We start from the raw sequence: 143319 nt of genomic DNA, 5'->3' as shown, positions 1-143319 counted from the left end.
GTGTCTGTGTGTAAGCCGGCCCCCTGAAGCAAACCGTGAGCTGCGGTCCGTCCAAGCCTGTTGTCCAGAGATAGCGCTGGGTTGTTTTGTTGCTACCAACCAATCAGCCCCGCGCTCACACCGAAGGGAGGGAGAGACCTGGCACAGCCCCCCGCCTACATGTACACACACACTCTCTCTGTTAGATACACACACGCACACACACACACTCCTCCATCTTCTGCTCACTAAATCCTTTCCCACACACTACAGCTCCTCCATTAGTTTAGAACAGATTACACATGGATTTTAGGGTTAATCTCAATACGGTGGTAGAAAGTGGCTTCCTCTCCTTTTCTCCTTCATCTGATCTCAGCCGAAGGAAAGATGGAAGAATTTCTGGTGGCCATCCAACATATTGGATGTCCTGAATGATCAATGTGTCAAAGGTGATTCTAACATCAGGTGTCTCCGGAAGGTGGTGATTGACTCCAGGACAGCGGAGTCAATCACCACCTTCCGGAGACACCTGAAACCCCACCTCTTTAAGGAATACCTAGGATAGGATAAAGTAATCCTTCTCACCCCCCCCCCCCCTTAAAAGATTTAGATGCACTATTGTAAAGTGGCTGTTCCACTGGATGTCATAAGGTGAATGCACCAATTTGTAAGTCGCTCTGGATAAGAGCGTCTGCTAAATGACTTAAATGTAATGTAAATGTAACATGTAGTTGAATATTTACCTAATCAAGATTTTTGTAAAAAGTTGGGAGTGTACTGATTTTTGTAAAAAATTGGGAGTGTAAATCGAAGACGAGCGAGGGTGACAGGGAACAGACTCCCTCTCCCTCCTACGTTCCCGTAGCTGCCCACTGATCCGCATGGTCAAGGCTTTGAGGGAGTCGAGGTCCATGGGCAACTCCGAGGCTGCGAGCTCGTTCGACTCAGGAGGTCAAACGAGCTCGCAGCTCGCATTTTACTCGCAGCTCACATTTTACAAAAATCACACCATCCACCGCTTCCGAGTATACTACTCGCTAATATTCAGTCTCTGTACAATAAAGTAGACGACCTCAGGGCTCTCCTTCACTCTCTATCTCCAGTATGTGTATGTATCAGGACTCAGGGTAAGACGCAGATGCAGACAGTTTGAATCATAGATTTTTATTTACAAAACAGGGTGCAGGTAAACGACAAGTCAAGGGTCAGTAATCCAGGGCAGTGTCAGAGAGGTACAGAACGGCAGGCAGGCTCAGGCTCAGGGTCAGAGCAGGCAGAATGGTCAAAACAAAAACAAAAAAAATAGAGCCCAGGAAACACAGGATCATGCTGGTAAGACTTGACGGGACAAGATGAACTGGCAACAGACAAACAGAGAACGCAGGTATAAATACACAGGCTCTCTTCCAGGTACTGCGACAGCGGCAGACGAACATCTGGGCTGAGGGTATGCTAACTTCTTCCTCTTGCTCAGAAAAGAGCAGGGGCTGATATACCCATGGAACACTCGAAAGGCAAGAGACCAGTGGCCGAGCAGGGAAGGGTATGCTTTAAGTATGCTCTCTCTAATTCTCTCCTTCTCTCTTTCTTTCTCTCGGAGGACCTGAGCCCCAGGACCATGCGTCAGGACTACCGGGCATGATGACTCCTTGCTGTCCCCAGTCCACCTGGCCTTGCTGCTGTTCCAGTTTCAACTGTTCTGCCTGCGGCTATGGAACCCTAACCTGTCCACTGGACGTGCTACCTGTCCCAGACCTGCTGTTTTCAACTCTCTAGAGACCGCAGGAGCGGTAGAGATACTCTTAATGATCGGCTATGAAAAGCCAACTGACATTTACTCCTGATTATTATTTGACCATGCTGGTCATTTATGAACATTTGAACATCTTGGCCATGTTCTGTTATAATCTCCACCCGGCACAGCCAGAAGAGGACTGGCCACCCCTCATAGCCTGGTTCCTCTCTAGGTTTCTTCCTAGGTTTTGGCCTTTCTAGGGAGTTTTTCCTAGCCGCCGTGCTTCTACACCTGCATTGCTTGCTGTTTGGGGTTTTAGGCCAGTTCCAGATCCGGGTCGAGAACTGAGGACCGCGATCGGAGACCATGTCCACCGGAAGTACATGGTTTCGGAAGACGTGCTGCACCGTGAGCTAGGCCGTCTCCTTGGCTGAGGGTAACTTGGGAAGTGGAATGAAATGGACGGCTTTGGAAAACCTATCCACCACCGTAAGGATAGTGGTGTTCCCATCTGATGGAGGTAGACCGGTAACAAAGTCCAGGGATATATGAGACCAGGGGCGGTGAGGCCAGCCGGAGCTTGCCGCAGAGTCTTATTCTGAGCACACACAGTGCAGACGGCAACAAATTCGGAGATGTCAGGACCCATGGTGGGCCACCAAAAGCGCTGTCGTACAAAGCCAGGGTCTGACGGGAGCCAGGATGGCAGACAAGTCTGAAGGAATGAGCCCATTCCAGGACCGGGGAACTGGCAGAGTCCAGGACAAACATCCGGGAAAGGATAGTGCAGGGATGCAACTTTTGGCCCTGGTCAGAACGCTGGGACAGGACGGCTCCCACTCCGACATCCGAGGCATCGACCTCCACCACAAACTGGCGGAACGGGTCCGAGATGGACTAAGATGGGAGCTGTGGTGAACCCGATGCTTGAGGTCTGTGAAATTAGCAAGCCCCAGGAAACATTGCAGCTGCACTCTGGATGTGGGTTGAGGCCAATCCTCCACCGCTCTCACCTTGTCAGTGTCCATTTGAATATTTCAATATTTTGCTTTAACAAAAAGCTGGTTCTCCAGGAGACACCGAAGGACCTGTCAGACGTGGAGGACGTGTTGTTGAGCTGACTGGGAAAAAACGAGGATGTCGTCAAGGTTCAACATATCACGGAGAACATCGTTGACCGGGGCCTGGAACACTGTGGGAGCATTGGTCAATCTGAATGGCATAACAAGGCACTCATAGTGCTCGTTAGCCATGTTAAAAGCTGTCTTCCATCTGTCTCCATCCTGTATCCGAACCAGATGGTAGGCGTTACGAAGATCCAACTTAGAGAAAATCCTCGCCCCCCAGGTGACGCTCGAAAGCCCCGGTAGTCGATACAAGGGCGCAGGGTTATGTCCTTCTATTCCACAAAGAAGCATCCTGCGCTGGTGGGGGAGGCAGATAGACGAATACTACCTGCAGCAAGAGAATCCTCAATGTACTTCTCAATGGTCTTGGTCTCTGGACCTGACAGGCAATAAAGCCTCAATCGAGGTGGTGTAGTACCCGGGAGAAGGTCAATAGCGCAGTTGTAGGGTCGATGCGGAGGGAGAGATGTAGCGTGGGCCTTATTGAAAACCTCCCAGAGGTCCTGGTACTCTTCGAGAATGGCAGAGAGATCTGAGGCTTCTCCCAAGCCCACAGGAAGACGACCCGGGGCAGAGTGCGCCGACTTCAGACAATGCGCATGGCAGAACCGGCTCCAACCCATGATAGAACCAGTAGCCCAGTTGATCAGAGGATTGTGCATTCAATGTACAGGTACTGCATAGACTCTGACTTTGCCAATAGAGCCCCCATCCAGCGCTCTGACGTCCATGGGAATGGAGAGGGGTTGTGTGGGGATTCCCAGCTCCGACACCATGGTAGCGTCCATAAAGCTCTCATCGGCCCCAGAGTCAATGAGCACCCGGAGGGATTTGGACTGGTCACCCCACAACAGGATAAGCATGGAGAGGGGTATGAGAAATGGAAGATGGGGAAACTCCCTGTACGGTTCACCAGCGTACTCGTACCTACTTGATGAGCCAGGTCTTTTAATGAGCAGGTAGATAGGAAATGCCCAGTAGCTCCACAATACAGACAGATGTTGGTGTTCAGTCTGCGTAAGCGCTCAGCAGGAGACAATTTAGCCCTGCCCAATTGCATTGGCTCCTGAGGAGACGATTCAACATCCCGCTGTAATTTTAGAGAGGACTCGGGTGACATCGGATACACTCGGAAATGTGGACCTCAGGGATTTCCAGGATTCCTTGGAGGCGAGGTGGAAATCGAAGACGAGCGAGGGTGACAGGGAACAGACTCCCTCTCCCTCCTACGTTCCCGTAGCTGCCCACTGATCCGCATGGTCAAGGCTTTGAGGGAGTCGAGGTCCATGGGCAACTCCGAGGCTGCGAGCTCGTCTTTAATCACCTCCAACGCGTCAAACAGGGTTTCCGGGTTGCAGGCACTCTCAGCCGCCAACAAGCGAAAATCCACAGCGTAGTCTGCCTCACTACGGAGTCCTGATGTAGTTGGAGCAGCTTATGAGCCGCCTCACTCCCGGACAATGGAGAATCGAACACTTTACGTAGCTCCGCCACAAACTCCTCCAGACTGAGGAAAACGGTGGATTGTTCCTCCCACACCGCCGTAGCCCAGGCGAGAGCCCTCCCAGACATCAGCGTTATCAAGTACGCTATCCTGAAGCGATCTGAGGGAAATGAAGAGGGCTGCAGCTCAAAGATGAGAGAACACTGGGAGAGAAACGCCCGGCAGGATCCTGGATCTCCAGCGTAGCGCTCAAAAGGAAGTGTTGTGGGGTTCTTGGGAAGCTGGTGTAGATTGGGGAGAAGTGCCGCTGGTAGCGGGGTAACTAACAGTCAGGGGCTACTGTAGGGGCGGCTGCCTAACAGACAATTGCTCCAGCAATTTATTGAAGGCATGGTCATGGCGTTCCGCCAAGTTCTGGAATTCTTCCATAAGACCATGAAGTAACTCCTTGTGTCTTCCAATGGTGGCTCCTTGGGAGGAGACGACGTTGAGGAGCTGGTCCGAGACTGCTGGGTCAGTCATGGCCAGTTCGTACTATCAGGACTAAGTATATGTATGTATCAGGACTCAGGATAAGACCCAGATGCAGACAGTTCAAATCACAGATGTTTATTTACAAAACAGGGGGCAGGCAAACGACAAGTCAAGTACAGGCAGAGGTCAGTAATCCAGGGCAGTGTCAGTGAGGTACAGAACGGCAGTCAGGCTCAGTGTCAGGGCAGGCAGAATGGTCAAAACAAAAACAAAAAAACTAGAGCACAGGAAACACAGGAGCACGATGGTAGGACTTGATGCGACAAGACAAACTGGCAACAGACAAACAGAAAACGCAGGTAAAAATACACAGCCTCACTAATGTATATATTTAGTGCCTACAAAGTATTCATACCCCTCAATTTATTCCACATTTTGTTGTGTCACAGCCTGAATGAATGGATACAAAAATTTATAATCTCACCCATTTCTGTACAGCACTTTGCGATATCAGCTGATGTAAGAAGGGCTATATAAATACATTTGATTTGATTTGATCTGCACACAATACCCCATAATGAGAAAGTGAAAACATGTTTTTAGAAATTATTGCAAATTTTATTTGAATGAAATACAGAAATATCTAATTTAAATAAGTATTCACACCCCTGAGTCAATACATGTTAGAATTCACTTTGGCAGAGATTACATCTGTGAGTCTTTCTGGGTAAGTCTCTAAGAGCTTTGCACACCTGGATTGTACAATATTTGCATATTATTCTGTCTGTTATTAAGGTCTTTGTTGATCAGAAACATTCAGTGTTGTCTTGGTAAGTAGCTCCAGTGTATATTTGGCCTTATGTTTTAGGTTATTGTCCTGCTGAATGGTGAATTTGTTGGAAAGCAGATTGAACCACGTTTTCCTCTAGGATTTTCCTGTGCTTAGCTCCATTCCCGTTTCTTTTTATCCTAAAAACGTTGTAGTTGCGTTGTGTCGGATTTGTCCCGAACAAAACGCTTTGTATTCAGAACATAAAGATTTACTTTACCGCCTTAGTGCAAACAGGATGCATGTTTTGGTATATGTTTGTTCTGTACAAGCTTCCTTCTTTTAATGTATGTTAGTATTTTGGAGTCACTACAATGTTGTTGATACATCCTCAGGTTTATTCTATCACAGCCATTGAACTATGTAACTATTTTAAAGTCACCGTTGGCCTCATGGTGAAATCCTTCAGCGGTTTCCTTTCTCTCCGGCAACTGGGTTAGGACAGATGCCTGTGTCTTTGTAGTGACTGGGTGTATTGATACACCATCCAAAGTGTAATTAATAATAATGTGTAATTAATAACTAATGTTCCCCATCTACTAATAGGTGCCCTTCTTTGTGAGGCATTGGAAAACCCCCCTGGCCTTCGTGGTTGAATCTCTGTTTGACATTCACTGCTCGGCTGAGGGACCTTCCAGATAATTGTACGTGTGGGGTACAGAGATGAGATAGTCAAAAATAATCATGTTAAACACTATTATTGCACACAGAGTGAGTCCATGAACTGTAACTCATTTTGTGACTTTTTTTACTCTTTGGCTTTTTAGGCTTGCCATAACAAAGGGGTGGAATACTTAGTGACTGAAGCATTTTTTTGTAAGCATTTCTAAAAACATAATTTTATTTTGACATTATAGGGTATTGTCTGTAGGCCGGTGACACAAAATCAAAATATAATCCATTTTAAATTCAGGCTATAACATAACAAAATGTGACTACTTTCTGAAGGCACGGATTATATTTATATTCCGGACTATGACATTGCTTTTGGGACACTTTTTGATTATGTGTTTATTGTTTTGTATTGCTTTCTAGGTATTATTACTTTACTGTTGGATCTAGAAACACAAGCATTTCGCTTCATCTAAGATAACATCTGCAAATCTTTTTATGCGATTTGATTAGTTTTGAAGGAGCCTGACTTCGGCTACTATATCCAACCCAGCTCCTATATCACAGAGAGAGAGGGAGAGAAAAACAGTCACCATACAGTCATGGAAGCCAACAGTAAATACACGGTTGAAAGTTGCAGCTGCACTCTGGATGTGGGTTGAGGCCAATCCAACACCGCTCTCACCTTGTCAGTGTCCATCTGAACATTTCAATATTTTGCAACCTGATTCAAGTGTCCTCCATTACTCTGAAGCAGGACTGCCACTTCCTTAGCCTTCTATAACAGCTGCTCAATAACAAATCTACCAGGTTTTGTTTGTAGCATGTGAATGAAATAAAATATCATCACTCAATAAAAATATATCGCCAAAAATAACTCTAGCTTGTAAGTAATGTATATGCTAATAGAGGGACTGTAACTACAGAAGAGATTCAGGCTGTTTACGCTGACGCCGTTAGTATGCAACCAGCCTTTTCCGATTTGCTGCCAGAGCCATACCTATATTTGTAGTAGACAAGTCATTCATCTATTTTTGCCCTAGAAAATACACTATAAACTTTTATGAGAACAGGCATGTTGTTTTGGGTTAGCAGACGAAGCCCCCAAATGCTAGCAAGCTAGCTACCGAACTTGCAAATCCTAGTTAGTAATCATATCTTTGTCCGAGTTGACATGCGTTGTCTAGGTAGCTAAAGTTAGCTAGCCAGTTCAGTTGAAACATGATTGAAAGCAAGCTGGCTACATCCTATGATTAGCTAGCAAGCTAGTATCCAAGTGCCTGCCCTGTATTGATCCTTAATGACTATGGGCTACAGTTAGCTGTTATTAGCAAGGTAACTAACTAATGTGAGCTATGCACATCTTCCTCTGACATGCAACATCACATTACACGTTAGCTTGATGTATTTAGCTAACTAAAGTATCATTCCCATTTCATCTGTGATATCATAGCTAGCCTGGCTTGCTAGCATTATCAAATCATGTTGTATAACTAAAAGTAGCTACTAGCTAGCTAGTAAATCAAATCAAATCAAATTGTGTTTGTCACATGCGCCAAATACAACAGGTGTAGAGAGTATCAGCAGCGTAGAAGGGGGGGCAATGCAAATAGTCTGGGTAGCCATTTGATTAGATGTTCAGGAGTCTTATGGCTTGGGGGTAAAAGATGTTTAGAAGCCTCTTGGACCTACACTTGGCACTCCGGTACTGCTTGCCATGCGGTAGCAGAGAGAAAAGTCTATGACTAGGGTGGCTGGAGTCTTTGACAATTTTAGGGCATTCCTCTGACACCGCCTGATATTGAAGTCCTGGATGTCAGGAAGCTTGGCCCCGGTGATGTACTGGGCAGTACACACTACCCTCCGTAGTGCCATGCGGTTGGAGGCCGAGCAGTTGCCATACCAGGCAGTGACACAACCCACCAGGATGCTCTCGATGGTGCAGCTCTAAAACTTTTTGAGGATCTGAGGACCCATGCCAAATCTTTTCAGTCTCCTGAGGGGGAATAGGTTTTGTTGTGCCCTCTTCACGACTGTCTTGGTGTGCTTGGACCATGTTAGTTTGTTGGTGATGTGGACGCCAAGGAACTTCAAGCTCTCAACCTGCTGTACTACAGCCCCGTCGATGAGAATGGGGGCGTGCTCGGTCCTCCTTTTCCTGTAGTACACAATCATCTCCTTTGTCTTGATCACGTTGAGGGAGAGGTTGTTGTCCTTGCACCACACGGTCAGGTCTCTGACCTCCTCCCTGTAGGCTGTCTCATCGTTGTCGGTGATCAGGCCTACCACTGTTGTGTCATCGGCAAACTTAATGATGGTGTTGCAGTTGTGCCTGGCCGTGTAGTCATGAGTGAACAGGGAGTACAGGAGGGGACTGAACACGCACCCCTGAGGGGCCCTCGTGTTGAGGATCAGCGTGGCAGATGTGTTGTTAGCTTAGTGATGAGCTTTGAGGGCACTATGGTGTTGAACGCTGAGCTGTAGTCAATGAATAGCATTCTCACATAGGTGTTCCTTTTGTCCAGGTGTGAAAGGGCAGTGTGGAGTTCAATAGAGATTGCATCATCTGTGGATCTGTTGGTGCCGTATGCAAATTGGAGTGGGTCTAGGGTTTCTGGGATAATGGTGTTGATGTGAGCCATGACCAGCCTTTCAAAGCATTTCATGGCTACAGACGTGAGTGCTACGGGTCGGTAGTCATTTTGGAAGGTTACCTTAGTGTTCTTGGGCACAGGGACTATGGTGGTCTGCCTGAAACATGTTGGTATTACAGACTCAGACAGGGAGAGGTTGAAAATGTCAGTTAGTACCAGCTATCCACCTAGCAAAGTGACCGTGTCGGATGTAATGCATTCCTGGCCATCTAGCAATATTGTTGAAATGCTTTGGAAGTTTGCACCAAATTTATGGAAGCCCACTTTCACTCCTATTTCCCGAGCTAAGTGTGCATGCGTTGCACCCATATGGAGAGCTGACATGTCCACATGGCAGCGGACCAAAAGTGTGTTCTCTGGGCAATTGGTCATCATTGGCATGTACAGTTGAAGTCGGAAGTTTACATACACCTTAGCCAAATACATTTAAACTCAGTTTTTCACAATTTCTGACATTTAACCCAAGTAAAAATTCCCTGTCTCAGGTCAGTTAGAATTACCACTTTATTTTAAGAATGTGAAATGTCAGAATAATAGTAGAGAGAATTGGGTCTGCCTGGCCGGTTCCCCTCTCTCCACTGGGATTCTCTGCCTCTAACCATTTAACATTTACATTTAAGTCATTTAGCAGACGCTCTTAGAAGGATTACTTTATCCTATCCTAGGTATTCCTTAAAGAGGTGGGGTTTCAGGTGTCTCCGGAAGGTGGTGATTGACTCCGCTGACCTGGCGTCGTGAGGGAGTTTGTTCCACCATTGGGGTGCCAGAGCAGCGAACAGTTTTGACTGGGCTGAGCGGGAACTGTACTTCCTCAGAGGTAGGGAGGCGAGCAGGCCAGAGGTGGATGAACGCAGTGCCCTTGTTTGGGTGTAGGGCCTGATCAGAGCCTGAAGGTACGGAGGTGCCGTTCCCCTCACAGCTCCGTAGGCAAGCACCATGGTCTTGTAGCGGATGCGAGCTTCAACTGGAAGCCAGTGGGGAGAGCGGAGGAGCGGGGTGACGTGAGAGAACTTGGGAAGGTTGAACACCAGACGGGCTGCGGCGTTCTGGATGAGTTGTAGGGGTTTAATGGCACAGGCAGGGAGCCCAGCCAACAGCGAGTTGCAGTAATCCAGACGGGAGATGACAAGTGCCTGGATTAGGACCTGCGCCGCTTCCTGTGTGAGGCAGGGTCGTACTCTGCGAATGTTGTAGAGCATGAACCTACAGGAACGGGTCACCGCCTTGATGTTAGTTGAGAACGACAGGGTGTTGTCCAGGATCACGCCAAGGTTCTTAGCACTCTGGGAGGAGGACACAATGGAGTTGTCAACCGTGATGGCGAGATCATGGAACGGGCAGTCCTTCCCCGGGAGGAAGAGCAGCTCCGTCTTGCCGAGGTTCAGCTTGAGGTTACAGGGGCTGAGTCACTGGCTTACTGGTGCTCTTTCATGCCGTCCATAGGAGGGGTGCGTCACTTGAGTGGGTTGAGTCACTGACGTGATCTCCCTGTCTGGGTTGGCGCCCCCCCCCCTTGGGTTGTGCCGTGGCGGAGATCTTTGTGGGCTATACTCGGCCTTGTCTCAGGATGGTTGGTGGTGTGGGGGCTGTGCTTTGGCAAAGTGGGTGGGGTTATATCCTTCCTGTTTGGCTCTGTCCGGGGGTGTCATCGGATGGGGCCAGAGTGTCTCCTGACCCCTCCTGTCTCAGCCTCCAGTATTTATGCTGCAGTAGTTTATGTGTCGGGGGGCTAGGGTCAGTTTGTTATATCTGACTCCAACCTATCAACTTAGGTTGGAGTCATTAAAACTCGTTTTTCAACCACTCCACAAATTTCTTGTTAACGAACTATAGTTTTGGCAAGTAGGTTAGGACATCTACTTTGCGCATGACACAAGTCATTTTTCCAACAATTGTTTACAGACAGATTATTTCACTTATAACTCACTATTTACACTTTGTAGCCAATTTTGACAATAAAATGACTGTTTTTGACTCAAATCTATTCCACATAGGCTGTTTAAAGCCAGAGAAAGGAGCAGTTGACCTTTAATATATTTCCTGCAAAGTAGAGAGGAAATGGGCAGGTTATGTGCAGGTAATGGGGAGACTGAATTTAAACTGTCCCATTATGGTGTGACAGCTGGAGTAACTAAAACCACTGAATTATTAAGAGGTAGAAAAGCCATGACATCACCTGAACCCGGGGGTGGGGGGACGACGACATTGCCTGAGCCAGGGGGGGAATCAAAGAAACAAGGGAGGTAGGAAGAAGGAGAGATGTGGTGTAACAGGGGGGATCAAATGAGTTGGTTTCCTAGTTAACACTTTGCTCCAGCTAGTTGCCCTTAGATACCTTATCTAGGATCTGGTTACTATCCTCAAATCCTAACCTTTTACTGGGGAAGTAATATTGATCTTGAATCAGTTTATAAGGGCAACTTCATCCTATACTGACTAGAACCGTTTGAGTGCGGAGGGCTAATTCCCAGGGCCTAATGAGTCTAAACCAGAAGCATTCGTTTAATTTGTGTCCCAAATGGCACCCTATTCCCTATAGTGCATTACTTTTGACCAAAGCCCTATGTTCCCTTGTCAAAAATAGTGCCGTTTGGGATGGAGGGGTTAGATAATGTTTCAAATGTAAATTCTGTGAATGGGGTTACCCCTGTCAGTCTGTGATATAACCTCTGTGTGTGCTAAGTACGTAGTCTCGGTTATTTTACCCAGATTCAGAGGAAAACGCTCTGGCAAGCTTGTTTCATTGTTCATTTGAAATGAGTAACTATTCCTTGTGTTTCAAAGCAACAAGTGGGTGAAACCAGCTGGCATAGTGAGTCTCTACTCCAGGACCAGGTTTTCACTATATCACAACAGTTTTGTTCCTGTCTAAGATCTCAGCCTAGCGGGGGGGCGGCGGCGGCAAGTAGCATAGCAGGTAGAGCGTTGGGCAAGTAACCGAAAGGTCTCAGGGGAGTTGGGATATGCAACATCAACAAAAGAAATGAGGCCGTATTCTCTCATGTTCACAACCATTTTTAACTGTCGGTATCTATGCATGGAATTATGTTTGATCCGTTTTGTTTTTAGACCACCATGATAAAACATTGAAGGAATGTTTGAAGGAAACATTGGAGTGCATTTTTACAAATTGCTTGAGGGAGACAAAAACACCTGTCTTCCTTTCTTCCTTCTCCCCTCTCTCTCTCTCTTGCGGTTGATTATCTCCTTGGTCTTCTCTATCCGTTTTTCTTTTCTATGGTGGAGGGTTAATGCACTGTTTGTTTTAGCAGTACCCACTGCTTTCTTTTCAAAGTTAGGGTGGAAGAAGGTGGAGGAGGTTCTGCTCACGGTCAGTGAACAGGTAGGAGCTAAATTTATACACTCCGCTTCCAGAATGAACAAAGCTGTGGTTGTGTTCATGAAAAGAGCAAATTTGGTGGGTAGGTTCATTGCTATATGAATATTTGTAAGGGGTATGTTGGTGCCAATTTCTCCTCTTCCTACATCTTCGACCAGGTTTGCCTCCATTTATTACGGATGATCAAAATCAGGAAAGATCTGAGTCGTTTTGGTAAGTTTGCTAGAGGTTTTCGTGTACACTTGGCAGGTTTTCAGGCAGATGTCGTTGAGCATGTTGTTTCGTTCTGGAGGCAATGAGACACAGGCAGCAGAGGCTGGGCCTAGTCATGCCAGGGATGGTGGTGTAGATGAGGCTGGGCCTAGTCATGCTATGGAGGGTGGTGTAGATGAGGCTGGGCCTAGTCATGCTATGGAGGGTGGTGTAGATGAGGCTGGGCCTAGTCATGCTATGGAGGGTGGTGTAGATGAGGCTGGGGCTAGTCATGCTACGGAGGGTGGTGTAGATGAGGCTGGGCCTAGTCAGGCTATGGAGGGTGGTGTAGATGAGGCTGGGCCTAGTCAGGCTACGGATGGTGGTGTAGATGAGGCTGGGCCTAGTCAGGCTACGGAGGGTGGTGTACATGAGGCTGGGCCTAGTCAGGCTACGGAGGGTGGTGTACATGAGGCTGGGCCTAGTCAGGCTACGGAGGGTGGTGTAGATGAGGCTGGGCCTAGTCAGGTTATGTTAGTGGATGAGGAGAGTATAGTGGGGAAGTGTAAGAGACTAGGGGGGAGGAGGACGGTGTCAAGCAGAAGAGGAAAAAGGGGAGAAGAAAGGAGGTGGGAGGGGAGAGGCTGTGGTGGCCAAAGCCACCAAGGAACCTTTGCCTGGTGTTGGGGTGAGAGGCCCTGACCAGAGAGGAAGGGCAGGTGGTCAGGATGGGAGATGGAGATGAGAAGGTGAGTCTGAGGAAGAGGATGTATAGGCCTTTTTTTCAGACTCCTCCTCAATGGGTCCGGAGCTGACAGCCAGTCAAGCAGAAGGGTCAAAGTACACGGTGGGGGAACTGACAAGGTGCCTGAATGGGACCAACAGGAAAAAAGTGAATCTTGAGGCTTTTTTTCTGATCCAAGAAAGTTTGTAAGATCAGTACAACATGCTATGAAAAATGAGGGGCATGGTGTCCTCTCACCCAGGAAATGGTTTAGGTTGAGGAAGTGGGTCACAACTGTGCGTAAGGGTCTACCTTCAGACGCTGTTTAGATTAATAGTTTTTTTCTGGCATTGGGGCTTTTCGAGCTTTGTTATTGTTCTCTTTCTTTGTTGGCTTTTCTCCCACTTCCTTTGGAGACTCTTCGGGTAGGCTCGCTAATATAAATGACGCCAGAGTTGCGGGAAAGAGGAGTGTGTTGGGTGAATGTGTAAAACAAAAAAAAGTACAGGTGTTGTTTCTGCAGGAGACGCATAGTGATGTGGTGAATGAAGTCGATTGGGGGCTCTGGTGGAAAGGGGCAAGTGTGTTGAGCCATGGGACAAATGTTAGTGCAAGGGTGGCAGTCCTTTTTGTACCGGGTCTGTCTGTAAAAATGTTCTCCTCAAAGGAGGTGTGTAGGGGTAGGCTGCTTGTAGTTAAAACAGAAATTAACAGCATGGGTTTTGTCTTTATAAATGTGTATGCGCCTAACACAGGGAGAGAGGGGGGTTCTTTTTGGGTGTCTAAGACAGGAACTCTCACAGGTAGCACTTGAGGAGACGCTGGTGGTCAGCGGGGACTGGAACTGTACAATGGATTTTACGAAAGACCAATGGGGAAGAGCCTCATGCAGGGTCAGTGGGAGTGTTTATTTTTTTTATTTCACCTTTATTTAACCAGGTAGGCCAGTTGAGAACAAGTGGTAAGGGACATCTTTAATCAGTTTGACCTAGTGGATGTTTGGAGAACTCGACACCCTAACACAAGACAGTATACATGGGTGAAGTTCTTTGGGGTTAGGGTGAGTGCAGCCCGACTTGATCGTTTTTACATGTCCAGGAATCAGAACAATAGGCTGTTGGGCGCTACCATTCTCCCGGTGGGTTTTTCGGCTCACCACTTAACCATGGCTCGGTTGTCTACTTCACCAGGGCCTTGGCATGCATCCTATGGGAAGTTTAATGTGACGCTCTTACAAGATGGCATTTTTTGCTCAGGTTTCCAGATTTTTGGGGGAAAGGTGGGGGCAGCAAAGTGAGGAGTATGAGTCTCTGAGTCAATAGTGGGATGTGGGAAAGTCCAAATGCGGCTTTTCTGTCTACAGTATACAGTTCTCTCATCCTCAGAGGCTAGGAGGGTACTCGAGCGTAGTATTATTGAGATGGAGGTAGAGATGGTGGGGCAAAGGGGCAGTTTTTTCCAGGTTAAAGCAAAGGGAGCATTGTAAGAGCTAGGTTCTCCATGCTCAAGGAGATGGACGCTCCCAGCTCCTCCTTCTATGGTTTGGAAAGACAGCGGTGAAGCCAAGGGTATGCATTGTCTACGGGTTTCTGATGGGAGGGTGAACTCTGTGGTGGGGGAGATGCAGGAGCGGACTGTGGAGTTTTATACTGAGTTGTATAGGGCATGTGTGATCCTACGTGTGCTCAGGTCTTGTTTGCAGAACTCCCTCAGCTCTCTCTGGCACAGAGGGATGAAATGGACATTCCCCTGTTGTACCATGAACTGGAAAAGGCCATAACCCAGATGTCCCCCGGTCGTGCACCCGGGGTCGATGTACACCCAGTGGAGATTTATAAAAAAAATTGGGGAATAATTCGACTGGACTTCTTTTGCATGTTGCGTGAATGCGTCGGGGTAGGAGAGTTTGTGATGAGCTGCCATCGGGCGGTTCTGACTCCCCTGCCCAAAAAAGGGGACTTGTGTGAACTTAAGAGCTGGAGGCCTGTGGCATTGCTTTGTGCAGTCTACAAGATATTTGCCAAGATCCTCTAACAGACTGAAGTCTCATTTGGACTCTATAGTACACAAGTACCAGACATACCGGGATGTTCAATCATGGACAACTTGTTCTTAATCAGGAACATGTTGGACTTGTTGAGAGGTTCTAATGTGAACTTTGGACTGGTGTCTTTAGATCAAGAGAAGGCTTTTGATAGAGTGGACCATGAGTATCTGTTTAATGTGATGTTTGGGAAAAGGTTTTTGACTTGTGTGAAGATGTTGTATACTGGGGTGTCATGTATGGTCACGGTGTGAGGGGGGGCTCAGTAGGCCAGTCTGGGTGAGATGGGGCATTACACAAGGATGCCCACTATCGGGGCAGTTATATACATTAGCCATTGAGAATTTTTTGGGTCTGCTACGCAGGAGACTGCAGAGAGTGTGCTGAACAGGCATAGCAGTGTCAGTGTACGCAGATTACGTTTCTGGGATGGTCAGGATATGCAGGCAATAGAGACTAGTCTGTAGGTGTACGAGGGAGTTTCGTCAGCGTAGGTAAACTAGGGCAAGAGCAAAGCTCTGTTATGTGGGGCATGGGGGGATAGGGCCCCTCTGCTTCCAGTGGGTTTGCAGTGGGGTTGTGAAGGGTTTAACATGTTGGGGGTCTACCTAGGCTCGGTGAAGTCAAATCAGATTTTATTGGTCACATACACATGGTTAGCAGATGTTAATGTGAGTATAGCAAAATGCATATGCTTCTAGTTCCGACCATGCAGTAATATCTAATAAGTAATCTAACAATTTCACAACAACTACCTTATAATTTGTCACGTGACATTGCCGTATGGGGCGGCAGGTAGCCTAGTGGTTAGAGCGTTGGGCCAGTAACCGAAAGGTTGCTGGATTGAATCCCCGAGCTGACAAGGTAAAAATCTGCAGGTCTGCCCCTGAACAAGGCAGTTAACCCACTGTTCCCCAGTAGGTCGTCATTGTAAATAAGAATGTGTTCTTAAACTGACTTGCCTAGTTAAATAAAAGTTACATTTAATTTAAAAAAATGATGGACTTAAATAATTATTCAACATTTTATTTAATTCTGCGTTGATGTTTCATTGGATATTTCATTCTGTTTTATTTTCTGTGGGATATCGTTAAGTTCATGTGTTAAGTAGTCCTATACTTTTACTCCCTCTGGTATTAGTGCACCTGCTCAGAAGTTACTGTCACTGTTGGACCAGGCCTGAGTGTGATGGATGCTATGTACCGGGCTGATACTGCAAAGTATATTTTGTTAAACTGGAACTTTAGTCATTGTGTCATTTTGGAGTTAACACCTATCAATTACTTTCTTGCAGGTGAGCTCTGTGGAGGCTCCTCTGATCTTCAAGCCCTGCCATCCCATAACCTACACTACACCGTGTTGCATTGTCATGTTTTATCGTCGGACATGAGCAAAGTTGGAGCTTGTGTGGTCCCTAGAGCCCTGTCACTGAACTGCTTTGCCATCGCATACGGGACATGACACTAAAATGTATTTATTTATACTGTAAGTTGCATCCACACACATGAGCACAGTGTAGGGTCATGAATAGGGCAAAACAGAATCTGTTAGGACTGTACATCACCCATTCTGCACAATGTATTCAATTCTCTACTGACGATTGGATAACCTTCTCTCCCTCTTGTTCCCTATTATCCCACTGTATACTGTGTAGACTGAACTTCACACAAACACTTCAATGTGTTTGTGCACATGCGCACTTGTCACGCCCTGACCTTAGAGATCCTTTTTATGTTTCTATTTTGGTTTGGTCAGGGTGTGATTTGGGGTGGGTATTCTATGTTCTTTCGTTCTATTATTTGTATTTCTATGTTTTGGCCGGGTAGGGTTCTCAATCAGGGACAGCTCTCTATTGTTGTCTCTGATTGAGAACCATACTTAGGTAGCCCTTTTTCCCACCTGTCTTTGTGGGAAGTTGTCTTTGTTTGTTGGCACTATAGCCTTTAGCTTCACATTTTTGGGGGGATTGTTTTTGTCAGCGTCATTTAAATAAAGTAATATGTACACTCACCACGCTGCACCTTGGTCCTCTTCATTCAACGGCCGTGACAGCACTTGTGTTTGCGTTTGTGTGTGTGTTTGCTTGCATTTTTGCGTTGGTGTTTAATGCGTGTGCGTTTGTGTCATCCGTGCACGCGTATGCATTTCTGTTTGTGTGTATGTGTCGTGGTGCTAAAGGCTACATGTTCTACAACAGACCACAAGTGACTTAACTCTCACTTTCTTACATTAGGCCTTCAAAGAATGTTTTTATCCACAGTGGCTTTGAACGAGTCGTTATATTGGGATTCATTTTGTATGATTCCCTAATTTATTGTATTTTTTTAGGTGAAAAAATCTTTGATTAAAATGACTTAAAGGCTAGTCATTTTGGTATCATTGGTGTTCCATCAAGTCGTCTTTGTATTGTTTACCTAATCATCCACCATTGGAATATTTGCAATACCCCACACTACAAGCTTCTCTGGGCAGTCTGTACATAACTCCACTAATATGACACCCAGTTCCCAGCACCCCTCCCTGTGGTACAGTTTTCATCTCTCATGTCTCCTTTTGGCTGGAGACAAAAATTAGACCCACTTTTAAGACAAGCAAGATATGCACATACACTATACTGTATACCAAAAAAAGTTTGTGGACACCCCTTCAAATGAGTGGATTTGGCTATTTCAGCCACACCTGTTGCTGACACGTGTATAGAATTGAGCACACCGCCATGCAATCTCCATAGACAAACATTGGCAGTAGAACGGCCTCACTGAAGAACTTACAACGTGGCATTGACATAGGATGCCACCTTTCCAACAAGTCAGTTTGTGACATTATTACCCTGCTAGAGCTCCCCCGGTCAACTGTAAAAGCTGTTATTGTGAAGTGGACACGATTAGGAGCAACAACGGTTCAGCCGTGAAGTGTTAGGCCACACAAACTCACAGAAGGGGGCAGCTGAGTGCTGAAGCGTGTAGCACGTAAAAAGAGTCTGTACTCAGTTGCAACACTCACTACCGATTTCCAAATTGCCTTTGGAAGCAATGTCAGCTAAAGAACTGTTCGTCGGGAGCTTCATGAAATGGGTTTCCATGGCCGAGCAACCGCACACAAGCCTAAGAGCACCATGTGCAGTGCCAAGCGATGGCTGGAGTGGTGTAAAGCTCGCCGCCATTGGACTCTGGAGCAGTGGAATTGCGTTCTCTGGAGTGATGAATCACGCTTGGCGGATGCCAGGAGAAAGCCACCTGCCCGAATGCATGGTGCGAACTGTAAAGTTTGGTGGAGGAGGAATAATGGTCTGGGTCTGTTTTTCATGGTTCAGGCTAGGCCCCTTAGTTCCAGTGAAGGGAAATCTTAACGCTTAGCGTACAATGACATTCTAGACGATTCTGTGCTTCCAAATTTGTGGCAATAGTCTGGGAAAGGCCCTTTCCTGTTTCAACCCCCGTGCACAAAGCGAGTTCCCTACAGAAATGGTTTGTCAAGATCAGTGTGGAAGAAGTTGACTGGCCTGCACAGAGCCCTGATCTAAACCTCATCGAACACCTTTAGAATGAATTGGAACGCCACCTACGTGCTACATGCGCTACACATCACTATTGCTCTTGTAGCTGAATGGAAGCAAGTTCCCGCAGCAATGTTCCAGCACCGTGTGGAAAGCCTTCCCAGAAGAGTGGAGGCTGTTATAGCAGCAAAGGGGGGGACCAACTCCATATTGATGCCCATGATTTTGGAATGAGATGTTCGACGAGTAGGTGTCCACGTACTTTGTCATGTACTGCACTTTTACTCTCTCTCTCTCTGACACAGACACGGATTCAAACACACACACACACAGCCAACTCTATCTATCAGCTAGTGTCCCAGCCTTCAAACCTGATATTTGTATAAGAAACATCATATCTGATGAAGCTATGGGTTTCTGCTGCAGCTTAAATATAGAACACAGAGCCATGCAGGGATATAGGGAGCGACGGCTGACTGGGGGCCCCATTAATAAAGTAGAAATCATTTATTTTTAATTCTCTGCTGAAATGTAATTACCGTCTATTTTTAATACCTGAAAAAAGGTTCATGATTTCTCAGCAGACAGGCTCCTGTGTGTGCTGCTGAATTGTAACGTTTTGGTAAAAACAAAAAATTATGGAAGTGTTAGAATGCAATGTTAAAAAAAGACAAACTGCAATTTACTGTAGTGTGGAAGTTTTGATAATTGGATGAAGTAATGTCACAGATGGTTAGGCAAGCATATAATGTTGATGGCAGATACAGTACCTATTGGGTGTAACCCTACTATCGTTGTGCAGCTAGGATCTACCTAAATGCATTAGCAGGATTGTGTGCCTCAACACTCAGTACTGCTCAATAGTGTGAGTGTTCAAAACACTCAGTAGACCTCATTGTGAAAGAAACAATGGAAACGTCTGGAGTCTAAGCCTTGGGTGGGGGGGGGGGGGGTTTGGGGGGATTCTACAGGGGTGGTCATACCAAAGATCATTTCGCTATTTGATTTTAGGATCCCTTTAGGTATAACAAAAAAATATATCTACTTGAAGAAACATTTGGCCTTACTGCTATTAGCCAATTGAAATGCATACAGTAGTCAAAACACAAATCAAAAGGAAGTTGGTTTCTGTCCAATATCTGAGAGATACAAGAAAGATCAGGATTTATTTATTTGTTTTTACCCATATGTAACACATTTTTTGGCACTTAAATACTTCCATATACAGTGTCTTTGAAAAGTATTGAAATAATTTTTTTATTCATCAATCTACTCACAATATTGCATAATGACAAAGAAAACAGTAATCACATTTACATAAGAATTCAGACCCTTTACTCAATACTTTCTTGAAGCACCTTTGGCAGCGATTACTGCTACGTCTTCTTGTGGAAGACACTACAAGCTTGGCACACCTGTATTTGGGGAATTTCTCCCATTCTTCTCTGCAGATCCTCTCAAGCTCTGTCAGGTTGGATGGGGAGCATTGCTGTACAGCTATTTTCAGGTCTCTCCAGAGATGTTAGATCAGGTTCAAGTCCGGGCTCTGGCTGGGCCCCTCAAGGACATTCAGAGACTTGTTCCGAAGCCACTCCTGCATTGTCTTGGCTGTGTGCTTAGGGTCCTTGTCCTCTTGGAAGGCGAACCTTCGCCCCAGTCTGAGGTCTTGAGCGCTTTTGGAGCAGATTTTCATCAAGGATCTACCTGTAATTTGCTCTGCTCATTGTCTCGATCCTGACTAGTCTCCCAGTCCCTGCTGCTGAAAAACATCCCCACAGCACGATGCAGCCACCACCATGCTTCACCGTAGGGATGGTGCCAGGTTGTCTCCAGACGGGACGCTTGGCATTCAGGCCAAAGAGTTCAATCTTTGTTTCATCAGACCAGAGAATCTTGTTTCTCATGGTCAGTCTTTAGGTCCCTTTTGGCAAACTCCAAGCAGGCTGTCATGTGCGTTTTACTGAGGAGTGGCTTCCGTCTGGTCACTCTACCATAAAAGCCTGATTAGTGGAGTGCTGCAGAAATGATTGACCTTCTGAAAGGTTCTCCCATCTCCACAGAGGTACTCTAGAGCTCTGTCAGAGTGACCAAGGTCCTTCTCCCCCAAATGCTCAGTTTGGCAGGGTGGACAGCTCTAGGAAGAGTCTCGGTGGTTCCAAACGTCTTCCATTTAAGAATGGTGCCAATACACAGTGTACACACACACACTAGAAGACTCGATGTATCAGTGTCAGACAGATGTATGAAGTTTTACCCCCCCACTCTGTTTGGCTGGTCTAGGTGTTATTGGGTTTCCAAGGTGATTGAGCAGGGTGGTAAGCTGCGGCGTTGTGAACAGGATAGTTCAAGAGACTGGCACCCAGCTGGTTATGCAACTGTAAGTGGCAGGGGGTTCAATATTGATAAAGGATGCTTTAACCTTGGCTGGGTGCCAGGCTATCAGCAAGGCTGGAAGGAGGAAGAGGATCATGGAATAGTGTGTGTGGGGGAGGTAGTGTGTTTTGTAAAATTAATAATACAAATACTGAGCTATATTGTATGCAAAAAATAAATAACAATTATATGTTTTACTAATGCAATTGCTTAGTGAAATACATTTTTGTCTAATAAGTTTTTTTATATTTATAAAAAAAAAAGATAGGGGTCCAAATTATTGGCATCCCTGTTTTGAATACTCCAGCACCCTCCCCGTGCAAAGATAATGCCACTGAGCCTTTTTCTAAAATGTTTTATGAGATTGGAGAACACGTTGGGAGGGATTTCAGACCAATCCTCCATACATAATCATTTTAGACCATTCCAGATCCTTGATATCCTTCGTCTGCGCTTATGGACTGCCCTCTTCAATTCAAACCACAGCCCTCTTCAATTCAAACCACAGGTTTTCAGTGGGGTTCAAGTCCGCTGACTGACGTTGATTTTTGTGGTCAATTAACCATTGATTTGGGGATTTTGATGTGTGCTTGGGGTTATGGTCTTGCTGGACGATCCACTTGCGGCCAAGTTTCAGCCTCCTGGCAGAAACAACCAGGTTTTTGTCTGCAATATCCTGGTACTGGGTAAAGTTAATGATGCCATTGGTCCTGGGGCCATTGTTAAGGTCAGAGGAAGCAAAATAGCCTCATAACATCAAACATATTATACTTATATTACAGTAAGTATGAAGTACTTTTCTGCATCTTTCTTTTGACTCCAAACCCACCACTGGTGTGCGTGGCCAAAGAGCTCTATGTCCTCCAACCTTAGCACCGGTTCTAAACCAAATGCCATTAGCCCTTTCCTGCAGTTAAATGTGGCCTCATTGCTGGAATAGTATTAATATTTTTTTATAATTTCATAATTAATCAACATTATTTCAAAAAACCTGCCTTAAATCCAATGTTTCTATGTCAAAAGGTTTTGTTATATTTCAGTCTTCCATGACGTGTGTGTATGTACTGTAAAGTGTAATATAGGGATGCGAACTCCAAATTGAGTACATTTCAACTCTGTCTGACATGGTACAGCCCACGCTCATGTTTGTGAGGCGTATACTTTTATTTGAAAATAGATTTGTATGAGACTACCAAGAAACACTGTGTGACTCTGATTTAGCCCACTGCAGTCAAATTAAGCAAACTCCAGGTATTCACGTTTGTTGCATGACATGAAAATAATGCCCTTTAGACCATGCACACCAGTGGTGGGTTATAATAATTTTGGAGGTGACAGTATGCATGTGTCATGACTTGACTTTCATTCATGTGAATGTTATTTATCTGATCAACCTAAATATGTTTAATTGTTACCCGATTTTAAATGAATCATGTAACAATTAACTCATTAGGATCTGGGGCACCACGAGAGCGGTTCTTTACAAAGTTACCATCTCCCTAATTAAACTCTAAACGTCTTTACCTATTACATTCATAAACAGTCAACTTATTAATCATAACCTCGTATCATATCATTCTGAACAGTCGTAACCTCCTTGCATCTGCGAAATCCAGAGCCTTACTTTTGATTCAGTACTACACAAATAGGTTTAATCATTTATTTACTAGCTAACTAAATGGTGACACAGGATAAACATACACACTTAATACATTATAAACAGGTCCCTAGAGGACTGACAACAATATGGCTGCTTGTTACAAAAGACATGGAGAGGGTGAGATAGAGAGAGGGACAGAGACAATGTTGGTACATTTAGAGACACTCTCAGTTATAGCACTTATCTAGTACTTTACAAACAAACTGCCACCTGCTTGGAGTAAGATATCATGAATGTATTGTGGCAAACCATTCGATGACGTGGGGATCTACAGTGGGGATCTACAGCCCTGATTGGGAATCCCACTTACCCCGGGTACAGGCGGTGTTAGACGCCTGTACCCGGGAAAGGGAGGGCTCACGGCGAACGGCAGGGCAGGGCTCACGGCGAACCCTGCCAAGTGTTATGTGGGGTTAGGGGAAACAGAGTATCTGGGATACACCGTTGGAAGAGGGTTAATCAAACCCCAACGTAAGAAGGTGGAGGCAATTAGAGAATAACCGAAACCAGTAAATAAGAAGCAGGTTCGAGCCTTCCTAGGGTTGACCGGTTACTACCGGAAGTTCATCCCAAGTTATGCCACAGTGGCCGCCCCACTCACCGACATGACTAGAGCCAGAGGGCCAAACATGGTCAAATGGGATGAAAGGGCCACCAAAGCCTTTAGGACATTACAGGAGGCTCTCTGCTGTAATCCAGTGCCAGTGGTACCAGACTTTGAGAAAGAGTTTGTGGTTCAGACGGATGCCTCAGAGGTCGGCTTGGGAGCAGTGCTCCACCACATTCTCCACCACGTGTGGCAAACCTCTTCAAGGTTATGAGCGTTTGTCACAAATTAAGTGGGAAACTGTCACCAAATTACCCCAGAATGAGAGTTATTTCGAACAGGACAGTACCTGTGTGTTTGTCTCTCCGTCCTGGTCACACCCAGGTCGTAGGCAAGGTCAAGGATAGCAGGGTTCGGTACACGAATCGGGTTCTCAGTAGGTCCAGGTCCAAACGCCAACAGGTAAGTCCAAAACAGTCCAGCTCATACACGGTAAATCCAGCCAATATCTATTGTCTCTTTCTCTACGGTTCATAGATCCTTCCAGCCCTCTCTTCCTCTTCCTGGTTTTTCTTGACCCTTTATCTGTGTGTCGGCTCCACCTTCTGAGGGTTCCCCTTGCGTCTGGGACTTGTAGTTTTGGCAGTCGGCCATTTTGTGATCTGTAGTTCTGATCGGGTGGCCATTTTAGTGATCGGGCAGAGCCCGTTTATTAGTTCTGCTCTCACATATCTGCCATTTATCACTCGACCCCCTTCTTTGCCACAGTATTTACGTGAAAATCCTTGGTTTCCCTCGGTGGACATGGCCTTCTTGGAAAGGGGGTTGGGCCTTTTCGCAGAATGCTTGTAAAGCTCTGTTTGTCCAAAAGGGGTTTCTCTGTTGTTCCCCTAACCAGTCGTCCGGTATCCGGTAAGACTTGGAAGTTTATTCTCCTTCCATTCACTCTGGAAGATGCTTCTTTGAAGATATGCTAGCCAGCCATGTCGATGGTTCCCAGTGGGGTGATGAGAGTACGGTGCTACAGTGGTTTGAGCAGAGTAGTAGAATGGTTCCACTTCAATTCACTTTTCTTTTTTTTTCTTTTTTTTTCACTGTATCATTGACTATATTTTTGTTTTACTCCATGTGTAACTATGTGTTGTTGTATGTGTCGAACTGCTTTGCTTTATCTTGGCCAGGTCGCAATTGTAAATGAGAACGTGTTCTCAATTTGCCTACCTGGTTAAATAAAGGTTAAATAAATAAATAAATAAAAAACATTACATTTATGATCTGTGTGTAGTAATGCTATCTCAGAATGCCCTTTCGCATTGCTTGTTATAGCCTAATGTTAGCTAGCTAACTAGCTAACATTGAACCTATTTGGTTAACTCTAGCTAGCTATGATAAACGGTTTGTATTGCTAGTACTCTATGGATTGGGATTATGGTGCATTGTTTAGCTAGCGAGCTAGCTACATGTCTAAACAAAAGACCCCAAGTTAAATATTACTGTTAGCTAGCTAGCTGACGTTAGATGGCTGGCTCGCTAGGTAACATTACGTTTATGATCTGTGTGTAGTAATGTTATCTCAGAATGCCATTTCGCATTGCTAGTTATAGCCTAATGTAACCTACTTGGTTACCTTTAGCCATGACAATATGATGAATGAGCCATCATTCAATGAATGATGGAGGTGAGTGCTATTTTTACAAAAATGTAATTTAAGGTGCTCCAATTACTTTTTTCTATCATTGCTTATTATTTATCTTTGTTTCATAGTGTAGTTTCTTCTTCCTTTTATTCATTTTAGTCACATGATTTCTCAATTTGCAATACGTTTGCCAATCGGTTGTGCAGCCAAACTTATTTGCCATTCCTTTTCCCTCATCCCTCTCAACCATACCATTTTTCAATTCCTCATCAATCCACAGGGAAATATATACCCAGAAAATATACCTCTCTGTTGATACAACATACATTATCAAGCACTTCACATATGTTATCCAGATACTGCCCTTGGTGGAGTATAGCAGCTACCCACCAGAATGGGCTTTAGGTGAGGCAGATGAACCTGTAGCCATATTACTTCAACAGTATTTAACATGAGATCATCTCTACTCTTTACAGGAATGTGGTTCGACATACATATAAACAGCAACACCTCCACCATTGGCATTTCTATCTTTTCTGTAAATGTTATAACCTTGTATTGCTACCACCGTATGATGAAAGGTATTATCCAAGTGAGTTTCAGAGATTGTCAAAATATGAATGTTATCTGTTACTAGCAAATTATTAATTTCATGAACCTTGTTTCTTCAGCTACATATCTTAACGTGGGCTATTTTGAGCACTTTTCTTCTGGGATGCTTATTTGTTTTCGCTGCTTTACTGGGAAGCTTAGCAGAAGTAGACATGCTCATGTTATTTATGTTAGTGCAGGGTGAGCTGCACACAGTAGACTTCCTACTAGGGCACACCGCCTCAGTGCTAACAGTACAAATCTGGTTCATAGGCACATGATCACTGCATGCGATAGCTGTAGGATCAGCAGAGGCATTCAGGGCAGTTAGAGAGACATACTTTTGGTTACTTGCATTGTGTCTACCAATGCCCGTGGTGTAATGTACATTTGCTGAAGCATTATGACAACTCTGCGTTACAATGGTAGGGATTAACTGAGCTGGGCTTGGGTCATTGATAAGTCATTGTCTCAACACAGCCTTATAATGCGATGAAAGGATCCAGGAACCCAAATTATTTGGGAGGATCCCGTCCTTATAAAATGTGTTTTGTTTCCAAAAGGTATCAAAATTGTCAACAAATGTTATACCCATTGAGCTGAAATAATCACGAGCCAGTTGTGAAGAGAGGGAATCCTGCTCAAGCGTTCAATGCCACAATTCAGAGAGAGCACAGGGCCAGATATGATGGGTCTTTTGTTAGTGTCTAGCAGACAGTCAATCAGCTCTTTAAAATCCAGTTTCAACTGTTCAGAGCTGCCCTTCGTAATGTAGTACATTTGGGAGCAGCTTTGTAATGTAATTTACTCAAGCTGAAGGGATAGGAAATTGTTTTTGCACCAGAAACGGTCACGTCTTACCATGGAGCTGCCCAAAATCACAGCTGGTGAGGACGAGGAAATCCGCCCACTCCCACGCTTCACAGGATTCTGAGAACCCTTTATGTCAAGGCTCAGGAGAAGAGCCAGAAGCAGACAGTTTCGAAGTAACAAAAGTTTATTACAAAAACAGGGGGGCAGGTAAACGACAGGTCAAGGGCAGGCAGAGGTCAGTAGTCCAGAGCGGAGTCCGAAAGGTACAGAATGGCAGGCAGGCTCAGTCAGGGCAGGCAGAGGTCAGTAATCCAGGGTGGTGTGACAAGGTACAGAACGACAGGCAGGCTCAGGGTCATGGCAGGCAGAATGGTCAAAAACCAGGAAAACTAGGAACAGGTACTAGAGACAGAAAAGAGCACAAGCATAAACGCTGGTAGGCTCGATGAAACAAAACGAACTGGCAACAGAAATAGAGAACACAGGTATAAATACACTGGGGATAATGAGGAAGAAGGGTGACACCGGGAGGGGGGTGGAGACAAGCACAAAGACAGGTGAAACAGATCATGGTGTGACACTTTATGGACGGGCGAGGGGCAGAATAACTAGAGCCGTTGCTCCCGGTGCCTGGTGCAGGCTTCCGACAGATGGAGAAGCCCCGCTCGATCCAGAGCAGTGATGGGAGGTTGTCAATGTCGACTTCGAAATCGTAGTAGTAGGCACTGCGGCCGCAGACACAGGCAACTCCAGCAACGAAGGTGCAGGAAGATCAGGCTCCAGGATGGCGAAACTATTCGTTGTTTGTATCCTCTACAGTCCTCTCGTTGGGAGTGTAGACTGCTACACTCCGCTATCAGATGGGGGGAGCTCCGGGCAACACCGACCAGTCAGATAACGGCAAACGACAAGGCAGTGATGCATCCAACAAGCGCGAATGTCGTCAAGCCACCAGCGTAGAAAATGTAAACATTCCACTTTTGCATAAAAAAAATTATTTACCCCTTTTTCATGGTATCCAATTGGTAATTACAGTCTTGTGGTTTTGGATGCTCTGAGTGAGGCTCCCTTTAGAACCACTGAAGTCTGTGGATCTGCAGATCATTCCGCCACTGGCGACTCTGTGACTTTGTTCCCTAATGCGGCCATTACCACAAAGGTCATGACCCTACAGGTCTCTAGCTTTTAGCTACTTCCCTTTTCGCCTCCTCCATTTGCTTCTGAGAAGCAACGGAGGTTACATGCCCTATGTCCAGTACAAGCTTTACGAGTGTATCTTGAGTGAACCCGGGATATCCGGTTATGTGATCAGCTTTTTGTCTGTTTTGCTATTCCAGCTCGTGGCAGGGCGCTCTCTAAGCATCATCTCTCCCACTGGATTTGTGGAAGTTACAGCCTTATTTTAAAATTGATGAGGACAAACATTTATTTCATCAATCTACACACAATACCCAATTATGACAAAGCAAAAACTGGTTTTTAGAAATGTTTGCAAAAAAAAAGTATTCAGACCCTTTGCTGTGAGACTCGAAACTGTGCTCAGGTGCATCCTGTTTCCATTGATCATCCTTGAGATGTTTCTGCAACTTGATTGGAGTCCACCTCTGGTAAATTCAATTGATTGCACATGATTTGGAAAGGCACACACTTGTGTTTATAAGGTCCCACAGTTAACAGTGCATGTCAGAGCAAAAACCAAGCCATGAGATCGAAGGAATTGACCGTAGAGCTCTGAGACAGGATTGTGTAAAATAATAGATCTGGGGAAGGGTGCCAAAACATTTCTGTAGCATTGAAGGACTCCAAGAAAACAGTGGCCTCCATCATTCTTAAATGGAAGAAGTTTGGAACCACCAAGACTCTTCCTAGAGCTGGCCGCCCGGCCAAATTGAGCAATAAGAGGAGAAGGGCCTTGGTCAGGGAGGTGACCAAGAACCCGATGGTCACTCTGACAGAGCTCCAGTGTTCCTCTGTGGAGATGGTTGTCCTTCTGGAAGGTTCTCCCATCTCTGCAGCACTCCACCAATCAGGTCTTTATGGTAGAATGACCAGACGGAAGCCATTCCTCAGTAAAAGGCACATGACAGCTCACTTGGAGTTTGCCAAAAGGCACCTAATGGACTCTCAGACCATTGAGAAACAAGATTATCTGGCCTGAAACCAACATTGAACTCTTTGGCCTGAATGCCAAGCGTCACGTCTGGAGGAAACCTGGCACCATCCCTACGGTGAAGCATGGTGATGGCAGCATCATGCTGTGGGGATGTTTTTCAGTGACAGGGACTGGGAGACTAGTCATGATTAAGGGAAAGAGGAACGGTGCAAAGTACACAGAGATCCTTGATGAAAACCTGCTCCACAGCGCTCAGGACCTCAGACTGGTGGCGAAGGTTCACCTTCCAACAGGACAACGACCCTAAGCACACAGCCAATGCAATGCAGTAGTGGCTTTGGGACAAGTCTCTGAATGTCCTTGAATGGCTCAGCCAGAGCCCAGACTTGAACCGGATCGAACATCTCTCGAGAGACCTGAAAATAACTGTGCAGCGACGCTCCCCATCCAACCTGACAGAGCTTGTGAGGATCTGCAGAGAAGAATGGGAGAAACTCCCCAAATACATGTGTGCCAACTTGTAGCGTCATACCCAGGAAGACTCGAGGCTGTAACCACTGCCAAAGTACTGAGCAAAGGGTCTGAATATATCGTAAATGCGATATTTCAGTTTTTTATTTTAATACATTTGAAAACATTTCCAAAAACCTGTTTTTGCTTTGTCATTATTGGGTATTGTGTGTAGATTGATGAGGATTTTTTGTTGTTGATCAATTTTAGACTAAGGCTGTAACGTAACAAAATGTGTAAAAAGTCAAGGGGTCTGAATACTTTCCCAATGCTCTGTAGCAGAAAGTGGCAAGGGTTACCAAGTGGTGTATGCTCCCACTCCACCAGGGGTCTGGCAGCGTTTTGGCCGTTATATAAAAGGGGTTGACTGTAGGGGATATTTGTGCTGTGGCAAGTTGGGCATCACCACACACTTTTGTGAGGTTTTATTGCTTGGTTGTCACTGCTCCCAATGTAGTGCACAGTGTGATTACAACTGGTACAGGAGAAGGTTATTAAGCAGCGTGCAGTGTACCCAATAACCAGACTACCGCATCTTGTGAGGTGGAGGACTGTGTGGTCTACCATGTGCCGTTTCATTTGATATCCATTGAGGTCGACTTGGGGCGTGATTTCCCCATAGTTGTGTCATACCGAGAGTACTGACTGAAAGGGAACGTAACGTTACGACTATAACTACTGTTCCTTGAAGGAGGGAAACAAGGTTCAACACCTCTTTGGCCCCACGCCGATCGGTTCTGGGCACGGTGAAGAGGGACACTGGGTTGAAGGAATGAATCCGAGCCTGAGGCTTATCACCTGTGTAAGGCGGGGCTTCCAGCGAGGCGTGGATTTCATTGGCTCTTGTCAGGTGTGATTTTAGTTCTTCAGTCAAAGTCGTGTGAGCGTGACTCTCCATAGTTGTGTTGTACCTTGTTTCCCATCCTTCAGAGAACAGTAGTTATAGTCATAACGTTACGTTTTCCCATGCATGCCAATAGTTTGTGGTAAAAAATCAATAGAAACAATGTGACAGAGTTCAAACACACACACACACACACTCACAAAGTGCAACAAAGTGGTCAGTGGGGATTGGTGGTCATGCCCATCCAACTTAGTACTGAACATCAAAGTTGAAAATGTATCAGGCTATGAACACACACACATTGCCCACAACACAACAAAGGTTGATGGTAATGTGTGTCCATTCAGTCCAGTGGAGATTGCAACAGAAAAGTCAATAACCAGTAGTGTGTGAGTTCTGAGAGTGGAGAGGCTTGTTTTGTTATTGTCTGCAGCATTAGAGAGTGATACTACTCTGGGGTATACCACAAGCCGATTCAAATTCAAACACGTATCAAAGTTTAGCTTTCTTAATGAACCAGAAAATACATAGTTATTTCTGTTCTTTTATCAAAGTTAGCTGACTAACTAAATGCACCTGGGGTGTATACTACATAGCAGGATCAATGAGTTAGCCAGCTAACTTTGATAAACAACCAGAAACAACTACTGATGTTCTGCTTAATTAAGAAACCTAAACTTAGATATATGGTTTTGGTTGTTGAGTCAATTAGACCATGCCCATTTTAAGCCTATGTTTCTAAAAAATGAAAAGATATCTTAGAATATTTGGACAAGTTATTTGGTCAACTCGTTGATCCTGCTTTGTAGTATACCCCTATGGTAAACAACAATTTGGGATTACACCTTACTTGGCCCCTCCATTAGGATACTGTTAGGCAGATCTGATATGACTGGCTAGGTGTCAGCTATGTTGTGGAATCCGTGCTTTTATCTGTCCGACAGTGTTAGACGATGTTAGACTTCAAGGAAGGATTATTCAAGTATTCCCTCTGGGCCACTGTGTGTGGGGCACCATGTTAGTATGAATGGCCTGGGGCCTAGAACCATGTTTACATTCATGCACCTTGTATCTCAGGTTATGATAGGGACTGATAGCTGATAGATTGGTGTTATATTCCAGAGGGCCCTTGTTCCAATCGAATCCCCAGCGTACTATTGTAGGAAAATCTCAACTTGCACTGTGTTGCCCACCATGTTGCGGTGCACTACATTTGACCAGAACCATCTGGTGATCAGGTATACAGTAGCCTATAGTTGTGTCATCAAAGACTATGAGCTATAGCTTGGAGATCTACTGTAATCCATTGACCGTTCATCCACTTTATGTCCAACAATGTGGTTGTAATCCATAGCCAAACCAGCCGTCATTACGTATTAACTGCAATGTGTTAATGTTTGTACTCTGTGACGATGGAGAGATCTTGGGAAATGAATACCACAGGACCACATTTGACATGTTCTTTCACCATTTATTTGTTCACCAAATACAGTGAAAATGGCATCGTAATATTCAATGACTCGTTCTTAGAATGTCATGACACTGTTTCCCTTTTTTGCTTCGTAAAACAATGTTTCGTTAATGGAAATATTAAGGTTTCATGCACAACAAACCATATTGAGTTTCCTTAGAAGAATGGTACAAGATAAACAAAATAAAAAAACAACTTTAATGTCCAAAATCTGTCAAAATTCAACGTGTTATTTGAGGATCCTCGTAAACAGTGCAATATACAAAAGAAAATGGCTATTTTCTAACAAATTTGTCAACGAAGCTCAAGTCACAGGATACAATTTCTCAGTAATAGTTTAACATTGATGTGTGCAAAACCCCAAACACATTCAGTTAGTCTTTAAAAAATGATATAGAATGAGAAAAGTCAAAACCCAAATCTCTTAGATTCTCCGTTAGGCCTATATGGTCGCAATCTGCATATCCTCTCTGTAGTACACACATTTGTGTTGATGAATTGTAAGATGGTAGACTAGCACATAATTTCTCAATAACAATTGTTTAGATATAAAAATACAAATATGAATTTTGTTAAAAAGAAGCGTGCCAGGGTAAGAGTGGTGGCACCTGTGTTGGCACCAGAGCGAAAGTTCATGCAAATAGATGGAGAAAATAGTATGACTTTTTAATTATAGAAGACAAAAAAACACGAATAATTGCGAAATCTAAATAAATAAATAAATAAAACATTTTCCCATCAATTTCATGACTATTTTTCCAAACAATATGTGCCGATCTCGCCTCCTTCGATATTTTGAGTCTGTAAAAAGTGAAACAGCTATGTATTGGTGTCGGTAGGCTTCACGAAGGCGCCGACCTGCATCGTTAACCGTGGGGGGTAATGTAACACCATGTATCATTTTAATTCAATTGAACCTGGGGACTATGCATTACTAGCTTATTCTTTATAGATGGAGCCAAAATTAATATAGGCCTACAAAAGGAAATATTAACATTGCACCATCCTTTGTGTGTGTGTGTGTGTGTGTGTGTGTGTGTGTGTGTGTGTGTGTGTGTGTGTGTGTGTGTGTGTGTGTGTGTGTGTGTGTGTGTGTGTGTGTGTGTGTGTGTATATATATAATTATATATATATATATATATATATATTTTTTTTTTTACATACAATGGGCCTCTACTAGTTACTGGACAGTGTTTGTTTGGTCAGTATTAAAAAGCTTTATCAGCAATCGGAATGCATTCTCTACGTTCGACCAGTGCTGAAAAGGACAGCTCCCTTGAATGCGATGTCGCCGATTGTTATCAACAATGCAAAGCGTGTAAGGGGAATATGGTCTTCGAGCTTAGGAAGGCTATTGTATACAACTATAGAAATAGAGCTTGAAATGAGATTCAGCCACCACTTGTAGTTTTGTGTTGCTTACGGCGCTTTTGGAAGATGGTTGTGAAGTAATGGCAAGTTCATCCATCAGAGCCAGGGTCCGCCATCTCAACATCACGCTGCGCAGCACAAGTTAAAATGGGTTTTCGTTTGGAGAATTGCCAGCAACCCCATGATAAATCTCCGTCTTTTCTGGAATCTTGCTCTTCCTCTGCTTTCTCGTCCAATCTTCACATATTTCTTTCCATTCCTTTCCTTCCCCTTGTCTTCGCTTCGTGCCATCGTTTCTCCTACAATCCTCGAACATGCACAACCGACAAGTGCTTTAAATCGTTGATCAAAATAAAAAGTCTGCAAGGCGTCGTTCATCTTTAAACACCAGGTGACGACTTGTCTGCCATCCCCTTTAGGACATCGTCTATTCGGTCATCTTCGATGACCACTGCGGAGGGAAAAATAAATTATTTTGTTTATTACTGACATATCATAAAACTGCTTCATAAAAATGTTTTACAGACAACAAATCAAGTAATTGCAAAGGCTTTGAGTGAATAGGATGGGGACTGGTGCAACACAAAGGAATACAGTATGTTGTTGTGTCAAACCCCTGACCTTGGTCCTGAAATACTGCAAACAATGCCTTGTCCATAATGGCACATAGCCACGCATGCAATGAGGACAACTTTGTTATTTTAAAAAGACAGAGCATATCTAATGAATAAATATAGTAGCCTATAGCTACTGAAATACATTTTGATAGCACATCAGTAGTCTATTATTCTCATGCATCACTTTCAACTGGGCTCATTGTGGTCAGCTGCTGACCTTTGTTATATCAACAAATGTTTGCCTCATCATTTAGAGGTCAGATGCATATCTGTGTTTTATCTTTTTGTTTTATAACAAGTAGGCTAGGTAACTGTAGCCTAGGTTAGAGTTAAAGTTCACACAAGCATGGCCAAACCAAATCTTTGTTTTTGATGACCAAAACAAAACCTCTATTCAACAATCCATTCCAATAACCAGCTCTTACCTCTCTTGGCTCTGCCGATCTGTCCCAGCTTTGGGGGTCTTTTCGCTTGCGACGCCCCGAAGAACGAATTGGTGTCCTGTAGCCCGCAGCTAAAGGATATCTGACTGGCCTCGGTGTCCCCATAGCCGCTCATTTTCCCCTCGCTATAAGGCAGTACCTCGGACATTATGGCACGGCTGAGACGGACGGATCAACAGCGGTGATAAAAACGTTTTGAAGTCGGCGGCTTTAGTCGATATAGCCCAGAAATCCTTGTCTTGGTAATTGCACGTGTCGAGCTTTCCGGTGGAAATCCGTTTGGAAAATCACTCGATGACTTCGTCGTGCGTAGCCAGTCTGCGATGGATGAAGGTGAAGAGTCCTGGTTGGGGTGTCGTGGTGCGCGGTGGTAACAGGCTGCTGTGTCGCTGGTAGAAAGGAGAGCAGAGGAGCGGTCTGTTCGCGTGTGTTGCTAGATGAAGTCTGATGAGGAAAGTGGGAGATCCCGGGATCATAAAGGAAACCCAGGAGGAACGGCGAAGTTATCCATCTGCGTGTGTGTGTGTGCTGGGGGACTCCGAATGCTGGAGGAGTAGGCTAAGGGTGACATCAACAGGCGAAATATATAATATGTACTGTGGGGGTAACAGAAATGTAAGCTATCAATTCATGACCACAGAGCTAGAGCTACTGGAGCAACGGTGAGGTAAACATTTTATTTGGGGAGTAATCTTTTCTATGCTGAACAAATTTCTAGCCTAAATAAGTTATTACAATGTGATGATATTTACGCATAGGCTAATTATATTTGATCTGAGAATTATGAATATAACCTACTCGCGCATTTGCGCGTATTGCTAGTTACTGGGAAAGTCTCCTTTTTTTTGTTTACCTATTACGCTTGACATTGTAATGTGTTTCTCTCCTCGTATGCAGTATATTTCCTTCCTGTAAACCAGCCTCCTTGGTGGCTCTTGCTTGACGTTGGCTCTGGTGACACGAGGTTGTCACAGGAAATCATTACCTGCTCCTTTGAGAGTCTGTATGCGCACAGAAGTCGGAAGTGCCTTACGCACGTCTTTCCCGTAGCTACAAAGCAAAATCACACAGCAGCAGCGGGTGAACGAGGTTCACAAATGCCACGTTTAAGCAAATTCTCCGTTGATGGGATAGTTACACTGTAGGCTTCATGGATAATTTACAAATTCATCGCTGACATGTTATTTTAGAATGCAGGGAGTAGGCCTACCTATTTTCCAGAGGTTAAAAGCAGCTATTATACAATTGTATGCCCTTTAACAAAGCCTATTTCTATACAGTGATGAAGTATCCACTAATAATATTATGGCCTAGTTATTTCATAGAGGGGTGTTTGAAAACATGCAGTTTAATATCGATGTAGGGATATGGTTTTTGCAGGATGCTCTCTTGTTAGGCGAGGGAGGGCGGTCTCTAAACGCACAAGATAAATCAACTTCAGCACGATGGACAGTACCCGCGCACATTTGAGTCTTTCGCGATTTCTGCTATGTTTTGTTTTGAACATAGAAATATGACCGAGGTAAAGTTGGTTTTATATTCAACATTCAACAGACATTCGCCAAATAATATAAAATGCATTTAATGATAGTCTTAGGAACATTAAATAAAATGCAAAATATTCTAAAAAGGCCTTCTCTTACAACCTTTTGAATTGCATAACAGCTAGAAATACATCAAATCAAGAACATTATATTTAATAAAGGCCCGTAGTCTTTTTTTCCGCGCAATTGCATAGCCTATAGAAATGTTGTGCAACATGAGCTCGTGGGTTCTCATGAAGTGTTTGATTAGATTTTCAAATACGTTTGCATTTGCAGCTGTAGAACTTTTTGAGGATCTGTGGACCCATGCCAAATATTTTCAGTTTACATCTTGGTCACTGTTCAAAAGCATCTTTCTCTTTACAAGATCTTTGCGATGCGTCATGTTGGGCTACTTCTCATGCGTTTTACTGACTGGATATCACTGCACCTTCGTTGGCGCATACTGTCCTCAGTGTTGGAGCCTCTGAGGGATGATACTGTTGGGACTGCCCTGGCTTCGGAGAGCAGGTCTGCGTTATGGGAGTTGGCCACATCCCATTGTGAGACATCGAAACGAATATTTGAAAAAACTCAAGGTTATTTTCATAATCACAGTTCTATGATACTATTGAGATGTCTCACCACATTTTCCCGGATTGCAGAGCACAAGGAAGAGAGACATGCTTTGGATTGACCAGAGGCCAGGACAGACGCTGTGCAATTGGTCCTTCCTCTAGTGATCTGCCTTCCAGCAAATCCCATTGTGAGAAATGTCACTCATATTATCAGAGCTTAGTGTTGATAGTGTACATAGGTCGATTTGTTTCAATTATAAATTATATATTTTTCTGTATATTCTGTATATTTTGTTTATTGTGGAACCACAATTTCACAGTCAAATTCCTGTACGTGCAAATATATTTGGCAAATAAAGGTGATTAGTTCTCCAAATGTCCCATAACTCATATCAGGAGCTCTGACCTGATGTTTCCTGCAGGTTAAACTTGTCATAGTTCAATAATTGTCATAGTTCAGGGGAAAATGTAATTATTATTATTGTATTATAAGAACAGCAATTAAAATAATGAACAGCAATATCATAAACTCACAGCGGGTAACTTGTCATTGTTAGTATAATGAAACAGATGCAAGTAGGCCCCCTGGTGGCCACTCTACTAATCACATTATTTATCATGGTAGAATGTGCATTGGTTTGAAACTGGTTTGGTGAGGGGTCACTCTTGTAAGTTCAGCGTGTACTGCAAACCTGAAGAAATTCCTGTCTTTAGCGTCATGACATGTTGAGGTTTAAGTTACCCCCAAGAGCCACAGCTGTTGCTCTGCCAGGGGAGCTCATGAAGGATTCTCTCAGACTGCCCCCCTCCCCCCCAGGAAGACGACACCTAATCCCCCACCTGCTCCTCATTCACTCACCCCTCACCCAACCCACGCATGCCAGTAGGTTCTCAACTTTTCCATTTCCTTAGTGCCCCAAAACTCTGTAGGTGGCTATCTACTCCTCCCCTCTGCTTGTTAGAGATGACAGAAATAGCAGGATAGGTGACTCACAACAGCAAACTTTTCAGAGTACATTGGTGTTCCTGGAAAAAGAGCAGTGTTTCAGTGGGGGGGGGGGGGGGGGTTACTGACAGTTTAAGCAGGTTAAACCTTTGTTTTATGCAATCTATACTTTTTTTTGACAATATTCAACATTGGGTTATCACAAATTCAATGTGATCAGATGATTTACACAGTCAATGAGAAATGAGTACCTTTTGCACCCCTTTGATATTTTAAAAGTACAAATATAGAACTTTTAAAGCCTGTTATGACAAATGAATTGCCCTTTAATATAGACCACAAGGAGAATTCAATACATCTTTCAATATGGAACATTTAGTAGTAATTTCATAGTGTAAAAACCAGGTGAGCTGGTACTACTCTTGTTTTTTTAACCTTTTCTGGTGTTTTGTGTTGGAAAACGGAGCGGGTCGAGCATAAAACATCAACCCGGTTACCCATAGATAGGCTACAAATGTTAACAATTTCAGAAATGTTCAAGCTTCCATTCAATTGCCCCCCTCCCTGTTGGAAACAACAAGCTTCCATTCCCTGTCAAAGCGTTTTGACAGGATTCTTTACTTTTACAACAAAAATAAAACTGGTGGAACAACCCCCCCCTCCTTACACCAGGAGTGAAAATAAGGCACAAAGCAAGCGATAGTACTACAAAAGTAAACACCTCTCCATCCATATGCACACTTGTATTTATGAGAGAACTCCATTCCCAGTATCTATTCTGAACAAAAATATAAACTTAACATGTTAAGTGTTGCTCCCATGTTTCATGAGCTGAAATAAAAGATCAGAGAAATGTTCCACATGCACAAAAAGCTTATTTCTCTCTAAAAATGCACAAATTTGCTTTGCATCCCTGTTAGAGAGAATTAGTCCTTTGCCAAGATAATCCATTACCTGACAGGTGTGGCATATCAAGAAGCTAAATAAGCAGCATGATGATTACACAGTTGCACCTTGTGCCAGGAACAATAAAGGCCACTAAAATGTGCAGTTATCACACAACAGATGTTTCAAGTTGAGGTAGGGCATGCAATTGGCATTCTGGAAATTGGAATGCCCACCAGAGCTGTTGCTCGAGATTTGAATTTTCATTTTTCTACCATAAGCCGCCTCCAACGTAATATTAGAGAATTTGACCGTATTTCCAACCGGCCTCAACTAATCTTCACCTGCGGGATCGTCTGGGGGTGTGCTGAGGAATATGTCTGTAATAAAGCCATTTTGTGTGTGTGTGTTGGGGGGGGGGGTAATTCTGATGGGCTGGCTCCCAAGTGAGTATTTCCAGGCCCACCCATGGCTGCGAGCCATGTGAAATCCATAGATTAGGGCCTAATGAATTGATTTACATATGAACTGTAACTCAGTAAAAATCTGTATATTTATATTTTTGTTCAGTATATAAAGATGTATTTACTATTCAAAACCAAAATCAACAGCTGTTAGCTTCATAATACATATGCATTTAAGTGCTTCAAAATGTTCACAAACCTCAGATTCACATTTTGTTAATACAGTAGCTGCACCTAGCCTATTTGTGTTGAGAATGCCAAGAACCACAGGTAATTATTACAGTGTAATAAGTACAGCGATGGTTTTCCTGGTCTATCAAGAGTTGGTCTCTCTGACATTGTGAGGGGTTTAAGGACTGGTGTGTGCACGTCCTGCTCTGTCTTGCTAGCTTAGGCCTCTCCTCGGCTCTCCAAAGCTGTATTTTCAGGGTGACTGTTGTTATCATCACAGTGGAGTTCGGTACTTCTGGTGCTCTTTCCTCCTGCCTCTATGTGGAGACGTATCTTCAAGGTTTTACAGCCAGCCAAAATGTAAATTATAAAATGTCTCCATTCTATCACCTGGACCTCATCTTTCTAGGAGTACAGGTAACAACACCCCAGAAGATACATACATAGACCAACCATGAGAACACATATCTGTTCTTCTCCCAGGCTGGGCATCAGGCCTGGTAGAGGGGCACCACCCTCTTGATGGCCTGCCGGCATATGGGGCAGGTGGGCTTGGGCAAGGCCTGGTAGCAGCTGTAGCAGCAGCACACGTGCCCACACTCCAGCAGCACACAGCTACGCGGCTGGGTCAGGCAGATCACACAGGCGTTTCCCAAGGGTGTCTCCTGCTCCCCAGACCCCTCTTGTGTATCCCCGGCCGTAGACCCTTCCCCCGTCCCACCAGCAGCCAACCTCTCAAACTCCCTTCTCAGCCGTTCCTGGTCCCAGCGGACCCTCAGGCTGCGGTAGTAGCGGTGGCCCAACCAGAAGAGGATGGCGGACCCGGCCAGGGCGAACACAGAGGCCAGGACCTGCCAGACCACCGCTTGGCCCTCCTGCTCCAGCCGCAGGGTCTCAAAGTCTGCGGTGGTGAGGAAGTACTCTGAGCCGTCGGTGGGCGGGCGGAGCTTCAGCACCCGGTCCGTGTCCAGGATGAGCTCGCCTACACCCGTCAGAGTAGCGCCAACCTAGAAATACAGAAAGACAAACTGGTCAGGATTATGGAGCAACACATTTTTGGATCTTATTGTGGAATTTTGGGAATGAATATACTGTTTTTATCATAAGTAATCTATCAGTGATATTGCTACATAATTTTTTTTTACTCAAACCTCACCTTGAGCATCTCCTCAGTCTCCAGTTGGCCTTTGGGCTTCTCTCCACTGAGGTACTGCCCGATGATGTCGGTGAAACCATAGGTGGCCTGGTGGAACTTCTCATGGATGATCTCCATCTCCAGCCCCGAGGCCTCCAGGGGACACAGCACCCTCACGTTGGCCTGGTCCGACCCGACCAGGCTGAAGGGCACCGCGTTCACCCTCTGGTGCAGCACACGCTCACTGTCCGTCCTACACAGGAAAGGGGGGGGGAGAGAAAGTTAGAGGAACAAAGATTATCCACAATTCATTCATGATTAATCATGGTAGCATCCACATTAAATGTAGAAGACTTCAGAAACTCCAAAATACATTATTCACCATTTAGTTCTTATTGGGCAATACAATCTTTAACACAATCAAAACAAACTGCAAATGCACCCAACAAGTTTGTAGCCATTGCTAGGAATATGGGACCAATTACTAACCTTTGACTACTTTAATACACTAAGCGATTTGTCCAAAAACGTATTCAAATGGGGGGGGGACTATATACATCAAGTGGTTTCATTTCTAAATGGTAAAACAGATATGTATGAAAATACCTTCAAATACCGTTGCATCACATGAAACATTTAAACTCAAATCCAAAATACTGGAGTAGAGAGCCAAACATTCAAACGTTAGCTTCACTGAGGAGCGTATATTTGATATCAGACGGTCCTAGTCATATTAAAGTTGATCATTCAAAGTGGTAATACAGATGATACTAGTCTTTCACATTACATTTGGAGCGTCAATCAGGAGTGTTTCTACCAGGTGCGAGACAGGCTATTCCACACCAGCTTGTGTTCCCTCAGCATGAGTTTCTGCACCACCCCCACACTGCCTTCCTGGAACTGACTCCTCAAAGGCTCCCCCAGAGGCTGCACTGCCCCTACACACACACGCACCATGGATAGAGACATTAATTATACTAAGAACTGCCCCATCACACCAATAAGTGAGAGAACAGGGTCTAAGTCAACGTCATAATAAAATGATCATAGTGACACACTCAGAAATGTTTCCCCATTGACACAGATAACCATATGCCTACCTTCAATGACAACATACTGCAGACACTTTCCTGGTGTCGCGTTCAAAAGGCCTGCCAGTTTCCCATCCAAAGTCAACTGCGGCGCATCCTGAAACAAGCAAATAGAAAATGTCAGTAATTTCTTTGGAAAAATCCCCATGTCTCAAAATTAGTTTTGTACTTTATTTACAGCGTGTAAAGACTACGGCCTAGACTCAATTCGTGTAGCGGAAAAAAACGCGTCACAGCGCAATTTAAATTTAAAAGATTTATGGAGCATGCATGCAGGTACTGAAATGTGGGAACATTGCCTTACATTTCAATCGCGCTATAACGTGGATCTTCAGCCATACGGATTGAATCTAGGCCGTAGTCTGAAGGAATAGATAGGGCAGGGCAGACTACTAACATTGAGCTTGTCCACTGTTTTCCTCTTTTTCCTGTAGATGTAGTAGAAGAAGCCAGATATAGCCAAGCTGGTGCCGAGACACAGCCCTTCAACCGTCCTCACTGGAAACTCCTCCATCCCTCCCCAACACACACAGTCTCTTCTCACCCCCCTGGTAACAGGCCTACAGTACAGAAACAGACATACAGCCAAACATGTTATATGAACGATGTTCTTCAGCATGATAGCAAGGGGGCCATGCGTCACTCAGACAAGCTGCAATTAAATCTGCAGCTGCACGATTCTCTTTGAAATGTCATTGAAATGCTTGAAAATGTCTATCATTATATTTTGACAGCACAGTGTCAGAGAACGCTGGTTGCTATTTATTTTCAGCACTTTGACAGTGAACTGGATTAGGCTACCCAGAATGCAAAGATGCACAAAAATATGTTGGGTATTCGCATTTGATTGGGTTAGGCTATATTACGTTATAATCTAAGGAAACACATTTCAAATACATCATAATCCTATACTGTAGTATTACACAGATAATTATGACTATTTACATATTCAGTGCCTTCACTCACAAGCACAGCAAAGTTGGAAATGTGTTTCATTGCATTGATGACTTACAATCGGTGTAGGTGGCATTATAGCTACTTTTTTGAATGGGGGAACCTACATCAGTCAGAAATGTGTTGTAACTAGGGTTGCACATTTTGGGGAATATTCAGGAGGTGGAAACTTTCCGTGGGGATTAACGGGAATATATGCAAATTAATATTAATACCATTTAAAATGTAGATGTTTTTTGCATTGGATATATTTACCATATCATATGGAGACAGAAACATAAACCTTTTACCTTATCATAAGTAGACATACTGTATTTGCAAATGATTAAATCCTTCCAATAGAAATAAAAACTATTTTAGTTACAAACTGAACTTTAATTAAATGAGTTGACTCTTCACATGGGATGATTTCACTGAACAACAAAAGACAGGGAATATTGAATGATCCATCGCATATCCCAAAAACATTTTCAACATACATCTGTAAAATGATAACCAAAGCTTTAGTTTAGCCTTTCTTCCTCTCAGGCTTCCATGTCTTCTCCCTGGACCTCCTCAATGTCCACCTCTTGAACATCAGACTCTGAGGCCTCATCTTCACTGTCACTTTCCAACCTTGTTGAGGATGGCTCGTTGTCAGGCTCAAAAAGCCGCAAATTTGCCTGGATGGCCACCAATTTTTCAACCCTTGTATTGGTCAGCCTGTTGTGTGTGTTCCCAAACAAGGACCAGTTGCGCTCTGAGGCAGCTGATGTTGGTGGGATTTGGAGGAGGATGGAGGCAACAGGGGAAAGAGCCTCAGATCCACAAAGTCCCTTCCACCAGGTGGCTGATGAGATATGTTGGCACGACTTCCAAATTGCATCTCCATCCCAAAGCCCTTGCTTGGAAGTGTACTTCGCCAGACTGCCAAGAACCTTGCCCTCATCCAGGCCAAGGTGGTGAGACATGGTAGTGATGACACCATAGGCCTGGTTGATCTCTGCACCAGATAGGATGCGCTTGCCAGCATACTTGGGGTCCAACATTTACGCTGCGCGTATATGGACTTCAGGCAGGAGTCTTCACGCTTTTGATGCATTTCAGAACTGCAATTTCCTCTGCTTGGAGCAACAGTGAAGTGGGAAGGGCAGTACGGATTTCTTCTCTTACATCTGCAAGCAGAGTCTGAGAGGATGGCATTGTCTCCCTCAATCCGTGCAATGGCTACCACTCTCTCCCAAAATACATCATCCAGGAGGATCCTCTTGATGGGGCTGTCCATATCGGCAGACCGTGATATGGCCATTTCTTGGAGACACTCCTTCCCCTCCAGGAGACTGTCAAACATGATGACAACACCACCCAAATGGGTGTTGCTGGGCAGCTTCAATGTGGTGCTCTTATTCTTCTCACTTTGCTTGGTGAGGTAGATTGCTGCTATAACTTGATGACCCTTCCATTACCTAACCATTTACTTGGCTCTCTTGTAGAGTGTATCCATTGTTTTCAGTGCCATGATGTCCTTGAGGAGCAGATTCAATGCATGAGCAGCACAGCCAATGGGTGTGATGTGAGGGTAGGACTCCTTCACTTTAGACCAAGCAGCCGTCATGTTCACAGCATTGTCTGTCACCAGTGCAAATACCTTCTGTGGTCCAAGGTCATTGATGACTTCCTTCAGCTCATCGGCAATGTAGCGACCGGTGTGTCTGTTGTCCCTTGTGTCTGTGCTCTTGTAGAATACTGGCTGAGGTGTGGAGATGATGTAGTTAATTATTCCTTGCCCACAAACATTTGACCACCCATCAGAGATGATTGCAATAAGGTTTGCTTTCTCTATGATTTGCTTCCTTCACTTAAACTTATTGAACTCTGCATCCAGCAAATGAGTAGATAAAGCATGTCTGGTTGGAGGGGTGTATGCTGGGCGAAATCTTTTCCAATAAATCAAATGTTATTTGTCAAATGCGCCGAATACAACAGGTGTAGACCTTCCAGTGAAATGCTTACTTACAAGCCCTTAACCAACGATGCGGTTAAGAAAATACCAACAACAAAAAAATGAAACGCGATAAGAAAAACAAATAATTAAAGAGCAGCAGTAAATAACAATAGTGGGGCTATATACAGGGGGTACCGGTACAGATTCAATGTGTCAATGTGCGGGGGCACCGGTTTCGAGGTAATTGAGATTATGTACATGTAGGTAGGGTTGTTAAAGTGGCTATGCATAGATAACAGAGAGTAGTAGAAGTGTGTGTGTGTGGGGGGGGGGGGGGGGGGGGTGCAAATAGTCATTTGATTAGCTGTTCAGGAGTCTTAAGGCTTGGGGGGGTAGAAGCTATTTAGAAGCCTCTTGAACCTAGACTTGGCACTCAGGTACCGCTTGCCGTGCGGTAGCAAAGAGAACAATCTATGACTAGGTGACTGGAGTTTTTGACAATATTTCGGCCCTTCCTCTGACACCGCCTGGTATAGAGGTCCTGGATGGCAGGAAGCTTGGCCCCGGTGATGTACTGGGCCGTATGCACTACCCTATGTAGTGCCTTGCGGTTGGAGGCCGAGCAGTTGCCATACCAGGCAGTGATGCAACCTGTCAGGATGCTCTCTATGGTGCAGCTGTAAAACCTTTTCAGGATCTGAGGACCCATGACAAATCTTTTCAGTCTCCTGAAAGGGAATAGGTTTTGTCGTGCCCTCTTCACGACTGTCTTGGTGTGCTTGGACCATGTTAGTTTATTGTTGATGTACACATTGCCTGTGAGCATCAGAGGTGAACCAGTTGCATACACAGCTTGAGCAAGACATTCATCAGTATTTCTCTGACTACGTTCCTCCATTGAGTCAAAAAACTTCTGATTCCAGGAGGACCATGAGCTGCTGCTATCGATAAGGTGTCTGATTCATCATTTTCAAGTAGAGGGACTTTTGTCAGAGGTTGCTTGTTGTGAGCACTGAGGGAACTTTATGCACTTGGCCAGATGATTCTGCATCATTGTTGCATTCTTCACATAAGATTTGGCACTGTATTTGCAAATGTACACAGATTTTCCTTCTACATTAGCTGCGGCGAAATGTCTCCACACATGTGGCATTTTTCTGTAAAAATGTGCCTTAAACTCAGTGTGGATGTTGCCTGTAATCCATGGCTTCTGGTTGGAATATGTACGTATGGTCACTGTGGGGACGACATCATCGTCGTCAATGCACTTCATTAATGAAGCCGATGACTGATGTGATAATTTTCTCAATGTTAAATCGGATGAATCCCAGAACATATTCCAGTCTGTGCTAGCGAAACAGTCCTGTAGCTTAGCATCCGCTTCATGGGACCACTTCCGTATTGAGCACGTCACTGGTACTTCGTTTTTGCTTGTAAGCAGGAATCAGAAGGCTAGAGTTATGGTCACATTTGCCAAATGGAGGGCAAGGGAGAGCTTTGTCTGCGTCTCTATGTGTGGAGTAAAGGTGATAGAGTTTTTCACATCTAGTTGCACATGTGACATGCTGGTAAAAATTACCAGACGGATTTCAGTTTCCCTGCATTAAAATCACTGGTCACTAGGAGCCTCTGGATGTGTAATTTATTGTTTGCTTACGGCCCTATACAGTTTGTTGAGTGCAGTTTTAGTGCCAGAATCGGTTTGTGGTGGTAAATAGACAACTACGAAAAGCATAGATTAAAACTCTCTTTGTAAATAGTATGGTATACTAACTCAGGCGAGCAAAACCTTGAGACTTCCTTAACATTAGAGATCAGGCACCACCAGTTGTTAACATAGAGACACACACCTCCCCCTTAACTTTACCCAAAGCTGCCGTTCGGTCTTGATGATGCATAGAAAAACCAGCTAGATGTACAGTACCAGTCAAAACTTTGGACACACCTACTCATTCAAGGGTTTTTCTTTATTTTACTATTTCTACATTATTGAATAATAGTAAAGACATCAAAACTATGAAATAACACATATGGAATCATCTAGTAACCAAAAAAAGTGTTAAACAAATCAAAATATATTTCATTTGAGATTCTTCAAAGTAGCCACCCTTAGCCTTGATGACAGTTGTTCTCAACCAGCTTCATGAGGTAGTCACTTGGAATGCATTCCAATTAACAGGTGTGCCTTGTTAAAAGTTAAATTGTGGAATTTCTTTCCTTCTTAATGCGTTTGAGCCAATTAGTTGTGTTGTGACAAGGTAGGGGTGGTTTACAAAAGATAGCCCTATTTGGTAAACTACCAAGTCCATATTAATGGCAAGAAAAGCTCAAATAAGCAAAGAGAAATGACAGTCCATCATTACTTTAAGACATGAAGGTCAGTCAATGCGGAACATTTCAAGAACTTAACATTTCTTCAAGTGCAGTCGCAAAAACAATCAAGCGCTATGATGAAACTGGCTCTCATGAGGACCACCACAGGAAAGGAAGACCCAGCGTTACCTCTGCTGCAGAGGATAAGTTCATTAGAGTTAACTGCACCTCAAATTGCAGCCCAAATAAATGCTTGAGTTCAAGTAACAGATACATCTCAACATCAACTGTTCAGAAGAGACTGCGTGAAATCAGGCCTTCATGCTCGAATTGCTGCAAAGAAACCACTACTAAAGGACACCAATAATAAGAAGAGACTTGCTTGGGCAAAGAAACATGAGCAATGGACATTAGACCGGTGGACATCTGTCCTTCGGTCTAATGAGTCCAAATGTGAGATTTTTGTTTCCAACCGCAGTGTCTTCATGAGACGCATAGTAGGTGAACGGATGATCTCTGCATATGTGGTTCCCACTGTGAAGCATGGATGTGTGATGGTGTGGGGGTGCTTTGCTGGTGACACAATCAGTGATTTATTTAGAATTCAAGGCACACTTAACCAGCATGGCTACCACAGCATTCTGCAGTGATACACCATCCCATCTGATTTGCACTTAGTGGGACTATCATTTGTTTTTCAACAGGACAATGACCCAAAACACACCTCCAGGCTGTGTAAGGACTATTTTAACAAGAAGCAGAGTGATGGAGTGCTGCATCAGATGACCTGGCCACCACAATCACCCGACCTCAATCCAATTGAGATGGTTTGAGATGAGTTGGACAGCAGAGTGAGGGAATAGCAAGTGCTCAGCATATGTGGGAACTCCTCCAAGACTGTTAGAAAAGCATTCCTCATGAAGCTGGTTGAGAGAATGTCAAGTGTAAAACTGTCATCAAGGCAAAGGTTGGCTCCAAATGTGTTATTTCATAGTTTTAAATGTCTTCACTATTATTCTACAATGTAGAAAACAGTCAAAATAAAGAAAAACCCTTGAAGGTGTGTCCAAACTTTTGACTGGTACTGTATATTATCCAATTCTTCCAGTTGACAGGATAGACTACAATGGAGCTCGTCTAGTTTGTTCTCTCGTGATTGTAAGCTCGTTTGCCTCTCTTGCGCCGTCCCTTCCTTTTCGAGTCCGGGTGATTCGAGCCTGGTCCAGACTCTTTGATGAATACATATTAATCTAAATCGAGGTTAGTGATTGCTGTTCCCGATGTCCAGAAGCGGTTGCAGTCATTGGTAACGATGGCGGAAATATTATGTACAAAAAAAGTAGCATAATCGGTCATGAGCCCGTAAAATGGTTGCTAGCCACTGCAGCGCCATCTCCCCCCATTGCACAACCAGTAAAGCCAGTTCTGAGATGTAGCCGGCCCATAACTACATTTAACAAAATATCACGTTCAACATTGACATTATGCTATCTCAGATACCTACTTCGATAAACATCCAAGTTGCTGGCCCACAGAGTGGATATCAACAATAACTACAGTTGGTTAGCTAGTAAGCAAATGTTTTGTTAGCTAGCTAATTGAAATATTTTGCTAACTGGAAGACCTGCCATTGACCTCTAAAATATCGTCTTTGTTTAGTCTTAAATGTGGCCTATGTTCGCAAAGGTTAGACCATAACATGACAACAGTATTTGTGCACTCTTTTGCAACAGCCAAAGGGTCAAATCGGACTTAATCAATCAGTATTGTACATTTTTACCTTTCAAAAACACTCTAGTTGTCTTCGCCGGAAGAATGGGCTTTTTGTTTTGATCACATGACATGTTCTCCTTCCTTGAACCTAAGCATCTTCGGGTGACGCAAATGGCCCGGTTCCCTGGGTGTTTTGAGAATTTCACTTAAAGATGCACTATAAAGAAATTGCGCCGCCTTCCTGGACACAAAAATTCGAATCGTTTGTCTAATTTCAGTTTGTGACCAAACAAGCAAGTTTTGTACCACTTAAACCGCTGTGAAGCATATTTTCCATAACAAAATATTGTATTTTCAGCTGTTTGAAGCTAGTGTACAAAACCAAAAGTAAAATACGCAAAAACTAAATTTAAGGGAAGTTTAGAAATAGCGCACAGAGAACACATCTGCCGCGTCTTAGGCTTGCTTTCAGTGAGAAAGCAAGATCAATAAAAAACATTTTTGTCGGTGGCATCTTTAATGACCAATGTAATGGTGTAAAATGTACAAACTCTTCCTTACCCGGGGCACCGGGTCATGCAAAACGAACTCCCCAACGACTTGGTGACGCTATACTGAATCATGTGACGGGGTACTAATCTGTACTGTTGCCGCCGCGCCACGTAGCTAGCGTAAGCCGAAATGGCAGGAGGTGTGAAGAAAAAGTCATCACCTGGTCCACTGTCTCGAGTGTGGGCGACACTTCGAAAACTATGGCAGGAGAAACATTTGATATTATTCAAGGCGGAGTACACAATACTGGTCGCCTCTGTTCTGTGGTTCCTGGAGATCGGAATAAACATATGGGTCATACAAAAAGTAGCATGTAAGTAGCTAACGGTTTAGCTTGAGCATGCGGCTAGCCTTAAAAGGATACTTCGGGATTTCGGCAATGAGGTCCTTAATATTGAGGCCCTTTATCTACTTCCCCAGAGTCAGATGAACTCATGGATACCATTTGTATGTCTAAGTATGAAGGAAGGTAGTTTCGCGAGCCAATGTTAACTGACGTTAGCACAACGACTGCAAGTCTATGGTATCTACTAGCATGCCTAATATTAAACTTAAACCCTTATTATTCGTCAGTAGTTAGCTTCGCCCACGTTTGGCTGCACTTGAACTACAATTCCGAAGCTGTGTTTTAACGTTTAGAAACGTCAACAATCACTTGCGAACCCGTTTTTGAAATATATGCCCCTTATCTTTCGTATCGGCAATAAACTCTTCGAAAATATACACTTACTGCAGCAGTTCTGCGCTGATCCATAAGCTGTGTGTGCCTCCAGTTGACGAACTACAGTACACTTTCACCCTACCCAGTTACGGTTATACTGGTGTTCAGAACATGCTAATGTAACCGATGTGAAAGGGCTAGCTAGTTAGCGGTGGTACGCGCTAATAGCGTTTCAATCGGTGACGTCACTCGCTCTGAGACTTGGGAGTAGTTGATCCCCTTGCTCTGCAAGGGCCGCGGCTTTTGTGGCGCGATGGGTAACGATGCTTCGAGGGTGGCTGGTTCGAGCCCAGGTAGGGGCGAGAAGATGGAAGGACGCTATACTGTTACACTAATTAGGACAGGTGGATTTCCATCTGTCTTGCGTAAACGAGCGATGTAACATGGAAATATGGCTGTGTGAGAACACTAACCCAAACTCTGTCGTGTAATAATTTAACCATTTGTGGGGGGGTTTTAAAGTATATTTGTCGCTGATATGAAGATAGCAACGTTCCTTGTTTCCAAAACCGTACCGCAAGTGATGCGTGTTAACCTTCAGAACGCGCATACCGGGCCATTAATGTTCCCCCGACCAGATGTATATACATGCTTCTGCTGGCAACAACACTTAAACATGCCACAACTATTGAGAGCTACATATTTCGTCCATACTAGGCAACATCACAAGGGACTGTGACCACGTCTGTAAATTCACTTTGACAGTTGGCACTACAGAGGCTAACCCATTCATAGACACGGCTAACTGCTTTGGCCCCTATTGACTGTAGTATCTTCTGCTGGGGGGACTTTTGTTAAGATCCCAGACGCTTGTTCCTGACTTTGAAAATACATTGCTTGCGGTATGGTTTTGGGAACATATCTGTTCAATTACTGCACACCTTTGCTATATCTAGTCTATCTTACAACATCTTTGCAGGAACTAGTCATTTCTATGCGCCATCGCCACTGGTGGAAGCAGATGATAGTGCATCACACAGTGCGACCAAAACAAAGATCTACACCCAGTCGAGGCATTTCTCACTCGATCCAAAATGTTGATTTTACTACCTTTCAAAATATTCTCTGGTTTTTGGAGAACCACCTGTAACTCAACATAGACATTTATAAGATACTTTTCTTCCGATTTGAGACCGAAGGAAGTATCAGCAAGAACAGGTAAGTTGAAAAATTGCTTCCAACCCTTTCTACTAGCCAAGGTATAACCACATATGGGAAAATTCACACATCGCCGTTTTTAATGTATAGCTACAGTTTCCCTTTCTTGTTAGTTTTTCTTTGGTAGTTGCTGCTGACCTGTTCTTACTGTCACCTGATTCTTTAGGTACCTTCGTCCACATCTTTGACCCCATTTGTTGAATGTATATGACAAGTTATTGCCAATGCAACCGGTCATTCATTGGTGAATGTCTTCTCCTGCAGACACAGAGATCGACTGGAAGGCGTATATGGATGAGGTAGAGGGAGTCATCAACGGCACCTACGACTACACCCAGCTCAAAGGAGACACAGGCCCTCTGGTGTAAGTTCCACTACCCTATACGTGGCACTCTACAAGTTAAGGAACCAGGTTCCAATACCAGTATTGGCAACCCCGGGGATGTATTCATTAGTCGGATTCCATTGCAAAACGTGTCTGTTGCGAAACTTTTTGCAACGGAAACGGTTTCCCGTTTTCTCTAGGGAGCAAACGAAACGGAGGGACCTACCTGAATTTGTTCAATAGAAATGCTTGTTTTCGTTGTAAAACCTTTCCCTTTTTGAGTAAACGGTTTCTGTTGCAAAACATTTTGCCACAGACCAGACATTTTGCAACGGAATCCGACTAATGAATACACCCTGGTTCCTCTCTATGTTTCTTCCTAGGGTCCTGCCTTTCTAGGGAGTTTTTCCTAGTCACTGTGCTTCTACACCTGCATTGCTTGCTGTTTGGGGTTTTAGGCTGGGTGTCAGTATAACACTTTGTGACATCGGCTGATGTAAGAAGGGCTTTATAAATACATTTGAATCTTCACCAGACCCATGACAAAGCATTGCACTTTTCCCTGTGTGTGTGTGCGTCCCTGCAGTCTGACATCTCTTGACGTGAACAAGATCACAGTCTTGAAACTGATTTCTGAACCTACCTTTCCAGATACCCAGCAGGGTTTGTGTACGTCTTCACAGCGTTGTATTACGTTACCAGCCATGGGGTGAATATCCGCCTGGCCCAGTACCTGTTCGCTGTCTTCTACCTGCTCACTCTGCTACTCGTCTTCAGGATATACCACCGCACCAAGAAGGTGAGATGCAACACTTATTCCTTTGTAGGCTATTTTCCAAGGTGACGTTATTTTTTTTGGTACTTAGCTAGTTGTCACCCCCCCCCAAAAAAATATTTAGTTTTTATTGTAACTTGGAATTCATCACTTTATTACATTTACATTACATTTAAGTCATTTAGCAGACGCTCTTATCCAGAGCGACTTACAAATTGGTGCATTCACCTTATGACATTCAGTGGAACAGCCACTTTACAATAGTGCATCTAAATCTTTTAAGGGGGGGGGGGGTGAGAAGGATTACTTTATCCTATCCTAGGTATTCCTTAAAGAGGTGGGGTTTCAGGTGTCTCCGGAAGGTGGTGATTGACTCCGCTGTCCTGGCGTCGTGAGGGAGTTTGTTCCACCATTGGGGGGCCAGAGCAGCGAACAGTTTTGACTGGGCTGAGCGGGAACTGTACTTCCTCAGTGGTAGGGAGGCGAGCAGGCCAGAGGTGGATGAACGCAGTGCCCTTGTTTGAGTGTAGGGCCTGATCAGAGCCTGGAGGTACTGAGGTGCCGTTCCCCTCACAGCTCCGTAGGCAAGCACCATGGTCTTGTAGCGGATGCGAGCTTCAACTGGAAGCCAGTGGAGAGAGCGGAGGAGCGGGGTGACGTGAGAGAACTTGGGAAGGTTGAACACCAGACGGGCTGCGGCGTTCTGGATGAGTTGTAGGGGTTTAATGGCACAGGCAGGGAGCCCAGCCAACAGCGAGTTGCAGTAATCCAGACGGGAGATGACAAGTGCCTGGATTAGGACCTGCGCCGCTTCCTGTGTGAGGCAGGGTCGTACTCTGCGGATGTTGTAGAGCATGAACCTACAGGAACGGGCCACCGCCTTGATGTTAGTTGAGAACGACAGGGTGTTGTCCAGGATCACGCCAAGGTTCTTAGCGCTCTGGGAGGAGGACACAATGGAGTTGTCAACCGTGATGGCGAGATCATGGAACGGGCAGTCCTTCCCCGGGAGGAAGAGCAGCTCCGTCTTGCCGAGGTTCAGCTTGAGGTGGTGATCCGTCATCCACACTGATATGTCTGCCAGACATGCAGAGATGCGATTCGCCACCTGGTCATCAGAAGGGGGAAAGGAGAAGATTAGTTGTGTGTCGTCTGCATAGCAATGATAGGAGAGACCATGTGAGGTTATGACAGAGCCAAGTGACTTGGTGTATAGCGAGAATAGGAGAGGGCCTAGAACAGAGCCCTGGGGGACACCAGTGGTGAGAGCACGTGGTGAGGAGACAGATTCTCGCCACGCCACCTGGTAGGAGCGACCTGTCAGGTAGGACGCAATCCAAGCGTGGGCCGCGCCGGAGATGCCCAACTCGGAGAGGGTGGAGAGGAGGATCTGATGGTTCACAGTATCGAAGGCAGCCGATAGGTCTAGAAGGATGAGAGCAGAGGAGAGAGAGTTAGCTTTAGCAGTGCGGAGCGCCTCCGTGATACAGAGAAGAGCAGTCTCAGTTGAATGACTAGTCTTGAAACCTGACTGATTTGGATCAAGAAGGTCATTCTGAGAGAGATAGCGGGAGAGCTGGCCAAGGACGGCACGTTCAAGAGTTTTGGAGAGAAAAGAAAGAAGGGATACTGGTCTGTAGTTGTTGACATCGGAGGGATCGAGTGTAGGTTTTTTCAGAAGGGGTGCAACTCTCGCTCTCTTGAAGACGGAAGGGACGTAGCCAGCGGTCAGGGATGAGTTGATGAGCGAGGTGAGGTAAGGGAGAAGGTCTCCGGAAATGGTCTGGAGAAGAGAGGAGGGGATAGGGTCAAGCGGGCAGGTTGTTGGGCGGCCGGCCGTCACAAGACGCGAGATAATTTATAATACTTTATAATACTGTAATCTATTCCATGATTTTGACTCTCCAGGTTCCTCCCTACGTATTCTTCTTTGTGTGCTGTGCCTCCTACCGGATCCACTCCATCTTCGTCCTGCGTCTTTTCAACGACCCCGTGGCCATGATGATGCTGTTTGGGGCCGTCAATTTAATCCTGGACGGCCGCTGGACTTTGGGCTGCATGCTCTACAGGCAAGTGTAAACCCTGGTTCTGCACAGCTGGAGCCTAGCTCAGTTAAACTGAAATGATCAAAGCGAAGTTGAACTTGGTTCAGTGTGCGGGCCAATATGGGACACCTTTCATGATAATAACGCTCTAATTTAGATTGGCAGAACTGAGTTGCTGAACTCAACATCTGACTGTGGTAGCCCCCTGTCACATGGTCTGAATGACAACTTCCTCTACCTCTGCTGTGGACAGTTTAGCAGTGTCTGTGAAGATGAACGTGCTCCTGTTCGCCCCGGGCCTTCTCTTCCTCCTGCTGTCTGAGTTTGGCCTGATGAGGACCATACCCAAGCTCTCTCTCTGTGCTGCCATCCAGGTTTGGACCTCCTTCATCTGCTTTAACTGTTACGTTTAGATTTTACTCACAGATGCTTCTTGTCCCCAGCGTTCCATCCAATTTCCACACTGTGTGGACAATTAGGATTTGCCTACTCTATTTCCATTCTGTTGATTGTCCATCTCTACTCCACCTCACCTCTCTCATCACAGTTGTTGCTGGGCCTACCCTTCCTGATGGAGAATCCAATTGGTTATATGACCCGGGCCTTTGACCTGGGTCGTCAGTTCATGTTCACATGGACAGTGAACTGGCGCTTCCTGCCGGAGTGGCTGTTCCTGAGTCGCTACTTCCACCTGGTGCTCCTGGCCACCCACCTGCTAGCCCTGCTGCTATTTGCCCTGCGCCGCTGGAAGAGGTGAGAGAGGTGCTACTGGAGTTATCTCTAGGACCAGAGTTTTTCATGGTCAGGCCAAAACTCTTGGCCCTAGTGAAGCCTAAAATGAGATACAACCTAAATTATATTTGTACACTAATGCTTGGGTCTGGCCATCTCTGCTTTTTGTTGTTAACCAGGTGTGCTCTCTGTTGAATTAAACCAACACATGTTTCTCCTCAGGCCTGAAGAGAGCATCATGGAACTGCTGAAGGAGCCAGGCAAGAGAGTCCTCCTTGCACAGAAACTCACCTCAGATCATATCCTTTCCTCAGTCTGTCTCTGGAGCCATGACTAGAAACAGTACCGGTGTGTTGTTCTGTATCTCTTAAAACACACTGTTATCTTGTTCTTTTTTTATTTATTTAACCTTTATTTAATTAGGTCTGTCTCTATGGCCATGAAGTACCAGTGTCTAGTGTATATCTTAAGAGCTGTAACTAAAGAGTGCTATTAGTGGATATGGGTTAGAAAACCCAATTACTTTGTGTTTATATTTTTTCCATGTTTTTTTTTTTTTACACCAAATACGAACATACAAACAACAACTGTGCCTGTTATATAGTTATTAGAAAGTTTTCACACCCCTTGACTTTTTCAAGATTTTGTTCCAAAGTGGGATAAAAATATATTTAATTGTAATTTTTTTGTCAATGATCTATACGCAGTACATGTCAAAGTGGAAGAAAAAGGTATTATGGAAAATAAGACATGAATATATCTTCATTAGATAAGTATTCAACCCCCTGAGTCAATACATGTTAGAATCACCTTTGACAGCGATTACAGCTCTGTGTCTGGGTAAGTCTTGGATTGTACAATATTTGCCATTTTTTAAAATGATTATTCAAGCTCTGTCAAGCTGGTTGTTGCTAGACAGCAATTTTGAAGCCTTGCCATAGATTTTCAAGACGATTTTTAAATCGAGTGGCGCAGCAGTCTAAGGCACTGCATTGCAGTGCTTGAGGCATCACTACAGCCCCGGGTTCGATCCCATGCTGTTTCACAGCTGGCCGTGACCGGGAGACCCATGAGGCGGCGCACAATTGGCCCAGCGTCGTCCGGGTTAGGGAAAGCTTTGACTGGCCCGGGATTTCCTTGTCCCATCGTGCTCGAGAGACTCATTGTGGCGGGCCGGGCGCCTGCAAGCTGACTTCAGTCGCCAGTTGAACAGTGTTTCCTCTGACACATTGGTGCGGCTGGCTTCCGGGTTAAGCGGGCAGTGTATCAAGAAGCAGTGCGGCTTGGCAGGGTCGCGTTTCAGAGGACGCATGGCTCTCGACCTTCGCCTCTCCCGAGTCCGTAGGGGAGTTGCAGAGATGGGACAAGACTGTAAATAGATATCACAAAATTGGGGAGAAAAAGGGGTAGACGGTCGAGAGCCATGCGTCCTCTGAAACACGACCCTGCTTCTTAATAAAAATAAAAAAATAAGTTAATTCCTTTGCCACATTTTTTGCAGTATTACTTTCGTGCCTTATTGCAAACAGGATGCATATTTTGGAATGTTCTGTACAGGCTTCATTTTCCCAGTATTGTGGAGAAACTACAATGTTGTTGATTCATCCTCAATTGTCTCCAGAGCCATTAACTGTTTTAAAATTGCCATTGGCCTCATGGTGATATCCCTGAGCGGTTTCCTTCCCCTCCGGCAACTGAGTTAGGAAGAACGTGTGTGTTTTTTATTTTTACCCCATCTACCAATAGGTGCCCTTCCTTGCGAGTCATTGGAAAACCTCCCTGGTCTTTGTGTTTGAATCTGTGCTTGAAATTCACTGCTCGACTAAGGGACCTCAGAGATAATTGTATGTGTGGTGTACCGAGATGGGGTAGTCATTCAAAAATCATGTTAAACACTTAGTGTACGCAGAGTGAGTCCATGCAACTTAATATGTGACTTGTTAAGGACATTTTTACTCCTGAACTTATTACGGCTTGACATAACCACGTGTTGAATACTTACTGACTCAAGACATTTCTGCTTTTCATTTTTTATTAATTTGCAAAAAATTAAATAATAATCCACTTTGACATTATGGGGTAGATCAGTGACCCAAAATCTCAACTTAATCCATTTTAAATTCAGGCTGTAACACAACAGAATGTGGACAAAGTCAAAGGGTGTGAATACTTTCTGAAGGCACTGTATATTGGACCTTAACAGCCGATCACAGATGGTGCTGATCCTTTTCACATCTAACTTCATCGGCATGTGCTTCAGCCGCTCGCTGCACTACCAGTTTTATGTCTGGTACTTCCACACCCTACCCTTCCTACTCTGGAGTGGAGGGGTCAAGAAGCTGGCTCACCTACTCCGGTAAGGGGGGGGCTTTTGGCCGCGATGTGTAGAAATGGAAAGGGTCCTAACTTCCAACGTACATTTTCATAAATTTTAATTGACATCCATGTAGATTTCATGCATATGCAGAATTGGGAACATTTGCTAATTTTAGTCTACTATAAATTCTGAGCCTAGATGGGTCAAAAGGCCTGTTATTGTCACTCGTTGTGCTCTCACGTTATGTCTTATCTGGTCTTTCTGTGGACAGGGTTTTGATCCTAGGTCTGGTGGAGCTGTCGTGGAACACCTACCCGTCTACCATATACAGTTCAGCAGCCCTCCACCTGTGTCACCTCATCATGCTGCTCTCCTTGTGGCTCGCCCAGCCCCCAGCCCGCCAGGGAGAGGCCAAGAGCCAGTAAGCTTAGCCCCTAGAGGACCCTCCCGTCCTTGGGGTCTGGTTGACCATCTCCATCCTGCTCTCACCCTAGGCTGGTTCTCACCCCTCGCCTCACCGTGTCTTGCCTATTCCCTCATGACGCACAGGGGGTTATTGAGGTGGAGTGGGGTCTGTCTTAAACGCATCGGTTTGTTGCTACCCACCTCGCTGTAGCTCTGCTAACGTACAGGTGAGAGAAGGGACTGAGCGAGACTGCATGTGTGGGGTGTATTACGATTTGGCAGTCGTGCAGGTTTGTGGCGTGGGAGGAAGCGGAAAACAATTAGGATTCTCAGGTTAAAGAATGAAATAATATAAATCTAAGAGTGGGAGGCTGGTGGTGTGGAGAAACGCGGAATGTTTTGCTGCGTCGTCTAGAACATCTTAAGGAAGGATCTCTTGCGTACAGTATGTGTTTTATGTCAACTACCTTTTAGCCCATGATTGTTCTTGTTAACTATTATCTGGTCTTGGCGATAATCGGGAATAGTGAGAAACTCTTAGGTTCCCATGCTGGCGATCAGCTGTTCTGAACTTCTGATACTGGACCATTTGTTGTTGTGAAGATGGTTTCTATGCGTGTTTTGTCTTAACTCCGTATCAGGGAATTTGTACTTTGCTACTACTTATTTGACGAAGCTTTGAATTGAACTGTCCTCTGCGATAGATTCTCGTCCTCTAACTCAGTTGGTAGAGTGTGGCGCTTGCAACGCCAGGATAGTGAGTTCGATTCCAGGGACCACCCATATGTTAAAAAAATTCTGCACGCTTGACTGTAAGTTGCTTTGGTTAAAGGCTTCCGGTAAATGGCATATATTAAAGATTTCTGTTTGTCCTTAACTCCATACCTGGGCATTTTTACTTTGCTACTTATTAATGACAGCTTTAAATTGAACCGTTCTCTGCGATACGCTTTCGGGTGCCGCCCATTGGGCACAATAGGAATGGCGTTGCCTAGCTAGCACAAGGCTTATCATAGGCAAATACGTACATAATATACGTCATTTCATGTAATAATATGACCATGCAGAACTAAGCTGTTGACTATCATGATTATCTGTCTATTGTTTTTTAATTTTCTAATAGTTTCTCTCAGAGAATGTGGATCAGTGTGTGCACTAGACAAAATAGATGAGGCCCATTTCCCGCACCCAGATTAAGCCTACCCCTGGACGAAACACTCGCTAAAGTTATTTTAGTCCAAGAATAGGCTTAAACGGATAGTTCCGCGTGATAACATATTCACGTAATTTTGCAGAACTTTCCTTTTAATCTGAGTAGGGAACTGTCCCTTTTAAGTGTTTATTTTCTTTAATGAGCTGCCATAGGTGATTATTTAGTGCTCATATTTGTTTGCTGATGTTTGTGTGTGTGTGTGTTTGATTTGCATGAGTGTTTGTGTCACACAAAGACAGAGATTGATTCCAAAGGTGTGTTTTTATTCTGTTGATAAAGATGAAAATAAAAGGCATATCTCTGTGTAAAGAAATTTGATTTAAATGTCATTCATTCACAAACATAAATTTGAGTCATTTAATTCCACACTAATGAAAGTTAAACATACTACCCAGTTAATAAGCCATTCAGCTAAGAAAGAAATATACTAAATCAAAGTAATGCAAGCTTTACATGATCAAGTCATTATTGTAGTTTCATACGGTGTACTTAAAGGCCACTTAGGTAAATTGAGACTTAACTAACCCAAGTCAATGGCTTTTAAATGATCTTTGCACTGGGGAAAATCGAATCTGTTTCTTATGTAGACGGGGCACAGAAGCATTAGTATTAGCAACCAGAGGTGCAAATACCATTTTTCAACTGATCCTGATATTAAAAACAAATTATTTAAGGTAGGAGGCAACTGCACCAAAGTTCTAGTAGGAGAAAACACTGGTAACTATCACATGTTGTCATGGACGGTAATAAGTCATTTCACATATTGTGGTGGTTTTAACATGGTGGCTATGTGGTCACATGTTGTTGGGATTGTAGCAGAGCATGTTGAGCTGGATGTTCTCATCCCAGTGGCGGAGCAGCAGAAACAGTTGCCTGGCAGCCCCCTTCAGCCCGGCCAGGTCCACCCCCTCCGGCAGCTCCTGGCCCCGCAGCCAGAAATCCGCCTTGGCTGCCACCAGCTCCCACTCCATGAAAAACCCTGCACAGCGGTGCTCCAGCCAGGCCAGAGCCACGGCCGTGGCCCAGCTCGAGCCCTCCAGGTCCCCCAGAGCTAGCTGATCACTCCCCTGGGGGTCTGGAGCTGCTGGATCCAACAGAGAACCCTCACAGACGTCAGTCTCTGAGCCGCGCCCGCTGTCTGCCTGTGTCTGGGTGGTCTGGGGGATAGGGCCACCTGTCATGTCAGGGGAGCCTTCCTCGAAGCTAGGGGGGTCGGGGAGGGTCGTCAGGGGCTCATGGCACCGGTCGGAGAAGCGTCTCCTGCGGAGTCGGGGGTCCAGGATTAGGGATGGGTCATCTGGGGTGTGGGGGCCACCCAAGGGCTTGGTACCAGTAGAGGTGTGGTGTTGGGGGAGACTAGGAGGCTTGGTAGAGGTGGTAGTGTGGTGGAGGGGGGTACCAGTTGGGAGCTTGGTGGTGGAGGAGGGGTTTGCTGGGGCGTTGGGGGAGGTGCAGCGGAAGGGGGGGCTGAGGCTGCTGCGGTGGAGGCTGTAGGGGGATGCTCTCTTCAGACGGTCCAGGGGGATCTGGATGCAGTCAGTGTAGACCTCTGTCAGGAGGAAGGCCCCAGAGGCCAACTGGAGACGCACCTGTGAAGGAGATACCAGGTACTAACTCTTAAATCAGGTATCCACCTCTAAATACTTCTTGTAGTACTTGAAGGGCATTTCCACCACTTTTCAACCTCATTCATTATATCCAGCACCATACCAGTGTCTACATATGTAAAATTGACACACTTATGTTTTGTAGTACAAATATCAAATTAGAAAGTGCAATTTTGTTGTCAACAAAAGTAAAACCATTAAACGGTGATTTTGAAACACAGATCGAGGAGAGCAGGAAATTGCTCTCCCCCTGGCTAGAAACTCGTTGCAGGTTTTGAAAATAATTTTTTATCCTTCTCAAGGATGTCACAGAGTAGGACTTTTTAGGAACTTATCTTTTTAATCACAGAACACGACTTTTTCCACTTTGTTACGATACAGTCTTATAAAATTGATTAAATCGTTTCCTCCCTCATCTTTTCCCCCATGACAACGCAAAACCAGGTTTTTATATTTTTTAAATGCAAATTTATTACAAATAAAAAAACTTTGCACATTTACATAAGTATTCAGACTCTTTACTCAGTACTTTGTGGAAGCACCTTTGGCAGGGATTACAGTCTCGAGTTTTCTTGGGTATGACGCTACAAGCTTGGCACACCTGTATTTGGGGAGTTTCTCCCATTCTTTGCAGATCCTCTCAAGCTCTGTCAGGTTGGAAGAGGAGCGTTGCTGCACAGCTATTTTCAGGTCTCTCCAGAGATGTTCGATCAGGTTCAAGTCCGGGCTCTTGCTGGGCCACTCAAGGAGATTCAGAGACTTATCCCGAACCCACTCCTGCGTTGTCTTGGCTGTGTGCTTAGAGTCGTTGTCCTATTGGAAGGTGAACCTTCGCCCCAGTCTGGAGCAGGTTTTCATGAAGGATCTCCATGCACGCCTCCAACTCAATCATCAAGTTTGCAGATGATACAACAGTAGTGGGCTTGATTACCAACAACGACGAGACAGCCTACAGGGAGGAGGTGAGGGCACTCGGAGCGTGGTGTCAGGAAAACAACCTCTCACTCAACAAAACAAAGGAGATGATCGTGGACTTCAGGAAACAGCAGTGGGAGCACCCCCCTATCCACATCGAATGGACAGCAGTGGAGGTGGAAAGTTTTAAGTTCCTCGGCATACACATCACAGACAAACTGAAATGGTCCACCCACACAGACAGTGTGGTGAAGAAGGCGCAACAGCGCCTCTTCAACCTCAAGAGGCTGAAGAAATTTGGCTTGTCACCCAAAACCCTGACCAACTTTTACAGATTCACAAACTTCTACAGATGCACAATCGAGAGCATCTTGTCGGGCTGTATCACAGCCTGGTACAGCAACTGCACCGCCCTCAACCGCAAGGCTCTCCAGAGGGTGGTGCGGTCTACACAACGCATCACCGGGGGCAAACTACCTCCATGACACCTACAGCACCCGATGTCACAGGAAGGCCAAAAAGATCATCAAGGACAACCACCCGAGCCACTGCCTGTTCACACCGCTACCATCCAGAAGGCGAGATTTGATGCACCTATACACTGAGAGATTGAAAAACAGCTTCTATCTCAAGGCCATCTGACTGCTAAACAGCAATCACTAACTCAGAGAGGCTACAGCCTACATTGAGACCCAATCACTGGCCACTTTAACAAATGGATCACTAGTCAGTTTAATAATGCCACTTTAAAAGTGTTTACATATCTTACATTACTCATCCCATATGTACGTATATTCTGTATTTTACACCATCTATTGCACCTTGCCTTTGCTGCCCGGCCATCGCTCATCCATATATTTATATGTACATATTCTCATTCACCCCTTTAGATTTGTGTGTATTAGGTAGTTTTCGTGGAATTGTTAGATTACTTGTTAGATGTTACTGCACTGTCGGAACTAGAAGCACAAGCGTTTCCCTACACTCGCATTAACATCTGCTAATCATGTGTATGTGACCAATAAAATTTGATTTGATTTATACCGACATTTCGCTTGTTTGACTGTCTTGCGGAGGGAATAATTACACTGTTTATACTGGTATGTGCCTACATGTAGATACTGGTATGACGCTGGAGATAATGAATATTAGGTTGAAAGGGGTGGAATTGCCCTTTAATACAATTGCACAAATGGCTTGATTAAGTCAGATCCACTTTAGCCAACATCCACATAGCGGTTGTTTTGACAGTGTCGGAAGTGGAACTGCGTTAGAGCTGTCAAATCCACAAGTGGCTCCTGACATTACACCTAAAGTGGACATTGCCATTGGCTGCACGGAGTCAATCCCATGTAAACTTGTTTACAAATTCAAAAACTGCAATGTGAGATGTAATCTACACCTCAAATAGAATGATAGAAATCCTCATTACTTAGTTTCATTATTTTTCGCATTTCAGTGTAATTATTTCTATATAGCCTATACTTTCTCGTTCTGAACTTCTAACACGAGTGGGACGGGTGTGGCTTTGTGAAAATGACCGCGAGAGCAGCTGCTCACCGATCTGACGGCTCCAATGCAGTTCCGACACCACCAACAAAATCCGCTATGCGGGTGTCTGCTATCGTCGGTTAACACTTGATCTGATTGAATCTAGGCCTAAGACCTTTTAGGCACAGCCTGGATCTATTGTAATGACCGTATGATCAAATGTAGTGAGAGGACAGTAGTCTCACCAGAGGTAGGTAGTCTGGGGTCTTAGTGTCTGTGTGTTTCTCTGCCTCAGCAGACAGACAGTGGCCCTTCAGAGGGGCCTGCTTCCCAGAGGAGTTAGATGACCTTAGTCTGCCCAGAGGGAATCTGGAGCCAAAGAAGCTCTCCGCAGACTTGCTCTCCACTGAGCGTTGGGAGCGGGTGGAGGAGGTGCCGGACACGGCTGAGGGACTGGCAGGGTAGGGATTTCCCCCTGCACCTGAGAGAGAGGCACACAGGTTTGATCAACAATATTGAAGGGCTTTATTACAACAGGTTGTGGAGAGGTAATAGTGCAACAAATCGTGAACTCGGATATTGAGTAATTGAATGGTTGAAGTGTTCGGTTTGAGATTCAGCCAATGTAATAGCACTTACTGCTGTCCCAAGACTTCAGGCTGCATGGGGAGGCAGGAGTATCATCCCTGTCTGGGAAACAACCAAACAAAAAGTATACTACAAGACCTGGAGTTCATTATTGTATGTAATTGTGTTACCTGTCAGGTATTTTAAATGTCTGTAATGTCTAATTATGTCTATTTAAAAATATATATATATAATGTCTTTAATGTAAATGTTAATTGTTTGTAATGTCTTTTTAGTTCTCTATCGGAACCCAGGTAGACTAGCTGACATCATGGCATTGGCTAATGGGGATCCTAATTCAAATGTAAATATACACAACATTTGACCTCTGTGGGTTTATTGTATTGTAGGTTTACCTGTGGAGTTGCAGGTGTCCTCAAATTCCTCACTGTCTCTGCTGGAGGGGCGACGGCCCAGTCCCACAGAGTAGGCCTTCTGTCTACGACTGCCTGACTGGGAGCTCCGCCTGTTCCCCAAACGCAACCCTACACATGACAGGACAACAGTCACCACACACCACTCCAAACCATACTCCTCTGAGCCTGGTTCCTGTCACTCTTCATAGGTGCCTGCCTTGTGGAGAGTTTTTCCTAGCCACTGTGCTTCTGCATTGCTTGCTCTTTGGGGTTTTAGGCTGGGTGTCTGTAAAACACTTTGTGACAACTGCTGATGTAAAAAGGGCTTTATAAAAAAACATTTAGTTGTTTGAAATTTGATTGATACAGACATCAGTTACCGTGCATATTATAAAATGAGGCCATGTGTTTTCAGGTTTGCTGTGACTGTGGAACTGTCTGAAGTGTTACCGGTGTTTCTCACTTCCACAGTGTCTGATGGACCCTTGCTGGTGTTGGCGTCAGTGGCAGTAAAAGCTGTGTACGTACAGATGATGTTACAGCTCTTACTGGTCTGGATGGCTTTCATACGGTACCGCTTAGCAGGCCCTGCAAAACAAGTGTACAGCATACAATCAATCATACACACAGAGACAGGTATACTACATACACATAGAGAAAGGAATACTACAAAGCAGGATCAACTAGTGAGCCATCTAACTTTGATAAGCAACAATAAATAACTATTGATTTTCTTGTACATAAAAAAAAAAGCTAAACTTAGATACAGTCAGGTCTAAAGATGAGCAAAAAGACTACAAAACAAATAATACAAATACTGAGCTATATTGGCTGTGTTTACACATGCAGCCCAATTCTGATATTTTACCCAATTATTGTGGAAAGAGCTGATTTTTATTCTTATTTTACTTAACTAGGCAAGTCAGTTAAGAACAAATTCTTATTTTCAATGACGGCCTAGGGACAGTGGGTTAACTGCCTTGTTCAGGGGCAGAACAACAGATTTTTACCTTGTCTGCTCTGGGATCTGATCTTGCAACCTTTCGGTTACTAGTCCAACGCTCTAACCGCTAGGCTACCTGCCGCCCCGTGGCATCATCCGATAGAGTTCCAAACACCCCAGTTGCATTGAAGCTGTTCTGACTCGTGGCGGCCCAATTCCCTATCAAGACACTTCGTGTTGGTGTTTCCTTTATTTTGGCAGTTACCTGTAGCTTACTATTTGTATTATGTATTTTATACAGTCTTTTTTGCTCATCTTTATCAAGTGTGCCAATCATTTCGGACCTGACTGTATGCGTTTTCGTTTGTTGAATCAATTACACCATATCCATTTCAAGCTTATCTTTCAAAGGAATTAAGTTACATCAGAATATTTAGGCAAGTTAGCTGGCTAACTCTTTGATCCTGCTTTGTAGTATACCCCTCAGTACTCAACTAATAAAGGCTGAAGGAAAAAACCCTGTACACCCTGTTACCTCAATCCCAAAATTGTGGAACACTGGTGGAAACCCTCACCGTGCTCGATGTCACTCTCCTTCTCCGCCATCTTCTCAAAGTCCCTGATTGCAGAGCGAGCGGTCAGCTGGTGGATAATTTCCTCCCAGAGGTCTCCCCTTCCTCCCCCTTCTCCCCCGGATGTCCCTCCTGTCCCCTGGTCCTCAGAGGCCCAGAGTTGTGTCAGGTCCACGGTGACCTCCCAGGAAACAGGCCTGCTTCCTAGGAGGCCGTGGATGAGGGAGCGGCACTGGGCAGGGGGCGTGGGGGGGTCGTCCAGGGGGGCGGCGGTAAACAGGTACTCCGGGTCGGTGAAGCTGTCCCAGTCCAGAGGAGAGACAGGGAACAGCAGGCCGTCTAGCGGGAAAGAAAGAGGGGTAGAAGGAGAGGGTTAGTGGGTGGATGGAAAAGAGAGAGAAAGAGAGTGTGAGGGAGTTTAGTTTCAGACATCAGTCTAGGAGGTGAAGAACTTCTTATGGCTGCGGGATTGATATGACAACAGCCAGTGAAAGTGCAGGGCGCCAAATTCAAACAACAGAAATCTCATAATTAAAATTCCTCAAACATACAAGTATCTTATACCATTTTAAAGGTAATCTTGTTGTTAATCCCACCAAAGTGTCTGATTGCAAATAGGCTTTACAGCGAAAGCACCACAAACGATTATGTTAGGTCACCGCCAAGTCACAGAAAAATTCAGCCATTTTTCCAGCCAAAGAGAGGAGTCACAAAAAGCACAAATAGAGATAAAATGAATCACTAACCTTTGATGATCTTCATCAGATGACACTCATAGGACTTCATGTTACCCAATACATATATGTTTTGTTCGATAAAGTGCATATTTATATTAAAAAAATCTCAGTATACATTGGCGCGTTATGTTCACTGGTTCCAAAAACATCCGGTGATATTGCAGAGAGCCACATCATTTTACAGAAATTCTCATTATAAATGTCGATGAAAATACATGGAAATATAGATACACTTCTCCTTAATGCAACCGCTGTGTCAGATTTTAAAAAAACTTTACGGAAAAAGCAAACCATGCAATAATCTGAGTACAGCTTTCAGACAACAAAGCAGCCAAAAAGATATCCGCCATATTGGGTAGTTAACAGAAGTCAGAAATAGCATTATAAATATTCACTTATCTTTGATGATCTTCATCAGAATGCACTCCCAGGAATCCCAGTTCCACATTAAATGTTTGATTTGGTTCGATAATGTCCATCATTTATGTCCAAAGAGCTACTTTATTTAGTACGTTTGGTAAACAAATCCAAAATCATGAAGCGCGTTCCCTAGTTGCAGATGAAATGTCAAAAAGTTCCGTTACTGTCCGTAGAAACATGTCAAACGATGTATGGAATCAATCTTTAGGATGTTTTTAAACATAAAACGTCAATAATGTTCCAACCGGAAAATTCCTATGTCTGTAGAAAAGCAATGGAACCAGAGCTAACTCTCGTGACCGCGCCTCAGAGCCTGTGGCAATCTGCCAAACACCTGGCTCATTCCTCTCTCATTCGCCCCCACTTCACAGTAGAATCCTCAAACAAGTTTCTAAAGACGGTTGACATCTAGTGGAAGCCTTAGGAAGTGCAGCATAACCCATATCCCACGGTGTATTCAATAGGGGCTGGGTTGAAAATCGACCAACCTCAGATTTCCCACTTCTTGTTTGGATTTCTTCTCAGGTTTTTGCCTGCCATATGAGTTCTGTTATACTCACAGACATCATTCAAACAGTTTTAGAAACTTCAGAGTGTTTTCTATCCAATACTAATAATAATATGCATATATTAGCAACTGGGACTGAGGAGCAGGCCGTTTACTCTGGGCACCTCTGGGCACCTTTCATCCAAGCTACTCAATACTGCCCCTGCAGCCATAAGAAGTTAACCTACTGGAGTCAGTGAGGCTCCTGCGGGACAGCCCTCCTCTGGGTGTAGGCTGGTTCTCCCCATCGCTCTCCTCCAGCCTCCCCCCGACCGCCTGATCAAAGGAGACTCTCTCTAGTGCCCTCCGCAGGCGGTGCATGTCCAGCTCACCCTGGGGGGAGGAGAAACTCCTTGCAGACATGGCTGAGCGGGCCAATGCCCTCTGTCTCCTTCGAGATTCCTCCACTCCACACAGACGCCCTGCCTGGATTGTGACAAGGGAAAACGAGTACACTGGGTTCAAAAATATTTACAGCAGTGTAGTCTAATGACTAAAATCTTGAGGTGGTTCAAACTGCAATTGTAAACTAAGCCAGTCCTACCTTTTTTGACACGGAATCCATATTCTCGGAGGAGGGGGGCTGTTGCCATGGCGACTCGCCCCAGCGGGACAGGGTGCTTCTCTGTTCGGGTGGAGCCATCTTCTCGAGGCCCTGCGGCAGGGAGCCCGTGTCCAGGCACGGGATGGGGAGCAGGTCAGGGGGGTAAGAGCCTCCCATAGAGTCGGAGGTGGAGGGGGTGTGGGTGTAGGGCAGCCCCCTCTCACTGCTCAGGGAGCAGCGGGTCAGAACATACTGCTCCTGGATGTAAGAACTCTCCTGGATCCTACGACGAACATCACTGGACCATTCCACCTCTCCACCTGTGGATGAGATATCAGAGGAGAGCTTGGAACACAGTTATAATCATTGTGCTTCAGGTGTAATATGCACAAAGCCAAAGGAACTTTACAGGTATTGGATTGAGGGAACTGTTTTTTGAGTGACCATGTCTTTTTTGAGTGTCAGTATTTCACCTGTACTGGTCCCAGTGTCGGTGTCTTTGGCACAGGAGAACTCTGAGGAGATTTCCCGGGAGATTTCCCTCAGCGCCTCCTCTAGGTCTGCGCCTTCTGATGATGTAACCAGAGGGAGGAGCTCAGACACGGAGGGAGGGGACAGTTCGTCGTTGGATAGGCCGAACACAGAGCCCACCGAGCCCCGAGACAAGCCTTTGTAGCCCCGACCACGCCCCTACAGAACACACAAGGTGAGAGAAGGGACTGAGTTTACTTTTCTATGCTGCACAGTTTACATGCTGTCCACAAGACAGGACACTTTAAAGCCTTTCCAGAGTGGATAGTTGGACACTCACCTCAGTCTTCTTGCCTCTGAAGCTAGACACATCGTACAGGGTACAGTAGCCAATCAGGCGATTCCCCGGGTAAAGTGGAGGGATCTCATTGGGTGACAGGAGCGCCTCCATGTTATCAGGCAGGTACCAGTCTATACGTACATCTGTGAGGACTGGCTCAAAGGCCTTCTTCAGGGACTTTATCAGCTGAGGGGTCAGTGATTAGGTAAACATTAGGGGTTAAAGGTTGATTCAAATGCGTTTTCATTTTTAGGTTGAGGAGGGAAGCAATCATCTTTGAATGTTAGAGTAGAGTGTATGTCCCCAGTAGCCTACTACAGTATTTCCCCAAAGTGAAATTATTGAAATGATTTACTTTCCCCACTAGGGGTCAGTGATGTGACTACAGTGATGTCGCTTCTCACCTTGGGCTGCAGCCTCTCCTCATCACCCAAGAACTCTGTGGTTCCACCTGTCACCTTGGCAACGCCCTGTAGGAGCCTCCTGCAGGCTCTGGGGCCCAGGCCAAGACCAAAGCACCTTGGATAATAATAAAATAACCTCTTATTCAGTTGTGAGAGAGAGAGAGAGAGAGAGAGAGAGAGAGAGAGAGAGAGAGAGAGAGAGAGAGAGAGAGAGAGAGAGAGAGAGAGAGAGAGAGAGAGAGAGAGAGAGAGAGAGAGAGAGAGAGAGAGAGAGAGAGAGAGAGAGAGAGAGAGAGAGAGAGAGAGAGAGAGAGAGAGAGAGAGAGAGAGAGAGAGAGAGAGAGAGAGAGAGAGAGAGAGAGAGAGAGAGAGAGAGAGAGAGAGAGAGAGAGAGAGAGAGAGAGAGAATCTATCTACTGTCGCAATTTAGACAGATTTATTAGTTAGGGACTTTAAAACCTGGTGATCTATGATGGACTTAGTGTGTCCTTCGTATCTAAACCTGAATTATTAGCTACACACAGGAGTGTTGAACACAACACTGAGAGCAATCAAATGGCATTTCACTAATTGAATGGCTGAAAGGGCCACAGGCCAGACTAATTGAAAAAGCCAAGTGACGGACAGCGTGTTGCTCTGCTCTGAATTCAGCTACGTCTGTCTGGCAAGGCAGACTCATTGTCCCACATGAATATCAATACAAACACGCACGTGCACGCACGCACGCACGCACACACGCACGCTAGGGTTAGAGGTTGGAATCACATTTGTAATTTGACTGCTCACTACGTACCTCCATCGTCTCTAACATAGCCAGTGTGCTGTCGGGAATAGCTGGGCTAACAGTAGAATACTAATGAAGGATAAATGGAGTTATTGTTGCACAATGCCCAGGGAGCTGGGGGGGGGGCAGACAGACCAGACCAGAGTGGCGTGGCAGTAACTGCAGAGGGAAGCAATTAGTGGGATTAATGGGTGTGGCTTATATCTGATACTACATATTGCATCAGCCACTCTCTTTCTAACTCTCTTTTTCTTGCTCTCTCTCCTTCCAAACACACAGACTTACACAGACACACTTTATTACCGCAATGTACCGGGTTGAACCTACAGTGTCACGTTTGATCAATACAGTAGGTTTTAAATGCTAAATGATCCCATTTCTACTCATTCTACCAGCTGCCAACAGACAATACCTGGCAGCACAAGTGTTCCTGCGGACCAGCTCCAGCACCTTGCCCACACTGCTGACGCTGCCGTCTGTGATGATGAACACCTGGCGGGGGCAGGAGCGCTGCACAGGCTGCTGATACACCCAGGACAGCGCCCCCAGCAGGTTGGTTTCCCGCATGTCAGCCCTCATCTTCTGGATGTACTCACAGGACTGTGCCAAGGTCACCTGGGGAGAGAGGAGAGGGGAGTGGAGCGGAGCGTAAGGGATAGGGGAGGGGAGGGACAGATATGATTACAGCCTATTGGTTCATATTGATGGACACGTTAGATAAGCAGTGTATGATCACCAAACTATTCTTCTAATGAATTTAATCAACGAGGGGGCATAAAAACGTAAGGGTAGCATACATCTACTGTACACTAAAGAATTGACAGAGGGATAGTATGATATATATCAGATTGGGCGAGGAGAAATGAGGGGCACTTACGAGTTTCAATAAATCTCTTGTTATTTGTCTGGTTGAACGGGGTAAATACCTTCCTATTGTTTGACATGTAAACATTGGAATGGTACAATTGATTGGAATTGGAATAAATCAAACAGACATAATCCTATATTACTATTGACGTTAGAATGTAATCAAGCCCTGTCCAACCTGTAAGGGAATACAAACGTAACACAGCCCATAGTAGACCATCACTGAACAACATAAACAGTGTAGGTCACCCAACGTCAGCACCTGCCTAAACCCAAATCACAAAGGGGACACAAACACCCATGACAATCTGTGATTAATTAAACCAGACAGAGAGAGAGAGAGAGAGAGAGAGAGAGAGAGAGAGAGAGAGAGAGAGAGAACAGGTTAGGTGGCTATTGCTCATGCTCGTTTTTCTCATTGTAATATGCATGAAAGGTCACCATATGTTGTTTAACTGCTGTTTGTCCTTGCACAGCCCTGGTCTGGCTAAAACCTGATACTCAGCTGCTAGGGCAACCCTGGTGTGCGCTGACCTGGACTCTGAATGAGGTGGAACAGAGAGGGGGACAGGACAGAAGGTTCACAAGTGATTTTTTTTTTTTGTAAGTTCATCAAGGTCCTGCTGAGAACACCTTGTCTGACTGAGCATGTTAAGCTCTTCACTTAACATGGTTTGTAGATCTTCATACATGTAAGGTTGCATGGAAGCTCGTGGTTGCTCGGCGAATGGAGACCTATTGTCAAGGTTACACAGTGTATTTCACATTCATTTGGCGATTGAGCCCTGCAGATTTCTCTTAATGCATATATATGGATCTACATAATGGATCTGCGTAACAGATGGTGGGGGGATATCAGTGCAAGTCAATAATGGATTACTTCTTTGAGGTGTGAAAGCATCTGACAAACGTTGACTTTATAGGGTGAACTATTCCTCTGAGCTCTGATGTAGTACTTACATCTGTGCAGAGCTTGCTGGTGGTGAACAGGGCTTTGATGGTGGTGCCGAAGCCTATGATGTTGAGCATAGTGCCTGGAGGAAGACTCTTCAGAGCTACCACCATTGGTTCCTTGGGACAGGAAGTAGACATGGGTTTAGTATACCATCTATTGCACCTTGCCCATGTCGCTCGGCCATCGCTCATCCATATATTTATATGCACATATTCTCATTCACCCCTTTTAGATTTGTGTGTATTAGGTAGTTGTTGGGGAATTGTTAGATTACTTGTTAGATATTACTTCACTGTCGTAACCGGAAGCACAGATTGGCACAGCTTGGAAAATTCCAGTAAATTATGTCATGGCTTTAGATGCTTCTGATAGGCTAATTGACATCATTTGAGTCAATTGGAGGTGTACCTGTGGATGTATTTCAAGGCCTACCTTCAAACTCAGTGCCTCTTTGCTTGACATCATGGGAAAATCAAAAGAAATCAGCCAAGACCTCATAAAAAAAGGTGTAGACCTCCACAAATCTGGTTCATCCTTGGAAGCAATTTCCAAACCCCTGAAGGTACCACGTTCATCTGTACAAACAATAGTACGCAAGTATAAACACCATGGGACCACACAGCCGTCTTACCGCTCAGGAAGGAGACGGGTTCTGTCTCCTAGAGATGAACGTACTTCGGTGCGAAAAGTGCAAATCAATTCCAGAACAACAGCAAAGGACCATGTGAAGATGCTGGAGGAAACAGGTACAAAAGTATCTATATCCACAGTAAAACGAGTCCTATATCGACATAACCTGAAAGGTCGGTCAGCAAGGAAGAAGCCACTGCTCCAAAACCGCCATAAAAAAGACAGACTACGGTTTGCAACTGCACATGGGGACAAAGATCGTAGGCTTGCAAGGAGGATGCTTGCAAGCCGAAGAACACCATCCCAACAGTGAAGCACGGGGGTGGCAGCATCATGTTGTGGGGTTGCTTTCCTGCAGGAGGGACTGGTGCACTTCACAAAATAGATGGCATCGTGAGGTAGGAAAATTACGTGGATATATTGATACAACATCTCAAGACATCAGTCAGGAAGTTAAAAGAAAGTCAGGAAGTTAAAGCTTGGTCGCAAATGGGTCTTCCAAATGGACAATGACCCCAAGCATACTTCAAAATGGCTTAAGGACAACAAAGTCAAGGTATTGAAGTGGCCATCACAAAGCCCTGACCTCAATCCTATAGAAAATGTGTGGGCAGAACTGAAAAAGCGTGTGCGAACAAGGAGGCCTACAAACCTGACTCAGTTACACCAGGTCTGTCAGGAGGAATGGGCCAAAATTCACCCAATTTATTGCGGGAAGCTTGTGGAAGACTAGCCAAATCGTTTGACCCAAGTTAAACAATTTAAAGGCAATACTACCAAATACTATAAACTGTAAACTTCTGACCCACTGGGAATGTGATGAAATAAATAAAAGCTGAAATAAGTAATTTTCTCGACTGTTATTCTCACATTTCACATTCTTTCAAAAAAGTGGTGATCCTAACTGACCTGAGACAGGGCATTTTTACTCGGATTAAATGTCAGGAATTGTGCCAAAGGAGTTTAAATGTATTTGGCTGAGGTGTATGTTAACTTCCGACTTCACCTGTAGGTGTATTTTTTATCCCTTCCCCTTCACTATGTCTGTGTTTTCTCCATCCTCACCTTGATGCGGTGGATGTTGCTGCCGCTCATGCTGCCGCTGCGGTCTATGAGGAAGAGCAGTTCCCTGGTGGCACGGTGCAGCTCTGGAGGCTCAGACAGCAGGTCAGGACAGAAGTTGAGCATCAGGACCGGGCTGCTCAGGATGTCCTTGTGGTACCGCTTTCTCACAAACTCCAACTGTACAGGAGGATTGATTGATAGAATTTATTAGACAATAAAAAAACATATGCAGACAGAATATACTGTGTGTTCCTCCAAATAATGTATAGGTGTATTATAAGGACATGAAAGACTATTTGCTGGGTACTGGGTTGGGTAAATAGTTTCAAGGAAATATAATGAAGCCACACACTGTTGTTTGCGCCCACTGATTGTTTCGCTTTCAGTCCAGCTCACCTTCTTCTCTGGTTCCAGCTCTTTGCGAGCACAGCGAATGAAGTCGCGGCGGGAACAGATCTGCTGCTCGTATTGGCTGAAGGTGAGCCGACCCCTCTCCAGGATGACCAATGGGCTGTGAGGCTCTGGAGTAGAGAGTTTGGGACAGAACTCATGATCAGTGAGATAAGGAAGGAGGCCATCAGAGACTATTGTGACACACACACACACACACACACACACACACACATACACACACACACACACACACACACACTCTCTCTCTCTCACCGCTGAGGTGCAGTATGATCTCTATGTGTCTGTCATAGGGGTGTTCCTGTGCCAGGGTGATGTAGGTGGAGGAAGCACTCTGGGCGCTGGGGTCTGCATCTGCCCTGAGTGCATGGGTAGGGCTTTCCAGACCTGGGCAGGAGAAAGGGACAAGAGAAGCCCAGTTCAACAACAACACTTAGGTGAAGGGGACAGGGGTAGGGGCCAGCTAGAGGAAGAGGTTAAGGGAAGGGGCTAGGGAAAGGGTACGCTCCCTCTCAGACAGGCCGGAGTGATTCCACTCCCATACAGGCCCTCCTAGTGCCCAATCTGATTGAGTAGCCTAATTTCCCCAACCTAATATCTTGACTGCTGCACAGTACAGTTACAGCAGCCTGGCCCTGTTCCAAACACACCCACTACCTCCTTCATTTCTCAGCTCCCTTACTCTGTCCCTGTCCCTGGGCTGCCTCACTCTGAGCTCCTTGTCCCGCCTCCCCAGACACATTTCATATATCACTGTGGGAGTGCCAGGGCCAATTGTATCTGTCACTATATCATTACAGGAGACAGGCTAAAGATAGAAAGCTGTTTCTCCCACCCACTGAAGTGTTTGCTGTACTCAAAGAACTCTGCGTCACCAAACCAGGAGGAGATAGGGATGATATTGTAGTGATCCTCTCTATATGAGCCAAGTGGCACGATGCATAGGGTGTTTGCCTTTCACACCAGCGACCCGGGTTTGCTTCCCTGCCCTTTCGTTTGCTACATTGGTGTCAAAAGTGGGATGGCGGCTGTAAGGCCATCGGAATTGCACGGCCCAGATGTGTGAGGGGGCTGAGTAGCTGAAGCACGGGGATGTGCTTTCCTGTTCTGAGGGGGCAGTGTGTTTGCCTTTCATGCCAGTGACCCTGGTTCACTTCCCTGCCCTGCTGTTCGATACAATAGCAAAGCTACTTTATGGGAAAGAGGTATTTTGACATCAATGGGGCTTCCTGGGTAAATAAATGTGGGCCGATAGATGGGTATATAATATGGGTATACCAGCCAGCAGGCATGCCCCTCGGACCAGCAGTTGGAAGTTGAGCTCATAGGGTGCCAGGTTGGTGGCAGGGCTGGTGAAGATGGCATGGGCACACTGTTGCTCCGAACCCAAAACCCTCTCCTGTTTCCCTGAGGTGGCTCCAAAACAACTGGTGGGTCTGGGGGGGGAAATATTAAGCACCAGAGTTTGAATTACACATGACCTTTTGGTCGTTCCAATAATATGGGATAATGTTATTTTTCTCAACACTTGTGGGAATGAATATACAGTAATTGACATCAAACTACCAAACATTTAAATCATTTTCAAGGGGGAGGGAAATACCCTGTTTCGTCGGATTTCGGCCCATTGTCGCTTTTGCTTGCAGTCACCCGTCCTGTGGCGATGGGAGTGAGTACTGTTGGGTAGACCAGGCGGATCGCGCCACTCTTCAAGGTGGGGAGTTCCACGGTCGTACTTATGATGACAGATACTATGTCCATCGAGCCAATGACCCCTGTGCCTACGATGAAGGTGGTTCGCTCCAAGTCTTCGTCTAGGATGAGATGGCCTAAAAGACAGAGATTCAGATAAAAATGGTCAGTGCATGCTCCCATGGATTGAATAGAATCCTGACATTCACTTCAAGTCGATACATTTTTTACACTACGTGAAAGCCATTTCACGAAGAGGCAAGACGTCAAATCCTTTTAGCTTCAGTCCTCTGCCCCATCCTACAAGATTATACCATTATGTTAAATGAATCAAGTGAATGAGGTAAAGGGTATTTCTATTCTTGTAGAGATTCTTTACTCATCTAAAGTTCTAAGCATCTGAATGTATAGCCTACAAAGTTATTTATAAAGAGAGTTCCAGGATTCATAATACGAATACGTGCCTCTGTGTTGTGATATGTTCAGAGATAGGTAGGAGGTCTCTCTGAATGAGAGGAAGACCAATGGCATGTCTCCGGGTGGGCTGTCTCACTAAATGGATTAGCTTGAGACTCTTCAATAAAAGCCGACCTGATTTTTGTTTTAGCGGCTGGTTTGGATGAGCAGGGTATTAGGTACAATTTTACATTTCAGTCGTTTAGTAGACACTCTTATCCAGAGCCGCATTCATCTTAAGATACAGTAGCTAGGCGAGACAACCACATGTCACAGTCTTAGTTAATACATTTTCCCTCAGTAAAGAAGCTATCAGCAAAGTTAGTGCTAGTGGGTAAAGACAAGTGCAAGGTCTTTTTTGGGGGGGGTAAGAGAGCTTTATTATTTAAGATGCTGAAGAGTTAGAGTTTCAGACACTTTCAGAAGATTGGCAGGAACTCTGCTGTCCTAGCAGGGACTCTGCTGTCCTAGCATCAAAAATGTTTACTGTCACACACCAGAAAGGTGCAATGAAATGTGTTGTTTTACAGGGTCAGCCATAGTAGTACGGCGCCCCTGAAGCAAATTAGGGTTAAGTGCATTGCTTAAGGTCAAATCTACAGATGTTTCACCTTGTCGGCTCGGGTATTCAAACCAGCGACCTTTCGATTATTATCCCAACACCCAAGCGCTACCTGCCGCCCAATAAAACCGTCAATAAAACAATCACATAGAATGGCGGCTGAGAGAGAGTTGGGAGGCAGAGGGGAAGCAGAGGGGTGGGGAACAGGAATGATGACTGATGTGGTATTTGAAAACTCCCAATCAGGTCAGACACAGAGAGGAGACCTGGTGTGCCTTAGTCCCTGTGTTGTCTCTCTACTGATTAAAGATTACATTGTGAAAGTTAGAGAAAGGAAAACATGAAATAGGACCAAACAGAATCTGTGGGCAGTGGTGAAAAGTACTTCAGTAAAAATACTTTAAAGTACTACTTAAGTACTTTTATGGGGTAGCTGTACTTTACTTTTTATATTTTTGACAACTTTTACTTTTACTCACTACATTGTTAAAGAAAATAATGTACTTTTTACTCCTTACATTTCCCTGATACCCAAAAGTACTAGCTACATTTTGAATGCTTAGCAGGATAGGGAAATGGTCTAATTCACTCACTTATCAAGAGAACATCCCAGAGGCAGTCATCCATACTGCCTCTGATCTGGCAGATTCACTAAACACAAATGCTTTGTTTGTAAATGATGTGTTGTAGTGTGCCCCTGGCTATCCATACATTTCAAAAATCAAAAAAATCGTTTCATCTGGTTTGCTTAATATGAGGAATTTGAAACGATTTATACTTTTACTTTGATACTTAAGTATATTTTAGCGGTTACATTTCCTTTTGATACTAAAGTACATTTAAAACCAAATACTTTTAAACTTTTACTGGGTGATTTTCACTTTCACTTGAGTCATTATCTTTTATGGTATCTTTACTTTTACTCAAGTATGACAAATGAAAATACCTTCTGATACACTCCTTCCCTCCTTCTATCCATCCAGCTCTATCTCTAACCCTCCTTCCTTCCATCCCTACCTTCCTTCCTCCTTCCCTCCCTCTCTCCATCCTTTCACTCCTTCCTTCCTTCCTCCATCCTTTCCCTCCTTCCTCCTTCCCTCCCTCTCTCCATCTTTTCACTCCTTCCTTCCTTCCTCCATCCTTTCCCTCCCTCCCTCCCTCCCTCCCTCCCTCCCTCCCTCCCTCCCTCTATCCCTCCCTCCCTCTATCCCTTCCCTTCTGCCGTACATCTCTCCTTCCCCCCTTTGTTCACCGTTAGTGCACTGCATGTCCAGGCTGGATCCCCCGCAGCAGCCCCACTCCCGTCCGTTGCCACATTGGCCGTCGAGCCCCGATCCTGGGCAGCAGTCCAGACAGCAATCCTCCAGCTTCCCCCGACTCTGGATCTGAACTCCCACCATGCGGCCGGCGATGACCGCCTCAAAGCCCACCACCACCTCCTTCTCCCCCAGCGGGTACACAAACACACCTTGGGGGAGAGGGGCGGGGGGAAGGTGCAAGGGGCATTGAATAAAGGACAACAGACAACAGTAGAAGAACTACATTACAGAAAGACTATTACAGAAGAACAAGACCAAGACTAGATCTGGCTATAGATGTTATGGCTTGATATGTGACTAACCGATTGCTAAGGCCCAAAATCCCCCCATGACATCAGTGTGTGACCTCACCCTCCACAGGTTCGGTGTCTGTGTTGGCGTAGGTGAGATGTGCGGTGATGCCCAGGGAGCAGCCGTTGGCACAGGACTTGATGCAGGAGGCCTTGAGGAGCAGCGGGGCCCACGTGGACCGGTTTCTCAGGCCAACCATTGTCTCTGGATGTGAGGAAGAGGGAAAATCCTTGACTTCAATGTGTGTGTGTAAGATAGTGTGTGCACGTGGTGTGTGGTGTGTGTGTGTGTGCACACGCATTCAAATGGCCTCAGTTTCTAGCCTTATCAAGGGGAAGGATCAGAAGCACAGTATGGAAAGTTCTTCGACCAATTATGTGCTTCTAAATGAGGCTTTCTCTCAATTGATGGAAAGAACATTGGCCTCGAATCAGCTCTGATAATTATTTCAAAATGTCAGCTAAAGGTCCCCACATTTAATGAACCTTGCTGCAGGGCAATTGTGCCAGGTTGGTATAATAAAGAAAAGGTAAACATGTACTGTTTTCACATGAATTACCTGTGTAGCTGTGAGATATATTTATTTACAGCAGCCCTATCTTGCCTTGGGCTTCTACTCTGGTAACCGAGCTATCCCCTCTCTCCACCTGCATAGCAACCGGTTGCAGCAGTGTTGAAGGCCAACTCAATCATTAACAGATTGGTCAACACTCCATGGGCACCAGGGCAGCATCTCCTCAACGGCTACCTGATGCAAATCCATACTATACAGCTTCACACGTCCTCCCTGACCACAGAGGAGATAAGAGTGGGTTGTATGATGTATCTTTAGGTTGTGTTAGTGGCACAATACGGGAAAGAGATCAGATAAGCTTGTTGGGTTACTGGTTAAACCCACGAAACAGGTGCTCCTCAAGTGACTGTTAGTGTAAATAAGAGGTCAAATAGAAACTATTCTCATCTTGAAAAGACTTACATCTTGTTGTTTAGGACTTTAAACTCACAGGGGCGTCCTTCCAGTTTAACATCACCTTGTTGCTTGCATCAGCACCAAACACAACGCAACATGAGATAGGTGAATCAATCTAGGCAGCCATGTTCTTTACGAAAGAAACACAGATGCTGCAAATAAGCCCAGCAGGTCAAAGAAGAAGAACCTAAAACACACTTCTTAGTGATTGACCTTTTCACCGCTCCTTGAATAAAACAATGTTCTGGGAATCTGGGCTATAACGTGCAGGTGTAATGGTTTCTAATGGTTTAGTGTTAGCGGACTCACAGCTCAGTGAGCAGTAAATTGCGGAGTGCAGACTGTGACTGTTTGCTTTGGTCTGGGTAATGGTCTCTACATCCACCTCTGACTAAGTAGATCAACAGCTTCCATCTGGCTACTGTGCTCTGGGGGGATGGAGGGGGAGCAGCAAATTACATGTCTGTTTGGGAGAAGGGGAGGGCAGAAATAAGGCAAACCAGCATTCAACCGCAAACACTCGATAAGAGTAAAACACACAGCAGAAAAGGTTACTAGTTAAATGTAAATGTCTAGATCTTACAATTAAAAGGTCTCGTCATCTTCCATAAATTACGACTGAATAAATCTGTTTAATATACGTTTTGGCTAATATGAAAGGGCACCGGTATGTAGATGGCAAACCCATACGGTGCCTTACCTATTTTCTCTCATTAAAAAATGAGAGATCTGATACAACAGGCTGCTTCTCCTGCTGTTTGGGTTCAGGGTTGTTCTATATGAATTAAATCACTTCTGACTTTACCCCTTCTGATTTAAACAAAACCTTCAATACTTGTTTGCCCATGGAAGAACTGGTCAGAAATTGAGGAGAAAGAGGTGCTCAAAATTGACCAATTTTGCATATCCCACCCTACCATGAGACATCCATGTCTTCAACACTGAAAAATATAAAAGTTGAGTGAGATATTATTTACAAAATTCGGTCATTTTTTAACCTTTAACGTAAATGATCTAAAAACATTTTCATATTTTCGCATATGTTGTAGCTCAGACCCTTTTTGACATCATATGAGGTATTTATGTTGTGCCCGTCATCGGTTGAGACACAGCATACTCTTGAATACAGGGTGGGTGTCATTTCAATCATAGAAGTAGAATTCATAGAATGGACATTTCCATTCAGACCACTACAATTTAGCTGGTACACCATGACATTTAAATTGAGTAGAAACTTGAACTTCCAATTACCAGAAAGATGGCCGCCAGTCCACCCACCATCGAATGTCATCTTGAATGGAAATGTATGTTCTATTATCTATATTTCAGTAAAGGTAATGGGGGATACCTAGTCAGTTGTACAACTGAATGCGTACAACTGAAATGTGTCTTCTGCATTTAACCCAACCCTTATGAATCAGAGGTGCCGGGGGGCTGCCTTAATCGACATCCAAGTAATCGGTGCCCGGGGAGCAGAGGTTGTTAACTGCCCGGCTCAAGTACAAACCGGCAGGTTTTTTTCCACCTTGCCATCTCGGGGATACGAACCAGTAACCTTTTGATTACTGCCCAACACTCTACAAGGTAGCCAAATAGTCTTCCATAGGAAACCTAACAGTTTAATTTAAATCAATGAATATTCCCACAACTCATTCTCTGACATTCTCCAACCATAATTTAAAAAAAATTGGGGGGGGGGGGTAGATCAGCTTTAATATTGCAGCTAGATTGTGGCTTCCATCAATGTAATTGTCTGCATCACTTCCAATCCCCCATATATAAAAAAATATATATATACATATACATACAGTGCATTCGGAAAGTATTCAGACCCCTTCACTTTCCCACATTTTTTTACATTACAACCTTATTCTAAAATTGATTAAATAGTTTTTTCCCCTTATCAATCTACACACAATACCCCATAATGACAAAGCAAAAACAGATTTTTTCAAATGTTTGCAAATGTTTACAAATTTACATATGTAACAGCTGTTGTCGGGAGAAGGAGAAGACCAAGGTGCAGCGTGGTAAGTATTCATAATACTTTTAATAAATACGAATACTTGAACAAAAAAACAACAAAACGACAAATGAACAGTTCTGCAAGGTGCAATACACAAAACAGAAAACAACCAACTACCCACAAACACAGGTGGGAACAGGCTACCTAAGTATGGTTCTCAATCAGAGACAACGATTGACAGCTGCCTATGATTGGGAAGCATACCAGGCCAAACACATAGAAAAGGACAACATAGAACAAAACATAGAATGCCCACCCCAACTCAAAATAGAGACATAAAAAGGATCTCTAAGGTCAGGGCGTGACAACATAAGTATTCAGATCCTTTACTCGGTCCTTTGATGAAGCACCTTCAAACAAAGCAACTTTGGCAGCGATTACAGCCGAATCTTCTTGGGTATGACGCTACAAGATTGGCACACCTATATTAGGGTAGTTTCTTCCATTTTTCTCTGCAGATCCTCTCAAGCTCTGTCAGGTTGGATGGGGAGTGTCACTGCACAGCTATTTTCAGGTCTCTCCAGAGATGTTCGATCGGTTTCAAGTCCGGGCTGTGGCTGGGCCACTCAAGGACATTCAAAGACTTGCCCCGAAGCCACTCTTGCGTTGTCTTGACTGTGTGTTTAGGGTCGTTGTCCTTTTAGAAGGTGAATCTTTGTGCCAGACTGAGGTCCTGAGCACTCTGGAGCAGGTTTTCATCAAGGACCTCTCTTTACTTGGCTCAGTTCATCTTTCCCTCTATCCTGACTAGTCTCCCAGTCCCTGCCGCTGAAAAACATCCCCACAGCGTGATGCTGCCACCATGCTTCGCCGCAGGGATGGTGCCAGGTTTCCTCCAGACGTGACACTTGGCATTCAGGACAAAGAGATCTTGGTTTCATCAGACCAGAGAATCTTGTTTCTCATGATCTGAGAGTCTTAAGGTGCCTTTTGATAAACTCCAAGCGGGCTGTCATGTGCCTTTTAGTGAGGAGTGGCTTCCGTCTGGCCACTCTACCATAAAGGCTTGATTGGTGGAGTGATGAAGAGATGGTTGTCCTTCTGGAAGGTTCTACCATCTCCACAGATTGCTCAATTTGGCCAGGAGGCCAGCTCTAGGAAGAGTCTTGGTGGTTCCAAACTTCGTTCAATTAAGAATGATGGAGGCCACTGTGTTCTTGGGGACCTTCAATGCTGCAGAAATATTTTGGTACCCTTCCCCAGATCTGTGCCTCGACACAATCCTGTTTCGGAGCTCTATGGACAATTCCTCATGGCTTGGTTTTTGCTCTGAAATGCACTGTCAACTGTGGGACCTAATATAGCCAGCTGTGTGCCTTTCTAAATCATGCCCAATCATTTGAATTTACCACAGGTGGACTTCAATCAAGTTGTAGAAACATCTCAAGGATGATCAATGGAAACAGGATGCACCTGAGCTCAATTTTGAGTTTCATAACAAAGGGTTTGAATACTTATTTACATAAGGTATTTTTTTATTTTATTCTAAAAACCTGTTTTCGCTTTGTCAGTATGGGTTATTGTGGGTAGATTGATGAGGGGAGGGGAATTGTTTACTTCATTTTAGAAAAAGGCTGTAACGTAACAACATGTGGAAAAAGTGAAAGGGTCTGAATACTTTCAGAATGCACTGTAAATACATATATATACACATATACAGTGGGGAGAACAAGTATTTGATACACTGCCGATTTTGCAGGTTTTCCTACTTACAAAGCATGTAGAGGTCTGTCATTTTTATCATAGGTACACTTCAAATGTGAAAGACGGAATCTAAAACAAAAATCCAGAAAATCACATTTTATGATTTTTAAGTAATTAATTTGCATTTTATTGCATGACATAAGTATTTGATCACCTACCAACCAGTAAGAATTCTGGCTCTCACCGACCTGTTAGTTTTTCTTTAAGAAGCCCTCCTGTTCTCCACTCATTACCTGTATTAACTGCACCTGTTTGAACTTGTTACCTGTATAAAAGACACCTGTCCACACACTCAATCAAATAGACTCCAACCTCTCCACAATGGTCAAGACCAGAGAGCTGTGTAAGGACATCAGGGATAAAATTGTAGACCTGCACAAGGCTGGGATGGGCTACAGGACAATAGGCAAGCAGCTTGGTGAGAAGGCAACAACTGTTGGCGCAATTATTAGAAAATGGAAGTTCAAGATGACGGTCAATCCCCCTCGGTCTGGGGCTCCATGCAAGATCTCACCTCGTGGGGCATCAATGATCATGAGGAAGGTGAGGGATCAGCCCAGAAATACACGGCAGGACCTGGTCAATGACCTGAAGAGAGCTGGGACCACAGTCTCAAAGAAAACCATTAGTAACACACTACGCAGTCATGGATTAAAATCCTGCAGCGCACGCAAGGTCCCCCTGCTCAAGCCAGCGCATGTCCAGGCCCGTCTGAAGTTTGCCAATGACCATCTGGATGATCCAGAGGAGGAATGGGAGAAGGTCATGTGGTCTGATGAGACAGAAATAGAGCTTTTTGGTCTAAACTCCACTCGCCGTGTTTGGAGGAAGAAGAAGGATGAGTACAACCCCAAGAACACCATCCCAACCGTGAAGCATGGATGTGGAAACATCATTCTTTGGGGATGCTTTTCTGCAAAGGAAACAGGACGACTGCACCGTATTGAGGGGAGGATGGATGGGGCCATGTATCGCGAGATCTTGGCCAACAACCTCCTTCCCTCAGTAAGAGCATTGAAGATGGGTCGTGGCTGGGTCTTCCAGCATGACAACGACCCGAAACACACAGCCAGGGCAACTAAGGAGTGGCTCCGTAAGAAGCATCTCAAGGTCCTGGAGTGGACTAGCCAGTCTCCAGACCTGAACCCAATAGAAAATCTTTGGAGGGAGCTGAAAGTCCGTATTGCCCAGCGACAGCCCCGAAACCTGAAGCATCCGGAGAAGGTCTGTATGGAGGAGTGGACCAAAATCCCTGCTGCAGTGTGTGCAAACCTGGTCAAGAACTACAGGAAACGTATGATCTCTGTAATTGCAAACAAAGGGTTCTGTACCAAATATTATGTTCTGCTTTTCTGATGTATCAAATACTTATGTCATGCAATAAAATGCAAATTAATTACTTAAAAATCATACAATGTGATTTTCTGGATTTTTGTTTTAGATTCCGTCTCTCACAGTTGAAGTGTACCTATGATAGAAATGACAGACCTCTACATGCTTTGTAAGTAGGAAAACCTGCAAAATCGGCAGTGTATCAAATACTTGTTCTCCCCACTGTATATTCCAGTGGGTCAGTAGTTTACATACACTAAGTTGACTGTGCCTTTAAACAGTTTGGAAAATTCCAGAAAATTATGTCATGGCTTTAGAAGCTTCTGATAGGCTAATTGACATCATTTGAGTCAATTGGAGGTGTACCTGTGGATGTATTTCAAGGCCTACCTTCAAGCTCAGTGCCTCTTTGCTTGACATCATGGGAAAATCCTAAGAAATCAGCCAAGACCTCAGAAAAAAAATTGTAGACCTCCACAAGTCTGGTTCATCCTTGGGAGCAATTTCCAAATGCCTGAAGGTACCACGTTCAACTGTACAAACAATAGTGCGCAAGTATAAACACCATGGGACCATGCAGCCGCCATACCGCTCAGGAAGGAGACGCATTCTGTCTCCTAGAGATGAACGTACAGTATATATACAGTACCAGTCAAAAGTTTGGACACACCTACTCATTCAAGGGTTTTTATTTATTTTTACTATTTTCTGCATTGTATAATAATAGTGAATACATCAAAACTATGAAATAACACATTTGGAATCATGTAGTAACAAATAGATCTTAGATTTTAGATTCTTCAAAGTAGCCACCCTTTGCCTTGATGACAGCTTTGCACACGCGTGGCATTCTCTCAACCAGCTTCACCTGAAATGCTTTTCCAACAGTCTTGAAGGAGTTCCCACATATGCTGAGCACTTGTTGGCAGTATTTCCTTCACTCTGCGGTCCGAATCATCCCAAGCCATCTCAATTTAGTTGAGGTTGGGGGATTGTGGAGGCCAGGTCATCTGATGCAGCACTCCATCACTCTCCTTCTTGGTCAAATAGCCCTTGCACAGCCTGGAGGTGTGTTGGATTATTGTCCTGTTGAAAAACAAATGATAATCCCACTAAGCGCAAACCTGATTGGATGGTGTATCACTGCAGAATTCTGTGCTAGCCATGCTGTTTAAGTGTGCCTTGAATTCTAAATAAATCACTGACAGTGTCACCAGCAAAGCACCTCCAAACCGTCACACCTCCTCCTCCATGCTTCACGGTGGGAACCAAACATGCAGAGATCATCCGTTCACCTACTCTGCGTCTCACAACGACGCGGCGGTTGCAACCAAACATCTCAAATTTGGACTCATCAGACCAAAGGACAGATTTCCACCGGTCTAATGTCCATTGCTCGTGTTTCTTGGCCCAAGCAAGTCTCTTCTTCTTATTGGTGTCCTTTTAGTAGTGGTTTCTTTGCAGCAATTTGAGCATGAAGGCCTGATTCACGTAGTCTCCTCTGAACAGTTGGTGTTGTGATGTGTCTCTTACTTGAACTCTGTGAAGCATTTATTTGGACTGAAATTTCTGAGGCTGGTAACTCTAATGAACTTATCCTCTGCAGCAGAGGTAACTCTGTGTCTTCCTTGCCTGTGGCGGTCCTCATGAGAGCCAGTTTCATCATAGCGCTTGATGGTTTGTGCGATTGCACTTGAAGAAACGTTCAAAGTTCTTGAAATCTTCCGCATTGACTGACCTTCATGTCTTAAAGTAATGATGGACTGTCGTTTCTCTTTGCTTATTTGAGCTGTTCTTGCCATAATATGTGTCACGTTCCTGACCTGTTTTCTGTTGTTTTGTATGTGTTTAGTTGGTCAGGACGTGAGCTGGGTGGGAATTCTATGTTGTGTGTCTAGTTTGTCTGTTTCTATGTCCAGCCTAATATGGTTCTCAATCAGAGGCAGATGGTAATCGTTGTCCCTGATTGAGAATCATATATAGGAGGCTTGTTTTGTGTTGGGATTTTGTGGGTGTTTGTTACCTGTCTCTGTGTTTGTGTTCTGCACCAGATAGGTCTGTATCGGTTTTGCACATTTGTTATTTTGTATTGTTGTTTGTAGTGTTTCACTTGTTCTGTATTAAACATGTTGAACACTAGCCGCGCTGCACTTTGGTCCAATCCTTGCTACTCCTCTTCGGATGAAGAGATGGAGGAAAGCCGTTACAATATGGACTTGGTCTTTTACCAAATAGGGCTATCTTCTGTAAACCACCCCTACCATGTCACAACACAACTGATTGGCTCAAACGCATTAAGAAGGAAAGAAATTCCATAAATTAACTTTTACCAAGGCACACCTGTTAATTGAAATGCATTCACGGCGACTACCTCATGAAGCTGGTTGAGAGAATGCCAAGAGTGTGCATCTTTTAAAAATATATTTTATCGACACTTCGGCTTATACTTTCAGCTTATACTTACTACATACATTTTACGGACACAATCTCTTTTACAATAGTTATCTTTTGTTTGCTTTTTCTCCTGTCCTTCCTCTACCCTCTAACCCTCCCATCTATTTCTGATGACCATCCAGTTTAATTTCTATTTGCCATATATTTTTAACTGTGCTGTTTCACAATAGTTCTGAACCTATATACGTTTTTACATACACAGTATATTTGACATGAGTTATCTTGTTGTTATTTGTACCACCCTTCAGCTCCACTCAACTCCTCTTAACACCATCCATATTGGATTTCTATTTGCCATATCTTTTTAATCTGTGCTGTGATGTTTTACAACAGTTCTGAACCTTTCTATTCTCATGGTTTCTACAGGTTGTAAATTTAAGATAACATTTGTTGCATGAAAGTATTATTATATTATTGCTCGATTGACTATGACTTTTCAAATCACCCAGTAGTGCTATCTGCAGAGTTAGCTTCAGGTAAATGTTGCAATTCTTCAGCAATTCCTGGACCTACAACCAAAAACAAGCTACTGTACATATCTAATGATTCTGCCTCTGCAGCAAAATCTGCAGAGCTGGGATGATTGTATCCCCCATATATATAACATTCAATTAGTAACAATAATTTTGTATAATAATTTAAATCGTTTTGAATCCGGCATTGTTTTGCATGTGTGTTCTACAATCATCTTTGTGTTACCAAATGAAAGTTAAAATGTCCATTATATTCACATTTTAGTACATCAGTGGTGTAAAGTACTTAAGTAAAAATAACTACTTCAGTCGTTTTTGGGGGGGGGTATCTGTTCTTTATTTTACTATTTACGTTTCACCCAACTTTTACTTTAACTTCACCTCATTCCTAAAGAAAATAATGTACTTTTTACTTGATACCTTTTCCCTGATCCCCAAGAGTACTTGTTGCATTTTGACAGGAAAATTGTCCAATTCACGCATTTATCAAGAGAACAACCCTGGTCGTTCCTACTGCCTCTGATCTGGCAGATTCACTATACACAAATGCTTATTTGTAAATTATGTCAGAGTGTTGGAGTGGCCCCTTGCTATCCATCCATTTTTTTTTAAACAAGAAAATTGTGCCGTCTGGTTTGCTTAATATCAGGAATTTGAAATTATTTATACGTTTAATACTTCAGTATATTTGAGCAATTCCATACACTTTTGATACTTAAGTATATTTAAAACCAAATACTTTTAGACTTTTACTCAAGTAGCATTTTACTGGGTGACTTTCACTTTTACTTGAGACATTTTCTATTAAGGTATCTTTACTTTTACTCAAGTATGACAATTGAGTACTGTTTCCACCACTGACATTTATCAGCCTATACATGACACCCACCTGTATTCTAAAGTATGCTGTGTCTGAAGACAGGCACAACACAAACACCTCAGATGATGTCAAATAGGGTCTGAACTACAACATATATGAACATCATTTTTTGGGTTGAATTTATGCGTTTTTTATATTGACTGAAAGGTTAAAAAAAATTACGCAATTTTTATTTAAAAAACATTTTTCAATAAATGTTTTAATAGTTTGACAACCCGGTTTGCAAGCTTTCAAATGATGTCAAACACAATTATTTACATGTTTAATTATAAAGACATTGATTTCTTTTATTTAACTAGGCAAGTCAGTTAAGAACAAATTCTTATTTACAATGACAGCCTACCCTAACCCGGACGACGCTGAGTCAATTGTGCACCGCCCTGTAGGACTCCCAATCACAGCCGGTTGTGATACAGCCTGGAATCAAACCAGGGTCTGTAGTGACACCTCTAGAACTGAGATGCAGTGCCTTAGACCGCTGCGCCACTCAGGAGGATGGGGTATGCTCATGGTAGGATGGGGTATGCAAAAACTTTGAGCACCTCTATCTCCTCAGTGGTGTAAAGCACTTAAGTAAAAATACTTTTAAGTACTACTTAAGTAGTTGTTTGAGGTATCTGTACTTTACTTTACTATTTATATTTTTTGAAAACTTTTACTTTTACTCCACTACATTTCTAAAGAAAATAATGTACTTTTTACTCCAGACATTTTTCCTGACACCCCAAAGTACTTGTTACATTCCTAATGCTTAGCAGGAGAGGAAAATCGTCCAAATCTCACACTTATCAGGATAACATCCCTGGTCCTCCCTACTGCCTTTGATCTGAAGGACTCACTAAACACAAATGCTGCATTTGTAAATGATTGTCTAAGTGTTGGAGTGTGCCTCTGGCTATCCATGAATAAATAAAAATCAAGAAAATCAATTACATTTACTTTTGATACTTAAGTATACTTAAAAACAAATACTTTTAGACTTTTACTCAAGTAGTATTTTTAATGTACATTTTATTCAAGTATGACAATTGGATACTGTTTAACACCACTGTATCACCTGAATGTTTTGGCATTTAGGTTAAAAAAGAATCACTTTCTGACCACTTCTACAATGGGCAAACGTGTATGGAAGGTTTCGTTCAAATCAAAAGGGGTGCAGTCAGAAAGTGGTTGAAATCATATGGAATGACAGGAGTGTGTGTGTGGGGGGGGGGGGGGTTGCTGTATCATCATCAAATTATTTTTGCAAATGCAAATACCTTAAACTGAAGATCATTGTAAGCCTACATAAGAATACATAAGTGCATAAGCCCCAAACAAAACTCAGTGCAGACAGGCTAAACATGACACAGCATTGAGCTGCCCATTCTTTTTTACTGTTGAAAGTGGCTGCAAGAGATATACACAGTGAGTATAGCCCTACTGCAGGCTATTTGCGTTAATAAAACCCATTTGATAAAATGCTAAATCAATAGATTGCCATGCATTTACTTACCGGTCTTTCTGCTTCTCTGTGGTCACTGCGGTCCCGTTGTTTCTCTCCGGTTCCTCTTGCTGGTCAGCATCACTCCATCCCACTTCTGTCTCCTTCTTCCGTTGTTAACCCCGCTCGGGTTTTTACCGTTAAAGGACGGACCCTGTTCTCCTCAGTGCCTATTTACCCACGCGCGCACGCGCAATACGGACGGTGCAGAGCGTGCGCGTGCGTTGACACACACACACACACACACACTGTTGCTCATCTCTGAGTGAGTCGCTCCCTTTTACTGTAAGGAGAACTATAATGATTGACGAGGATTCATTGACAGGGAAGACATTGTTATAACAATAAATAATACTATTCTTATTCATTCAGAATAATGCTTATTCATTCAGTATTAGTGTATTATATGGATTACATTGTGGCTTTGAAGTTATACAGGTATAGTCCTCAGTAAATTATGCAAAGATTAACATACTGTATGTGTCTGCTATTGATTTAGAATCAATCCTACATATCCATCCCTACATGTCACCATTGTAAACCATACTGCCCCTGGACCAGTTGCTTTGGTGGACATAATTCGCTGTCTGTTCTGTGTCCAGGCAATTGGCTCTGACCATAGCCCATAACTCAAGATAATGGCTGATTGAGCCAGGAGAGAGCAGATCATCTGAGTCAGTCTGCCTTGCCTCTCCTCAACAGGTCAGACACAGGGGGAGAATATTCATTTCATTTCCTTGATTTCTCATGTCCTCTCTCCTTGCCTCCTCAAATCCCATTAGATGAGAAGGTTAGAGGGAAGGGATCTTTGACCTTCTCATCCAATGATTTTTTGAGAGGGAGGCGAGGAGAGAAGATTTGAGGAATCAATTAAATGCTATTCTCCCATGTACATTGGTACATCAGTTTCAACGCTGGCAAAAGGAAAACAGTGGCTACATCACAGTCTAAAACGTCTCCCTCTTCTTTAACTGCACTGGCCTTACAGGTCTATTCGGTATGGAACATGCCTGCCTGGAACTTGCTCTCACTGACCTTTACTAAGTCTGGATAGTCTGAGTTACTGTGAAGGAACCATGGTAACAGGTACAGTATGTAGTTCTATTGGCACTGGCAGGTGTTGCACCTGTTATGATCGTTAGGGTCATGGGCCTGCATGTGCAGGTGCAGTGATGTAACTTTGAGTGTTAACCTAGCCTCATGGCATTTCGTTGGATTTGGGACGTACATTTGTGTCATATGTTTTAGTGTCATATGTTACATTACATTACGCTACCTTACGAATGGAATAACGATTGTAGTTTAATGTGGTCAGGCTGTGAGTATAGATCACGTGTATAAGACATTATTCATAATTTAGTAACAGATAATAACACACAGACAACAGGTCACTTCAAATATAGCACATTGAATCAAAGTTTATAGACAAACTGATTTAATGTGAGCAAAATACATATCATGGCTAAGATAATTGATTTTTATCTTCTGTTTACATTGATTATAGATTTCTATCCCCATTGATTGGGTTTGTCTTGAAGGAAAAAATATTGATTGCAGAATTGAGGACAGCATGCTTGTACCTTGATACAAACAAGACAAAGCCTTTTGCCAAATAATCAGAAACAACTTATTTGTTCGTCCTGACTTTCCTCTCTACTTGTTGAATTCAAAAATGCAAAATGTAGGCCTACTTCACTTTTTATTCATCTTTGTCTCCATCTAGAGACAAAGTTGGGTATTGCTGAGGTGTTCTCTCACCACCGACTACAGCACATGACAGACTGTTTTATGACCAACAAGAGAGATCAAGTTCACCTTCATTTCATTTACTATAATTAAATTCCCCACACAAATAAGCAGTATCATTCAATAACTCAGTTCCCTCCTATACACATAGCATACAACAACACAAATATTTGTTTGTTGAAAATAAAGGTTTATAAATCCATGTTAAGGTGAGGCTACTGGTCCGTATTCTTTGAAAGACTCTTGGCAGCTAGAGAGCTGATGGAGGGCAAGACACTGTACTTGTTGAGAGAGCTGCAGGATACTCGAGGTACAAGGAGGGGATGTGTAGACGAGGAGTATGACTGCATCGTATTTGTATTGGACTCCACCACATCCACAACATCTGTGGCTGCTTGATTATGACCGGGATAAACATGACTGCCTGGCCGCTCTATACGCTTTTCGTCTGGAGCATGGTGCTCTTGACTTTGAGTTAGTACTGGGTACCGATGGTGTCCCTGTCCTTGAGTGTAGTGTGTGTTCCAAGGTTGGTCCTCCTGACTTTGAGGTTGTGGTTGTACTGGGTATCGCTGCCGTCCCTTAGATGACTTGGGCCTGATTCTCTGACCTTTCACCTCTGGGTCATCTTGGTCAAAGGAACTGCTACTCTTCCCGCTGTTCAGGTCATCCTGAGACACGTAGGGGGTCTCAGCCCCAGCTCCAGACCAGTTGACAGAGGCTATCTTCGATGCCTGGTTCAGGCGAGGTTGACTCGGAGTCAGGTCATGTGGACGATGAGTTTCCACTTGAGATTGGTTCCTCTCTGCATCTGGTGTGGGATGGGAGGGTTGCTGTTGCCGTCGGCGCCCCCTGGCGGACATGGGCCTACCTACAGGGGAGGCCATGACGCCTAGGTCCCTCAGTGGAGCAAAGCTGTCTCTCTGCTGGTCCCTCTGGTGATGCCTAGATGCCACCACAGCACCAGTAGCAGCTGCGATAGTAAAGGTATTAAAGTGTCCACCATACAGGCCTTGTGGAGTCTGAGAGCGGTGCTGGTGCATTGACACTGACACTACCTCTGCATGTTGTTGGGTAACCACATTTACAGACGGGTCTGGGTCAGGTGGAGGATACCGTTGTCTGGCCTTGGCTGATTTGGGCCTCCTGGTCAGAGCCCTGCCGACTGCGTCCTCCAAGATATCTCTGGGTCCACGCTTCATGAGCTACAGATAGAGCCCTGCCGACTGCGTCCTCCAAGCTATCTCTGGGTCCACGCTTCATGAGCTACAGATAGAGGTCGTACTTAAGAGAGGAGACACGTGGTCAGGTTTATAACATGCTGCTCAAATGAAGCCCTGATAAGATATCGATCACAAGCCTTCTAACGCCACACCGCATTCTCACTCCATAGAGGTGTGGCTCAGGGCCTTGATGCAAACCTCTCTGTATGCATATGATATAAAACTGACCATTTGTATATCACAGCTCCAAAAAATATCATGAAAGTTAATTCTTATTGAAATGTTGTGCATATCTCTATTCAAAACGTGGGCCATTATTGCTGTTGCATGTGGTATTACGATAACAACAGAATTTAAAATGCTGTGTAGTATAGACTTCATGTGTCTGTGAATGACCCTATGCCTTTTAGTTCTTATGGGAATGAACTGAATACCCCGTCTGACTTTTAATCTTGTAAGGGGCTTGGGCTAATGCACCTACATTTGCAAAGTATGATTAAAAAATGGACACAATTGACATTTGGGTACAGGACTCTCAGATACATGGTTAAATGATTCTGTATATGATAAAGACATTGAAGTAAATTATTATAATGTATTTAGATGTGACAGATTACAGAAAGGGGGAGGAGTGGCCATATACTGTATGTAAAATCAAATTTCAGGGCGTCCCAATCTTTAAATATTTATATTTCTGAAATTTGAGCTCCTGGTTGTAGATACAGTGGGCTCCAAAATTACTGGCACCCCTGACTGGCAATGCCAAACAATACTTAAACAAATATAAACAATATAATTATAGAGATAAACTGAAAATACCAACATGTGAGAAATACTGTACTTTATTAATGTTTCAATGGAACCCACCAAAATCATACAATTATTTAATACAAAACGCATTTCACCAAAATCAATGTTTCATAATTATTGGCACTCCTCATTTAGTACTTAGTACCACCACCTCTGGCAAGGATAACAGCATGGTCTTTTCCTGTAATGTTTGACAAGGTTAAGGAACACATTTGGAGGGATTTTGGACCAATCCTCTATGCAGATCCTTTCAAGATCCTTCACATTCTTGGGTTTGCGCTTATCAACTGCCCTCTTCAACTCAGCCCACAGGTTTTCGATTGGATTGAGGTCCGGCGACTGAGATGGCCATGGCAGAGCATTGATTTTGTTGTCACCATTTCTGTGTGGATCTTGAGGTATGTTTTGGGTCATTGTCTTGTTGGAAAGTCCACATACGGCCAAGTCCCAGCCTTCTGGCAAAGGCAACCAGACTGTCAGACAAAATTGCCTGGTACTTTGTGGAATTCATTATGCCATCAATCTTAACCAGTGCCTCTGGACCTCTGGAATTAAAACAGCCCCAAAACATCACTGACCCACCACCATATTTCACCATGAGTATGAGGTTCCTCTCCTTGTATGCATCTCTGTTTCGGCGCCAAACATGCCAATGCTGTATCTGACCAAAACGTTCAATTTTGGTCTCATCTGACCAGAGCACCTTCGTCCAATCATAATTTAAATGACAATTGGCAAACTCCAAGCACTTGCGTCTGTGTTTTGGGGTCATGAAGGGCTTTCTTCTGGCAACCCTTCCAAAGAGCTTGTGGTGGTGGAGGTGGCGTCTGATGGTGCTTTTTGAAACCTGGTGACCCCAAGACGCCACCAAGGCCTGCAATTCTTTCACAGTGATTCTTGGGGATTTTGTTGCTTCTCTCACGATCCTCCTCCCTATCCTGGGGGGCAAAATTAATTTGCGTCCTCTACCCGTGAGGTTTTCAACTGTTCCATATCTTTTTAATAATTGCCCTGACAGTGCTCAGTGGTATATTCAATCGTTTGTGTACCTTCTTGTAGCCATTACCATATTTATGAAGGTCTACGACCATCTGTCTCTTTTGAACTGCTAGTTCTGTTATTTTCTTCATGGTGTTGGATGACAAAGGGATATTACATGCGTGTTACCTCATTTTTATACCCTAGTGAAAAAGGAAGTGATGTAATGGCTCAATATAGTTCTTTAACACTTAGATAAACTTACATAAGTGGAATTTAATTCCTGGTTTAATTTTGGTAGATTTTATTTACAATAATATTTAAGGGTGCCATTCATTGTGAAGCCTTGATTTGGAGGACATTGATTTTTAATTAAATCAATAAATTATTTTGTTGGGATCCATTGAAACATTAATAAAGTACAGTATTTTTCACATGTTGGTATTTTGAGTTTCTCTCTATAATTATATTGTTTATATTTGTTTAAGTATTGTTTGTGCATTGCCAGTCAGGGGTGCCAGTGATTCTGGAGCCCACTGTATGTCTATAAACAGGAATACACATTTATTTGTTGCTGGGATTTACCACTGCCATGGCGGATGCTATTGGTGCTATATCAGAGTGTTTAACACCTTTTTTGTCCTTGGTGTTGGGTCATTTTCGAGGATTTTAATCTGGATTGGATATCCCCAGCCTCAGCTCAATGTAAGAGTATATGCAATGATTTTAATCTGGCTCAATTGATCTCAAAACCCACACGGCTAAATGTGAAAAACCCTGTTAACTCCTCATTGATTGATTTAATTCTTACTAATAACCCCCATAAATATTTGTCTAGTTTAGTATTTGCATATGATCTCAGGTATCGTTGTCCCATAGTATGTATTAGAGATATGAAACACCAAAATACTAATCCTTGTTTAATTAAGAAGAGATATTTTAAAAAGTTTTATCCTCAACTGTTTTTACATGACATGTTCTACTCTGATTTAACCACTATCTCCTGAATTCTTGACCCTGCGTTGGCTCTAGAACATTTCTCCTCCATATTTATTCCTCTGGCAGAAAAACACGCCCCTTTCAAACAATTCAGAGTCAAAGATAAATCTAGCGCTTGGTTTTCTTCAGAGCTATCTGAGCTCATTCAGATGAGAAATCAGGCCTGGGCCAGAGCAAGGAAAACAAACTCTGTAGAGGACTGGCGATCTCTCAGACAACTGAAAAACAGATGTACTATCTCAATTAAGACAGCTGGATCATTTAGGAAAACAGTCAATGCACTGAAGCGTACAAATTCCTCTTCTTCCCTGCCTAAGCAAGTTCTGTCTGAATCTGACATCGAAACTGAGAAGAATAGAATAAATTATGCTCTTAATCATAATTTTCTCTCAGCAGGCTTTTTATTTGAGAGAAACGGTGGTTTAATTGACCCTGGTCAGTCAATCGACTGCTCTTCCCTCTGCCAGCCTCTAGCTGACTCTACGGTTAACCCGTTAACTTCTGGTGAATCTGTTTTCATTTCAACAATTTCCTGTCTGTAATGTGCTAGACGCCTTGCTTAAGATTGATGTAAAAAACAATCCACTGGGGCTGATATGCTTTATCCATTTTTGCTGCACTCTATGCCCCACCGATTGCTGAATCATTAAAACCTATTTTTAGCCTGACGATTATATCTGGTACTATCACCAAGGTTTGGAAAGTGGCCCATGTACTCCCCCTTCACAAAGGTGGTGACCCTTGTGACCTAAATAACTTTCGCCCTATTTCTAAACTTTCAGGTAATAGCACTATCGCTGCTGATAAAAAGCAACGTGCTGCCCTCTTCATTGACCTGTCAAAGGCTTTCGATACTGTTGATCATTCACTTCTAATTCAGAGGATTTCCTCAATTGGCCTAGACCAGGCTGCATGTAACTGGTTTCAAAATTACTTGACATATTTACTGATGGTGTTAAATCAGGTTTCCTGGATATTACGGCATGTCTCCTGCACGGGTCAATTCTGGGTCCTGTTTACATGAACAAAATCGACTTGTCTGTAAACAACTGTAACCTGCGCTTGTATGTCGATGATAGTGTTGTGTATGTTATTGCGGTTGACCAGGCTCTCTCTGAACTACAGTCTGCCTTTATCTTATTACAGAAAAACTTTATTGACCTGAAATTAGTACTGAATGCAGATAAAACTAAGTATATGTTGTTCTCTAGAGCGTATAAAAAATAACTGATTTAAGCATATGTACTTTGGATGGTGTCCATACAATTTTAGTACTCATCACTGCATTCTCTTGCAGAAAGTTGGTTGGTCACGTAGGTTGATACATTGCTATGCAAAAAGTGGCTACTTTATAGAATCTCAAACATAAAATATATTTTGATTTGTTTGACACTTTGTTGGTTACTACATGATTCCATATGTCTTATTTCATAGTTTTGATGTCTTCATTATTATTCTACAATGTAGAAAATAGCAAAAATATAGAAAAACCCTGGAATGAGTAGGTGTCCAAACTGTTGACTGGTATTGTATATATTTTTTGAATGAATTGTATTGTAACTAAACAAAATGAAAACATGTTATTACCTGTTGTGTTGTTTTTCCTTTATGCTCCTATATTATCTCTGTTATTTAGCAGGAGAGAGTATGAAAGCTTCTCTCTCTACGCTAGTGCACCCTCTCTCTCTGTATTCACATTACAACTGCCTTGGAGACAATGTTTGTCTTCACTGCACCCAACTATGTCAATAATACCTGAGAGTGTGTGTGTGTGTGTGTGTGTGTGTGTGTGTGTGTGTGTGTGTGTGTGTGTGTGTGTGTGTGTGTGTGTGTGTGTGTGTGTGTGTGTGTGTGTGTGTGTGTGTGTGTGTGTGTGTGTGTGTGTGTGTGTGTGTGTGTGTGTGTGTCCACATGTAGTGCATCAAGGGGTGCATTCATTTTTGGCACCTAAGGATGAGTAGTAGTCCATTACACGTGTAACTAGAGGAGAATCGAGACCCAGTTTATGCTCATCATACACACATTATTTAGCATAGAATAACATAAGTTAAATAGCCCTGCATTCTAATGTGTTTGGCAGTCACATATTGTTTAGCTACTCTATATCAGGCAAGATAAGATGCTTTCCATATAAACTGCATTTCCCACTAATGTAGGCTACCTCAGAACAACATGGATCCAATGAACAGGTTTTGACCTCCTATGTTGAACATAATAAACAGCTCTCTATCCACCGGATGTGTACCAAACTCACTAAAAGTGGCAGTGATAAAGCCTCTCTTGAAAAAGCCAAACCTTGACCCGGAAAATATAAAAAACTATCGGCCTATATCGAATCTTCCATTCCTCTCAAAGATTTTAGAAAAAGCTGTTGCGCAGCAACTCACTGCCTTTCTGAAGACAAATAATGTATACGAAATGCTTCAGTCTGGTTTTAGACCCCATCATAGCACTGAGACTGCACTTGTGAAGGTGGTAAATGACCTTTTAATGGCGTCAGACCGAGGCTCTGCATCTGTCCTCGTGCTACTAGACCTTAGTGCTGCCTTTGACACCATCGATCACCACATTCTTTTGGAGAGACTGGAAACCCAAATTGGTCTACACGGACAAGTTCTGGCCTGGTTTAGATCTTACCTGTCGGAAAGATATCAGTTTGTCTCTGTGAATGGTCTGTCCTCTGACAAATCAACTGTACATTTCGGTGTTCCTCAAGGTTCCGTTTTAGGACCACTATTGTTTTCACTATATATTTTACCTCTTGGGGATGTTATTCGAAAACATAATGTTAACTTTCACTGCTATGCGGATGACACACAGCTGTACATTTCAATGAAACATGGTGAAGCCCCAAAATTGCCCTCGCTAGAAGCCTGTGTTTCAGACATAAGGAAGTGGATGGCTGAAAACTTTCTACTTTTAAACTCGGACAAAACAGAGATGCTTGTTCTAGGTCCCAAGAAACAAAGAGATCTTCTGTTAAATCTGACAATTCATCTTGATGGTTGTAAAGTCGTCTCAAATAAAACTGTGAAGGACCTCGGCGTTACTCTTGACCCTGATCTCTCTTTTGACGAACATATCAAGACTGTTTCAAGGACAGCTTTTTTCCATCTACGTAACATTGCAAAAATCAGAAATTTTCTGTCCAAAAATGATGCAGAAAAATTAATCCATGCATTTGTTACTTCTAGGTTAGACTACTGCAATGCTCTACTTTCCGGCTACCCGGATAAAGCACTAAATAAACTTCAGTTAGTGCTAAATACGGCTGCTAGAATCCTGACTAGAACCAAGAAATTTGATCATATTACTCCAGTGCTAGCTTCCCTACACTGGCTTCCTGTTAAGGCAAGGGCTGATTTCAAGGTTTTACTGTTAACCTATAAAGCGTTACATGGGCTTGCTCCTACCTATCTTTCCGAGTTGGTCCTGCCGTACATACCAATACGTACGCTACGGTCACAGGACGCAGGCCTCCTAATTGTCCCTAGAATTTCTAAGCAAACAGCGGGAGGCAGGGCTTTCTCCTATAGATCTCCATTTTTATGGAACAGTCTGCCTACCCATGTGAGAGACGCAGACTCGGTCTCAACCTTTAAGTCTTTACTGAAGACTTATCTCTTCAGTAGGTCATATGATTGAGTGTAGTCTGGCCCAGGAGTGTGAAGGTGAACGGAAAGGCTCTGGAGCAACGAACCGCCCTTGCTGTCTCTGCCAGGCCGGTTCCCCTCTCTCCACTGGGATTCTCTGCCTCTAACCCTGTTACAGGGGCTGAGTCACTGGCTTGCTGGTGCTCTTTCATGCCGTCCCTAGGAGGGGTGCGTCACTTGAGTGGGTTGAGTTACTGACGTGATCTTCCTGTCTGGGTTGGCGCCCCCCCTTGGTTTGTGCTGTGGTGGAGACCTTTGTGGGCTATACTCGGCCTTGTCTCAGGATTGTAAGTTGGTGGTTGAGGATTTCCCTCTAGTGGTGCGGGGGCTGTGCTTTGGCAAAGTGGGTGGGGTTATATCCTTCCTATTTGGCCCTGTCCGGGGGTTTCTTCGGATGGGGCCACAGTGTCTCCTGACCGCTCCTGTCTCAGCCTCCAGTATTTATGCTGCAGTAGTTTGTGTCGGGGGGCTAGGGTCAGTTGGTTACCTGGAGTACTTCTCCTGTCTTATCCAGTGTCCTGTGTGAATTTAAGTATGCTCTCTCTAATTCTCTCGTTCTCTCTTTCTCTCTGAGAACCTGAGCCCTAGGACCATACGTCAGGACTACCGGGCATGATGACACCTTGCTGTCCCCAGTCCGCCTGGCCTTGCTGCTATTCCAGTTTCAACTGTTCTGCCTGCGGTTACGGAACCCCTACCTGTCCCAGACCTGCTGTTTTCAACTCTTAATGATCGGCTATGAAAAGCCAACTGAGATTTATTCCTGATTATTATTTGACCATGCTTGTCATTTATGAACATTTTGAAAATCTTGGCTCTCTCTAATTTTTTCCTTCTCTCTTTCTTTCTCTCGGAGGACCTGAGCCCTAGGACCATACGTCGGGACTACCGGCCGTGGTGACTCCTTGCTGTCCCCAGTCCGCCTGGCCTTGCTGCTATTCCAGTTTCAACTGTTCTGCCTGCGGTTATGGAACCCCTACCTGTCCCAGACCTGCTGTTTTCAACTCTTAATGATCGGCTATGAAAAGCCAACTGAGATTTATTCCTGATTATTATTTGACCATGCTTGTCATTTATGGAAATTTTGAAAATCTTGGCTCTCTCTAATTTTCTCCTTCTCTCTTTCTTTCTCTCGGAGGACCTGGGCCCTAGGACCATGCGTCGGGACTGCCGCCCGTGGTGACTCCTTGCTGTCCCCAGTCCGCCTGGCCTTGCTGCTATTCCAGTTTCAGCTGTTCTGCCTGCGGTTATGGAACCGCCACCTGTCCCAGACCTGTTGTTTTTCAACTCTTGATGATCGGCTATGAAAAGCCAACTGAAAATTATTCATGATTATTATTTGACCATGCTTGTCACTTATGAACATTTTTGAACATCTTGGCATAGTTCTGTTATAATCTCCACCCGGCACAGCCAGAAGAGGACTGGCCACCCCTCATAGCCTGGTTCCTCTCTAGGTTTCTTCCTAGGTTTTGGCCTTTCTAGGGAGTTTTTCCTAGCCACCGTGCTTCTACACCTGCATTACTAGCTGTTTGGGGTTTTAGGCTGGGTGTCTGTACAGCACTTCGAGATATTAGCTGATGTACGAAGGGCTATATAAAATAAAATTGATTGATTGATTGATCATACTAATACTCTCACCTTTCTAGTAAACCAGTATACAACTCAAACAGACAAGGAGGCTGAATAGAGGCAAGCAAAATAGATGATATATTTAGAACAGGCCTCTCCAACCCTGTTCCTACAGAGATACCCTCCTGTAGGTTTTCAATCCATACCCAATTGTAACTAACCTGATTCAGCTGATCAACAAGCTAAGTATTAGAATCAGGTGCGCTAGATTAGGGTTGAAGCGAAAACCTACAGGACAGTAGCTCTCCAGGAACAGGGTTGGAGAGCCCTGATTTAGAACGTGCAAAAGAAATAGGAATTTAATGAACGCGTATGCATTAGGAACACACCAAACAAGGAATGGCTGGCTCCTCTCTTTACAAGCTGGAGGGTCACCCACCTAACAAAGCAAAAGGAACATAACAGGGTAGGTGACAGGGTCCCCAGCTCTGGTTAACAGCACAAACTCAGATATACAAAACGCATCAATAGAAACACACAGAACAGCATAGTCTTCACACAGGTCATGTTAGATGTATTATAAATTATTTAAAAAATATTAAAAAAATATTTTGAGTTATTTTCGTGAAAAAAACACACACATTGATTTATTAGGCATAGAGTTTTTAGGTGCAAACATTCGTCTAGTACAAATTAAGTAAATCTGGGCCGAAGAGAAGTTATTCTTTGGGTCGTTTCACGAAATAAGCACCTTCCCTTTGATATTTTAAGTAGAAATTGTGCACAAATAGGCTATTGAATTTTAAAAGCTTGTTGTATTAAATGAAGTTCCCTTTAATATAGACCACATGGACAATTTAATAAATCTGACTTTTAATAGGAATAAAGACTTGCTAAAATGCCAATATTCTGCATTTTGACATGTCTCTCTGTACATCTATGACTTCTAGGAAGATTTTAACCCACTTAACCCCAACATGTCTCCAAGTTTTCCCCGTCATTGTAAAGTCCTAGTTATTTTGTCCCTCGTTTTAAGGTCAACCCTGTTATGTGAACTGAACTATTGTGGTGAAACTATTCCTTTTTTTTAAATAATAATAATGGCAATTTTCTGGTGTTTTGTGGTGGGAAACTGAGCGGGTCGAGCATAACACATCCACCCTGTTACCCATAGATAGACAACAGCTTTTTTAGTCTCCAGTTAACCCTCCCTGTTGCACATTCCCCTGTCACAAGGGGATTTGTGTCTGATTTAAGAGGAAGTCGTCAACCCTGTTACGGTCAACCAGTATTTTTATTTTTTTTACCTCTTGAGATGGGAAAAGTGATGTTTTATTAAGTTGAACATGTGCTCTTTATGACAGAATGTTAAAATAAGGTGAAAAAAAACATTGGCAGTCAGGCAAGAGAGTCTGATGTCAAGGCCATCTTGGGGGGCCTGTAAGAGCTTTAGATGTCAGCATCCAGCCGGAAGGCTTTGTCTGTGGTGCCAGACATCATGCCCATGGTGCCAGACATCATGCCCATGGTGCCAGACATCATGCCCATGGTGCCAGACATCATGCCCATGGTGCCAGACATCATGCCCATTCTCTGGAACTCCCCTACACGCTTCACAAAGTAGTTAGTCTTGCCCTCCAGTGAGATGTTCTCCATCAAGACCAAAAATGTAAAAGTTGGTCAACAAAAAAGTTGACAAAAAAAAAATCCAATCCCCATTAAAATGCAACGGCTGTTTAGAGTATCAAATAGGCTGGCTTTAGGAACATGCGGAGCATCGCTTGGAGAGAAGCTGCCAGCTTGTACCTTTCTCGCACTTTAAGAAAGCAGAGACAGAGCCAGGCAGCTTGCTTTGCCGGTCAGCGGTTTAGGCGGTGCGCCAATTGCTTTGTGACTCCAATAGGCTAGGGGAAGACAAGCTTTAGTAAAATTAAATTGAAAGTAAATGGAAATTAGCTGTAGCCTATAACTACTTGTTTTTTACAGAAATAAATCATTCAACATATGTCACAAGAGAGCATGATTTGGCGACAGACGATAATTAGCTTCTTTTTAAAATGAGCTATGGATTGTTTTCAGCACGCAATTTGGGCAGTGCGTGGCTAATAGCCTACCAAATAGCTGATTGTTCTGTCACAGCAGTCAGTGAAAAGCAGTTAAATAGGCCTATCTCAATAAAAATAAAAAAATTGTAGAAAAACATAGTTTAGAAAGCAAATGGCTATTGCTGAAAAGAGAAGACAAAGAAAATACTCGAATCTGTCTCAAGTTATCAAAATTCCCATCCCCCAATTGAGCGACCAGTAGCCTATCTTATTGGCCATATCTTGGATATGTGCGCATATTCACTCTTTATCATTGGATCAGTACCACTGTAAAGTTTTTCTGGGGACAATCATTTCCTCCTCCAGGCTAGATGGATGTCATATTGTACACAACTCCCCATTTCGCAGGCCTAAATCAGATGGTTGCAGACAAGGTCGTTTTTACTGATCTGTTTGTCAGTGTCAGCAGAGTAGGCTACTAATTTGTGTCGTATTAAAAAAAACATGTTGCTTATGTCTTCAGTCGTATAAAGTGTACTAGAATTGCATGAAATGTGTTTATAAATGGCCACATTTTTCCCATGCAGAGAAAAGAGAAAAAACGTCTCTGATTAGGCCTACTTTATGTCACTACGCGGTCAGTCGTGCATTGTTCAGAGCTGTCTGTTTTGCTAACAGTGATTGAGTTATATTATCAGTCTAAATTATGATTATGCAATCTACTCATCACAATAGGAATAGTAGCCCAGCTAAAAAGAAACGTCCCCAAAACGTTACAGAACTTTCCCTTAAGACTCCCATTAGGGTGATGTGCAAGAGACCATTCCCTTAATGTCAAATAGAATTTATCCAGAACATGGTTAATATTCTAAACATGTTTCATAGGAAAGCTGCAAGAACATTCAGGTGTCCAGTTTTCTGAGGGTTTGGAAATTTTTCCATCAACGTCCTACCAAACATACACAGAACATGGTTGCCATATTCTTAGAACATACAATATTTATGTTGTAGACATGTTTAATGGGAACGCTGCAAGAACAGTTATCAGTTATCAGGACATTTCCTGATGGTCTTAAAGAAACACCCCCCCCCCAAAAAAAGTATTCATTACACCTTGTTACTGTTGCCATCTCACACCGACTAGCTCAAACCCAGGACATCTGCTTTGCTAGCACAAGTGACCGCCCTCCCAAAGCATCTTACGAGTCGGTGCCACGAAAAGTTAAAGACGTCCTCCAGCAATTTTTGAACAATTCCTGTTGAAAAGCGATATCCCAAATATACAAATACAGTAAAGAACACACACTGTTTTGATCACATAGACTGGAATATGTTCCCGGGCGCCTCTGTGGATAACATCAATGAATACACCAATTCAGTCACCGGATTTTTAAAAAAATGTATAGATGACGTGATAGCGATGGTGTCTTTCAAAACATACCCAAATCAAAAACCGTGGAATGATGGCAGCATGGTTGGGAAACTGAAGGAGAGAGATGCTGCTTATGACCATGGCATGGTGACCGGGGAAAATTGTATGGATAAACACTGCAAATACGACCTACGCAGATCCATCAAGATGGCGAGACACAAGTATAGAGACAAAGTGGCGGAGCAATTCAGCGGGTCGGATATGAGGCGTATGTGGAAGGGGCTTCTAACGATCACGGATTACAAAAAGAAAGCCAATCACGTTGCAGACTCCAACGCCTCCCTACCAGACGACACATTTCGAGCATAGCGACTCTGAGTTGCCGAGGTGAGCCCCTGAGGACAACGAGGGCTAGGTGCTTACGGTCTCCACGGAGGACGTATGGAAGTCATTCAAGGGTGTTAACCCTCCCAAGGCTGCCGGCTCAGATGTCATCCCTAGCTGCGCCCTCGCAGCATGTGCAGACCAGCTAGCTGTTGTATTTTCAGACGTTTTCATATCTCTCTAGCTCAGGCCGTTATCCCCACCTGCTTCAAGTTGTCCACTATCATCCCGTGCCCAAGAAAGGGAAAGTATCTGAAATGAATTACTACCGACCAGTAGCACTCACTTCCATCATCATCAAGTGCTGGGAGAGGCTAGTCAAAGACTACATCACCTCCTCCCTCTCCGACACACCCGACCCTCTCCAATTCGCCTACCGCCCCGACACATCCATGGACGACGCAATCGTCATTGTACTACACACTGCCTTCACCCACCTGGACAAAAGGAATGACCTCATCTTCACTAGAGGCTGTTCGCTTACTAATCTCACTGCAACCCCCTCTCTGTGTCTCTGATCACTACTTTGTTTCCCTTTCTATCCATCTCTCCTCCAACCCTACCCACTCAGCCCCAAGCCAGATGGTAATGCGCCACCGCAAACTTCGCTTTCTCTCCTGCTACTCTCCTCTCTTCTGTCACATCATCTCTTTCTTCTTCTAAGTCCTTCTCCCTTCTGTCTACTGACTCTGCCTCTTCGACCCTACTCTTCTACCTTTCTGCATCATTTGACTCTCATTTTCCCCATTCCTCCTGTCCGGTCCGACCTTCCCCTTCGGTAACCCTTCTTTCTTTGCTTTCTAAAACACTTGAGCGTACCCTCTCTGAACCAACTCGCTCATTATCTCTCTCAGAACAATTTTCTTGACCCTAACCAGTAGGGCTTCAAGGCAGCTCACTCAACTTATACTGCTCTTCTGTGTCACGGAGGCTCTCCGCTCTTCCAAAGCTGAATCTCTCTCCTCTGTTCTCATCCTCCTAGATCTATCTGCTGCCTTCGACACCGTGAACCCTCAGATCCTCCTCTCCACCTCTCAGGGCTGGGTGTCTCAGGCTTTGCACACTCCTGAATTGCATCCTACCTGGCAGGTCACTCCTACCGGGTGGCGTGGAGAGGATCTGTGTCTGCACTTGGCTCTGTCGGCTCTGTCATATCCTCACATGGTCTCTCCTATCATTGCTATGCGGATGACACTCATCTACTGTTGTCCTTCCTCCCTTCTGACACTCAGGTGGCGAAATGCATCTATGAGTGCCTGGCAGACATCTCAGCTTGGATGTCGACCCACCATCTCAAGCTCAACCTTGACAAAATGGAGCTGCTCTTCCTCCCGGGAAAGGCTTGCCCGCTCCAAAACCTCTCCATCACTGTTGACAACTCCACGGTGTCACCTTCCCAGAGTGCAAAGAACATTAGCGTGACCCTGGACAACACCCTGTCGTTCTCTGCAAACATCAAAGCAGTGACTCGCTCCTGCAGGTTCATGCTCTACGACATCCGTAGAACACGACGTTTCCTCACATAGGAAGCGGTGTAGGTCCTAATCCAGGCACTTGTTATCTCCCGTCTGGACTACTGCAACTCTCTGTTGGCTGTGATCCCCGCTTGTGCAATCAAACCCCTGCAACTTATCCAGAATGCCACTGCCCGCATGGTGTTCAACCTTCCTAAGCTCTCCCATGTTACCCCGCTCCTTCGCAAACTTCACTGGCTTCCAGTCAAAGCTCGCATCATCTTCAATACCCTGGTACTTGTCTACAGAGCAGTAAGGGGAACTGCACCTCCTTATCTTATTATCTTCTAATCACTACAGGGTAAAAAAATATTTTTTGAGCAAAATAGTGTTTTTTAGACACAACTGCAAACTTCAAGGAGTTCTGAGGAAGTTTGAAGGTCAGAAGTGATGTCATCAGCCTCCTCCCTTGCTTGAGGAACAGTAGAGGACCAATAGAGAACAAAATAGGAAAGTTCCACCCCACCACTTGTGCCAAGTAATGTCATGCCTGGACGACCAATTGAGATGTGCCTTTTGCGAAGTAAATCATTTGTTAAATGAGTTGAAAAGGAGACTGGAAGAGGACTTTAACAATTCGGTGGCATAAGGGCGACACTTCAGGCTACATTGTGATAATGTGCTACATTCACCCTTTAACCTTACTCAACAGTGACCCCAGTGTTGAGCTGAGCGCACCTGTAGATCCAAGTCACTGGGTAAAACGGAGTCTGGTGCTCTCTAATGTGTGGATAGGCCACTGGGAGTAAACGGATACCGGACTGCACTCTGGTCAACTGTAGATCCAAGTCACTAGGTAAAACGGAGTCTGGTACTCTCTAATGTGTGGATAGGCCACTGGGAGTAAACGGATACCAGACTGCACTCTGGTCAAAGAGTGATGACAGACACAGAAGACCAGTCTGAGTTCACTGATGAACCAGAGTATACATGTGTTACTTGGTCAAAAACGCACAAATATCTCTGCAAATGAAAATGGTCTGATCTCCACGAAAGCCAACCAAACTGAGAAATAAGTTTTGTTTTTATACTAACAAATGTGTGCCATGGTGAATAATCCAATAATAATTGGTAGGATGCATGAAAGGAAACAAAGAGTTGACCAGAATCTCTAAATGAAAATACTGGCAGATCAATAAAACGGCCTTGTAGATCTAATTGTAAATGAATATCTAAGGGGCTTTCACACACTAGGCACCATTATTCATCTCACCCCAAGGCTCAAACCCAGGACCTCTGCATCTTACCAGTCGGGTCATTCCTACAATGCTATTGGCTCATTCATCCAACCCTCATATCCCCTGTAACTATTCCACAGGTCGTTGCTGTAAATGAGAATGTGTTCTCAGTCAACTTACCTTGTAAAATAAGGGAAAAAATTAAATAAAAAATCTTGTGCCTTTTCTGTCCCGTGGAAATATCACCTCATATTTGGGGTAAAATGTGAATTCAAAAGGGCTTTAAATATAAAGTTAGGTGTCCCTTTACCATAAAAACACAAAAATATGGATCTCAAAGTTAATTTTTTGTATTTTGTTTTTAGTGGATGTAGGCGTTTTTGCCATGTACCCCGGGTTATATTCCTCAAATATAAGCCATTAAGACCCCTTGACTTTTTCCACATTTTGTTACGTTACAGCCTTATTCTAAAATGGATTAAATAGTTTCCCCCCCTCATTAATCTGCACACAATACCCCATAAGGACAAAGCAAAAACTGATTAAATTTTTTTTTTGCAAATGTATATGTATATAAAAAGAATAAAATGAAATATTACATTTACATTAGTGTTAAGACCCTTTACTCAGAACTTTGTTGAAGAACCTTTGGCAGTGATTACAGCCTTGATTATTCTTGGGTATGACGCTACAAGCTTGGCACACCTGTATTTGGGGAGTTCTCCCATTCTTCTCTGCAGATCCTCTTAAGCTCTGTCCGGTTGGATGGGGAGTGTCGCTGATACTGCCACCCCCATGCTTTATCGTAGGGATGGTGCCAGGTTTCCTCCAGATGTGACACTTGCCACAGATCTGGGGAAGGGTACCAAAATATTTCTGCAGCATTGAAGGTCCCCAAGAACACAGTGGCCTCCATCATTCTTAAATGGAAAAAGTTTGGAACCACCAAGACTCTTCCTAGAGCTGGTCGCCCAGCCAAACTGAGCAATCAAGGGAGGAGGGTCTTGGTCAGGGAGGTGACCAAGAACCCGATGGTCACTCTGACAGAGCTAGAGAAGGACAACCATCTCTGCAGCACTCCACCAATCTAATTATGGTAGAGTGGCCACTCCTCAGTAAAAGGCACATGACAGCCCGCTTGGAGTTTTCCAAAAGGCACCGAAAGGACTCTCAGACCACGAGAAACAAGATTCTCTGATCTGATGAAACCAAGATTGAACTCTTTAGCTTGAATGCCAAGCGTCACCCATGGAGGAAACCTGGCACCATCCCTACGGTGAAGCATGGTGGGGAAAGCATCATGCTGTGGGTACATTTTTCAGCAGCAAGGGCTGGGAGACTAGTCAGGATCGAGGGAAAGATGAACGGAGCAAAGTACAGAGAGATCCCTGTTGTAAACCTGCTCCAGAGCGCTCAGGACCTCAGACTGGCGCGAATGCTCGTCTTCCAACAGGACAACGACCCCTGAAAATAACATACGTTTCAGTCAATAATCATTGTTTTATAATTATTTGAAGAAATAAATGAACCTTTGATGTCTTAGAAAATCTAAATCTAGCTGTGTACATGCATTGTTAACACTTTGAGATAGTTATGTGTATGTCCCTAACAGGGTGGAAATATCTCATGGTCCATGTGTGAATAATCTGCCTATAATTATTAGGATTTAAGTCAGAGCCGGCTCCAGGCAGAGGTGACATAAGCGGTCACTTAGGACCCCCGGCCGCTAGGGTCTCAACTTACTGTTGAGAGTTAGAATAGTAGAATACACAAGGTGCAATTTCAAAATGTGGTTGTGCATCAGCAGTTTTTCTCTTGTGATGTCAGTCACTGACAGTCACTCAATTAGCCATGTCAGCTACCAATTTTTTAATTGGTAAATTAGTCAAGCCAACTATCTAAACTTGTAGTAATCATGGCCGAATACCGACCAGGCACGCAGGGCACGTGGCCAGGGACACTGACCTCCAGGAAGCACCCATTGATTTTGTAATTCACTCTCACTCAGATATCTTTAACCCCCTTTAGAGTCGATTGACGCACCGGTGTGTCAATCTACAATATGTCACGATTGTCCATGGGAGAGAGAGAGGACCAAGGCGCAGCGTGTAAAAAATACCTCTTCTCTTTATTTAGAAGATAACCAACGAAGCAAAAACAACAAATAGATAACCGTGAAGCTCTAACCGACAAAATGCAAACATGCAACCTTGACACAGACCTAGACATAGAACAGAACTAGACAATGACCCAACAAAAACCTGATGCCTATGGCTGCCTAAAATATGGCTCCCAATCAGAGACAAATGAACGACATCTGTCTCTGATTGAGAACCACTCAGGCAACCATAGACAACCCTAGAAACATACACTCAACCATAGACATACCTAGAAACATACACACAACCATAGACACAGCTAGACAACTATACTAAACATAAACCCAACTACTCTAATACCCAACACCCCCCTTTTCCATATAACCACCCGAAACGAGACAAAACACAAACATTCCCCATGTCACACCCTGACCTAACTAAAATAATAAAGAAAACAAAGATAACTAAGGCCAGGGTGTGACATAACCCCCCCCTTAAGGTGCGAACTCCGGGCGCACCAGCATAAAGTCTAGGGGAGGTCTGGGTGGGCGTCCGTCCGTCCACGGCGGCGGCTCCGGCACAGGTCGTGGTCCCCACCCCCCCATAGTCACTACCCGCTTACGTAGCCTCCTCCAAATGACCACCCTCCAACTTAACCCCACTGGATTAAGGGGCAGCACCGGACTAAAGGGCAGCACCGGACTAAGGGACAGCACCGGACTAAGGGGCAGCACCGGACCAAGGGGCAGCACCGGACCAAGGGGCAGCACCGGACTAAGGGGCAGCACCGGACTAAGGGGCAGCCCCGGGACAAGGTAGCTCAGGATAGAGGGGCAACTCCGGACTGAAGGGCAGCTCCGGACAGAGAGACAGCTCTGGACTGAGGGGCAGTTCTGGATGGCGAACGGCTCTGGACGCTCATGGCTGGCTGACGGCTCTGGACGCTCATGGCTGGCTGACGGCTCTGGACGCTCATGGCTGGCTGACGGCTCTGGACGCTCATGGCTGGCTGACGGCTCTGGACGCTCATGGCTCACTGGCGGTTTTGGCAGATCCTGTCTGGTTGGCGGCTCTGGCAGATCCGGTCTGGTTGGCGGCTCTGGCGGATCCGGTCTGGTTGGCGGCTCTGGCGGATCCGGTCTGGTTGGCGGCTCTGGCGGATCCGGTCTGGCGGAAGGCTCTGGCGGATCCGGTCTGGCGGAAGGCTCTGGCGGATCCGGTCTGGCGGAAGGCTCTGGCGGCTCCTGTCTGGCGGAAGGCTCTAGCGGCTCAATGCAGACGGGCGGCTTTGCAGGCTCATGGCAGACGGGCGGCCTTGCAGGCTCATGGCAGACGGGCGGCTTTGCAGGCTCATGGCAGACGGGCGGCTTTGCAGGCTCATGGCAGACGGGCGGCTTTGCAGGCTCATGGCAGACGGGCGGTTCAGACGGCACTGGGCAGACGGATGACTCAGGCGGCACTGGGCAGACGGATGACTCAGGCGGCACTGGGCAGACGGATGACTCAGGCGGCACTGGGCAGACGGATGACTCAGGCGGCACTGGGCAGACGGATGACTCAGGCGGCACTGGGCAGACGGATGACTCAGGCGGCACTGGGCAGACGGATGACTCAGGCGGCACTGGGCAGACGGATGACTCAGGCGGCACTGGGCAGACGGATGACTCAGGCGGCACTGGGCAGACGGATGACTCAGGCGGCACTGGGCAGACGGATGACTCAGGCGGCACTGGGCAGACGGATGACTCAGGCGGCACTGGGCAGACGGATGACTCAGACGGCACTGGGCAGACGGATGACTCAGACGGCACTGGGCAGACTGGCAGCTCTGACGGCACTGGGCAGACTGGCAGCTCTGACGGCTCGGGGCAGACTGGCGGCTCGGGGCAGACTGGCAGCTCTGACGGCTCGGGGCAGACTGGCAGCTCTGACGGCTCGGGGCAGACTGGCAGCTCTGACGGCTCGGGGCAGACTGGCAGCTCTGACGGCTCGGGGCAGACTGGCAGCTCTGGCCGGCTGAGACGCACTATAGGCCTGGTGCGTGGTGCCGGAACCGGAGGTACCGGGCTGGGGACACGCACCTGAAGGCTAGTGCGGGGAGATGAAACAGGGCATACTGGACCCTGGATAAGCACATTAGGCCTAGTGCGTGGTGCCGGCACTGGTGGTACCGGGCTGGAGACACGCATCTCAAGGCTAGTGCGGGGAGAAGGAACAGGGCATACTGGACCCTGGATAAGCACCTTAGGCCTAGTGCGTGGTGCCGGCACTGGTGGTACCGGGCTGGGGACACGCATCTCAAGGCTAGTGCGGGGAGAAGGAACAGGGCATACTGGACCCAGGAGACGCACCTTAGACCTAGTGCGTGGTGCTGGAACTGGTGGTACCGGGCTGGAGCGGAAAGGTACTACAGGAGGTGCAGGACTAGGGAGGCACACAGGAGACCTGGTTCGTGGGACTGTCATTCCCAGACGGTTAGCACGCAACTCAGGACGAGCATGGAGAACTGACTCAGGTAACATCACCTCCCGCACACGCTCTGTCGGGTGGATGTCGTGCCTCACGCACCAACACAGCAGCTTCCTCCTTTCACTCTCCTCCAAACTCCTCAATAAGTCCTTAACAGTCTCTGTATTATTTCCATTGCTCACCTCCAGTATTAGCACACTTGGCTCTGGTTCCCTCCTTTCACGCTGCTTGGTCCTTCTTGGTTGGGTCATTCTGTCACGATTGTCCATGGGAGAGAGAGAGGACCAAGGCGCAGCGTGTAAAAAATACCTCTTCTCTTTATTTAGAAGATAACCAACGAAGCAAAAACAACAAATAGATAACCGTGAAGCTCTAACCGACAAAATGCAAACATGCAACCTTGACACAGACCTAGACATAGAACAGAACTAGACAATGACCCAACAAAAACCTGATGCCTATGGCTGCCTAAAATATGGCTCCCAATCAGAGACAAATGAACGACATCTGTCTCTGATTGAGAACCACTCAGGCAACCATAGACAACCCTAGAAACATACACTCAACCATAGACATACCTAGAAACATACACACAACCATAGACACAGCTAGACAACTATACTAAACATAAACCCAACTACTCTAATACCCAACACCCCCCTTTTCCATATAACCACCCGAAACGAGACAAAACACAAACATTCCCCATGTCACACCCTGACCTAACTAAAATAATAAAGAAAACAAAGATAACTAAGGCCAGGGTGTGACGTAACCCCCCCCTTAACTAAAATAATAAAGAAAACAAAGATAACTAAGGCCAGGGTGTGACACAATAAATTATATAACAAAAAATCCCCATCAAAATGTATCAATTTAAGATAGAAGTACTGTATCTTTGTTTTGTAATGATCATGGTGTTTAATCAGCTTCTTGATATGCCACACCTGTCAGGTGTATGTATTATGTAGGCAAAGGAGAAATACTCACTAACGGGGATGAAAATACATTTCTGCACAAAATTGGCTAGAAATAAGGTGTGTGTGTGTATGGAACATTTCTGGGATTTTACATTTCAGTTCATGAAACATGGGACCAACACTTTACATGTTGCATTCATATTTTTGTTCAGTATGTGTGTGTGTGTATATATACAGTATATACAGTCGTGGCCAAAAGTTTTGAGAATGACACAAATATTAATTTTCACAAAGTCTGCTGCCTCAGTTTGTATGATGGCAATTTGCATATACTCCAGAATGTTATGAAGAGTGATCAGATGAATTGCAATTAATTGCAGAGTCCCTCTTTGCCATGCAAATGAACTGAATCCCCAAAAAACATGTCCACTGCATTTCAGCCCTGCCACAAAAGGACCAGATGACATCATGTCAGTGATTCTCTCGTTAACACAGGTATGAGTGTTGACAAGGACAAGGCTGGAGATCACTCTGTCATGCTGATTGAGTTCGAATAACAGACTGGAAGCTTCAAAAGGAGGATGGTGCTTGGAATCATTGTTTTTCCTCTGTAAGCCATTCTTACCTGCAAGGAGACACGTGCTGTCATCATTGCTTTGCACAAAAAAGGGCTTCACAGGCAAGGATATTGCTGCCAGTAAGATTGCACCTAAATCAACCATTTATCGGATCATCAAGAACTTCAAGGAGAGCGGTTCAATTGTTGTAAAGAAGGCTTCAGGGCACCCAAGAAAGTCCAGCAGGCGCCAGGACCGTCTCCTAAAGTTGATTCAGCTGCGGGATCGGGGCACCACCAGTACAGAGCTTGCTCAGGAATGGCAGCAGGCAGGTGTGAGTGCATCTGCACGCACAGTGAGGCGAAGACTTTTGGAGGATGTCCTGGTGTCAAGAAGAGCAGCAAAGAAGCCACTTCTCTCCAGGAAAAAACATCAGGGACAGGCCACAGACTGATATTCTGCAAAAGGTACAGGGATTGGACTGCTGAGGACTGGGGTAAAGTCATTTTCTCTGATGAATCCCCTTTCCGATTGTTTGGGGCATCCGGAAAAAAGCTTGTCCGGAGAAGACAAGGTGAGCGCTACCATCAGTCCTGTGTCATGCCAACAGTAAAGCATCCTGAGACCATTCATGTGTGGGGTTGCTTCTCAGCCAAGGGAGTGGGCTCACTCACAATTTTGCCGAAGAACACAGCCATGAATAAAGAATGGTAACAACACATCCTCCGAGAGCAACTTCTCCCAACCATCCAGGAACAGTTTGGTGACGAATAATGCCTTTTCCAGCATTATGGAGCACCTTGCCATAAGGCAAAAGTGATAACTAAGTGGCTCGGGGAACAAAACATCAATATTTTGGGTACATGGCCAGGAAACTCCCCAGACCTTAATCCCATTGAGAACTTGTGGTCAATCCTCAAGAGGCGGGTGGACAAACAAAAACCCACAAATTCTGACAAACTCCAAGCATTGATTATGCAAGAATGGGCTGCCATCAGTCAGGATGTGGCCCAGACGTTAATTGACAGCATGCCAGGGCGGATTGCAGAGGTCAACACTACATATATTGACTCAATAAAAGCCTTTGACACTTATGAAATGCTTGTAGACATTCCATAGTAATGTCTGACAAAAATATCTAAAGATACTGAAGCAGCAAACTTTGTGGAAATTAATATTTATGTAATTCTCAAAACTTTTGGCCACGACTGTATATATTCCGTTTCTTTTTAACCCCTATATTTACTACATACACTTCAAAACCTTGTTTCTTATGATATTTTTTTTTACTGTCCTTTTTTCCATGTATGAATGTGTTATTCAATGCATTTCTATGGGTTTAGTAGTAAAGGCCCCCTCCCCCAATGTCTTCGACTCTAAAGAATTAACATGGCATAAGTCATGGCAAACTGTGTAGAATTTAGGGCTGTCCCCGACTAAAAATGATCTTGGTCGTCCGAAAGTCGTCTGTTCTTTCGATCAATCTGGAAATGTTAAACGTGTATTTTTCCATATGTAGACACACCCTTTGTGTTTTAATAAAATTAACTATATGCATTGAGCTTGTCTGATTCTTAAAGCTTATGGTTTGATGAAATAAGACAATTGCCTCAGGATGGCGCCAGAGATCTAGATAACCAGAAGAAAACAACCTTAACCTGACCCAACTATTCTCCTCCCGCTCCTGCTGAGAGGAGTCAGCAATCTTTCTCATATTGAATTCCAATGTATCTTACCATTTCTACCGATTTGCTTGCCAGTAATGGTTTTCATATGCACATTTTCGTGAAACAGTTTCATTTAATTTATAATAACGTATTCATATCTGAAAATCATTGTCATGTGGTTAATCAACATTCTATCCAAATATAAATGAAAACGATAGAAACCTAAAAAGGAACTTCTATTGCCAACTATGTAAAAATAACCTACATAAAGCCAACACATCAAAAAATTGCAGTTTGCATGTATAAAATATCCTGATAAAAATAAATATCCTATACATCACATTGGCTACACATGTCTGCAACGAACTTGAAACATTGTATCAACTATTAAATTGGGTCCAGCCCCGAGTTTGCGCTAACGAACTTCCAACATTGCATAAAATGTTCTGGACACAGAGTTTCCACGCCAGTGAGGACCGGACAGACACAGCTGTAGCCTATTTGTGCAAGGGATAAGAAGCCGTGTTTGACTTGGGTAGTAGTTCACCGGAGCTGAGTGCCGGTTCTTCAAATGTTCTACTGCTTGAGTTCCCGTTCCTCTTCAGTGCTGGAAAGATTTTTCAGGTAGCCTATTATATAGGCCTACTTCTATGCGTGCGCGTCCTTACTCAACATTGACAGGAGCGCTCCACACAAAAGACAATGACTAAATTGACAAAACTCATAAATTGAATTAAATAAACCAAAACTTGCTTCTCACAAGTGTAGCATAGGTTGGCACTCTGCCAACAATGTGTCCACTCAGACAATGAGAACGGGAAGACGGGAATAATAATATTGAATGCATTAAAATAATTACCACAACTAAACGTTAGAGTATAGAAATCATAGGAATTAACGGTAAATGTAGCCTACTACTGGTGATATATGTAATGGGAATTGATATACACTAACAATTCACACAATGAAGTTATGAAACAATGAATGTACACAAATTGGCGGGAGAGAGCATATTCTGGAGAGAGAAGTGCATTGGGACATGGTCAATCCGACTTCTGCATTGGTCATGCAGAATTTACGGTAATATGAGAAGTCAGGGTATTCATACTCTTTGCGATTCACCGAGCACTGCAGAGCTGTTGTCAAGGAAGTGAGTTCGCGTTTATACAGGATATACCGCCCCCACCTACCGTCAACCAATCATGTCAATGAAGAGCCCTCCGCAATGTTACAACATTTGGGAGGCGCATGGCGATATGGTACAGAGCTCGATTTGGCCTCTGGAGGCTCCGCAATTGCTTCACTCCTTCATATGGAGCCTCCGACCACGTTTTCGGGTCAAGCATATATTTTCTTTTAGTCTAGGCCTCCGCAATGGATTAATTAGTTCACTGAGATGGGCGCAAATATATACAGTACCAGTCAAAAGTTTGGACACGCCTACTCATTCAAGGATTTTTTTTTTTTATACATTGTAGAATAATAGTGAAGACATCAACACTATGAAATAACACATATGGAATCATTTGACCAAGGAGAGTGGTGAAGTGCTGCATAATATGACCTGGTCTCCACAATCACCTGACCTCAACCCAATTGAGATGGTTTGGGATGAGAGAGATGGACAGCAGAGTGAAGGAAATGCATCCAACAAGTGTTCACCATATGTGGGAACTCCTTCAAGACTGTTGGAAAAGCATTCCAAGTGAAGCTGGGTGAGAGAATGCCAAAAGTATGCAATTCTGTCATCAAGGCAAAGGGTGGCTACTTTGAAGAATCTCAAATATAAAATATATGATTCCATATGTGTTATTTCATAGTGTTGATGTTTTCACTATTATTCTACAATGTATAAAATAGTAAAAATAAAGAAAAACCCTTGAATGAGTAGGTGTGTCCAAACTTTTGACTGGTACTGTATATATATTTGTATCTGCTTGACTAAAACAATCTTGGTCGACCAACAGCCTAACGACCAAGCAATCCACCAGTCGACTAATTGGGGTCTGTTTCTCAAACTAGACACTCTAATGTACTTGTCCTCTTGCTCAGTTGTGCACCGGGACCTCCCACTCCTCTTTCTACTCTGGTTAGAGACAGTTTGCGCTGTTCTGTGAAAGGAGTGGTACACAGCGTTGTACGAGATCTTCAGTTTCTTGGCAATTTCTCGCATGGAATAGCATTCATTTCTCAGAACAAGAAATAGACTAACGAGTTTCAGAAGTAAGTTCTTTGTTTCTAGCCATTTTGAGCATGTAATCGAAACCCACAAATGCTGATGCTCCAGATACTCAACTAGTTTAAAGAAGCCCAGTTGTATGGCTTCGTTAAGCAGGACAACAGTTTTCAGCTGTGCTAACAAAATTGCAAAAGGGTTTTCTAATGATTAATTAGCCTTTTAAAATGATAAACTTGGATTAGCTAACACAACGTGCCATTGGTACACAGGAGGGATGGTTGCTGATAATGGGCCTCTGTACGTGTATGTAGATATTCCATAAATAATTTGCCATTTCCAGCTACAATAGTCATTTACAACATTAACAATGTCTACACTGTATTTCGGATCAATTTCATGTTATTTTAATGGACAATTATTTTCTTTTTTCTTTTCTTTCAAAAACAAGGACTTTTTCAAGTCACCCCAAACTTTTGAACGGTAGTGTATATATATCTCTGCCCCATGGCAATATGAGTACAATTGCATGAAATGTGTTAGAAAATTGCTATATTTTCTCTCCACCCATGGCAAAGTGTGTAGATTTGCAGAAAACGGCTTTAAAACTGCAACATTTTCTCTAAGCCCCATGGGGAAATGTGTAGAATTGCAGAAAATGTACTTAAAAACTTTCCACCATCAAGAGCGGGACCACTAAAATGTTTTGCCTGCGAGGTGCTTAGGGCCCCCAAAAGGCTAGGACCGGGCCTGATTTAAGTGCCTGAACTTGACCAATATGTTCTTCTGAAAGTCAATCATGTCCTTTTTCTGATAGAATACAAAAAATAATGTACTTTTCCTCAAAAAAGTTATGAGGTCCTAAAGGCACCACATTGTAGGAATGACCCAGTTGGTCGGCCAACGGTGCAAGTGGCGACACTTCAGGCTGAGGAGTAAATTGCACACTTCCCGATGACCATAGACTGCTTACAGAGTAAGGAAACCAACACATCATTTTGAAATGTTGATGAAATATCCCTTTAATGTATCCTGTAAAAGCGTGTGTCATTTGCCTAGACACGCCCCCACATCTTTCTCCTGAAAACAAGTTGGCATTAAGTCAAGCAGCTCGAAAAAATATTTCTTGACAAGATAAACAAAAACGATGTGAGTACTTACAGTAGCAAACTTCGGTAACTGCCTGTGAGCAAAACTTGCTAGTCAACTTTATTGCCTTGCTGTGGTTTATAATATAAGCCAGTTTGCTAGCCAGCTAAAATGACATCGCTAACGTTAGCTAGCTCCTCTCAGTTTTTCCTCAGATGGCTGGAGAGCCGAAACACAGCAACCAGCTCGAGCAGTTCATGTTGCTGGCCAAAAATACTAAAGGACCCGCTTTGATTGCCCTCATAAAACAATTACTGGAAGCTCCGGGGGTATATGTCTTCGGAGAATTCCTAGACCTCCCCTGCATTCAACAGGTAACTTAGCTAGCTAACCAGCTTCTTTTTATTTGTTTTCTAAAGTGGAGTGACTTGTGTATGAATGTGGAGTGCATTCATTTTTCACTCAAATGTAATGGCTAACCCCACAACACTAGATGTCACTGTTTTCAAGGTATGTGATTGCGTACAATGTTGTCAATTTTTCCTAACTCCCTGCTCTCCCTTTGTAGATGTCAAAAGGTCCCAATGAAGGCTACAGTCAACTGCTCAACATGTTTGCTTATGGCACATACCATGATTATAAAGGTAGTTGATCCTATCATGCTTTCTTCTGCTTGTGTTATTCATGTTACACGGTCATGGGGCTACAGTATCCACGGGTTGATTTACATTTTAAAATTTTAGTCAATTTAGCAGACACTTATCCAGAGCGAATAACAATTAGTGCATTCATCTTAAAATCCTTAAAGCTGCAATATGTAACTTTTTGGGCGACTGACCAAATTCACATAGAAATGTTTTGAATAGTCTATAGATCTGTCATTCTCATTGAAATCAAGTCAAAGAAGAGAGAGATCTGTATAATGTGTGCTATTTCTATGCTTCCTGTTCATAAGTTTGGTTTTTTTCATCTTTTTAATTTCTGTTTTGTGTGCCAGCTTAAAACAGCTGAAAATGAAATATTTTTGGTTATGAAAATTATTTCACAGCAGTTTAGATGGTACAATTATTATCTACACCAGGTTTTTTTTCTAGCTTTCAAATAGACACAATCTTCTCTCCCCTGCGACTCTTCCCCAGGTCCTCAGTGTACAATAGAAAGTAGTGCACAATATTTTCTGGAATATATTTTACCAGATTGTTTTCTCAGTAAAAAAAAATCCTGGTCTGGTAGAAAACATTTTGTTGCGTAATTTCCCTTTAGTTGTGCATCTGGCTCATTAATTATGCATCTAGCAAGCAAGGAATATGCCATCAAATGTGGGTGTCTAGTGATGGTTCTGTATTGCTGTTGCTCATTTCACAGCAAAGTTTGCAATAACAAATAATAGATACAAATGACATACTTATTCGTTATATACTTCTGCCAGGTAAGCCTTCTCAGTTACCATTAAATTGAGAAGATTTTGGGGAAAGTATTTCTGTCAACCCACAAGATGGTTATTGCATCAACTGGCTACACACGGAATGATAGAAAAACGCATGCGCCACACAGACAGACAGGCAATATCGCTGGAAGTTAATCGGTAGATATTGTGTTAGGTTTGGCTTTTTGAGCTAATAGTGGCTAACCAGGGGTGGGATAATGTCAATGTTGCATTGATTAGATAGTAGCTTGAAGCTTGCGGTATCTAATACTTGTCAAAATGCATGTACATTCAGAATTGTTTAGCGATTTACTCGTATGTGAGCCTACGAGCCACTGGCAGCTCGCGATCAACCTGTTGAAGAACCCTGCTCTACACTATACTTGCTTGTTTTATCGCATAAACCGAAATGATGCGAACTATTAGAATTTTAGCAAGCAGGAAATGGCAGAGCGATTTCTGCATAGTGCATCTTTAAGTCTATTGCTTCAATCTAAGTAACATTATTTTAAAAATCCCCATCAAAATCCATCAATTTAACCTCTACAGGATCGGTGAGCCCCCCCCCCCCCCTTCTGCCCATCTGTAGATAGGCAGACACTTTAATTCTTGTTAATCTAACTGCTCTGTCCAATTTACAGTAGCTATTACACTGAAAGAATACCGTGCTATTGTTTGAGGAGAGTGCACAATTATGAACTTGAAAATGTATGAATAAACCAATTAGGCACATTTGAGCAGTCTTGATACAGATACCTTGCATTTCAAAGATGATGGTAAAAAACATGTTTTTTTCTTGGTATTATCTTTTACCAGATCTCATGTATTATATTCTCCTACATTAATTTCACATTTCCACAAACTTCAGTATTTCCTTTCAAATGGTATCAAGAATATGCATATCCTCGCTTCAGCTCCTGAGCTACAGGCAGTTAGATTTGGGTATGTCATTTTAGGCGAAAAATTGACAAAAGGAGCGGATCCTTATTAAGCTAGTGTACAGTCTTTTTTGACATTTATGAATGTGGTATTCAATGCGTTTCTATGGGCTATAGTAGTAAAGGCCAAATTCTATATTTTATCCCCCAAAAAATGATACCTAAAGGGGTCCTACAATTCAGTCGTAGCAAAGTACATCGTCCCTCAATAATTAGTTATCAGCTAAATCTATGCTTGTAGGAAAATATAATTATTTTTGGTCCTATTTGTCCTTTCAGCATTCAAGGATACTCTACCCCCCTTGACTGAGACCCAGAAGAACAAACTAAGGCATCTGACCATTGTCAACCTGGCTGCAAACATGCAGGTCCGTACAGGACTGTCCACTGCAACAAACCTGACGCAGCCCTAAATATTGTTTGTGTATTGTGGTGCAGTCAGTTTGATCAAAGAAACCGAGAGCAGTAGGCTTTCTTCCTATTGGTCCAGCACCAGTTTGCAAATGTGTAATGTGCAGCATCACTCTCACACACTTCTGTTCATCGTTATGGTGACTGCAGGTGATCCCGTACTCAGTGCTGCTGAAGGACCTGGAGGTGGGCAGTGTGCGTGAGCTAGAGGACTTGGTGATCGAGGCTGTGTATGCTGACGTGATCCGGGGGAAGCTGGACCAGTGCAGGCAGCAACTGGAGGTGGACGCCTGCATCGGCCGGGACATCCGCTCCCAGGGCATGGGCCGCATCGCCAGCATACTAGCACAGTGGTGAGGGGGGGGTGTCTACGTATAGAACAGTTCTGCATATTAATGTTTGAGATTATAGACCCGGTTACGAGTCGTTTTCTCCCCAACAAAAGCCATGTTAGAATGTCGTTGTCTGTATCTGATGAATCATTAATCATTGTATCATTAGTCCTGCTTTTCAACTGTATGTTTTTATGCCTGTTTCTCTGTCCACATATAGATTCTGCTGAACTTTCTATTGTATGCGTGTCCACAGGTGTAGTGGCTGTGAGAGCATCTCTGCGTCCATAGAGCAGGAGGTGGGCAGGGTGAGCCACTGCAGAGAGAGCCACCTCAAAGCTCTGCAGCACACCGAGACTGAGGTGAGGGAAACATTCAGAGAGGGTTGAGGTGGATTGTAAGAAAGAATAAGTGCTCCATTTTCAAGTGTGCTTTGTGGTGCATGCTTTTTAGTGTTGTCTCCCTGTCACTTTTCTGTCCTTCCTCCTCTCTTTCAATTTCAGTTTAAGGGGCTTTATTGTTATGGGAAACATGTTTACATTGCCAAAGCAAGTGAAATAGATCATTAGACATAACATTTGTGAGTTTTTTTTTAATGTCCTATTATGTCTATATACAGTTTTGTGACTATGTGAAAATAGTTCAAGTACAAAAGGGAAAATAAATATTGGTTGTATTTACAATGGTTGCCCTTTTCTTGTGGCAACAGGTCACAAATCTTGCTGCTGTGATTGTACACTGGTGTTTCACCCAATAAATATGGGAGTTCATCAAAATTGGATTTGTTTTTCGAATTCTTTGTGGGTCTGTGTAATCTGAGGATAATATGTGTCTATAATATGGTCTCTGTCTCTCTCCTGTCTCGGTCAGGTGGGTAACATCCGCAGGATGATGTCAGCAACCACGTCTACGTCCACTCAGGACATGGACCCTCTGGGGGAGCAGGATGGGGAAGGGGCCATGGCAGGCTACGGGGCCGAGCGCAGGCAGACCCCCCTACAGATGATCTCCAAGGCCAAGAGCCTCAACAACCAGAGACACTGACCACTGTAGCCTGAGACGTGCATGTACTGTTTTATTAAGACATAGGCTGCTCAATGGTCTGAAGGGGCTTCCACGCCTTGTCTCCTTCCCTGAGTCGGCACTGCCTTTAAACAACTGAAAGGGAGGAGACAAGGAGAGTAAGACACTTTTGAGATTTATTCCATGGGTTTGTGGGCCTGGACTAGGAATCTTTTGTTTAAGGCACTATCCTTTCCCCTGTTTTATAAAAAGGAGATGTAAAAGGTTGTTTCTAATTTTTGTCTTTAAAAAAATTGGGATAAAGAGAGAATGTATTTCCTGTTAAATGTGCCGATTTTTGTCATTTTATTTGCTAATATCAAATATTAAAAGCTATGTTTTCAGATTTTGAACTGAACTTCATTATCACAAATCACTTGAATAAGCAAACAACTTTCATCAGCATACTGCTATGTAGTTTAGGAAATGTTGCTGATCTTATCGGTTTTATCCTGTCCCCTATCTAAATCTGTGAATATTCAAATGAAAACGTTTTGCGCTTAGGTTTAAGCGTCCTACTAAATGTTCAAGAATGAAAGACCCGCTCCAGCCCTACACAGACGACATGCTTTTGCTTGAGTTATTGTCTGGGGGCTGAAGTGTATGTTTTTAGGTCTGTCTGTGCTGCCATGTTGGGAACCCCTTCTCTCCCCTGCCCGGCCCTGCGTACCCCGCTGACCTAGTTTTCAATTGTTTTCCGCCTGAGACAATGGGAGAAAATGGTTTCATAACCACACACAATACCTGGGTGTTATTCAACACGATTGTTGTTAAGGGTTCTTATTGTGGCATGATTGTGTGTCGAGCGTTGTGCGCTTTCTTTATGTAACCAACTTATGCAGCCCCCCCCCCCCCCCAGCGAGGAGTTTCAGTACCCAACGCCCTTTCCACACACACTTTGTCCTCACCCTAGGGTCTCAAAGTAATTCTTATAGCGAGATCTCAAATGTCCCCGTTGACAGCCTTTACGAAACCTCTCCTTTCTCACGCCACTTACTAACTCATTCACGTTGTTGGTCTTTTTCCCAAAATCCAGCATGCGTTGTTTGGCAGAGAGGTTATGACCGTTATTAGACCCTTGCCCACTGTAGTGTCTTTGTAGAGCTTGTGTGTGTTATGTCAGCACCATGTGTAACCTCCGCTGACCCCTAGGGCAGGAACCACCGCACGCACACACACACAGACCCCAAACCCAATTCTCCAAATACTGGGTTTCTTGTCTCAATGGAGATGTGGATTGGCAAAAGCAAATCCTGTCTAGGCTTCTGCAATGCACTTCTTGTGGCAGTGAGATGTAACCCTTGATTGAGACTGCTGAAGTGGCCGGCTAGAGGAGATGGCTCTGGTAAGTGCGCCTCCAAAACCTCTCCATACGATGTCAGTCATGCCATGATTTAACAGTACATTAATGCACTTTCAAGTTAAGCGTTCTATGGATTTGTGCGTTTTCAATTTTAAGCGAGTGGCTTTGGCTTGATTTAATGTTCTCTGGTGTATTTCAGGTCTAGAGCAGCGGGTGTGCCGTCACAGCAAGAAGAGGCGAGAGAGGTGAGACGCCTGAAAACCACTTGTTTGTCTAGCTGTCCTCTCTCATTTTCCATTTAGTATCTCTCACTTTCCCTTCTAAGACTGCTGACCTCTCTCTTCTTCAACCTTGCTTGCTGGTCTAGCTCTGTGTGGTCAGTGCCACTGACACTGGTAAAAGAGGTATAATACTGAGCGGTAAGACTGGCAAAAAGAAAGGGGGGGGGAGAGGAGGAGAAGGCTACAGTACAGTATGCCCACTCTGGCTAGCCGAGGGGGAGGGATGGGAGGAGCGAGTGAGCGGAAGCCAGATTAATCAAAGGACATCAAAGGGGGATGGAGGGATAGGATGAAAGCGTGCCGACCGTTTGTCCCATGCCATCCCGCTCTGCCTGAGTTGGCTTACAGATCTCAGGGCCATTGTGCCGCGCGGGTGCATGTATGGGGCTGGGACACGACACATACACACTACACTACCAACACAACACTACAAACTTAAAAAACAACACAGACTCACACCATACCAGGGCTGCTAATTAGCAGGGACCTCACGACACGATATTAGATTTGTGTGTGTTGGGTCTATGTTGGGAAATTGTTAGATAGCACTGTTGGAGATAGAAACAAGCATCTCGCTACTCCCGCAATAACATCTGCTTAACACGTGTATGTGACCAATAACATTTGATTTGATTTATCACGATACTTAGGTGCCAGTACTATATTTATTGCGATTCTCACGATTCTTCTATTTGATATTGCGATTTGATGTTCCAAACATATTGCTCACTATATGTCTGCTGCAGAGAGGGAGACGAGAGATAATGAGTTTTGATCAGTCATAATATCGTCCAAAATAATATTGCGATATGTAAATGTTTCGATTCCCCCACAATCACTACACACACACACACACACAAAGTACTCAGAGAGCGGAAAAATTAGCGCTTTCTCTTACACTTACTTACTGTCTCCTTTTTTCCCTCCTTTCTCTCTTTCCATCCCCCAATGTGTGTCTCTCTCACACACCCATTCTCTCTGTTATGCCGCAACTTCAAAGTACAGCCCTCTGATGTTGCCAAAGTCGGCCACTCACTCAAACTGCGGCACAGCCACTCATACACACAGTCGCACACACTTCACACATAGCCAAATCCACAAATGTGGACACACAGTCCTTTTCGGACACACCTGTTGCTGATAGGTGTAAAATCGAGCACACAGCCATGCAATCTCCATAGACAAACATTGGCAGTAGAATGGCCTCCCTGAAAAGCTCAATGACTTTCAACGTGGCACTGTCATAGGATGCCACCTTTCCAACAAGTCAGTTTGTCAAATGTTTGCCTTGCTAGAGCTGCCCCGGTCAACTGTAAGGGCTGTTATTGTCAAGTGGAAAAGTCTAGGAGCAACAACGGTTCAGCCGCGAAGTGGTAGGCCACACAAGCTCACAGAACAGGACCGCTGAAGCTGGTAGCGCATAAAAATCCTCTGTCCTCTGTTGCAACACTCACTACCAAGTTTCAAACTGCCTCTGGAAGCAGCATCAGCACAAGAACTGTTCGCCACGAGCTTCATGAAATGGGTTTCTATGGCCGAGCAGCCATGCGCTAAGATCACCATGCGCAATGCAAAACATCGGCTGGACTGGTGTAAAGCTTGCCGCCATTGGACTCTGGAGCTGTGGAAACGCGTTCTCTGGAGTGATGAATCACTCTTCGCCATCTGGCAGTCCGACGGACGAATCTGGGTTTGGCGGATGCCAGGAGAACGCTACCTGCCCGATTTACATAGTGCCAACTGTAAAGTTTGGTGGATAAGGAATAATGGTCTGGGGCTGTTTTTCATGGTTCGGGCTAGGCCCCTTAGTTCCAGTGAAGGGAAATCTTAATGCTACAGCATACAATGACATTCTAGAGGATTCTGTGCTTCCAACGTTGTAGCAACAGTTTGGGGAAGGCCCTTTCCTGTTTCATAATGACATTGCCCCCGTGCACAAATCGAGGTCCATACAGAAATGGTTTGTCAAGATCGGTGTGGAAGAACTTGACTGGCCTACACAGAGCCCTGACGTCATCCGCATCGAACACCTTTGGGATGAATTGGAACACCGACTGCGAGCCAGGCCTAATTACCCAACATCAGTGCCGACCTCACTAATGCTCTTGTGGCTGAATTGGAAGCAAGTTCCAACATCTAGTGGAAAGCCTTCCCAGAAGAGTGGAGGCTGTTATAGAAACAAAGGGGAACCAACTCCATATTAATGCCCATGATTTTGGAATTAGATGTCTGATGAGCAGGTGTCCACATACAGTTCATTTGGAAAATATTCAGACCCCTTGACATTTTCCACATTTTGTTTACGTTACTAAATGACAAAAAATTTGACTGACATATCACATTTATATAAGTTTCCAGACCCTTTACTCAGTACTTTGTTGAAGCACCTTTGGCAGCGATTATAGGCTTGGGTCTTCTTGGGTATGACGCTACAAGCTTTGCACATATGTATTTGTGGAGTTTCTCCCATTCTTCTCTGCAGATCCTCTCACGCTCTGACAGGTCTTCAGAGATGTTTGATCGGGTTCAAGTCCGGGCTCTGACTGGGCCACCCACGGACATTCAGAGACTTGTCCCGAAGCCACTCCTGCGTTGTCTTGGTTGTGTGCTTAGGGTCGTGGTCCTGTTGGAAGGTGAACCGTCGCCCCAGTCTGAGGTCCTGAGCGCTCTGGAGAATTTTTTTATCAATGATCTCTCTGTACTTTGCTCCGTTCATCTTTCCCTCGATCCTGACTAGTCTCCCAGTCCTTGCTGCAGAAAAACATCCCTGCCATCACCATGCTTCCCTGTAGGGATGGTGCCAAGTTTCCTCCAGACGTGACGCTTGGCATTCAGGCCAAAGAGTTCAATCTTGGTTTTATCAGACCAGAGAATCTTGTCTAAGAGTCCTTTAGGTGCCTATTGGCAAACTCCAAGCAGGCTGTCATGTGCCTTTTTACTGAGGAGTGGCTTCCGTCTGGCTGCTGTACTACAAAGGCCTGATTGGTGGAGGGCTGCAGAGATGGTTGTCCTTCTGGAAGTTTCTCCCATCTCCACAGAGGAACTCTGGAGTTCTGTCAGAGTGACCATTGTGTTTTTGGTCACCTCCCTGACCAAGGCCCTTCTCCCCCGATTGCTCAGTTGGGCTAGGCGGCCAGCTCTAGGAAGAGTCTTGGTGGTTCCAAACTTCTTCCATTTTAAGAATTATGGAGGCCACTGTGTTCTTGAACCTTCAATGCTGCAGACATTTTTGGTTCTTGTCCGCAGATCTGTGCCTCGACACAATCCTGTCTCGGAGTTATATTCTAACCAAATTCAATTGCTAACATTTCGAAAAACCTGTTTTCGCTTTGTCATTATGGGGTATTGTGTTTAGATCGATGAGGAAGAAAATACATTTTAACCATATTAGAATAAGGCTGTAACGTAACAATGTGGATAAAGGGAAGGGTTTTGGTCATGTAGTGTATGTTGTTGGCAGTGTGAACCCTGCCGTCAGCATTGGCCTGTGGGGAGGGTTGCAGCGGCACCCTTTGATGCTGTTCTGCTACTGTAGGAGCCGCGCTGCGTTTCATCGCTCAGCCGCTCACTTGGCTTAAAGATGACTCCAATTTGCGTCCCTCTTTTGGCTTACTGGTGCTTTGTATCTAGACCTCGTTTTATGTGGGTGTCTAGCTAGTGTGACCATAGACCACGTTCTCTCCACTAACAGTCTGTGTGTGGGTGTACAGAACATTGTGTCTGTGTTGGTGGTATGGTCTTCTGTGGTTGCCGTTAGTGTCACATTTTGTTGTCGGTTCTACAAGAACCTGGGTGATGGGTGTCTGAACATCTTGCGATTTTTCAGAGGAAAATTCAAACTTAACACTAAGTTCCAACTTGGAAGTCACTTTGTTTAGAATCAAGATCTGTGTTCTACTCTTGACTTTTATTTGACTTATTTGTATAACCTTATAAATTGGGTTAGGAGTCTTTCCTGGCCATGTGACCTGCGCAGGAAAAAAACCCTGGTTCTTCTATTACAATATGCGTTAGTTCCTCTAGAAAATAACAGGTGCAAACATTTTGTCTAGTACAAATTTAAGTCAGTCTGTCCAAACCAGACGTTATTCTTTCTTTTTCCACATATCCATTCCCCTTTGTGGTTCGTAACAGCTTAGCGCTACAGTGGAACACACACGGTTACATATGCTACCCCCCAATACAGGCAACTTATGTTCCCAGGACCACATTTTGCCCTGAAGTTGGGGTTCAGGTCCAACCCACATTGCATTAAAAATGAAGATGCATACACCTTTTCCTGTTCCCAGATAGAATAGCAGAACGGTTCACAGTACAGTAGAAATATTCGTAAACTGCCCTCACAGATATTGGCTTACTAGTTTTTAGAATATGACGTGTGTGTGTGTATACACAGGTAGTTATGTTAATAACAAAGATAAAGTACAAGATTCGGTTTGATTTAAATCTGGTCTTAATTACATACCGACAGCACATCAAAGAAGAGTCTTCATAACAATCCATGCTGTTTTGGCGACTCATGCTGGAGCTGCAATGCATAGACATACAGCAACAAGTTACCAAGAGTGAAACTTTTTCAATTGAAACCTACCGGTTTGCTACTATAAGACGCAACTTATTAACAACTTATGACGACCACCGTTCTTATAATGTATCTTTATATAACGATTGGTGAGTTCATCTGAGAAAGACAAAAGTGATGTGAACTGACAATATTTTAATGGGGGGGATAAAGGGCTGTAAGTGATCAATGGGGGCGGTGTCCGAGTGATTCCCGGGGGACGGCTTTGAAGTGGGCATCCTCTGAGAGACATCGAGCACAATGCCCTCTTTGACGGGCAGGGAGAATGGCAGACGCTCCTCTCTCTCTTCTCACTGTCCCTCCCCCATCTCTGTCCTCTGCTCTGTCCCTCCCCCCTCTCGCTTTCTCTCATCTCTCTGTCCATGTTCTCTCTCTCTCTCTTTCTTCCTCTCATCTCTCCGTCCCCGTCTCCCTGTCTTCCCTATCTCTCTGTCACTGATACCCCGATTTGCTCAGCCCTTTCACAACATTAACTCTCTCACACAGCCATAGCTCCACAACTAACTCTCCCCCTCCAATGTTAATGAATTCAAACACCCCCCTCCTTGCCTCCAAGCCCCATCACTACACCCCCTCCCTCCTGCCTCCCTCTCCCCCCCCCCTTTTCACAGAACCAAACCTCTTTGTAATTTCCAGCCTTGGCAAGTTGCACTCGATTTGCTGTCACAGTTTTTAATGAATTCAGCTGTTTGTGCATTGGCCATGGGAGCATCTCTCCTCCCTCCCCCACTCTCGCCCCTCCTCCACCTCTCTGGTGTTTCCCGAGGGACTCTATATATACTCCAGACCACTCTACTCCTTCCTATTGTTCCTCTAAGGAAACTTGCAGACAGATGCCCCGCGGCAGCACAGTGTGTGTGGGAGAGTGCAGAGAGACAGCCACGACAGAGACGAGACTCAAGACAATAGCTGGTGCTGCTGGACAGAGACTTTTACTACTACTACTAGCCCATTTCTTCTTCTGTGTTTTTTTGTTCGTTTTTTGTTGTTGTTGTGATATTTCTTTCTCCACCGCTGAGTGGTGATCTGACGGCATGTTGCTGGTGTCACTGCTGCTGATGGCGATGGACTGCTGCCTTGGCGCTCCAGCCGGGAGAGAGGTGTACAGGATGCCTCAGAGTGCTCTGAAAGGTAAAAGGCCATGTCTGCGTGTCATTTAGACAGTGTCTCTTCGTGTCATGCCTTTTTTGCACACGGCAAGGGTTAAGTTTCTCATGTTATTCAGTGAATAGCCAAGAAATTGACATGTCACCTAGTGTGGATGATATAGTCCAGGGTTCCCCCCCCCCCAGGTGCACGTTTTGGTTTTTGCCCTAGCACTACACAGCTGACTCAAATAATCAACTAATCATCCAGCTTTGATCATTTGAATTATCTGGAGCGATTCTGGGGAAACACTGATGTAGAGAGTACATGTACTGTATACGTATATTAGTGGTAGTGCTGACTTTTTCACTTTAATGATGCTTGGTTTTGTCATTCACACTGCACACCGAGTCTGCTGCACTATCCAAGTCTACCGTCGCCACAAGTTGGTGTCACCACAGTTCAGAGGAGCTCGCCTTTATCTGTCTGATCTTGCGCTTGTCACTCGAAGTAAAGTACGATTGTCTTGGTAGTGCGAGGGGGATCTATTCTATGTAGTGTTTTGATCAGACATTCTCTCTGTCCTTGTGAAGGCACGGTTAACTATAGGCCTGTGCAGCAATTTCTCTGAGGTCAAAAGCCTAACCGATACAGATTGGTAAACTGGGTTCACACAGTGAACAGACACTGCTGTATAACATGGTGACATGTTCCAGACGTTAGTGACCGTAGTAAGTCGTTTGGTGTCGGTGTTTTAAAATGATAAAGAACATATGCCATTTAGCAGACACTATTATCCAAAGTGACTTAGTCATGTGTGCATACATTTCAAGTAGGGGTGGTCAGACACTGGAGCCATGCGGCATTGGAAAGCACAAGCGTTACAATTACCCGGATCAGTAGGGGTTTGATAGCAGAATAAGCATAGGATAGATACAACAGTTTGTCAAAGCAGGCTCTAATCCCGTTCACTGCAGAGGTAATCTTGACATCTACATAACGGTGAGTGAATTAGGGGTTTACCGTTGTATCACAGTCAAATGGACCTTGCACATGCAGGCACATATCCAACCAAATCTCATCTTGATGAGTGCAATCACTTACAATACCTCCTTATAAAAGGAATGGATTGGTAACCTTGCTCTCTTCCCTGAGCTTTCCCAGGGCTGTTACAGCAGCTACACTGATCGGCATGAATCCTAAGGGTAGAGATCCCTAGATCTCTTTGGAGGCTGAGTACAGCAAAGCGATGATGATGGCGGCGCAGAGTGCTGAGTGTTTGTAGCGGTTCGAAACAAGGGTTCCAAGAGTGCAGGGTATCTGCCGCCCCTGTCCTGCCAGCCCGTGTCCCCTTTCCTCCATGCTTCGGGCCGTCTCTGCCATCTAATTAAGTCTTCTAATCAGCATTGTCGTTGTTAGCTAGCGGGCTGCCCTGTGATGTGGCGCGCACAGAGGAGGGGCGCGGGGGGCGGCGGCACAATTGAAGTGCGTCCGCACAGCCCTCGCCAGCGTGTTTGTGCGTGAGCTCGCTCCACTAACGCGCTGCCAAAGGGCTCAAAGGAGCATCATGAGAAAAATGGGGCTCCGCACAGTGACACACACACACATAAACGCACTCTGTACTTGCTCTTGCAAGCACACACACAAACACAGAGTGCGGTCTACTACTCCGACTTTCCCACACTCAAGGAATGTGTCAGTCGTGTGCACGTCCTCCGAATGTGCTTCTTATAATTATGTCTCCTCCGAGAGTGCCAAGACAGTGCAATGCACGTTGTCTGAATGACATACAAACCTGTCATAATGCCCTAACAGTATAAGACCATGTAAATGCAGTCTCAACTGTTCTGAGTAGTCTAAAGATGTGCATTTATGTGTCCTAGTGCTGAGAGTCACATTGCTGACTTTCTACTGTTCATTTCAGCACTGACCGTTTGCTGTTGGTCGTACTGTTCTTCAAGTTTACCCAGCTCACATATCCCTTTCTCGCTCCATCTCTCTTCTCTTGTCTCTCTCTCTGTAGCTCTATCGGACCGGGGTACTGTGGTTCTGGAGGCAGCGTTGACCAGTGCTCTGTCGGCTCTGGAGCTGGCAATGTCGGAGCGGAGTCAGGCCGAGGCAGTCTGTAGAGACTGTGTACCCTGTCTCTTTCAGGACTGCGGACAGCGCTCCGGACCCTGCTGTAAGGAAACATCCATAGCTTTTATCTCTCTCTTCCCATCACCCATGTGACAACATGAGGCTAGGTCTTAAGAGTGTTTTAATGTCTCGTTGTACTGATTTTGTGTAAGTGGATACAGAACGTTTGATGGCGTTTAAAGAAGTTCATAACAATCACACAAGATGAGAATAAGTGTTCGTACATGGTGCCATTTAATCATTGTGGTTATAATCGTGGCCTCATCTCTACTTCCTCTTCCTCTTTACAGCCTCTCTGGACGGCACATTGGCTGAGCCCAGCTGTGATGTCATTACCAAGGCTCAGAAAGTCCCGGAGGAGGGCGAGCGGAGCTGGGCGCTGAGCCAGGCATGTGGGTACTACCGGCGGCGGTGCCCGCCGGGCGAAACAGAGAAGGAGGCTTGTGTGAGGATCATGGGCGAGAGCTGCAGTGCCCGCGTGCTCCAGTGTAGCCTCCTGAACACCATGCAGAACCTGGAGCCTGCCACACAGACACGCATACAGGGTGGGTGAGCAACACACACAATTTGCACTCTATTGGGTTGTATTCATTAGGGCACACCGTAGAAAAACGTTTTGCAATGTAAAATGAAAAATAAGTGTTTCTTATTGGACAAGTTCCAGTAGTAGTACATCTCTGTTTCAGTGGGTTTTCTTTGGTGCCTAATGAATATGAACCTGAGTTCTGTATTACTTTCTGCTGATTGAAAATGTGGAACTCTTCGGAACCCCCCTAACTCTCCCCCCTCTTTCCCAGCAGCAGTGTGTGGCCAGAGGCTGTCGGCGGTGCAGAACGTGACCCAGCCCCGCTCCCGTATTGTGGGGGGTTCCCCAGCCCCCCCTGGCAGCTGGCCCTGGCTGGTCAACCTGCAGCTGGACGGAGGGCTGATGTGTGGAGGGGTGCTGGTGGACAGCTCCTGGGTGGTGACCGCCGCCCACTGCTTCGCTGGGTAAGTGTGTAAGTGTGGGTCCTTTTTGTACTGGTTGTTTGGTACTGGTTGTTAAATGGAGAGAGTGTGACACATCTCTTCTAATTTTGTCTCTCTGAATGTTTTCCCTCAGAGTAAAAAGTTTCGCATAATTGACCTTATCCCTCTCCCTCTCTTTCTCTTTCTCTCTCTCTTACTCTCCCTCTTTCTCTCTCTTTCTTTCTTTCTCTCTTTCTTTCTCTCACTCTCTCTGTGTGTTTCTCTACTGTAGCAGTCGCAGTGATAGCTCCTGGACAGCTGTGGTGGGAGAGTTTGATATCACCAAGACCGACCCTGACGAGCAGGTGCTCAAGGTCAACCGCATCATCTCCCATCCCAAGGTGTGTGTTTCTCATACGTGTTTTCTTACTGTGCATCCTGCCTTCAGAGCTGCGTCTATACTACAGTGTGAGTGTTGCGGCACCTCCTTGTTCTCCGAAGATCACATGTTCCCGGCTAGAGCAATGTCAAACGCGTTAGTCAATCAACTTAATCAATCCCCCCTCCACCTCTGTGCAGTTCAACCCCAAGACGTTTAACAACGACATAGCGCTGGTGGAGCTGACGTCTCCGGCGGTCCTGTCGGACCGCGTGACCCCTGTGTGTCTGCCATCAGGTCTGGAACCGCCTACTGGCAGCCCCTGTCTGGTGGCCGGCTGGGGCTCCCTCTACGAAGGTACAGCTATTATTTTAACCGTCATTAATATATGATTAATTCACCAAAGACGTGTGGCGCGATCTTAAGATGAATGCACTATAACTGTAAGTTGCTCTGGATAAGTAAATGTGAGCGACAATACAACTCTATATATCACACTGTGTTACAAAGTTGTCTGTTTCTCAAGTAACTTTCTTGGGCCAGGTTATTTACATGCGTAGGGTTATAGACCTCATTTGTATAGAGAAGCAAATGCATTGACTTAAGGAAGTGACTAAATGGAACTTTGTTTGGAAGCCATCACACACAGTATGAGATGTACTCATTGAACTACTTCCTGTCTATCACCTCAGATGGTCCTTCAGCTGACGTGGTGATGGAGGCTAAGGTTCCTCTGCTGCCTCAGAGCACCTGTAAGAGCTCCCTGGGCAAGGAGCTGGTCACCAACACCATGCTGTGTGCCGGATACCTCTCTGGGGGCATCGACTCCTGCCAGGTGGGTGGTACTGCTGTATCAATGGACTGAGATTAAGATCATGTCATGCCCAGGTCCCTTCCTAACATTGGACTGACTCGGAGTAATGAGATTTATGATTTAAGATTGTCTTTGCGTTTGTTTAAATGTATTCAAAATGTCCTCCAGAGCTTTGCTCCTGTGCATTTTATATTGTGATGAGTGAGGTCCTCTGGTGTTCAGTTGGTAGAGAGCATAGCGCTTACAATGACAGGATAGTGGGTTCGATTCCCGGGACCACCCATACGTGAAAAATGTATGCAGGGCATGCATGACTGTTAAGGTGTCAGCATGCTTCAGTTCGGCTGGCGCCTAATGGTACTCGTCTATGCGAACCAAACCCTTAAATTCGGACTATTTTGAGGAAGTGTATTATCTAAGAAATCTGTCATTCATTTTTACTGTGTTGTGCAATTTTCCATCTAAGATGTTGGTGCAAAATAAAAATGTTGCATGAAAACGGGGCGTCTCTCGTTGAATGACGAGACAAAGACTTATTGAAGAATCCCTACTGTTGACCAATCACTGACGAAGGGGCGTATACTTCCTCTACTGTCTCCGGCTTGCCTCCCCCAAAAAATGTTGTGTGCTCGAACAGCCGGAAAAGTCAAAAACGAACAAAAACATCACAAAATGTCATCATAATATATGCACAAACTCTTCCTTACTGTTTTGTCTGGGAAGCATGCGGACGCCTTAAATCGCTTTGGATCAAAGTGCCTGCTGAATGGCAGATTTATGAGTTTATAGCGGGTGTACTTCATAGTTGTAATACTGTCTGTGTCCTGTAGGGGGATTCTGGAGGCCCTCTGATCTACCAGGACCGTATGTCAGGTCGCTTCCAGCTGCACGGCATCACGTCCTGGGGAGACGGCTGTGGGGAAAAGGGCAAACCTGGGGTCTACACACGGGTCAGCGCCTTCTCCGATTGGATACTCGCTGAGATACAAAGTAACTCTTTTTTTTGAAGCATCATCATTTTTTGAAGACACTATGCTTTGCCATGCATTTAAATTATTGGTTCTAAAGCTTTTTGAAGTGAAACATTTTAAAACATATTACGTATCCTGATGTGAATCGTGATACAGTACTGAACCAGCAATCTAACATTCCCTCCCTGGTTTACCCAGAGTCCTTTGGGAGTCGGGAGCCGACGTGTCCTGAGCTGCTGAAGACATCGGAGCTGTCGGAGGAGCAGCAGAGGTCGGAGTTCGTCTCTCTGTGTCGCTTCTACGCCCAGACCTGCCCCCCCAGCCAGGGGGCCGCCGCCTGCAACCGCCTCGTCGAGGAGAAATGTCGCAGCCGCTTCAAGAAGTGCCGTAAGTGTTTGACTTGTAACGTTCACAGCCATTTTTTGCTGTGAAGTGAGCAGGAGGACCATGAACTCTCAACTGCCCTATGTTTAGTGCATTAAAAATGAACCAACCCCTATCTTGCAGGGTTATTCAACCGGGGATCTGTGTATATGTATGTATATATACAGTACTGTGCAAAAGTTTCAGGCAGGTGTGAAAAAATGCTGTGAAGTAAGAATGCTTTCAAAAATAGATATGATAATAGGTTATATTTATCAAAAAAACTAAATGTTTATTTTTATTTTACCGTTATTTTACCAGGTAAGTTGACTGAGAACACGTTCTCATTTGCAGCAACGACCTGGGGAATAGTTACGGGGGAGAGGAGGGGGATGAATGAGCCAATTGTACACTGGGGATTATTAGGTGACCGTGATGGTTGAGGGCCAGATTGGGAATTTAGCCAGGACACCGGGGTTAACACCCCTACTACTTACAATAAGTGCCATGGGATCTTTAATGACCTCAGAGAGTCAGGACACCCGTTTAACGTCCCATCCGAAAGACGGCACCCTACACAGAGCAGTGTCCCCAATCACTGCCCTGGGGCATTGGGATCTTTGTTTAGACCAGAGGAAAGAGTGCCTCCTACTGGCCCTCCAACACCACTTCCAGCAGCATCTGGTCTCCCATCCAGGGACTGACCAGGACCAACCCTGCTTAGCTTCAGAAGCAAGCCAGCAGTGGTATGCAGGGTGGTATGCTGCTGGCAATAAAAGTGAGTGAAGAGAAGAAAAATCTATATCAAATCATTATTTGGTGTGACCACCCTTTGCCTTCAAACCAGCATCAATTCTTCTAGGTACAGTTTTTGAAGGAACTCGGCAGGTAGGTTTGCCCAAACATCTTGGAGAACTAACCACAGTTATTCTGTGGATTCAGGCAGCCTCAAGTGCTTCATGTAATCCCAGACAGACTCGATGATGTTGAGATCAGGGCTCTGTGGGGGCCATACCATCACTTCCAGGACTCCTTGTTCTTCTTTACGCTGTATGTTTGGAGTCGTTGTCATGCTGCAGAATACATTTGGGGCCAACCAGATGCCTCCCTGATGGTATTGCATGATGGATAAGTATCTGCCTGTACTTCTCAGCATTGAATTGATGATCATTTCTTAATTCTAACCAAATCCCCAACTCCATTTCCAGAAATGCAGCCCCAAACTTGCAAGGAACCTCCACCATGCTTCACTGTTGCCTGTAGACACTCATTTGTGTTCCGCTTTCCAGCCCTTCAGCGAACAACCTGCCTTCTGCTACGGCCAAATATTTCAAAGCACCTGCTGCCATTTTTCTGCACCCCAGTTCCTGTGTTTTCGTGCATATTTGAGTCGCTTGGCCTTGTTTCCACGTCAGAGGTATGGTTATTTGGCTGCAAGTCTTCCATGAAGGCCGCTTCTGACCAGACTTCTCAGGACAGTAGATGGGTGTACCAGGGTCCCGCTGTTTTCATGCCAATTCTGAGCTGATGGCACTGCTGGACATCTTCCGGTTGCAAAGGGAAGTAAGCATGATGCGTCTTTCATCTGCTGCAGTAAGTTTCCTTGGCCGAACGCTGCGTCTACTGTACTCAACGTTGCCCGTTTCTTTGTGCTTCTTCAAAAGAGCTCGGACAGCACATCTGGAAACCCCTGTCTGCCTTGACATTTCTGCCTGGGAGAGACCTTGCTGATGCAGTATAACTACCCTGTGTCTTGTTGCTGTGCTCAGTCTTGCCATGGTTTACTGTCAAAAGTCGTACAACATCTTCAGCAACCTCGCCTTGTTAGCTGAGTTTGGCAGTTCCTCGCCCAGTTTTATCCCTCCTACACAGCTGTTTCTGTTTCAGTTAATGATTGTGTCTCAACCTACATATTGAATTGATGATCATTAGGACCTGTTTGGTATAATTGTTTAATCATACACCTGACGGTATGCCTACAAAATCCCTGACTTTGTGCAAGTATACCTACAAGAATTGACGGCCAAGGGTGGTCACACAATATGGATTTGATTTCGATATTTCTTCTGTTCACTCACTTTGCATTTAGTTAATTGATAAATATAATCTATTAACATGTCTATTTTTGAAAGCATTCTTACTTTACAGAATTGTTTCACACCTGCCTAAAATCTTTGCAGGGTACTGTGTGTATACAGTGCATTCAGAAAGTATTCAGACCCCTTGACTATGGTAGAGAGTCTGGCCACTCTACCATAGAGGCCTGATTGGTGGAGTGCTGCGGAGATGGTTGTCCTTCTGGAAGGTTCTCCCATCCCCACAGAGGAACTTTGGAGCTTTGTCAGTGAGAATCGGGTTCTTGGTCACCTCCCTGACCAAGGCCCTTCTCCCCTGATTGCTGAGTTTGGCCGGGTGGCCAGCTCTAGGAAAAGTCTTGGTGGTGCCAAACTTCTTCCATTTAAGAATGATGGAGGCCACTGTGTTCTTGCGGACCTTCAATGCTGCAGACATTTTTTGGTACCTTTCCCCAGATCTGTGCCTCAATACAATCCTGTCCTTCGATCTCTACGGAGAATTCCTTTAAACTCATGGCTTGGTTTTTGCTCTGACATGCACTGTCCAATTGTGGGACCTTATATAGACAGGTGTGTGCCTATCCAAATCATATCCAATCAATTGAATTTACCACAAGTGGACTCCAAACAAGTTGTAGAAACTTCTCAAGGATGATCAATGGAAACAGGATGCACCTGAGCTCAATTTCAAGTCTCATAGCAAAAGGTCTGAATACTTATGTAAATAAGGTATTTTTGTTTTTTACTTTTTAACAATTTGCAAAAAAAATCTAAACCTTTTTTAGCTTTGTTATCATGGCGTATTGTGGGTATTTTTTATTTATTTATTTAATCAATTTTAGAATTAGGCTGTAACGTAACATGTGGAAAAAGGAAACGGGTCTGAATACTTTCCGAATGCACTGTATGTACAGTACCGGTCAAGTTTGGACACACCTACTCATTCAAGGGTTTTCCTTTATTTTTAATAATTTCTACATTGTAGAATAATAGTGAAGACATAAAAACTATGAAATAACACATATGGAATCATGTAGTAACCAAAAAAGTGTTTAAAATTGAGATTCTTCAAAGTAGCCACCCTTTGCACACTAGGCATTCTCTCAACCAGCTTCACTTGGAATGCTTTTCCAACAGTCTTGAAGGAGTTCCCACATATGCTGAGCACTTGTTGGCTGCTTTTTCTTTACTCTGCGGTCAAACTCATCCCAAACCATCTCAATTGGGTTGTGGTCGGGTGATTGCGGAGGCCAGGTCATCTGATGCATCACTCTCCTTCTTGGTCTAATAGCCCTTACCCAACCTGGAGGTGTTTTGGGTCATTGTCCTGTTGAAAAACAAATGATAGTCCCACTAAGCGCAAACCAGATGGGATGACGTATCGCTGCAGAATTCTGTGGTAGCCATGCTGGTTAAGTGTGCCTTGAATTCTAAATAAATCACTGACAGTGTCACCAGCAAAGCACCTCCAAACGGTCACACCTCCTCCTCCATGCTTCATGGTGGGAACCACACATGCAGAGATCATCTGGTCACTTACTCTGCGTCTCACAAAGACGCGGCGGTTGCAACCAAAAATCTCAAATTTGGACTCATCAGACCAAAGGACAGATTTCCACCGGTCTAATGTCCATTGCTCGTGTTTCTTGGCCCAAGCAAGTCTCTTCTTCTTACTGGTGTCCTTTAGTAGTGGTTTCTTTCCAGCGGTCTCTTCTGAACAGTTGATGTTGAGATGTGTCTGCTTGTTGAGCTCTGTGAAGCATTTATTTGGGCTGCAATTTCTGAGGCTGGTAACTCTAATGAACGTATCCTCTGCAGCAGAGGTAACTCTGGGTCTTTCCTGTGGCAGTCCTCATGAGAGCCAGTTTCATCATAGCGCTTGATGGTTTTTGAGACTGCACTTGAAGAAACTTTCAAAGTTCTTGAAATGTTCCGCACTGGGGCCTCCCGGGTGGCACAGTGGTCTAGGGCACTGCATCGCAGTGCTAGCTGCGCCACCAGAGTCTCTGGGTTCGCGCCCAGGCTCTGTCGCGACCGGGAGGTCCGTGGGGCGACGCACAATTGGCATAGCGTCGTCCGGGTTAGGGAGGGTTTGACCGGTAGGGATATCCTTGTCTCATCGCGCTCCAGCGACTCCTGTGGCGGGCCGGGCGCAGTGCGCGCTAACCAAGGGGGCCAGGTACACGGTGTTTCCTCCGACACATTGGTGCGGCTGGCTTCCGGGTTGGAGGCGCGCTGTGTTAAGAAGCAGTGCGGCTTGGTTTGGTTGTGCTTTCGACCTTCGTCTCTCCCGAGCCCGTATGGTAGTTGTAGCGATGAGACAAGATAGTAATTACTAGCGATTGGATACCACGAAAATTGGGGAGAAAAGGGGGTAAAAAATAAAAAATGCTGAAAATAATTTGAATTTCAGTATGCATCCTGAATTGACTGGGATTTCAATGGAATTGACCCCAACCCTGTGGCTAACCTTTGTGTAAACAGCTGCTCTTAGCGATACAATTTAGCGTTACCTTTCTAGCTAATAGGCTATGTTAGAGTTTACTCTTCCTCTTTCAATTGTAATGTTGGGATGTCAAAATAATGAACTATCTACCAAATCTATTCATTTGTAAATGTTGCTTCTCCTTGCCATTATCATTCACCTGATACGACAAGATGTGAGATTTGTTTGTTGTTGTTGCTAACGTATGATGGTGGGTTGCCAGTTTGCCTGGGATGGGGTCCGTGGGCAAGAACAGTTTGAAGACTATTGTATAAAGCAATAATGGAGATACTGTTGTTGCAGTGGAGATGGATATTGGATCTTGTAATGAGCTCATCCTCAGCGGATTTCTCAGATGACTCATGTCTCTCGCTGGTCTTTACATAATGTATCCTTGATTTCTCCTCTCTTCAGAGTTGCGTTCGTTCCTGCAGACCCTGCTGGACTTGCTCCAGAGAGCAGAGGACTATATCAGAGACAAGGTAGACCTGACCTTCTTCACCCAGACCCTGCCTCAACTGGTGGAACACATCTACAGTACAGCCTTCACCGCCAAGGAGAGGGAGAGGAGGGAGATCCCACAGGAAACAGGTACAACACAGGCAGCCCACTACTGTACCCTTTCTAGCCCCCTCGTACCCTCCATTCCTCCCCGTTCTGTTAATCACCTACATTCATCTTATCCCCTACCTCCACACACCCTACTACTCCACATCACAGTACTGTAACCCCCTACACCCCTGCTACCACCACAACAACCCCATTCCTCCTCAAAACCATGTCCAAAAACACAATCTTCCCGACACAGCCTACCTTAGCTTTTTCTATAGGTAGTAATGCTATTCATTAATAGTATGTATGTATTATATTATTCATACAGAAGTGTGTGTCACATGGCCATTGTATGTGTCTAACAGGGGTATTATTTATTAAAGAACAGGTATGGGGTGCTGTCCGGTCAGGGTCAGAGGAAACTGGTCCTGAGTTGTTCCAGAAGGTAGGCCCCCTGGTGGCTGACTGGGAGAACTACCTCAGGGGCATCGCTGTGGAGTTGGACACACAGACACACGGACAGACAGACGGCTCCAAACCCCTGAGCCAAGAAGAGAGTCTTTTCCTCCAGGTAGGCCATAGTGAACTCAACTCTTCAACACTTTGTAAAGGTCATTTTCAGTCACTTTGTCTATCTTTATGATCCTCTCCCAGTTGACCACTGGCTTATATGAGACTGTGTTGTACTCTTACTTTATATTCAGTAGCTATATCAACACTACAGTTTGCTTTACTGGTGTACTATGCTATGCTGTTGCTGTACGTTAATGTTAGTCTGTGCTTTACTATACCCTTTTTTCAACCCTCTTTATGATGTCATTTCCAGGCAGAGGACCCCTCTCTGCATCAGCTAGAGGGGAAGTACCAGACCATCATCTCAGCCTTACACTCCAAACTGGACTCCAGACCTGCTCCTCCAATCCTGCACCTGAATACAGCCCTCCTCCAGGAAAACTCTCCCAACATTCATGCTGTTCCCACTGAAGAGTCGCCCTCCTCATTCCCCCTTCAGGGGTCAGAGTCGCTCACAGCCCTCATCAGTGAAATCCGGAAATTTGGGACACAGAATGAAATGGCGACAGAAGATGCAGAAATGAGTGTAACATCTTTTGAAGAGGACACATTTTCTGATCCAACACCAGTCAGTTCAATAGAGACTACAGATTGGCTTAACGGAGCTGTGACCGAGCAGACATCCTTACAGCGCCTGTTCCCGTCTCTGTCCACCATCGGCAGCACCATGTCTCCCGTAGCAACGACCTTTGACTCCAGACAGACTCTACTTCCTGGTTCTCCCTCCCTCCAGCTGTCCCTCGACCACCGGAGACGCAGGAGTCTCCGCAAGAGGCAGATCCCTGGGGTTAAAGGTACGTGTCACAGCTAGTACTGTATGTCTGTACTGTATGTGTCTGTGATGGTAAGATGGAACAACTCAGTAATCAACAGTGTCACATTATTACGACCCTGATTTTGTTTTTTATTTTTCTGACCATGTGACATGACTAGGAAACACTCTGGGCCCTAGATAGACTAAACATAAGGCTTGGAGTTTTTCCTGGGCAGGTCACGTGGGCAGGAGAAACCCCTAGCCCCACTCATAGCATGTGTATATGTTAACATTATCAGTGTTGGATATTAGCAACATAATAATAGGTTGTGGGTGTTTGACAGCTTGTCCAGGAGTAGCAGAGTCCACCCAGCAAGTGAGTGGTATCAGAGACACATACAAGTGGATCCTGGGCATACCCACCAAGAACCTCCACATGAACTTCCAGGAGGTGAGTTTATCTCTGCACAGCAATATTTACAAGGTCTATTTATAAGGGACATAATTATGTAGATATTGGGATTGTGCATGTTATGTCAGACAAGTCAACTCAAACCAATCAGACTTTTTCCATCACTTTTTCTCTATTCAAGTAATGTGTTACTGTGTTACTGTCATCATGTCCTGTGTTGTTGACCAACGTCCCTCTCTCTCACACTCTCTTTCTCCTCCTCCTCCTCCTCAGTTGCTGGTGGACCTGAGCTCTAAGAACGATCGGGGTCTGTACGAGGCTCGGGTCAGGGCGGTGGTGGGGGGTCGACCTCTGACCTTCTACAGCCTGGTGGGTCTGGAGAATGAGTCCTTCTACCGTAGCATGCCGCGCATCATTGCGCTGGCTCTGGATGCTCTCAAAACGTAAACGACATCAACTTCAACAAAAACGAACACGCGTCAAAGACTCGGTGGCTCAGCGAAGGTCGAGTCAGCTGGTGGTGGCAGAGACCAGAGAGGGGGAACGAACCCAGTGGGACCTTGAAACTGGCGACTGCTCATTCAGATGGGAGGCGAAAGGACAGGCACTGGGCATTCTAGGAGACCTAAACATTAGGAATGTAACAACTCACCAATACACATCAGGTCCGGTTCAAATGTTGTAAGATGCGAGTGCGTCAAGTTTATTGGTGGGCGGGAGCTCAAACTGATCCAAATGACGTATGCGTCGGTCAGAAAACCCATTTTTAAAATGTTCCAAATTGACAGTTAACTGTTTTTGACTTTATATAGTGTTATTCCGGGGGGGAAACACTGATTAATGCGTCCTCCTTCAGTTCAGTAGCCTATCAAACTTTTTTTATGACATAACTGCGTATGAGTGTGAGATAGCAACTGTGCGTACAGTGCTGGAGACGGCTGCTCCCGCCAACGCGAGGTTGATCTAGTTGTTCTAATGGGCTATTCGTACATCTGCATTCAGATGCTTGTAATGGCTTTCACAATGTCAAATCATAGGCTTTATTAGTTGAGTGACAACAAACGTAATTTGGGTCATTTCGGGTCACTGTTACCAAATGAGCTGTAGAAAGTAGTTTTTTTTTTTTTACTCGAGTTGTGTCGCCTACCGGAATGGATGCAACTCACATCCAACTGCTGATTTTGGGTTTTCAATCATTCAGATTTCATTTAATAGTTCAGGTTCACTATAAGAAATAGTTTTGGTAGTTTTGCTTCAAACAGTCGGTGTATTTGGTCATTTCAACATGAACAGGGTATGTTCATTAAGGACGGAAATACGTTTTGCCAGCTGCGCATGGTTGCGTTCATTCATTGGTCGGAATGGAGAAGCTCTCCATAAAACTCCAAATGGTCTAAACCATTCCCTTTTGAGACGGGGTAAAATACAAACCTGCATTATGTAAATTGGCTAAATGCCATGCTAATTTCTAAAGATAAATGTTGACATGGTACTAGCTCGAAACATGTTTAATCTGCAAAAAATGACAAGTTAATCAGTGGGCGATGGTGATGTCAGAGAAAAAGTGGTGGGAGAAAAAGCATACATTTCCCCACTCCTAATCTGATAGTGGGGTGGTAGATGCTCAGTCTGCTCAGGTGCCTACACACACACACACACACTGAGGGCCACTCAGTTTAGAGAAGTCATCTCAGAGAGGGCCAGCTTCCCATCAGCAGCAGTTATTAATTAAAAATGGAAAATGAATGTGTTCAATGCAACAGCGAAAAAAGTGCATTGAACCGAATTGCATCAATTCGTTTCCCTAATCAAACCAAACGTATCGTTCCTGTATTGTACTGGGGCCAATGTGTCCAAATGCGTATCAAATCGTCCGCGCAAATGGGCGCAAGTGTACGCGTGCACACACACAGTGTGTGACTCTGCTGGCAAGCGCTGAAGAACAGAGACAGGAGAGTGACATTACAATATGACATCATGTCAACCCACCTGAGAGCCTGACCTCTATATGTACACACAGCCCTGAATGTATTGGACCATCCTGCCTAGCAACCATTCATGGAGATTAGTTGTTTTTTTACATGGCTGGCTTATCGCAGTGAGACAGCCATAGAAGTAGATAGAGAACTCATTTTTGTATCTGTGCCATTAAAATGGTGGAAGCCCTCAATGGCGATGGCCATGCTAAAACGGGTTATATCCATGTGTCTATCTCTATGGACGCAACCCTTTCTAGTTTTTGAGCCTGTATAAATAAGTTATTCAAAATGTTTGTTTTTCTGCAAAAGGTTGAGCCTCTTGTGAAGCAAGCAGACTGTAGGCCCCTTCATACTGTACATTGGTATATTATTTTTCGTTGCTATATTTATTTGTATAGAGAACTGCTTTGTATTTTTCTAATAAAATATCAAGAAAATTGTTATTATTCTATCTGTAGTGCTTGGTTATATATTCTATGCCTGGTGACGTGCACAGAGAATCGTTGTCCTCATTTCAACTCGGATTCATTCATTTGTAAAAAAATATATATAAAATAAGGTCCTATTGGTCAGATAATAGGTTGAATTATATTATGTAAAGGGAACACACTCACTTATTTTGTCCATCTACACTAAAGCAGAATAAGTAATGACCCTTGACCCCAATCTTCTCTGTTGAACTCCGACTCATTAACATTAGCTTTTCTGTCAACACAGCAGCTGCTCTGATCCATGATGGGGGGTTGGGTCTTAGGGTAACAATCAACCCCACTCCTCTCCACTCTGAGTCTCCTAACTCTTCACCTCTCTCTCTCTCTCTCACCGTTATCCCTATTCCCAGACATAGAGCTGAGATTGTCTTTCAGGTCTGACATGATGATTTGAGGATTTTGTATACACACTATCTACAAGCAATTGTTTTGAATGACCAAAAGACGAACGATAACTTGGTTTCCAGACTAACTGTTTACAGATGAGATGTTACCCTGGTGGGAGACATTTGGGTAATGATGGTGGTTGGGGAAAGGAATGGCTCAGACTCGCTTTTGTGAGGACGTTGCCTCGAGTCAAAATGGATGTTGAGCCATTCAAGATT

At 44.5% G+C, this 143319-nt stretch overlaps 6 protein-coding genes across 10 annotated transcripts; 3 read left to right on the top strand and 3 right to left on the bottom strand.

Moving 5' to 3' along the window:
• Positions 1-31187: 31187 nt before the first annotated feature.
• LOC139559587 (calcium/calmodulin-dependent protein kinase II inhibitor 2-like) lies at positions 31188-34341 on the bottom strand. Its single transcript, XM_071375705.1, has 2 exons — positions 33622-34341; positions 31188-33030 (listed from the first exon to the last, which is right to left on the bottom strand). Exons 1-2 carry the CDS (start codon positions 33785-33787, stop codon positions 32960-32962), a joined length of 237 nt encoding a protein of 78 aa, XP_071231806.1. The 5' UTR covers positions 33788-34341; the 3' UTR covers positions 31188-32959.
• Positions 34342-36195: 1854 nt separating this feature from the next.
• mul2 (mitochondrial E3 ubiquitin protein ligase 2) lies at positions 36196-48791 on the bottom strand. Of its 2 annotated transcripts, none has more exons than XM_071375703.1 (6): positions 48619-48791; positions 40830-40992; positions 40442-40529; positions 40159-40279; positions 39363-39594; positions 36196-39213 (listed from the first exon to the last, which is right to left on the bottom strand). In XM_071375703.1, the coding sequence occupies exons 2-6, from the start codon at positions 40944-40946 to the stop codon at positions 38698-38700; spliced, it is 1074 nt and encodes a 357-aa protein (XP_071231804.1). In that variant the 5' UTR covers positions 40947-40992; positions 48619-48791; the 3' UTR covers positions 36196-38697. The 2 variants fall into 2 exon arrangements, with proteins under 2 accessions (XP_071231804.1, XP_071231803.1); XM_071375702.1 differs by lacking the exon at positions 48619-48791 and adding an exon at positions 47404-47533.
• On the top strand, positions 47971-57892 carry alg3 (ALG3 alpha-1,3- mannosyltransferase). Of its 2 annotated transcripts, none has more exons than XM_071375700.1 (9): positions 47971-48201; positions 50032-50131; positions 50744-50891; positions 52776-52936; positions 53166-53286; positions 53460-53665; positions 53867-53944; positions 55857-56000; positions 56233-57892. In XM_071375700.1, exons 1-9 carry the CDS (start codon positions 48018-48020, stop codon positions 56384-56386), a joined length of 1296 nt encoding a protein of 431 aa, XP_071231801.1. In that variant the 5' UTR covers positions 47971-48017; the 3' UTR covers positions 56387-57892. The 2 variants fall into 2 exon arrangements, with proteins under 2 accessions (XP_071231801.1, XP_071231802.1); XM_071375701.1 differs by lacking the exon at positions 47971-48201 and adding an exon at positions 48828-49767.
• Positions 57822-88039, bottom strand: vwa5b2 (von Willebrand factor A domain containing 5B2). The gene is made up of 21 exons (XM_071375699.1): positions 87920-88039; positions 76646-76789; positions 76228-76443; positions 73869-74094; positions 73544-73701; positions 72521-72652; positions 72251-72375; positions 71855-72031; positions 70165-70275; positions 68750-68952; positions 67554-67668; positions 67150-67335; positions 66812-67028; positions 66339-66658; positions 65983-66220; positions 64094-64429; positions 63026-63163; positions 62576-62704; positions 62232-62282; positions 61838-62073; positions 57822-59168 (listed from the first exon to the last, which is right to left on the bottom strand). The coding sequence occupies exons 2-21, from the start codon at positions 76782-76784 to the stop codon at positions 58374-58376; spliced, it is 4248 nt and encodes a 1415-aa protein (XP_071231800.1). The 5' UTR covers positions 76785-76789; positions 87920-88039; the 3' UTR covers positions 57822-58373.
• A 27258-nt stretch (positions 88040-115297) lies between these two features.
• LOC139559978 (COP9 signalosome complex subunit 7b-like) lies at positions 115298-120873 on the top strand. 3 transcript variants are annotated; one of them, XM_071376485.1, is made up of 7 exons: positions 115298-115316; positions 116563-116732; positions 116927-117002; positions 119002-119090; positions 119284-119486; positions 119722-119827; positions 120336-120873. In XM_071376485.1, exons 2-7 carry the CDS (start codon positions 116574-116576, stop codon positions 120507-120509), a joined length of 807 nt encoding a protein of 268 aa, XP_071232586.1. In that variant the 5' UTR covers positions 115298-115316; positions 116563-116573; the 3' UTR covers positions 120510-120873. The 3 variants fall into 3 exon arrangements, with proteins under 3 accessions (XP_071232586.1, XP_071232584.1, XP_071232585.1); XM_071376483.1 differs by lacking the exon at positions 115298-115316 and adding an exon at positions 116280-116418; XM_071376484.1 differs by lacking the exon at positions 115298-115316 and adding an exon at positions 116340-116418 and having other exon boundaries at positions 116549-116732.
• Positions 120874-127430: 6557 nt separating this feature from the next.
• prss56 (serine protease 56) lies at positions 127431-142666 on the top strand. The gene is made up of 14 exons (XM_071376541.1): positions 127431-127824; positions 129803-129961; positions 130209-130463; positions 130719-130908; positions 131159-131267; positions 131446-131602; positions 131938-132080; positions 132890-133049; positions 133229-133417; positions 138368-138544; positions 138889-139076; positions 139332-139872; positions 140177-140283; positions 140518-142666. The coding sequence occupies exons 1-14, from the start codon at positions 127728-127730 to the stop codon at positions 140689-140691; spliced, it is 2646 nt and encodes an 881-aa protein (XP_071232642.1). The 5' UTR covers positions 127431-127727; the 3' UTR covers positions 140692-142666.
• The last annotated feature ends 653 nt before the right edge of the window (positions 142667-143319 follow it).

This window comes from Salvelinus alpinus, chromosome 30, assembly GCF_045679555.1.
Source record: "Salvelinus alpinus chromosome 30, SLU_Salpinus.1, whole genome shotgun sequence".
NCBI classification, from domain to species: domain Eukaryota; kingdom Metazoa; phylum Chordata; class Actinopteri; order Salmoniformes; family Salmonidae; genus Salvelinus; species Salvelinus alpinus.
The sequence above is the reverse complement of the archived record's forward strand: the minus strand, read 5'-3'. Positions and strand labels throughout refer to the sequence as shown.

What these genes read in the sequence shown, in the direction of transcription:
- LOC139559587 (XM_071375705.1), bottom strand. Translation starts at nt 33,787, where the DNA reads ATGTCCGAGGTACTGCCTTATAGCGAGGGGAAAATGAGCGGCTATGGG. An exon ending in GATCGGCAGAGCCAAGAGAG is followed by an intron (nt 33,031 to 33,621) that starts GTAAGAGCTGGT and finishes TTCCCTCCGCAG; the next exon opens with TGGTCATCGAAGATGACCGA.
- mul2 (XM_071375703.1), bottom strand. Translation starts at nt 40,946, where the DNA reads ATGGAGGAGTTTCCAGTGAGGACGGTTGAAGGGCTGTGTCTCGGCACC. An exon ending in AATAGCCTGTCTCGCACCTG is followed by an intron (nt 39,595 to 40,158) that starts GTAGAAACACTC and finishes TTTCCTGTGTAG; the next exon opens with GACGGACAGTGAGCGTGTGC. An exon ending in AGACTGAGGAGATGCTCAAG is followed by an intron (nt 39,214 to 39,362) that starts GTGAGGTTTGAG and finishes CTGTATTTCTAG; the next exon opens with GTTGGCGCTACTCTGACGGG.
- alg3 (XM_071375700.1), top strand. Translation starts at nt 48,018, where the DNA reads ATGGCAGGAGGTGTGAAGAAAAAGTCATCACCTGGTCCACTGTCTCGA. An exon ending in CTCTCTGTGCTGCCATCCAG is followed by an intron (nt 53,287 to 53,459) that starts GTTTGGACCTCC and finishes CTCTCATCACAG; the next exon opens with TTGTTGCTGGGCCTACCCTT. An exon ending in CAGAAACTCACCTCAGATCA is followed by an intron (nt 53,945 to 55,856) that starts TATCCTTTCCTC and finishes CAGCCGATCACA; the next exon opens with GATGGTGCTGATCCTTTTCA.
- vwa5b2 (XM_071375699.1), bottom strand. Translation starts at nt 76,784, where the DNA reads ATGGTTGGCCTGAGAAACCGGTCCACGTGGGCCCCGCTGCTCCTCAAG. An exon ending in GGAGAGTGACATCGAGCACG is followed by an intron (nt 63,164 to 64,093) that starts GTGAGGGTTTCC and finishes CTTGTTTTGCAG; the next exon opens with GGCCTGCTAAGCGGTACCGT. An exon ending in CCCCAGACTACCTACCTCTG is followed by an intron (nt 59,169 to 61,837) that starts GTGAGACTACTG and finishes TCTCCTTCACAG; the next exon opens with GTGCGTCTCCAGTTGGCCTC.
- LOC139559978 (XM_071376485.1), top strand. Translation starts at nt 116,574, where the DNA reads ATGGCTGGAGAGCCGAAACACAGCAACCAGCTCGAGCAGTTCATGTTG. An exon ending in ACCTCCCCTGCATTCAACAG is followed by an intron (nt 116,733 to 116,926) that starts GTAACTTAGCTA and finishes CTCCCTTTGTAG; the next exon opens with ATGTCAAAAGGTCCCAATGA. An exon ending in CACATACCATGATTATAAAG is followed by an intron (nt 117,003 to 119,001) that starts GTAGTTGATCCT and finishes TTGTCCTTTCAG; the next exon opens with CATTCAAGGATACTCTACCC.
- prss56 (XM_071376541.1), top strand. Translation starts at nt 127,728, where the DNA reads ATGTTGCTGGTGTCACTGCTGCTGATGGCGATGGACTGCTGCCTTGGC. An exon ending in GCCTCAGAGTGCTCTGAAAG is followed by an intron (nt 127,825 to 129,802) that starts GTAAAAGGCCAT and finishes CTCTCTCTGTAG; the next exon opens with CTCTATCGGACCGGGGTACT. An exon ending in TCCACATGAACTTCCAGGAG is followed by an intron (nt 140,284 to 140,517) that starts GTGAGTTTATCT and finishes CCTCCTCCTCAG; the next exon opens with TTGCTGGTGGACCTGAGCTC.